This window comes from Hemiscyllium ocellatum, chromosome 4 (assembly GCF_020745735.1).
Source record: "Hemiscyllium ocellatum isolate sHemOce1 chromosome 4, sHemOce1.pat.X.cur, whole genome shotgun sequence".
NCBI classification, from domain to species: Eukaryota; Metazoa; Chordata; class Chondrichthyes; order Orectolobiformes; family Hemiscylliidae; genus Hemiscyllium; species Hemiscyllium ocellatum.
Window position 1 is genome coordinate 44,448,689 of NC_083404.1, and position 144,179 is coordinate 44,592,867.

Below are 144,179 nucleotides of genomic sequence, written 5' to 3' on the forward strand. Positions count from 1 at the left end.
GACATATCTTCTTTTGAATTTGCCTTACTTTCTTTTGAAGGACTGTCCAAATTGGTAAATACTAGTGACAAAGACTGAACGTATGTTGTAGGAAACTTCAGGATGTAAAATCAGGGCAGGAATATGGGTGAAATCTCATGCGGGAGTGAGAACTAGGCGCAGGTCTTGAAACAAGAACATTGACGCTGGACAGGAATAAAATGGCATCTATATAATGACTGAGATTAGTGTAGGAAACAAACACGTCTTTATTTCAATACAAATGAATCTAAACTGGAGTGATCCTGCAGCGGCAGAATGCCAGGACATGTCTGTTTGCAACTGATCAGATTGGGCAAAACGGCCCAGCAAAGATGGAGATGCAGATGTAACAGTTGCATTTATATCACCATGTTACCCAGCACCAGGATATCGGCATTATACAGTGTTTAGGTCCATCAAGTGTGGCTACTTTCATAGAAGAGCTTATTATACAATTGATCGCATTGTAATAATGCACAGAACTACACGGCAATGGTGAGACACATATACCCTCATGTCAACCTCTTTATGAAGGGACAGTAACGTCGGGAAATAATATAAATCCCACTGGGCATTTTGTAAACATAAGGTGTACCCCCTTTAGACAACAAAGGAAACATGACAAATCTCTTTATTGATTTGGATAGTCTGAATGTATAATATGCAAATAAACCCTGCCGCCGTTTTAAAATGTTTATTTTGGGGAAGGATAGTAAAGAAAACCCACTCATTACAGGAACTGAGTTGTATGTTGTAAGGAAATCAGCCAGCAATGTTTTAGTTACTGAAGGGCAGGCTTTGCATGGAGTTGTGCAGCACTGTGCCATTTCTGTGTGTGTGTGTGTGTGTGTGGATGTACTGCCCCCAGTCAGTCAGTCAGTCAGTCAGCGGGAGTGTATTTGTGTCAGTTTAAGAGCCCACGTAAACCGCTCTTGCAGCTGACGCACAGGCACTCCGAGACTGACAGACAGACTGACTGACTGACTGACTGACAGATAGATGGACGCGTTGCAGGGTCATGACGCCTAGATGAATGCACAGATGTTAGGGCGGAACCTGAAGTTGTTTTGGACGCATTAGCTCCTACTTCAAACACTCAAGTCCAAGTGGATCGGTCTGATTTCCCACCAACCACCCCCCCACCCCGCCAAATATTCTCACCCCCAACTCCCTCCTCCCCCAATCCAACATTGTGCCCGTCAGCTGAAAACTCGGGAGGAATCGGAGTAGATCGATTCGAGGATCAAGTTGTTTTACAGAACAGACAAGGAACCATTCTGCGCCAGCTAAAGTTTTAACTTCAAAATCGATGTCAGGAGCAAAGCAACATTCTGGAGAGAAAGAGGTGTCAATAATGGTCTGCGACTCACCGATTCTGGGCCAGTAATTCGCCGTCTCCTGGGGGCGGGGAGGGGGCACATTGGAGTGCGGACTGAAACCCTCCCTGAAGTTTGAGTTGAGGCGCTGCACCGGCGAGTTCTCTCATTTCGCGGGTAAGAGCTGAGAGGCCTCCCGGCCGCTGAGACCATGCGAGAGCTGACAGGCTGAGCAGGAACCGGCCAGCAGCAGAAGGCGGCGTTCGGAAGCGTGCAGTCCGGCAAATGAGCGAGAGCAGCCTCCCTGTCAAAGCAGAATTGATCATAGCTACAGGGCTCAGAGCACCAGACAGAGAGGGGGAGGTAGGGAGGGAGGCAAAACACGGAACAAAAGTTCAGGAAGTGTCCCAACAGTAAATTCAGACTTTTTTCTTCTCTCTCTGCTCTCGTTTGGATCAACTTATATTTGATCAACTACCTTCTTTATATAAAAGGGGGTCTTGTTATGAAGGAAGCATTGTTTGTAGCTGGTGTTTAAGGGCACAAATCCTGTACAGACAGGGTGAGAGTTGGATAGAGGTGGTGGAGATACAATTGTGTGGAGTAATATTACTGAATAACATTAACAGAAGTGCGCGGCACAGAAACAGAGAAAAGGAGACACACACACACAGACAGACACACACAGACAGACCCTCCTCTTCCCGTGCGCGACATTCACTTCCTCAAAGGTGGAACGAATCAAACAGGAGCCGGGCATCAACTCCCAACCGAGAGAGGAAAAAAAACAGAAACCAACATTATTAGTGCAACCGGAACGTGAAGTCCTGGGTTTGTCTGTTTTTTTTAAAAAGGAAAACAAAGACAGTAAATGTTAAGTTTATTGAGAGAGATCTTCAGTCACTTGGCGCCTCCTTCTCTCGAGTAATAACGCCAAATTCTGCCCAGCTTCCTGCAAATTGAAAAGTTTGTTATAGACACTGTAAAACCGCCTCGCCAAAACACTGGGGAAGTGGAACATTTAAACACGAATAAAACTCCCCGAGAAGCCTGCTGCTCCGAAACGTTAACTTTTTAAAATAGACACAAATACATTCGGAATGCTGTGGTTCTGAGAGTTTGGACACATCGCGGAACATTAGGAGGACGAGGGGGGTAGAAAAACCCTCTTCTGTTAACTTGTGGCGGAGTAACAGCTTAATCTCGGTCTGGAGAATTGGTATTAGCAAAGAACAAGGGAGAAAAGATATTCACAATCAGGCGGTGCTCCTCTTTGCAGACATTGTGGCAAATTCGGATTGCAACGATAAGTTCACTTTTCATCATTGTTGCTGCTGCTGTACTGTTATTCAAACAAAAACTGAGCGTGAACTGTGAGGACATTGCAATGTACTGGAGAGAGGAAGAGGATTTATCACTGAATGCTGTTCGATAGCTCTGTGGATCAGTTAAGAGTGTCTTGCTCTGTGGATATTCTGTATTTCCCCGGAGCCCACCCGAGAGTTTACTCTCACCCACCGCCCCCCGCCCCCATTAATGATAATAATTATGGGGAACTAGTTCATCGCTCTCTCACTCAAGTGTGTGTGATGTGCGTTATCTGTCTGCCTTCTGCATTGATGTAAATGCTGAAAGTGGGCAGAGTGAGAGAGAGAGAGATACAAGAAGCGGCAGTGATACAAAGTAACTGGAGTGTGTGTGTCTGTCTATCTAATGCATATGATGCAGTGACTGAAACCCTTCTCACTCTCGCTTATATCTCCGCTCGCTGAGGAGGTTTAGCGGAACAGCTTATTGACAACAGCACCCCCCCATCCCCGCCCCCTCGCCCAAACCTCATCAACACAGAGACAGAGAGAAAAAAAAGACCTCCCCCGCACCCCTCACCTATTTGAACAGCTTCAACTCTTCTCACCCCCCCTTCCCCCCTCCCCTAAAAAAATACACCCACACACACACACACACAGTTCAGGAAAAGAAAGAATCAATGACTACACTTTCGCCTCCTGCCTTATTCTGGTCTGTATGAGAACACCGAGAAGCAAACTAGTAACTCCGGAAACTCCTGGCCGGCAGCAGAAGCGGACGGCAGTATGCCGAGGAGGAAACAACAAGCACCCCGGCGCTCGGCAGGTAAGAGCTCCCCATCACTAGATGCACTTTTCTGCATTTAAGATTTTGCATTCCATCCAGCCACTGGAGCAGAGGCAGGATATGGATGCGCGGAGATTGATGGTTTTTTTGGGGGGGGGGGGGAAGGGGTGGGTATGGGAGGGAGGGGGTTTGATTCACTCCCGCACCTTGCTGGTTTTGCCCGTCGAATGGGTACACCTTTAACCCCCTCTGCTGCCCGGGATCTTGGGGTTGGGGGGGGAGGTGGAATTGGGGGGCTAATGTTATTTTGGCCATTCCTCTTTCCTATGTGAGTGGCGTAGTTTGTCAGGTGTCTGTCAAATGCTGTCACCGTCATGTTTTTTCTTCCTCTCGCTGCGTCGTGGATTTGATCGCAAATAATTGTATTTAGACCACCCCCCAAAAAAATCTATTATTTTACCTTGCGGCAACTAGTCTCGATGTGTTTAAATATAAATTTAAGGATTGAGAGTCCATTTTTATGTGTTTTTAAAATGTCAAGTGGCATCATTTATTTTCTGAGGTGTTTCGAAGAAGCTGATAATATTGGAGAGGATGTGTTAAAATAAGCAAGCTATCCCAATCTCTTTTAAAAATGTGAGGACATGTGCTGTGTAGAGTCTCCAGATTCATTTTGAAAGTCCCCCCAGGAATGGTGACTCTGAGGCATCTTCTTGATCGTGCATGTAAATAACTCTATAGAGAATTTAAAAAAAACATACTTCATTTCTGAAAGACTTGTTTTGGTTCAATTAGCAGGGTGTAGTTTTCCATCTCTCTCTCTCTCTCTCCCTTTCTGTTTCTCATAGAGAATTGCTATTCTTGATTTGATGTATGATGGATCCTCTGTCATCTAGGCAGCCTTTGATCTATTCATTCCTGATAAAGATCAATAAATCACTCACCATAGCAACCCACATGCTTCTGACCGTACAACTCTGCAAGTCAGGTCGCTTACCGCTTTTTTTTGTCCCAAGTTTATTTGTACCCCATCCTCTTTTTCCCATCACCCCCACTCCCTCATCCTCCTCAGTTTTAAGTGTCTCCCTACAGCACACCACTCTGTTTCCCACATTATATAATTCAGTCGCCAGATAATGAGCTTCACCTGAATTGTTTCTGAGCTCTTGAAAAGAACAGAAAACTTGTGAAGCAGGTCTGTTAAATAAACGGAGGATGGGGCATACTTTGACGAACACACTCTGTTTTGTTGGAAAGGGAAATGATGAGTGCAGGAGGGTCAATGTGGATGACATTGTAAGACCTCAAGTTAACTCCAGTGGAAATTGGATATCAGCAACTTTAAACAACAAATATTTTTATAAAGGGGGCTGAACAACTGACACAAACGTGATGGTGCATGGTAATTCGTCCTGACAGCTTTTACATAGAAACAAGCCGTCAAGGCGACTTTTTCCAATATTGATTTAATTGTCTCTCTTTTGACAGGCACATACATCATTGGTTTTAATGGCCAATCAAAAGTTGGCAGGCTTGAGTGTTTCCATTCTTTTCTGTACATGACATTTGGCATACTTAATCAAAATGCAGGTTTGTAATAGCAATGAAGAGTTGATGACTGAGTCATCTGCTATTTAAACGGATAGAAAATTAGCTAAAAAGATGGTAAAATATCTTTTACAGTGGCATTTTAAGCACATTTTATAGATGAAATATGGGTTCATTAGGATGTCTCTTGGCTTGTCTGACTGCTACAACTTGCATAACTGATGACTTTTCTTTCCCTGAAAATATCAGGAGTGTCTAAAAAAAATATTGTGTGGCAGGCAGGAAATGGCCCTAAAGATGTGGGCCAACAGATGTTTGTAAGAGTTCAGGCTGATGGAGAGGAGCCTGGGATTGTCCCATCCCTTCTGTGCAATGGTTGGAAAGAAGACGATCAGAGAAAATGGTCCCGTATAACAGAAGGCCTTATGATTATCACTTTTAAAAAAAGAGGGAAAAATTAGAGAAATGTATAGCTCGCTTCATTACCAAGTCCCTAATTATCTGAGAGCTTGATGGATTTGTGACAGGTTTAATGATTAATGCTGACAAATTTAGTAAGGTGTCAGGTTCACAGTCAGTTTGATGTGATCAAGTTGATATTATACAGTCCCTATTGCCAGTAGTGCAGTATTAACTCAATTTACTGGTGCAGGTGACAAATGGACTTTGCTACCTGACTAATCATGTCACAGAGACAATGCTGCCTTAATGACCTCAGTAATTCTGCTTCTAACAGAGCAATAAAGCCAGGGTAAAACATTTTAGCTGAGTTGGTAGTTTCTTCAGATCTAAATGTTAATTGTACTTTGTTTAGATTTTTTTTTACATGACAGGATTTTTTCAACTAACCATTTTGGTTTTATGTAGAATGTGAAACACAGAAATAGACCACTTAATCCAATTGATTTATGCCGGTGTTGATGTTCCACTCAACACGTCTCCCAGTTTACTTACACTCATCCCATTGACATATGTCCTTTATTTGTATCAGCTTCTTCTTAAAGCTATATTTGCTGTTTGCACCCACCACTTTTTGTGGTAGGGAGTTCCACACTCTCTGGGTAAAGAAATTTCTCCTGAATTTTTTATTGCATTTATAATTCTTTATTGGATTAAAATCCAGCACAAAACCCATTATAGCATGGTCTTACCCAAGAATGAATGAGAAATAATTTTCTTTGTTCTTTTCATTTTTCTGCCTTGTGTAACCTTTTTGTAGTTGTAAAGTATTCTTGCAATTAATGCTGCAAATGTTGTGCTCATATGGCAGAGGTGTCAAAAAGGTGTGCAACAGGATAAAATTGAATTTAGTAGCATGTGGTGATGGTACAATTATGGTGCAGTCTATTGTTGTAAATGTCTTTTTTTTTCTTTTGTTAATGCTTTTAAAGCTAAGATCTGTGTGAATATTAATTGGAGGGGCAATTCTAACTCAGATGTTTAAGATGAGTAAAGAAGTTGATGGAGAGAAACTATTTCCTCTGGAGGCCAAGCTCAGAACAATGGAGTGGTAACTTATAATTAAAGCTAGGCCTTTCATTGGTGATGTTCGGAAGCACTTCTTCACAAAGAGAGTGTTGAAAATGGGGTCTTTCTCCACTAGGAAGCTGTTAAGAAAAATTATGATTTTAGAACTGAGATTAAAGATTACACAACTAGAGGATAGATGCAGTTCAGATGCTAATCAGTCATAATCTAATTGAAAATGGGAACAAGCTTGATGTGCTGAATGGCCTCCTCCCAGTCCTATGTTCCTATTGCAATGTATCAGCTGAAGCCACAATTTCGGAAAGACCAAATTGCTGCAATCATTGAATCATTTACCAGTTTCCCTTCAAAATGTCGGCAAAATGATCTGTCTGTCTGAATGTAGTGAGTACTCTGGAGGAGATTCTTACAAATTTCTGGTCCTCTTGAAAATCTTGGTTAAATAGCATATTTTTCTGTGGCGGATTGCTTGCCATATGAAAGATCCTTCAGATCAGGAATAATTTGACTCTTTAAATTTGTGAAATGCTTCGAAATATTAACACTGCGCAGATGCAGTTCCCTCTCTAACAGTAATAGCATGTCATGATGCTCCCAATTTCAAGATAGCAGTCAAAGATGCCTCAGCATTTTGAAATTTGAGTAGATTTTAGCAAAATTGGTTATCAACCTTTTCCCCTCACTGTAGCACAATGATTTTCTGCCCCTTCAATCTGATAGTATGCTTTAGTTATGATTTGGTAGTGACATGGGTTTGTATCAATTGTATTCTGTGTACACAAATTGGAGCTCTTTTATGACAGTTATCACATTTCTGTCCCTTTTTGTAGTAAAGTATAAAACACTTGCTTGTATCCAATAACTACCTCTTGTCTACAGTATTTATCCTGCAACCAACCACCACTGGAAAAGATTATCTGATCATTGTCACATTGCTGTTTGTGGGAGCTTGCTGTGTGCTAAGCTGCTGCAGTTCCTCCATTCCAACAGTATCCACACTTTAAAAGTTCTTCATTGGTTGTAAAATGCTTTGAAATGTGCTGAGATAGTGAAGGGTGCTGTGTAAATGGAAATTTTTCTTTCTCCAAATTGTGCTCACTGTTACCATCCCTACTTTAAAAATCCATTCACCCAAATGGATTTTCACCAAAGTGTGTACAGCAAGCTCCCACAAGTGGCAATGAATTCATGAGCAGAAAATCTGTTTCTTGTGTTACTGTGGCGAAATGAAGCAGGGAGCTCTTTGGTTTCTGCATAACTAATTTCACTGATCAGCTCTCAATCACAAAGTCATGAATTTAAGTTTCTGTTAATGATCAAAAGAATCTGGCCTCATTGATTTGTCATTTGTTTTGACTAAGAACTGAAAAAAAAGGGTTATTCAAACTGAAGAGATGATGGCCTGTCTTGGGTAATACGGAAGAAGAGCTTACGTTCCACATACAATATTTATTTCTTCCCCCCTTTTTACTACTTTGCTGAACCATCACCACTGTATATCCCTCTTTGGCAAGAAGAATGTAAGCTCTTGTGTATTACCCAAGACAGGCCATCATCTCTTCAGTTTGAACACCCCTTGTTTTTTTTTCAGTTCTTCGTCAAAACAAATGACAAATCAATGAGGCCAGATTCTTTTGATCATTAACAGAAACTTAAATTCATGACTTTGTGATTGAGAGCTGACCAGTGAAATTAGTTATGCAGAAACCAAAGTGTTCCCTGCATTCACCTGATTCATATTTATTTCTCCACAGTAACACAAGTAACAGATTTTCTGCTCATGAATTCATTGCCACTCGTGGGAGCTTGCTGTACACACTTTGGCTGCTGTATTTTCTGATGTCACGTCTGTGTTTACTTTCCGAGAGCCTTCTTTCCTTCCCAGATTTCTTACAGCACCTCAATTCTACCACAAGGTCTCAAGAACCCGATTGCTTGATATTTGTTTTGAAAAAGATGAATTCTGCCGTTCCTTTAGGAGTCTCCATGTCCATAATCTTGTATAGTCTCCTTTGGGATATTTCTCTTCTTTCATTCAACTTCCACCATCTCTTCTCCTTTTCCTTCCTTCTCTCCCTCAGTAACTTCAATGTCTGCATCTCTCACGGTTTTGTGGTGGAAGGACTGTCTTAGAATCACAAACTGATTTTTAAATAAAAAGCATACACAATGCTCCTTGAAATCTCAGTCATGCTCTTGAGATATGACAGCTTTTACTGGGGGAAGTGTCTTTATCCAGAGAATGGTTAGAATGTAACCATTTCCACATGAAATGTTAATGGTGTAAAGCATTGACTCATTTAAAGGCAAATGAGATAAATGCATGAGAAGAAAAAAAAATTGAAAAGATGTGCTGATAGAATGAGACAAAGTAGGCTAGGAGGAGACTCAAGTAGAATACAGTCAGGCTGAGTGGCCTGTTTCTGTGCTGTATGTTTTCTTTAATGCTCTTTTTCTTTGTCTTGTTTCCTGGATATTATTTCTATTGCCTCCCTGGGTACTCAGCATTAGGGGGTCTCAATCGTTTTGCATTTGTTGTTGGGAATCTGACGTCAGATTCATAGTTGACAATGTTTGGCTGTGATGTGTATATGTCATTCAGGATTTAAGAGTTCAGCAAACTCTTGAGAGATAGTTGCCTGCTGATGCTATGCAAGAAAAGCTCATTATGGATTGACCAAACTCAACAACAAGGCCTTCAGAATAAACATACTGGTTTCTAATAAGTCAGTAATCTTAGCTGAATGCAGTTGTCTGTCTTGTTTTTGCTTTCCTTTGTTTGATACTTCACAGAGATTTAAGCAAAATGTACTTTGTGCAGACCCACAGTAACTAGGGAGTTATGTGAATAGATTAATTTAAGGAGGAGGGGACAGAGAACCTGGTTGGATCCTTTTGCACAGACAGAAAGAGTGGCATTAGCCAACTTCATTTATCACATTTGTATGTTTAAAAAAATATGCTCATGTTCAAAAATAATTATAGGAAGCTGTAAAAACACAAATAGGTAAATTTTTCATTTGATGAAATGATTTTCTGTTCTGAATGGTGTTAATGTTGCTAGAATTCTTGGTCAATTATTTAAGTCCTGATATTCCTTAAGTTGTCATGACACAGTCACCAAATGGAAATTTGTCAAACTGAATATGTTAGGAAAGGTTGTTGATAGCAAACATAGGCAAATTAAAGAGTCGAGAGTGTAGTGCTGGAAAAGCACAGCAGGGCCGGGAGCATCTGAAGAGTGCACAGGTCAGTTATCTTCCAACAGATGTGTTAGTCAGGGAGGTGTCCCATGTTAAGAAACTGACTTTATTGAAACTTGCTTTTCCTGATTTTTGTTCAGAATTATGATTTGTTGCAGCATAGTCTTTTATTTGAGTTGCTGTGATCAATTTTGATGTATGAGTGAAAGGTCACAATTCGATTACAGTTAGCAATTCGCCTGTCTTTCAGAATTGACTTTAAGCTAAGACCCCGTCTGCCCTCCCAGATGAATTAAAATTGTCATTTAGCACTATTACAAAGAGAAGGAGAGCTCTCCCAACTTTCCTGGACTGATATTTATCACCTCAGTCAGCACCACTAAAACCAAATTATGCAGGTGCTATCACATTGTTATTTATTAGAATTTACTGCACACAGGTTGGCTCCTGTGTTTACTACATCACAACAATCACCATAATTCAAAGGCTTTTCATGATTATAAAGTGCTTTGGGATGAGGTTGTGAAAGATGCTTTAGAAATTCAAGTTCCTTTCTTCACCCACCTTTCCTGCCTACCATATCACACCCCCCCCCCCTCCCTCCCCCCCACTCCAAACAGGCAAAACAACTGGTAGGCGAGGTTGGAGATAACTGAACTGGATAAGCACCTTACTGTAGAGCTGGCATGCACCATAAGTATTTGAAGAAGTGTGGTAGTCAGGACCCTCTTGTTTACAAATACACTTAAAAAAATGAGTTACTGGTTTTTCAAGTGTATATATTTTTTGTGAGAACTTATTGGATATGGGATAGTCCTACTCCAGATAGCTCATGTTGGTCTGTTCAAAACTGTTTAAGTGGTAAAATTGAATCTTAAGCGCTGGAGAAACTCGGCAGGTCTGGCAGCATTTGTGGAGAGAGAAACAATTAATATTTGAGACCAGTATGATTGTTTTCTCGGAATTTCTGAAGACGTTTTGAAGAAAAGTCATATCAGACTCGAAACGTTAACTTTGTTTCCCTTTGTAACTTTGATGCATCCCACGTTGTTGCTAGTGACCTTTATTTTCATTGGAGCCTTGCGCATCTCGGGACTAAGAGGGTCGGACTGAGCTGCTGAACTCGGGGTTGAGGGCGACCTGTTAAAGCGAGAAACTGGAAACTGGAAACTCTTGTCATGAAGCTTGGAAAATGTGACCTGCGACTATCAAGGCCATGTTAAACGAGAGAAGCCTCAAAGCGCCAAAGCTTTGTCATGGTCCTTAACTCTTCCCATAATCGTTCACCTTCTCACTCCTCCCTCAGTGAGCCGACAGCGACCTTTCAACCCTTTGCTCTTCACTGAGCTGGGTTGTATTTTGGAATGGAGAGGAGACTGGTCAGTTTGGAGTGGGGGGTGGGGGTTAGATATGGCATACAGAGACAGGTAGCAAGCAGTCAACATCCCGCACCCCCCCCCCCCTTTCACTTTTGATCCAAACCTGTTTTTATTTTAAATGCAGTTGACTAAGAAATAATTATTGGTGGGTGTTTGGTAGCGAGGGATTTGTAACCAAACAATTGGCTCTATGACCGCACGCAGGCTCCATGGTGAGACACCGGGAGCGGCGGAGTTCTGAGAGATACCGCGGCTCAGCAACACCCTGGACCCGAAGATCACATTCAGCGTTGTCCCAATGAGGAGGGAGAGATATTCACTTGCATCCACTTTTATACATGCACGTGCAATATTAATGTCCCTCCCAAGCAGAAGACATCATTGGTTGGACCGTGAGAGTATTTCACTTGGTTTTGCATCCACTTATCTGAGAAACAGTTTCCAACCTCCCCCAGCCCGGGTCACGCTGTCACTAAACACCAGCTTTGAAAGGTGGAACACCAGACACGCTTTGATATGTGCTCTGGACATCTTGTCCCTCAACTATTGTTACCGGTGGAGGTGTGTGTGTGTGTGTGTGTGTTTTGTGGGGTGGTGTCTTCAATTTCATGCCCTCTTTTTCACCACCTACTCCTGGAACACAATGATGAGATTGGGGGGGGGGGGGGGGCAGAAGGAACAGTGGATGCAGGCAACACCACCCCTTCCCCAAAAAAAATCACATCCAGTGTTTGTGCAAAAAGTGGGGAGCAGCAATTTTGAGTGCGTTGAGAAAGAACGGCAGCAAGGGAAGCGTGTTCGCAGACAGGGGTGTTAAGGTTGACGGATGAACAGGACTAGGGATGAATTTTTCTAGCGACAGCTGTGACTGCTGCCATTATCTTGACAGGTGTCAGTTAAGAAATACTGCTCGCTGGAGTCATTTCTCCAGCCCAGCTGTCTGCGTGTGAAAGAAATAACACTTTACCCTTGTCACTTTGTTAGTTCTCAGCTATCGCCGCAAAATGAGCGGCAACGCACTAATCGATAACTAGTGTATTAGCAATTATTTTGCGCATTGATTTATGAATGGGAGCAGTTCCTCCTGTCCAGTTATTAGCTGCTGATTGAATGTACCCGGTACCCAGCTCAGGGTGGATGTGTGTTTCTGGGGAGAGGCCAGGGCTCCAACAATCTGTGCCAGACGGCAGCTCCAAAACAAACCCCAGCTCCATCATTCCAGGCAGTTAACAAGGCATGTTTCACTTCACTCTACCTGTACTGTGTGTGTGTGTGTGTGTGTGTGCTGTGTCTTTGTTCCTGTGTGTGCAAGCGTGCATGCCTGTATGTGTGTACCCATGTTGTTTGCACACAGGTGTACGTGTGCGTCTGTGTGAACCTGTATGTACATGTGCTGTTGTATGCCTATAGGAGTGCATATATATGTGCATGTGTATGTTTGTGTGCACCTGCATGTGTATTTATGTCTGTGTGTGTATGTCCTTGCTGTCTGCCTATGTGAGTGTGCATGTGTGTGTACCTGTGTGGTGTCAATATTTGTTGCTGTACTGCGCATTTATTTCTGTGTCAGTGCCTTTCTGCACCTCTGACTGTGCATGTATGCCTGTATTTGCACAGCAGTATGTATCCACACCTCACACTGACCAGTGTGCCTCATTATTGGCCATGCTGTCTCACACTGATTATTATACCTCACATTGACCACTGTATCTCATACCAACCTTTTTGCTTCACACTAACCACTCTGTCTCATGCTGACCAATCTGCATCACAGACCATTCGGTCTCACACTAATCACTATACCTCAGACTGACCACTCTGCTTCACATTCATCACAGTATCTTACTCTAAAAGACTCTGTTCACATTGATGGCTCAGTGTCACACTGACCACTATGCCTCACACTGACGACAGTACATTTGTGCACTCACTTAGTTATATGAGCGTAAACTTGATGAAGGGCTTTTGCCTGAAACGTCGATTTTACTGCTCCTCGGATGCTGCTTGAACTGCTGTGCTTTTCCAGCACCACTCTAATCTAGTATCTGGTTTCCAGTATCTGCAGTCCTTGTTTTTACCAAATTTCTATGTGCGCCTTGTGTATATGATCCTCGAGTGAAAGCCTGCAACAATCCACTGACCAATATTTGCTGGAGGTAGGGTAGGGGAAAGGGTAGAGAATTTAACCAGTCCAGCATTGTACTACCCTTCGGGAAACTCCAAAGTGAAGGAGTGGCTTTTGCATTCTCTCCACTGCAAAAGAACTTCATTGTGAAACGTACTCAGATTAAACAATCCTTGACACTTCACCAGGGAGAACCTATTTATCTATGATCTCTATTTTTAAAAAACCTTTTAAAAGGAGGGTGCTTCTTGCTGTTTCTTATGTCGGAAAGTTTTTATTCATTGCATTGATTTACAACATCCTGTCTTCCTTTGTTTTCAATGGTGCTGACAGTCCTACTGTAACACTTCTGAAAATGACACCACAGTAAATGCTGTCTGATGCTCACAGGATGTGTTTTAGATAAAATCTCTTCTGTAAGTGGCATCTTCAATCAACCACTATTTGATCTCCCAGTCCATTTATTATAAATTATTAAAATTTTTATTTATCTAACTCTAATGAATTACTATCCAATGTTACATATCCAGGTGTTTCTTTTTTCTCTTTTGCCTTGCTAAAAATAATCACCAACACATTCTCGGATACATTATTTCTGAACGTGATTTATGATATTGAATTGAAATAGTTATGCCTTTGATTTAGCACATGTAAGGTGTATTGGACTGAGTTTTACTCAAAAGTGATGCATTGTGCCTTTTACCTTGTGCCAAACCAGAACTGAATCTGGTCTCTGAGCCAGAAGGTGGTGGTTTCAAGTCTCACTTCAAAATAAACTTTTGGTTGACATTCCCATTTCCACGGTGGGAGGATTGCACCAACAGTGGCGTGGCATTTTTCACACGTGGCATTAAACTGATGCATTGTCTGCTCCCTAAGGTGGAATTAAAAGACCCATGGTGTTACTTAAAAGAGCAGTCCACCCCAGTGTCCCTTGGCAATAGCTAGCCCTCCACCAGCATTGGTTAAAATAAAAATCTCTATCTCACTGGTGAAGATGGAGCTTACTGCTTTTTACTTTGCTGCTGTATTCTGCGCATTAAAACAGTGAATGGACTTCATTGGCTGGAAAGTGCACTGGGGTTCCTGAGCTTGTGAGCCTTTAATGTTACTTTTCATCCATCTCCATGCAGAATACCTGCAGGCCCAAAGTAATCTGGGTGTTAGTTGAGAGCGAAGTGGAAAATTAAGAATTAATTCATCAAAAACAATGAAACCACTTTTCTGCACCAAAAATAAAGTGACAAAGCAAGGCAAGGTGACAGCATCTCACAGAATGTGTTATTGTTTAACATCTTGTCGCAATAAATATTGATAGCATTGTTAATCATTTGTCGCATCTTCAGCAGCACCATTAGGCACAATGTGAAACAACAACCAAATAGATCCCAAAAAAGAAACAAAAGCCAGGGATATGTGTGAATGTGTAAGCCAATTACTAATATTTCTTCAATCATTTTAGAGACTGAAGGGTGTCCAGATGCCACCATAAGGATGACTGAAATTTCAGTGTTGGGCATTAACATTGTTTGAAAGTCTTAGTGACCAAAGATTTGCTTTGTTCACAATTATGGCCTCAAAATGATAAACATTACATTTCTAAATTAACTTACAATTTCTTAAAAGTGGAAATCTGTACTCAAAGATTCTGCCTATTTACAGGGATTCAAATCCTGAGATTGATATCTTTTTGTTAGTTTTTTTTGCTTATTCTTGGGCCAAGGTGCTTAGATGGAGTTAAGATACAGATTAGCCAAGCTACAATCAATTGGCAAAATAGGCTGAAGGGGCAGAATGGTCTCCTATTATTCCTAGAATCTGTTATTCGCTTTGCATGCATTTTACTGTGCATACAAAGAATACTGTGACTTAAATATTCTGCAGGTTTAGATATTTTCCAAAAGTTCTACTTCATGTTGCTCAACGGTAAAAATTTTCTATAATTTTCTTGGATAGAGTTGTTGTGTTAGTCAGCATTTTTATTTCAAAAACTTTGAAGAGCTAAATGTAAGAGAAGCACAGGTAGCTAAGTAAACCAATGTTTCTGAGGCCCATTGCAGAACTGGTCCAGTAAATTATAAGGCTTAGCACGTGCAAGAGCTTGGCGCATACCGAAAATTACTTGGCATACGTCAAGCACAGACATACACTACGCCTAACAATTTACTTCAGAATTTTTTAATACTCTTAGTTCCCTGGGGTGTAAGTAGCAACAGTACTTCCACATCTGCAGTTTGTGAAACATTAAGTATTGCCAGAATGAGCTGCTAATACGTATTTATTTTCTCGTTTCACTTGCAGTGAACAAATATAAACAGGGTTTTTCTCCAAAGGAGTAATCTTTTATCTCTGTACATTCCTCCTTGTTCTTTTAACTGCTGCTTCAATCTAAATGGATTAATGATGTGCTGAGATCTAACTGCTCAGTGATGAGGGGGTTAGTGCACTGGGACAGTGTATACTTAGATTTTTTGGATTGGAATGAAATGTATTTGTATCTGTCGTGTTTTTTAAGTGGTGAAATGGCAACATAGTAAGAATGTTGCTAGTATTTCAAAAATCCAGCCTAATGTTCTTGGAATACAGGTTCAAATCCCACCATGGTATCCGTTGGATTATACGTTCCATTTATAAATATGTGACCATGACAACTATCATTAATTATTGTCGAAATGGATCTGGTTTGCTAAGTACCCTCAAGAGAAGGAAATCCACCATCTTAATTTGATCTGGCCTGTATGTGACATTCAATGAACAGTAATTTAGGTAATGTTTAATTGCATTCTGAAGTGGCCTAGCCAGCTATTCAGCTCAAAGACTATTAGTGATGGGCATTACTAGCCTTGTCAGTAATGCCTACATTTATGATACAGAAAAAAAAATTATTCAAGATATTTAACAAGATATTAAATGTAGAGGTCTGTCCCTTGGCCTGTTTATTTGATAAAATTTGTATATTCTGAATTTGTTGCTGTTCAGAACATAATGATTGTTCCTGCAGTAGCTCAGTTTTTGATTGCAGTTCATGGTGTGTATGAGCAGTAATCCACACTGATAAGGAAATCTCAGGTTGATTACAAGCCTATTCCTAATTTCTGGTGTCAGTGACACAAGAGAGTTTGATTGGGAATTCAATGCTCCTGAACTGTTTGGGCGTACACTAGATGGGAACAAGCAAGGCTTCTGCTTTAGATCACCATCCAGTAATTCCTGTTCATACAGCAGTTAATGGATAGGATCAGGATCGCCCCTGTACCACTGCTGGACCAAATGACCCTCTGCCTACAGTTCAAACCCAACTGACTTACTCAGCTGAGGGGGATTATCCCCTCAGTGAACCATAACCCAACACAAACCCTAGTGTTCTGGGGAAAGAGATGGGAGACAAACAAGACTGTGAGACCAAAGGCTTCTGTTCACCCAGAGCAACAGAAAAGGACGTGTGAATTGTTAAAAAGCTCACAGTTTCATCTAACAGAGAGATTTTAAATTGTATTGGGCTGGAGTTTTCCAGCAGCCATTGTGGATCCCAAAGTAACATGAGTTGGAAATTTGGCTTCTTTGAGCTCAGAGTAAGGTTGTGATCAAAACTGTACGCCCATTTTCATGAAGCTCAGTGAGTCGCCTGTGACAAACTTATTGAAGGTTAATGCCCACTATCTGAAATACTTTACCAACAAATTTACCTTTACATTTCAGATGAGTGATTTACTGATCCAACAGTGCTACATAAATTGTGCATAATTACATTGAATTTAGAGCAGGACGTTAGGCCATTCTTCCCCATACTTCTATGGTAATGTTTATGCTCCATGAGCCTCTCGTCCTACTTCATCCAAGTCTGTTAACATATCCTTCATGTCCTTTCTCTTTCATGTGCTTACCTATCTTCCCTTTGAATGCTACTTGCACTAGACGACAAGCTCATCTTCTCACTACCCTCTTATCAGTGAAGCTTTAAATGAATCCCTTATTGGATTCATTAGTGACTACTTTATATTTATGGCATCTTTTTTGTACTCTCACTCAAGCGGAAACATCTCTTTAATCTCCCCTATAATATCTCCTCTATCAAATGTTTTTATAATCTTAGAAGACCTTTATTTGGTCACTCTTCAGCCTTCTCTTTCCTCAGGGTAAAAAGCCTTGACCTGTTCACTCTTTCTGGAAAAGAATATCCTCTCAAATCTTATATGATCAAAGTAAATCATTTTTGCACTTTCTCCAATTCTTGTGTATGCCATGTGTAATATGGAGACCAGAACGGGGCACATAACCTGCATATTACAAATGGAAGTAATTTCCTCCACTTGCATATCTAAGCACGAGAGAGCAGAGTAGTGTTTGATAATAGTCCAAGAAATAAAAATGTTCTCGATCAAAAACTTTGGAAAAGAAAACATTTGCAGTGCCATGGGAAAAGAGGAGGAGGGTGGGAATAATTCCATTAGGATTGAACTTTTGTTCAAAGAGTAAAGTTTCACTTTAGCCATAAACTTAGCAAAAAAAGAGTGAAGAAGGTTCAATGTCAGTCAACCACAATGTGTATAAAGCTATGTGACAATCACCAGAATCTGTAGGCTGGACTTATACTGCTATCTGTGATCCACTGATGACAACAAAATTGGCCAAAAATCAGTATGATTGTATTTTCTAATGGCTTCCCATTTAAAATTAGAAAGCATGACAAAGAACAGAAACCTCCATTCCCTTATAGCATTGGACAAAATGTTGCATATGTGGTGAAGTGTTTCCAGAGTACCTGCAGGTAGGTAATAAAATGCAGGTTTGGATTGGACTGGAGTCATATTTCAGCTGGCATGATTTTCATTTTCCTGCACATTTGTGGCTCAGTGGGTGACACTCTTCCCTCTGCATTTGGATAGTTTTGATTAGTCTCACTACCAGAGGCTTGAGCACACAACTCAGGCTGACAATTCCGTGCAATACTGATATTTCTGTGCAGTACATTGTTGGAGGTTCTGTCGATCAGGTGTGATTTACACTGAGGCTTTATCTGTCTTCTGAGGTGGACATTAAAGTTCCAATGTCAGTATTTGGAGAGAATCAGGACGTTGTCCCTGGTGATTTGCTGCTGTGTTTTTGGTGTAGACTAGTTTTAAAAAGTACTTCATTGGTTGTAGAGTGCTTTGGGGTACCCTGCAGTTATGAAGGATGCTACATAAATGCTAATTATTCCTTTTACATAAATGCAAAAGCTTCAGTATAACTGTCACCTAAAAATGGCACAATAAGCATGGGCGTGCAGACAATCTATCCTCGCTGACAACAATACTGAAAACCATGAGATTTAGCGATTGGGTTAAGTGCTGAATACAGGCTCAGCGATGACTGGCAAGCCAGGCCATCATTAATCTCAACGAATTGATAATCTGAAATAATCTTTCGCAGCACTTGTGTCACTTTCTGTATAAATGTGTCTTGCTTATCCAGCAATTTTATTAATACCATACAGCAGAATTTGCCATTGACAAATCTGTCTGGGATTATCAAATAGTCAGTTTATCTATTGCATCATTTATGTGTATATATAAATATTTGTAAAAATCAGTAATGGGATGAAGAAATGCAACAATGGACTTAAGGACAATCTTCATTGTTAACCAGAATTTCTAAACAATTGACACTTTTTAAAAATTATTTAAAACTGATAGTTTGTGATCTGGTGTAGAATGATCTATTTTTTAATCACCCCAGGTGCAAAGGTGGCTCGAACCAATAAAATTCAGAAGTGCTTTATTTTTCACACAGTACAGTTGCCATATTGCTGATAACATTCTGAAAAGCAATGAATACAATTTTAGGACAATAGTTTGCCCACACGATAACATGTCTTGGATTGCGTACAGCCTGGTGTATAGCCATTTGTCCTTGAGACTGACTACAGTTTTCTGGTGCTATCAGTACAGAATGGAGTTAGGGGCATTGGTATTTGCAGGGAGCTAAAGGCTATATCTAAATAATACATAGTGTAAAAACATCATTCTGTACAATTATTTTTCAACCTTCAAACAACTTCACCAAATACTGCTGCAACCTTAGGTAAATGTGCATTGAATTTTACAATTAAACATTGTGGCAGATTGATGAATTTGACAGGTGTTTTACACCAATGGCACTTTGGAAATAGTTTTAGCATTAGTTGTTATGGCTGATTGCGATAATGGGTACTGTGTGTATTTTACTGAGGGTCTCATAAGAATTGCCTCTTTCAGAAACCCATCCCACACAATGTCATTAATGCTTGTGGTGTTAAATACTTCATGTCCTTTTGTGCAGAGCTTGTTCTATGGGTTGAAAGATCTCGATGTTGTGTTTTGTTCCATTAACAACGCTCGTATTATGGCAACAGATTCTCACTACTGTGATATTCAGCGTAACAATTTACTTTATAAAATACATTGTTTAAAGGAAGTGAAGAATTGTTTGTTAAATTGCATCTTTTGCTTATGTGTTTTAGGATAAGATGAAACTGTGAAAATGTACTGCACATCAGTGAAGCTGTAAAAGACTCAAATCTTTCTAATTTATCTTTGCAAGTGAGTTGCCCTGTTGAAAATAACATGGTTTCATTATATAAAATATTTAAGAGCTGTTGTCCATTTGCACAATCCTCAAATGAGGAGCAGATTAATTGCCTAATTCTTATCACTACAGATTGTCTAAAAAAATCAAAGAAATATCCCCATACCACTCTTTCTCTGCTCTTTTTCCCTCTAACCTGTCAACAAGGAGTATGTGAGGAAGCTAAACCATTGGAAGATAATTCTTTCGTCTAGCCTCTCACCTTGAGCCCTTTCTGAACTTTAACAAAAATGATGTAAGGATACAGTTTATCTGTTATGTCTTTGCTCATTGGCATACATTGACTCTTGCACCAGCATCATCTTGCTTTTAAGAAGTCAGGTCCTTGTATTCAAATCTCTTGCCCCTTCTGAATCCTGTAACTTTGTTTAGACCTACAACCCTTTTCAATCTCTGCACAGCTCCAAATCTGACCTTTTTCAAAGCTTTCATTTTTCTCATTGTTGGATCATTTTCACTCATGGTCTCAGCCACTTAAAGTCTAGAATTTTCTTCCTCATCATCTTCACCCTTCTACCATTCTTTCCTAATTTAAGATACTCCTCAAAATCCCTTCATTCCCAATATCTCATTACATGATATAGCATTGAATTTTGATTGATGATGGTTATTTAACGTGTCATTTCAGAGATTTCTATCATAGATCTGTGACAAAATTGTGAGGTCTCAATATTGTTCTGGAGATGCTGACTTGGTCCTCATGTTTCGATGTTCATTATGTGATCTGATGAGCAGTGAAGCAAAGGGGCATAACTCAGAAACAAAGACCTTTGTCTTTTGTGCAGCTCTGCCACAGAACTCCAATTGGTAAAGCAAACCATGTCTCAATGAACAGCACTCTTGCCTGGGTTAGGAGATTGTGGATTCAGCCTCTGTTCTAGAGACTTGTGATGCAGAAAGTATCCTGACAGTCCATTGTACTGAGGGAAAGCTGCATTGTCAAAAGTGTCACTGTTTGGGTGAGATGTTAACCTGTCCACACTCTGAGTTTGCAATAAAATGTTCTAGAGTCATCATTTTGAAGAAGAACGGGGAAGATTTTATCACTCAGCCAATATGTTCAAAAATAAGATTATTTGGTTATTGCTGCTTGTGGAATTATACTGTGTACAAATTGGTTGCCATATAAACCAGGTTAGGACAATGACCACACTTCAGAAATAATTTAGTTGCCACTTTAGTTCATCTAAGATTGTGAAAGACATCATATAAGTAATTTTTTATTAAACAATCTTGTTGATGCTTTCTTGGGAGTAATGTTTGTTGCAGTGTAGCTGTCTGGGATGTCCTGAGGTTGTCAAAAACGCTATGTAAATGCAAGCATGTCTTCAAAGTCACCTGCAATGCCTTAACTGCATTCTAACACATTCTCTGTGAATATGACTTGTGGAAATAGAAAGCCCTTCTTTAAGTTGGGAACTTGTGACTCCTCCATGCCATTTACTGCAGCCTTGGTGTACACAGAAAACATAGAAAATTGGAGTAGGAGTGAGGCATTTGGTCATCAAGATCATGGCTGATTCTCCATCTCAATGCCATACTCCTGCTCTCTCCTCAAGCCTCTTGATACTGTCAGCCTCTAAAAATCTATTTCCTTCTTAAAAATATTCAGTCACCTGGCCTTCTGTGGTGGAGAATTTTGCAGGCTCACCTCTCTCTGAATGAAAATGTTTCTCTTAAATTCAATTAGAAATGGCCTCCCCATACCCAGAGACTGTGACGTACTGTCTGAACCCATCCACCCCTGATCAGGGGAAACACTATCCTTGTATCACACTCCCAAGTTTTATATGATTCAATGTCAATGGGATACCTGCTCATTCTTCATTTTAAGTAGCCTTTCAGGGTTTTAAGAAGGCTGTTTGTCTGATAAGACCCACAAATGTCAAAACAGTGGGCACCATTTCTGGAGTGTTTGAAGAGAAGTTACTTCTTAGGTTCAGAGTCATGATCGAGGCAGATTCAAACCATGTGACTTCCTGCAACCAGCTGGCAAAACCACTATGCAGCTTAGGGTAGGCAGGCACAGGCAGTTATGGGAAGGGGTCAGCTGAGGCCTGAACCATGGCTATACCTCATTCCAACCACTAGGAAAAGATAATTCACAAGAAATACTAAATAGGTTGCTGAAATTACAATTATTATTGGTGCACTTTCTAGGATACTTACTTGCTCCAGGACATTTAATGCCAACTTGAAACCCTGTAGGCCTGAAAAAATCCATGCTTTTTTATAGGCATCCTGTACAGCAGGGCTGCAGCAATTGGACAACTTACAAGTTTCCAACTTAAAGGAGCACCTCTATTTCCATTAGTCACATGCACAGAAAACAAAACTGAGGATGCAGCTGTGAAATCCAGGCATTGCAGACTACAGTGGAGGCAGCTTGTATTTATAAGGCATCTACAACAATCTCAACACATTCTAAAGTGCTTTATAACCATTAAGGTGCTTCTGAAGTGTAGTCACTGTTGAAATGTAGCAATGACCAAATAGTTTTTAAAAAATATTGGTTGAGGAATAAATATTAGTCTCTGGACACTTAGGAAAACTCTCCTACTCATCATTAAAATCAAGCTGCTGGAGGTGATGGCATAGTGGTTATATTACTGGACCAGTAATCCCAAACCCAGGTTAATGTTCTGAGGACAGGGCTACTGAAAGTGATAGTGACTGATAGTGAAATTTGAAGTCAGTAAAAATCTGAAATAAAAGGTAGTCTATTAGTGATTAAAATAAATGCTGGTCTTACCAGTGACACCCACATCATTGAATAATAACATCAAATCATTATAAATCCAGCTGATTTAGCATCTCATTCAAAAGATGGCACCCCTGACAGTGCAGCATCCCTCAGTACTGCAATGTCAGTGTCAGCCTGGATTGCTTGCTGAAATCTCCCCTGATGGAATTTGAACCAACAACGTTCTGAGTCAGAGACAAAAATACATTAGGTAGAATGTTTTCCAAAAATTGATATGATTTCTATCATCTTGTATCAATTCCCATTTAGTTTACAGTCCATGTAGCAATGCTACTAATTGTCTTGTGGTCATTTAGATGTATTCCTTGCTATACTTTGATTAAGAGACAAATATACATGAAGTGCATATCAAAGTATCAGCATAGCTTAAAAGGCAACCAAGTAATCCAAACCTTTAACATGTAACTCCACTCCATTCTTCCCCAGCTAGGAGAGTACTTTATATAAGTTTTAGATTTCTTTTCATTCATAGGAATCCTTTTTCAAGATCTGGATTTATTGCTCATCCCTAAATTGCCCTTGACAAGAAAGTGTTGAGCTCTACTAATAGAACTTGGACTCTGTATTAATCCCCAACGTAAGAAAATTCTTGTTGGGGAATAACCTATTGACAGAAAGGACAATCAATAACTTAGAATGCCAACTAACAAGATTTATTGGTCAGCAAAGATTTATGCTTAACATTTCACTTTGAGATTTTATATGACACACAGCTTCACTACAACTTGATCCATCTTTTCGTGGGTCCCAGGAATTCTGATAACAGTGCTTCCCAGTTCTTGAACCTAGTTTCTTGACTCACAACACTCTTTGAAATTTTAACTTAGTCATCTTAACTAACATACACGTAGTATGTAGCTTTAAAAGATCAATAATGATATTCCATCCACCTCAACTACTGCAGCTGCATTATTCAGAGCTCCTTGAGAGCAAGTTTTCTCTCTTTTTCCCTCTGTCAAGCTGTACACTTCACCACTGCTGCTGAGTGCTCTCTGCTAACAATTGCTTTCTAAGAAAGGCTAGTCACTTTTTTTTACTGTAATCATCTTTGGCCCTAATAATGGATTCAAATACTGATCTGGATTTATACTGCTCAGCCCCAAATATGACAATTAATTTAATCACCTCTGTATTACTTACAGCAAACTTGCAAAACTGTGAGATGATTTGGAGATGCCAGTGTTGTATTAGGGTGTACAAAGTTAAAAATCACACAGCACCAGGTTATAGTCCAACAGGTTTATTTGGAAGCATTTGCTTAAACTATGAGAATTAACCATCAACTGCAAATATCCCTGGCAAACTTCATACTAACTGTTGTTGAAGTCTTTTATTGATTTGGAACAAGATTCAGACAAATGATTCATTTGTCCAAACCAATCTTTATTTTCTCTTACATGCAAGGGGAGAGTACCTATTCACATACTCCGAGGTAACAACTCCAACAAGGGATTCAAAATACAGTCTTTTTAGAACATAAAACATGGGAAAATCTCTATGTGACTATTCAGAAAAGTAGTTAAGTACAAAATTGCGGTAATGGGCCTAACCTGTTACAAAATGACTGGTGTTGCAATTCATTGGGACTGGCTGTTCTTTTCCAGGCAATCTGCCTTTCTCATGGATTCTGGCCAAAAGATGTCTAAACTGTAGCTTTCTGACCATCAGCCATCAACAATACCAAACTCAATCCGCAAGCCACTCTATCCTTCATTCTGTCCTCCAAAACATTTTACTCTTGCACACTATCAACTACTAACTGCTAACTTTCTGTCCTGGCAAAAGCCCCCAATTAAAAGTGTCCTATCCTGTGACAAGTACAGACACTTCTGATTAATATCTTATTAACAAAATGTGTATAGAAGTATCATTTGCATTGTGTCCAAGTCTGACCATCTGTGTCAACAAAACTAATAACTTTAAAACAAATATTTACAATTCTTGATCAATGGGAAGAGTACTCATGGTTTCTGTGCAACAACCAAATTTTAATTTGTACCCAAATTTATAACTGTTGACCAATGTGGAGAATCCTCATATTTTCTCTATAACAGTTGAACCTCAAACTGTACCTTCAGCACTCAGCATTTCTAACCAATTCATATCCCATCAAATGGCTTCCATTTACTGCTAATGCTGGACCCATTGGAGTCCAGCTGTAAAATGTGTACCAACTATAAACTGAATTCACTCCTGTGTTTTGTTTTAACATAAAGCTACATTGCAATACTTGAAAATTAAAGCAATTCCAACTTAATGACTTCTTAATGTCTCAATAATACACATAAATTAAGGCTTTCCATCGCTAATTTATGTACAGACAATTCAGTACATTAAGTTTTGTTAATTAAACAAGTGTGTCAATAAGGTGAAGTCCAGCACCAATTTCTTGAAACATATCAGCCCATGTGTTACACCAACAGTGCTGTTTGGGACGGAGTTGCACAATGAAATGAATTGAATTTATTGTCACGTGTACAGAGGCACAGTGAAAAGCTTTATCTTGCGAGCAATACAGGCAGATCACATAGTTAAACAGCATAGATAAGTAAATAATAGGTAAACAGCAGCAAAAACAAAAACACAGGTACAGGCAAAAGTTAAGAGTTTGTGAGTACATTCGTTATTCTAACAACAGTAGAGTAGAAACTGTTTTGAAACTGGCTGGTACGTGTGTTCAGGCTTCTGTACCTTCTCCCCGATGGTAGAGGTAGTAGAAAAACATTGCCAGGGTGGGATGGATCTTTGAGAATGCTGGCGGCCTTTCTTTGACAGTGGGCCCGGTAGATGGATTTTGACCCAGCGACAACAGAGTGAGTAATTGAAGATATAATTCCAAGTCATAATGGTGTGTGACTTGGGAGGAGCTTGCAGATGGTAGTGTTCCATGCCTTTGCTATGTTTGTCTTTCCAAGTGGGAGAGTTTGCAGGTTGGGAGAGACATGAAGTGTGAATCTAGCAATGAAAACAACATTATATGAAATTGTTAATCTTTAATTATGATAACTCCAGTGAGTTTGAATAACAAGGGAGCAGAATAATTATGGAGTATGAGATACAATAGCTATGAGATGAGGACCGGAAAATTTCCCTTTATCTATCTTGAATAAATATTATCCATCTGGTAAGTCATCTGAATCTCTTATTTAAGGTCTGTTCTGAAGGTCAGTAACCTTGTAAAATAGTACCCTTCATAATCTTGTACTTTGAAAAAATAAACTCACTGATGTCATGTGGACATAGCACACTCGGCCAGAGTTTATTGCCCATCCTTGGTAGCTGTGCAGAAGGTGATGGTGAACTGCCTTCTTAAACCACTACAGACCATTTGCTATAGGTAGACCTACAATGTAATTAGGATTTTGACCCAGTAACACTGAAGGAATGGAGATATATTTCCAAGTCCGGTTGATGAGTATCTTAAGGCGAACTTGCAAGTGGTGATGTTCCCACATATCTGCTGCCCTTGGCCTTGAATGATAATGGTTGTGGATTTGGACATTACCTACTGATACAGCCATGGTGATTTTATGCAATGCATCTTGTAATTGGTATATTCTGCTGATACTCAGTGTTGGTGGTATAGGAAGTCAGTCAAGTTGGCTGCTTTATTCTGGATGGTGTCAAGCATTTTGAGTGTTATTGGAGCTGCACTCATCCAAGGAAATGGGGTGTATTCCATCATACCCCAGACTTGTGCCTTGTAGATTGTGGGCAGACTTTGAGGAGTCAGGAAGAACTTGCTCATAGCAAGATTCCTAGCCAGTGTTTATATGGCTAGTCCAGTTCAATTTCTGATCAATGGTAACCCCACAATGTTGATAGAGGGGGAATTCAATGATGCCATTGAATGTCAAAGGGCAATTGTTAGCTTATTTCTTGGAGATGGTCACTCTCAGAATGCCTGGCACTTGTGCAATGTGAAAGTTACTTGCCACTCGTCAGCTCAAACCTGGATGTTGTCCAGATCTTCCTGTACATGAATTGGGACAGCTTCAGTATCTGAGGAGTTGCATATGCTGAATGTTGTGCAAGTGTTGGTAAATGTACCAATTCTGATCCTATGATGGAGGGAAGGTCGTTGATGAAGCAGCAGAAGATAGTTGGACCTAGGTCCCTCACCTCACACCTCCTGAATTCAACTGTTTTGTTCATGTTTGAACTAAGCTGTAGTGAGGTGTTTGCGCTAGTGTGAAGTTTTAGCTAAATGATGTGTAACTAGTTCAAAGTGGATCTCCAATTTGTCTAATTGACATCGACTAACACCTCTTAACCTAAAAATATCCTGAAAGTAAGTTTACATTAACAGTCTTTGTGAGAATCACTCAGTTTTTACATTGTTCTTTTTAATAGAATTTCAGGTCCAGACACACTGAAGTGTTTGGATCAAGTCAAATCTGTTGAATAACACCCTTTATCTCATTGAATTACATTTTGAAATGATCTGAATGGATGAACAGTTGGGGGAGCAGAACAAATACTCTTAATTTGAGATTTCATTCATTTTAGGAACAAGGAAAAATATTGATGATATTGCCTTCCATTAATTGGCACACTGTATAGGATATTTGAAAAGGTCAATTACATATGAAAATACAAAGGAATAATTACTTGGTGTCAGGTGTAACAATATGGCATGTCTGCTCCTCCTAAAGGTATTGACATTGTGTTTATGAATAATTGACAGTTACGCTTAAGAAGAGTGCTTTTCCTTCTGATCAGGACTGAGGGAGGGGAAATGTCTTCACTTGGATTTGGATGCTCAGTCATTGAATCTATGCAAGGTACAGAGATCGATGGATTTTTGGACATTAAAGGAATCAAGGAATATGGCGATCAGTTGGAGTGATTTGAAGTTGATGTGAAAGATCAGCCATTATTTATTGCGTGATTTAGCAAGCTTATTCTACCCAATAATTCCTTGAGGGACAGTAAAATTCAACTTTAGTGAAAAGGAAGATTAAGCAATGTATTAAACAGATTCATGAGGTGATCTTGCCTTCAATATGTGGGAATCAGGTAGAAACCAGGCTCAGTTGTCATTCTTCCCAAAGTTAACCATCCTCCCCTTAAACTTTAAATATGGAATCTTATTTTTTTCTTATTGTTCAAAGCTGCTTTTTCCCACAATCAAAGACTACTCTGGAACTGGCTACAAAACCCGATATTAAACTTGCCAATACACTCTTCGGACCAGTGGTTCACAAGACCTACTGAATTGGGAAAAGGTGTATGGGTCCTGCAGTATGAAAGCAATTTGAGAGTGCATCCTTAAACAAGGCAATGGTTGGCATTTGCTGAATCACATGTACCAGCCAAGCGTACGCCAACGCACAGAGGGAGAAAACTGAGAAAATAATTAAGTCAAGCTATTTCTACTGCCAGATTTTCGTATGATTTACAGCTGCTGGGAAAACTGCAGTGAACTGAGCTGTGTTGCCAATAGACATTGAACAGGGGTCGATTGTCAGAAGTACCATCAACTGCAGCAGCACGACACAGTGGCCACTGACTTGAATTTCTTTGTCCACTCCTTTCAGATGGCCTTACATGGCCTTTGTGACGTTGGTCTGACAACCAGATCTCGCCTTTTTATCAGACCTTTAATACAGTAAAGTGTCTTAAGATGCTTCATGGAGCAATTATCAAACAAAGTTTGATATTGAGCCACACTAAGACTTGCTGACCAAAAGCTTTTGTCAAAGAGGCAGGTTTTAAGGAACATTGAAGGAAGAAAAAGGGGGTTCAGGACAGAATTGCAATTACGGTCCAGGCAGCTGACAGCATGGAAATTGTAGATGTTCGGGAGATTAGAATTTGACTGGTATAGAAGTCTTGGAAGAATGTAGGGTTGGTTGCAATTGGTTGACTCCCTCCTTCCTCCAGACCCCCACCTTGGTAAAATATAAATATAAGTTTGTTTCTGAAAGGTTGTGGACTTTCATTGATTCACTGAACATAAGTGTGGCATGGTTTGAACTTTAAAAACATTTTAAAGTAAATGTTGGAGTGGTCCAAAAATAGGAGACTGATTGGGATCTGAAAAAAAATTCCTTTGGCATGTTTATTTCAGCGACCATGGCTATATTGTCTGCAGCAGAGTGAAACCAGATTGTACCCCTCTTGTGTTATTATGCTTTTGCAATCATTGCATCTCAATTGTTAGTTTCCTTTTCCACATGTATTTAGGTTTTATTGCAGTGCAGTAGCTGGGCTTGAATCTTGCACCTAAGTCAATACAATTAAACAGTGACCACTGGTTGGATGATTTGAGACTGTGCGGAATTGACCTGAAACTGACGAATTGGATTGCTGGATATGAAAAGAAGGGCCACAATGGCCTTAAGCTGTCGTGCGTGTTTTCCACTGTGAGTGAAACAATGTGTGTGACCGGCCTCTGAGAGTACAAGCCCCAACAGAGTTGTTGGTTTCAAGCAATCGTTGGCATTGCATGTATCCTGGAAGCAGTTAAAATGAAAAAAAAACTCTGCAAACCTAATCAATCATTTCAGAATGCGCCATAAGCACCAGGAGTCAGCAAAGCCTATGACTGAACACACCCTCTTTTTTTTATGGAGTGTTGGTGCTAATAAAGGACAGCTTATTACCAAGGCAGAGACCAAAGCTTGGGTGAGGTCAACCATGACTGGTAGTCATCAGTCATTCTTAATGATACTTTTCCCCCTGCTTTTCAGAGTGGGATTCTGACCAGAGTGCAAATCATTTGGGGTCATCTGCAGTTCATGTACCCACAGATGGTTAAGTTTTCAAAAGACACTGAAGAGGCAAGGGCTTGTAATTTTCTATATTTATATACACACACTTTTTCAGATGAAAGTGTATAAGATTTATGTTACTGAATCCAGTGCCCCTTCCTTTTGTCGATGTTTTTTTTTAATTCCTGTACTTCCATGGGTTGAAAGAATTCCCCTGGTGCCTTGCTTCTAATGATCACGTTTGATCTTTTATAGTTGATAAATGTGAGCTTAATGGGATTTTAGTTCCTTCCGAAACTTCCCTGAGAGAAGCCAGCGATTTATTGACATATGTCTGTTCATCGCTTTCAGGATTACCTCACAAATCCCCTTTTCAGAGAAGCTGCGGTGCCTGTCCAAGGACAAGTTTGAAAATGAAAGAAGGCTTTCATTTGCATTTGCCACTGTACCAAGTCTTTAAGTTCTGTCACTTTAGTTTCACTCCCATTGGCTACCTTATTCAGCCATTGATTCATTCCAGATTAGATCACGAAAGGCATCTATCAGGCATTTTGTTATCTGTTTCTGGGCAGCTCAGACTTTGAGTCCCTGGCCACAGCTACAACTTAAAATGATTAATAATTCAAAGATGCGCCTCTTTATTTATTGCAGATTAGTACAAGTTGTTCTGCGTAGAGGGAAGCACAGTGTGGTGATAATTCTGTCCAGCCCGAGACTAAACTCACAAAAAATGTTAAAACCTATCTTTCACCGTCTGCTGAAACTAAATCCTGATGGCACCGTCTTGCTAGCTGCCGAGAAGTTGATTTCCTCTTTGCAGCAGAGTCGTACATCACCAGCCCTCCCAGTTGCAGTGTCAGCCCTTGACAGAATGACATGTGTCATTTATCAAAGGAGCCAGGTCAGGCCTTGGGAAAGAGTGCATAACAAAAGCCTGAGAGAGTTCATTTTTGCCGTCTTCTGCTACCCCCCTCGAGTGCCTCATGGCTTGTGTGCTGTTTTCTGTCTTCACAATCTTACTGTATGTCAACCTTAGCCATGTTAAATAAGTTCAGCTTATTGAAGGGTGATTACATGATTTGCAAATTAAAAGCAACTGCTCCGTGAGGAGGGAATTGAGATGGTTTACATGAGTTTTTTTTCGTTTCTTTTCTTAAAATCACTTCACTTTTACGTATTGCAATACTGGCATGAAGCTTTGAAGTGAAAAAAAAGCAAAACAAAACAGTTGTCATGGTGCTGGCCATGCACGATAATACGAAATTATGTTGTGCTGGCTTTACATTTTGTATACAAAACAGTAAGGTTCGATGAGGACTGAACTTCCTTTATAATGCTTGGATAATAAATGTAGCACAGACTCTCTGATGTTAATGGCAATATGGGCTGGATTTTATGCAATGTCTAATGGAAGGGAACATGGCGTCAGGAGCCATATAATCAAGGGAGGAGCCCACATCAGTCTCATTAATGAGCCTAATTGACACCCATTATCCCCAACGCCACTACAATCAGCGATGGTCCAGGGATTAAATTTAGTTCACACAGTTTTTCCAGGTTTCCCAGTGGAGGGAGGGTTCCTTGTGCCTGATTGAAGTAACCAGCATCTAGGGAGGGAGGGGTGAACAATGGATTTGTTTTTGACTAACCCACCACACTCCCAATTGCAACCTGTTACTCCCATTGCTCCTTTACCCACTCATACCATGGTAATCCTGGAACACGAGCAGGCACAGTAATGATGGGCTAGCTGTTCTTAGTGCGGCACAACCTCCACCACTAGTGGTCACAGTCATGGGGAAGCCCCAATGATGGTCAGTGAAATGCCCGATTTCATCAATGCCCCATCCCACTCCCACAGAACTGATGGGGGCCTCCCTGCCCATTCTCCAACCCATGGGCGAGACCCACATCAGCCTCGTGCCATCCTGATCTATACATAAGCCACGACAACTCTCTCACTGTAGATTTTCCAATATTTACTGATGCACTATGCTGAACGGAGTCTACTTCTTACTGCAATACACTGAGTGTATTTTGTTTAAAATAGGTAACAACTCCAAACCGGAACTGAAATTTAAGTAGACTCCAGTAACGTCAGAAACATTGCATACTATTACTTCTGTTCAACCTCTGCTTGTGTTAGCATGGCTTTATTTCAAAGTCTGGCTCACACTGCATTAGAATACTCTCAATATAGGTATGTGTGTCATAAATATGTAGAAATATTTCCTCCATGAAAGGTACTGTGGGCTATGTTCTCTATGCGCTTAGTAGTTACCCACTGTTTGCTGTCACTCGGTGGGGGATTACATTGTATATTTCTTTGGAATGTGATCTGCTAATCACTTACACAGGATATATGTTGGAGAATGTCAATAACTAGGCTGTGAACTATCATTATATATTGATAGTAACTGCTATCTGACTGGACAGAAATTGACTCAACCCTCTTCTGTCTAAACACCTCTACTTAAAACATCTGCCTTTAAAACAGACAAGCCCCTAAAGAGGCCAAACCCAATAATGAGAAGTGATTTGCATTAATCAATTCCAACGTAGCTGTTCATGATTTCTTACGAGTTTTCTTTATTTTGGCTGAAACAGAATTGATCCATTTCTGGAATTACCTTGTGACAGTTTAAGAGTGGTTTGTGCATCAAAAACTAATGCATTCTTTACAAAAGATTAAATTAATTTCTATTTAACAAAAGTAGCCCAGATGCTTCATTAATGACCTTTCCTCCCTCATAAGGTCAATAGTAGAATATTCACTAGTGTTTGCACAATATTTATCACTGTCTGTGACTCCCCAAATATTAAAGTAGTCCACAACCAAATGCACCAAGGCACAGGCAGTATTCATGATTCACCTGTTCCAGAGGTCTGTAACAATATCTCTGAACAGATTGACACAAAAAATAGTTCTTTTCAGGTTTGATTGGGCTAACAAGTTGCAAGTAATTCACACCACACAAGTGCCAAGCAATGAACATCTCCAACAAGAGAGAATCTAACCATTGCCCCTTGACTTCAATGGTTTTTACCAAACTGAATCCTCAACTATCAACATTCTGGCATAACCATTGATCATAAATTGGCCTGGGCTAGCTAAATAAATGCTGTGGCTACAAACAAAGGCCAGGAGCTAGGAATCATGTAATGAGCAACTCGAAGTTTGACTCCCCAAAGCCTATCTACCATTTACAAGGCATAAGTCAGGACTCTGATGTAATACTCCCCACTTGCCTGGACTGAATACAGCTCTACCGATGCTCAACACCATCCAGAACTAACCAATCACTTGATTGACAATCCATCCATAAAAGTTCACTCCCTCCACCATTGACACTCAGCAGCAGCAGTATGTACAAGATATACTGCAAGAACATACAAAGGCTTCTTAGATAGCATCCTACTAACATCTCAAAGGAGAGAGTAGCAGATACATAGGAATACCACCAAAGATCCCGTCCAAACCACTCACCATCCTGAGTTGGAAATGTATCCCCATCCCTTCAGTGGTGTTGAGTCAAAATTCTGGAACTCCATCCTTGACCGCATTATGGAGGAATCTACACTAAAGTGGTTCAAGACCGCAATCATCACTACCTTCTCAATAGGCAATAATTAGTGATCCAGCCAGTGATGTGCATGTAAAAAGTGAGGTCTGCAGATGCTGGAGATCAGAGCTGAAAATGTGTTGCTGGTTAAAGCACAGCAGGTCAGGCAGCATCCAAGGAACAGGAAATTCGACGTTTCGGGCCAGAGCCCTTCATCAGGATGTGCATGTCCCATAACTGAATAAGGAAAAGTAACACTGTGTACTGGAAACTGAATCAGCTGAATTTAAGTGACCTAATGGCAGACACGGTCTCAGATTAGAAATGTCTCTGGACTAGCCATGTGGATGGTCAGGCACACACTGTGGGGGGCTTGAGATCAGATCTAATCTTGACAGCTGTTAGAACTTAAATTGATTCCTTACAGTTTGGTAAACCAAGCTTTCTTGGCAATGTTGACCATGGCAGTTATCACCGATTGTAAATATTCACCTGGTTCACTAATGTTCTTCAGGGGAGAATATCTGTTATCCTTTTCCAGTCTAATCTGTGTGTAACTCCAGATTCAGAATAGTAAGGTTGGCTCTTAACTGAGCTCTGAAATGGCCTTGTTAGCCATTCAGTTCAAGAACAATGGGGATGGACAACAAAATGTTGGCTCCCAAGAAAGAATATCTGAGCTGTTCAGGCATTGTCCAGGGGATTTGAGTTGGTGAGTTTTTCTATCTCATTCTGGATCTTGCTGTATCTGTAGAGGTTTCTTTCCAAGTGGTGGGTCCTGTAATCAACAGTTTCCCCCTGCCAGCCTGGCAACTGGAGTGAGATGGGTGCTATGAGATGGGCTCTTGGGTTAGCTATGGGGTCCTGGGTGAGCTCTGGATTCCTGGATTATGTCTTGGCTTTGAGATCACGTCTGGGGTCCTTGCAATGTTCATATCCAAGGTGAGGCATTAAGGAGTTTTGTACAGTTTGGGGGTGCACCTGCTGATGAGCACAATGACAATGACATCCTTATTATATAACACTGCTTCATTTTATCAACAATCATGGTTAAATCACATTGGCACCCACTTAAGATGGTTGGGATTGCCTTCTGACATTCTGAGAAGTTTGTGGATTCCACCCCCTGAATGGTGTACATCTTGCTGTGCAGATGGGACTAAAATAATTGTCCTTTGGTAGATTTTAAAGAGTGTGAAACTCCCCCTGTGTCTTGGCTGACATTTTTCCCTCAATTAATAGCACCAGAACAGTTTTTTGTCGCATTTTCTGTTGCTTGTATGTGACTCATCAGTTCAACAACAGTGGGCTGTATTTCAGTTGTGATTAATTGGCTAGGCTTTTGTTTGATGTCCTAAGGGTATGAGAAGGTACTATATCATAGACAGTGTTTATCTCTTTCTGTTGTATGTGCTGAATCTATCATGAATATCTAGATTTACAATGAATGGAGCACAGGAGGCGAAAAAAGGCTGCTTCATGTAATATCCTGAGTTTGGAAATTGTGGTGTGTTTGCTCTCGTTTCTAATGAAGCAGCATCAGAGAAATTTTCATCCTGAGGGCTTTGTGAGCAGACACTCCAAGTCAAAAGGTTGAAAATTGTTCCAATACTTTGAAGCCATTTGGGACTTTATTATAACTGTGCTGCATATTTGGTTTGAGATATGATGCCTGACTTGTGACAGGCCAATTCTCCATCAGACAATAAAAGTATTCTGGGTGTAAGCCCCATGCAACTTTAATGCAGGCACTATCTTGTTTCAGAGACCACCCTTTGAGCTCTGCCCAAAGGCTGCCTGTGGCTTTGTATAAATGGCTGCTGCAGTGCTACCCAATTCCCTAACATCACAAGCCACAATACGCTGACCTTCTTTCTCTCAAATGTCCCCGCAGCCTTATTCTTGCTCTGTTCTCTCTCGCTTGCTCTGTTATCACAGTTGCCATCAGTCTTTTGTTTCTGTTTCTTCTCACTACTTTCTTGCTTGTGTCTTTAGGATCAACCTTTGTTGAGTCCCTGTCCTCCCATCTTTCAGATTAATGGCTCAGTACTTAGCACGGCTGCCTCAACCCAGGGATCTGGGTTCGATTCTGGCCTCAGGTGACTGTCAGTGTGGAGTTTACACATTCTCCCTATATATGCATGGGGTTCCTCCGTGGTTTCCACCAACAGTCTAAAGATATGCAGGCTAGGTGGATTGACCATCTCACATTGACCCATAACATCCCAGGATATGCAGGCTAGGTGGTTTAGCCAAAGTAAATGTGGGGTAATGGGGATAGAGTTGGGTCTGAATGGGTTGCTCTGCAGAGACTTGGTGCAGACTTGATTGACTGAATGGCCTCTCTGCACTGTTGCGATTCTGTGATTCAGTGTTAAACTGTAAAAGGTCCTGTGGCATTTCTTGGAGAATGATGTATCCTCCCAATGTCTAAGCCAATGCCATTCTGTTAATGAAGGACCATAAGGAACAGACTTCTTCCAAGTTGAACATCAAACCAGCACTGAGTGTTAGCCACAATAACCCAAAGTTGCTTCATTTCAGACTTGATACTGACTGTCTGCTTTCATCTGTTCCATAAAGTTCCCTGCTCATAGCAAAATGTTTTAATAATCACCTAGTGTAAGGTAATAACTCAAATGATTAAACTAACCCATCTTGATATTTGGGAGTATTTAACCTGAAGGTCCAAAATGCCATTGTAACTTTCTGAAGTACTTTTCAGACGCTGCTTTGTGTCACTTCATTTATTTTCACCACAGGTATATTTTATTACTGATATCTGGATGTTCTGAGTCAGTCCTGATTACCATATCTGCACCATTGCTGGCTACACCGTCAGCTGCCAATGCGTTTGACTCCTGGACTCTAACTCCTTCTTCAGACAGCTCCTAAAGCTGACCCCTCAAATCAAATGTTTGGCTGCCTGTTCCTTTATCTATATATGCAGTTCATGTCATATTTTGTATGATAACTCTCCTGTGACAGACCTTGGGATGTTTTCAAAACATAATGGATGTTACATGAATGCAAGTTGTTGCTGTATTATTATGAGTTAAATGTTTGAATGGGAACATGCTATCCATTTAGTGATGATATAATTTATGGACAAGCAGTGTTCTGGGGAATCCCAAGTTAATTTTAGATTTAGAGCTACTTATACTGTGCTGTATATTCCACATTTGTCTATCATTTCCTCACTGGATATAGTATGTGAATCTATATGTACCTTATAAAAATTGTAATTGTTACAGCCATGCTTCTCAAAAGTTGGTTGGCATCTCCTCAAGGTTGAACATGCACTTTATAATTAAAGAACAATTTTTTAATGACATTTGTGGTTCAAAATTACAGGTTAAATCTGTTGCCTATTCTTATCTTTTGAATACTGCAAGTAAAAGATTTTCAGAAAACAGTGAAATGTTTGGTACATTGCATACCACATGGGAACATGTCACAAGGCTTGAAGAGTTACTGCTGATGCCTTGGTTACTTATTAGCTTTTTGCAAAGATCAAAACTCAAACTTGGCCTCTGTTCTTCCATTAATTCCCAGCTTCAGCAGTGTCAAGGAGATGAGTTGCACGGGGAGAGCAGACTTGTTCAAGGCCTAAGAACCATCAAGTCCACTACAATCCTCTGAACAGCATCCCACCCAGAACCATGACCCCTACTCTGTCCCTATAACCCTGCATTTTCAATGACGAATCCACCAAGCGTGCACATTATGGCAATATAGCATGGCCAGTTCATCTAACCTGCACATTTTTGGACTCAGAGAAAACCAGATCACCCAGACGAGTGATGCAGACACGGAGAGGATGTGCAAACTCCACACCGACAGTTGCTCGGGAGTGGAATATTGTCATAAATTTCTCTTATGCGCAAAGGAAGTGAAGTGTTAAGCTACAGCCAACAGCACCTTCCAGCTCGTCTTTGCCTTAAAGTACTGTGAATGGTACATTTATTTCATCAGAAGGCAAAAGGAAGATGTAGGGAATTTAAAATGGGTATGATATTAACTTTCCTTGTATGAGTATTCTATACAACAATATTATAAACGCTGTCCTAAATCACCATTTAACTATTATAGATATTTTCAGAATCAATCTGTTGAGAGACATTATTACACATTTCTGGAGTAGGTGGGACTTGAACCTGAATACTCCTGGTTCAATGGGACACTACCATTGGACTAGAACAGTACACAGTGTGAACATTGTAACAAGGGAATTTGATGCTGAGTCATTTAATGAATTATTAAGAAAGGTGTGCATAGAGGTGGGTTTTAAAAGCTATCAGAGAGGTGAAGAGGTTTAGGAAGGAATTCCAGACCTTAGGTCTCAGGCAGCTGAAGTACAGAGATCTCAGAGAGTTTTAAGGTTGCAAGTAGCCACAGTAGGGAAGTGTACCGGATGCAGGAGAGGATGTGGGGAATTTGATACCGATGCTGAAAATTCAGAGCTGGACAGAAAAAAGAATAGATTTTTTCAGTATATCATGTTATGTGTTGCTGAGATTATTTTTACTACATAATAAGTGTTTGAAAGGATATTCCCAGTCTAATTGATCATTATTGCTTCGAAGAAGTTCCTTCTATCACTAACCTCATGGCAAAATTGGATTGAGAACCAAAACATTAATTCTGACCCAATTGATTTGAAAACTGCTCTGTATGTTGTACAAATATGCGCTGTTTGCAACTTCATAATTTAGCTTTTAAAGTGTATTTTAATGTGGCAGAGCTGCTAGATAATTTGCACAACGTCTGCTTATTTACAACCTGCACAGTCAGTCTTTCGATGCCTGTTACTGGCTCCAAGATTAATTTAGAAATGACGGAGTAAGATTGACGTTGACAGGCCTGACACGTTGTTAGGCGGCTGCTTTGATACACAATTGATTTCAGCGAGGAAATTGACAATACTTAGCGCATCTTCGCAACAAAATGGATTGCGAGCATGAGTTACAAGCGCTGGCTCTGAACAGTTAGGGGTGCAGGAAGTGGTCCGATATCATCGTTTTTCTTCACTTCTTGCTGAAGGCACGGGGATACAGTTACATAGTTTCTGAAACCTTTCTCTGGCAGAAAGCTGGGCATTCAGATCAAGAGTGTTTTCAGATTGGTAAATTGAGGATTTTATTTCATTCTATCTCTCTCTCAATCTCTTTCAGTCTGTGTGTCTCTGCATAACCCCCTGATTATACCTGTCTCTTTCTTTCCATCATTCTTGCTCTTTCTCTCTCTCTTTGTTTCTGTCTCTCTCTCTCTCTCATTCAGTGTCTCTGATCTGTCACGCTTTTCTCTAACTCTGTTGCTTTTTCTCTGTCTTTGCTCCATTTCTTTGCTGAATCTCTTGCTCTGTTGCTTTTTCTCTCACTTTGCCGCTCCGTCTTTCTTATTCTCTCCTATCTGACGTAATTATCACAGAACCTTTTTTTTGGATCTCATTTGTTCTTAGAAAAAACACGTTAATTTCATCACCAGCATTAAAATGGAGCGATCATTAAACTCGAAATCTAAATTAAATGTGACCATATACAGTCGATTGCGCTATCAGAAGAAGAAAGTGTCTATGTTTTTACAATAACTTCAATATGTTATCAGGACGCCCCAAAACGTTTCACAGTCGGTGAAATATTTTCTTTCACCACTCTGTCATAGACAAATGTGTTGGTCAATTTAGACATGAGAACACAAAACAAGAATATTTCAGAAAAAAGAAATATAGATTAATATTGTTAGCAGAGACCGCTTTTACTCTTCATTTGGAAAACTGCCAACATATGATACTATATTCATTTAAATCATGGGTCTTTTTAACTTGCAGATATATCACTGCTTAAGTTTGATCGACAGATTTTAGAAAGCACATTTGATTCTACACGAAATTAATCACCATCAGACAGAAAAACTTACGTTGAAATTGCAACTCATTACACATAATGCGAGTCTCCAAATGGTGATCGTACGATGAATTACATTCAGAGGCACACATTGTGATATAGGCCAGTTTTACACACATCCCACAAACTTTGAGTTAAATGTACTCATTTCTTTAGTGTGGTGTTGGTTGACAGCAATCGATAACCTTAATCATCGGAGAAATCCTGACCTTTCATTCAGTGTTACTGAAATCTTTGATGTTCACCATCATCCATCAATACAGATTGATAAACGTTGGTTCAACATTTTGTCGACAAAGCAGCAACCCCTCAGTACTTTACCGGAGTGGCAGGTTAGATTATCTACTCAGTTCCTGGTATGAGTTAAATTTAACCACCGTTCTCATGACCCATACACAAAAATGCTGTGTACTAACAGAACACGTTTGAAAAGGAAAGATTTGCATTTCAGCCTACCACAACTTCATGGTTCCCGAAGGAGATTATGGTACTTTGTAAATAACAAACGTGTCTTCCCTAAATTGTTTGCTTTCTATTATTGGGAAGCTTGAGAAAAAAATTTCATAAAGGTACACACACTTATTTCTCCTTTTAAAAAAAATCACTTACTGTATTGCAGCACATTTATTTTCCCCCTTAAGTTTAAACTCTGCATATGGTGCCTATTTACTTCAATTCAGATGTTTGTTTTAATATTTTCACACCTAACCTGGCACTATTTATAATATAAACAATGGGCATTTGATTACATTATCACGTGAGCGGAGTGTTAAGTAGCCCTTTAATTATATAGCCGTCAAGCCTCTGAATAGGGCCCATTAGTGTAATAAGGCCGAGTGCATACATTATCTCTGACCTTTGACCCAGTTATCTTTAATGCCTTTAATCCCCTTTGTAACGTGTGCATCTCATTTGCTGCACGTTCCTGACTAGATGTTTCTGTCTTTCTGCTATGGCTTGGAAAACAATATCTGGCAGCTCAAGAAACTTGAGTTATGCTGCAAAAATGAATATTAGATAATTTATATAAGTTTCATATTCATTGCTTCACCCCTTCAAGTATGTTGGTCTTGACCTCACTTTCAGATATTGTATTCAGATATCTTCTATTAAAATTGGAAGTATTGGCAGTTTGAAATATCTGAGGGATTTTATTCTTCCAGCTCAAGATATCTTATTAAGTATATCAAAAAAGGTAGTTTGCCATTGTCACAAAGTTTAATTCTTGTCCCAGAACCAAGACCAGGAATTCTCCTGTTTGCACCAGAATGCCTTTTAAATTCATTATCTATCTGGCATGTTACCAAACACCAATTTGTCTGGGTGTTACCATTCCCTATCTGTGTAACTACTTGCAGTCCTACAACTCCCTGTGATTTCTGTACTTCAATTTTTTTAATCCAATGCTGATTTCAGTCATCGCACTGTTGCTAGCTATGCCTTCAGCCACTTGGACCCTAAGCTCTGATATTCCCTTCTTAAACCTCTCCAACTCTCTGCTATCCTGTAAAACTTAGCTCTTCGATCACTCTCTCTGAATATATCCTTATGTGGCTCAGTGTTGAAAAGTGTGGTGCTGGAAAAGCACAGCTGGTCAGGCAGCATCTGAGGAGCAGGAGAGTCAATGTTTTGAGCATAAGCTCTTCATCAGGCTCAAAACATTGACTCTCCTACTCCTCGGATGTTACCTGACTGGCTGTGCTTTTCCAGTGCCACATTTTTTGACTCTAATCTCTAGCATCTGCAGTTCTCACTTTCTCCTTATGTGGTTCAGTGTCAAATTCTCCTTTGTTTTGGTATTTATGTTTATATCGTACTTTGGGACAGTGGTTTCATTAAGGTTTCTGTAAAAATATGCTTTACTTGTTCTAAATTCTCCACATCTCTCTTTGACCATATAATGAAATATACCATTCGCATAATTTTAAAGGATGAGCTGCAAGGTGCTTTGGGCTGTGGCTTAGCAGTTCACTTTCTTCATCAGAAAAAAAATGATGGTATCATTTATTGCCTCATGTACCTGCCAGTTTTATGCTAGCTGTAAGTAGCACACTTACCTCAGAGTCAGAGGTTGTGGCTTCAAAGCACCCTCCAGGACTTAGGCAAGAAAACTCTAGGCTGACTCTGTAATGCAGTACAGAGGGACTGATGTATTTTCAAAGGCACCATCATTCAAATGAGATGTTTAAACTTAAGGCCCTGCATAACCTTTCAGCTGGATACAAACAAACAATCTCATGGGCACAATTTCAAAGAAGTGTGGAAGAGGTTTAAAGGTGTCATGGCCAATATTTATCCTAAATTGATATCACCAAAACAAACTACTGTTTTGTCTCACATTACCATTTGTGGGAACTTGCTTTGTACAAATTAGCTACCATATTTCCAAGATTATAAAGTAAGTGTGCTTCAAAAACACCATATACATTGTTCCTGTTGGTTGTTGTTACAACCCAAACAGAAGACTTAAACAGTGCCTTTTGCAACTTATTCCAAGGCATTTGACTATATAGACTTTCGACGCAGAATGGGTTAGAAAGGGGAGCAGTTATAATTGTGATTTAAGTAAAAATCACAAACAAACTGATAAAAACAGAGAAGTGAATATTTTAAGAACCAATCAAAGGAGGTAAAGAATACTTTGCTGGCATGAGCGTTGTTTAAAAAGCACATACAAGTTCCCCATTGTATCAGAGAACACATTCCAGGAAGGAATTGAGCAATATAAATCACAAGGGTATCAATTTGATCCTGTTTGCTACATATTTTGCTGATCTTGGTTGGAGAGTGGAGGATTAATTAGACTCAATATTCCTGTTTAGGAGAGGAAAATATCGAACTGATGCTCGCATTGCTTATTGTTGCCCGGGAATCCTTGTTGACTTTAGATTAAAATCATGGATGGCCAATGAAACAGTCTAAAACAAATCTGAATAAAGTGTAATGGTAGTGAAACGTATTCTCCGATTCCTCACTTGGGGAATGTCATGTCAGTTCTCATCTAACGCTTTACACATATATGCATAAATGCTGAAGTAGGGTACTGGTACTACCCAGTGTCAACAGAACCTAAACGGCCAGGAATCAATACCTTCATGGAATGAAGGATAAGAGAAAACAGTATTTAAAAATAAGAAATAGAAGGGTAAAACTGAAGAGTTTTAATTGAGTAAGTAAAGAGAAACTGTTTCCACTAGCGAAAGAATCAGTAACCAGGGGACACAGTTTTAAGGTAATTAGAGAGACGAGGAACAATTCGTTTAAGCATTGAGTTGTTGTGATCTGGAATGCACTGCCTGAAAGGGTGGTGGAAGTGAATTAAGCAAAAAGTTTGAAAAGGAAGTTAGATAAAAATTTGAAAAGGAAAGATGTTTGCAGGGCTAAGGGAGAAAAACTCAAGAAGAATTGGTTAGTTCTGTCAAAGAGCCTGTGTCTAGTGTGATGACCAAAATGGCATCTTCAGTAAAAATTCTAAAACAAAATTGTTTCTTAAGTTACTAAGAGGTACACCATCTTAACTCCGGGAATGGAGTTTGTGGTCTGCTAGTACAGAAAATCACATTTGCAGTTACTATTCACACAATGGATGAGATAAAACTATGTACACACTAAAATGTGAAAATTTGAATATCAGCAGAAAGGATTTGGTGTAATCTAATGGATGCTACAATTTTGCATTAAAATGAAACCAGTTTCTTTTTGCTCTTGTTGTTGATATGGCTGAATTTCTTAAATACTTAAAAAATCATGTAGTCTCTAAAAGTTAAAAAAAATTGCTACAATAGCACATTATTTAGATTTGTTTTAGACTGTTTCACTGGCCATCCTGATTTTCAGTCCCAGTGAGGATGAGCTTCTTGAGGACTTTCCGGTGTGATGAATAAATTCATCTCCTTCACAAATATTCTATTCCATTAGGTTATCAAAGACCCCAACCTTACCATCCTCTCCCCCCCCCCCCCCCCACAAAGAATACATAGTCCCCCATGTACAGATGTACTTACGAATCTTTGGAGTCTTCACGGTTAGAAAAATTGTTATTCAAACTAAAATTCCCACAAAATACATGTACATAAGCTTTATGTTGCATTTTACTTTGCAAATAGATAAATGGTGCTGTCCAAGTTGAATGTTGAAAAATGATACCAGTATGTAAAAAGTGACATCTGTGGTACATCTCAATTTTTTTATAATGCACACGGTACATTTTACAAGCACTGTAGTCATAATGTGATGTTGGGACTCTAGAATCTCCAGGGATTTTTATTCTGCCCTGTGTTAATAATTATTTAAAAGCTGTAAAACAAAAAAGGGATAATAAAAGTAACAAGTACAATAAGCATTGCCTTTTTTTATTTGAACTTGCAAGGGTGGCATCTCGTGCTTCTGTACAGGAAGATTGGTGCCTCACAATTGGCCCTGTAATTGAGCAGCCCTTTCAGAGGCTGCAGCCTCTCTCTTCATTTGTCTTCATAAGATTAATTTATTTTTGCAGCCAGATGTGGGCTGGCAGACATCAGTCAGAGCTTCCTTCCCCCACTGTTAGGAGGTCAGGAACACAGTCACGTTTCCCATTTCACAGAATCCCGATCAACATTATTGAAGATGGATGTATCTTTAAAGCAAAGATTGATTGCGGATATCAGAGTTATGGTGTCGTTTATCATGGTGAATATTATTTAGACTCAGATTGTACAAGGCTGTAACTTGAGATGCAGTCAGGGGAGGGACAAATTGGAAACAAGGATCCATGAAGTTTAATGGATGGATGAATTTTCTAAGTTGTTCATTGCCAGATCACAAACCAACATTGCTCGATTATGTTAGCTCCAGGAAGATGAGGGGAGAAAGTGAAAAAAGATTAGTTTATGTAACTTTACGCTGTTGTCACCTCAGGAAGATGAATAGGTTTTTGCATTTTGAGATCTACATTCTGCTGGTAAAACTTGTACCATATCCAGACAGATGCAGAATAAATATGCAGCTAAGACTTTAAATGTTCAAAATCTCTTGTGGTTAAGAGTCTTCTCTTCCTTCTCAGAGAACAACACTTTTTATTTGTGACTTGTTAATACCCCTGCCTTTTTAATAAAACTGTGGCAGCTTGCCTTAATTGGTCCAGGGGCTGGCATGCAGCAAGACCGTTTGAACAAAAGTGTCTAATTTTATCGACCGCTACTGTGAATCTCAAAGCCAAATTTATCAACATACATTACTGAGTGAAGCAAATGCCGAGAAAACCATTGTTTTTAATCTTTTTTTCCCTGAGAGTCTGAATGAGGTGATTTATGATAGTTATCCATCTTTAGGGTCATCCATCAAGTTTTAGTTGCTAGGCAATCAAACAGCAGCTGTTTGCTTTGAACCAAGCTTAAAAAGTTGTCACATGCAGGTGAACTGTTTTGAAAAAATTTTGTCCTCAACAGCAACATACTCCCCTACCCATACTGTGATCATTATTTTAAAGAAGCAGTATTGCATTGAAGGGTTTTGTTTATTTTGAAAAGTTGTACTTTTCAAAAATCAAGCATAACTTATCTGCATGAGAGAAAATATATCAATTTAACAGAAATATGGACTGGAAACCCACGGTTGCAATGCAGTGAATTGTCTCCCTCTTTGAGAACATTGAGATGGGTAACTGCCTTTTGAAAAATGGACATATTCCTGTTATTATTTATCACCTTGGAGTTGTGTCTTGAATGCTAAATTTGTGTCTTGTAATGTGTCTGGCAGCAGTGTTCCATTCTATATTCGAATTTTTTAATGCACTTGTTTTATCTAACTGTTGAATGGTCAGGTATGAAGCAGGATGTGATGAATGGGCTGAGATTGCAGCATAGCTAAGAGCAAAGCAACATTAACAAGTTATAAGCATCTTCCAGATATAGATTACTCTTAAATCTCTTCACAGCTGCAATATCTATTTACTTAAAATAATTTTTATGTACAATGTAAATACACATGTCTGTATAAATGTTGTGCATTTACAGTATATGTGTATTACAAAAATGACTTGGCAATTATATGGCACCTTTCATGTCCTCAGGATGTGTCAAAGTGCTTTACAGCCAGTAAAGTACTTTTTGAAGTGCAGTCACAGCTGTAATGTAGGAAACATGGCAGCCAATATATGCACAGCAAGCTTCCACAGATAGAAATGTGATATTGAATAGTCTGTCTTGAGGCTGTTGATTAAAAGATAAATGTTGGTCAAGACACCAGGGAGGACTGCCCTGCTCTTTGAAATAGAGTTGGGGATCTTTTACATCCACTGGAGAGGGCAGCTGGGGGCCTTAGTATAACATTTATAAATTGCATATGTTTTAGTAATGTAGAGAAAAGAGACATTCTGTTGAAGCTTGTGTCTTGCACTAATCAAGACAGAATTGCAAGATTAACAAATCTCTAAGGATTAATAGTATATACTACATGAGAAGAGGGTGCTGAATGATTGATTGGCAAGTGGACTCTGTTTGTAGATGCATTGCCATGGAGAATGCATCAGGGAACAGTTAACAACCAATCTTTCCTTTCCATTTGGGGCTGATGCTTTTTTAAAGTCGGAGTTGCATTCAGCTTTTTTTTTGCCACAAGGCCTAGTGGGCTTTCTTGTCATATGTTACTAAACTCACCTCATTAACCATGTCCCCTGGCCTATGATATCCCTCAGGTCCCAATTCCAGCCCCATCTTACCATGCAAGTTCCTTGAACAGCTCACAAGTCAGCAGATATTCCCAAAAGACCGGCACCCTATGTGCCATCATTGAAAAGCTAATCTGCATTTGGACAAAAATGAGCAATCCAGTGTTGCCCCTCACTGGCACTGTAATGGTACAGCAGCGATGAAGCTACACTGTCCATGATACAAAATCAGCACCACCCTGTCCCCAGTGCCCATTGGAGATCCATGTTTTCTTGTTGTCCGGGAGGGGAACATGATATCTTTATAAATGATCTAGAGGAAGGACTTGAAAGCTGGGTAAGCAAGTTTGCGGATGACACAAAAGTCGGTGGAGTTGTGGATAGTGAGGAAGGAAGTGGTAGGTTACAGCGGGATATAGATAAGTTGCAGAGCTGGGCGGAAATGTGGCAAATGGAATTCAATGTAGCTAAGTGCGAAGTCGTTCACTTTGGTAGGAATAACAAGATGATGGATTACTGGGCTAATGGTAGGCTACTTGGTAGTGTGGATGAGCAGAGGGATCTTGGTGTCTATGTACACAGATCTCTGAAAGTTGCAACCCAGGTAAATAGTGCTGTGAGGAAGGCATATGGTGTACTGGGCTTTATTGGCAGAGGAATTGAGTTCCGGAGTCCTGAGGTCATGTTGCAGTTGTATAAGACTCTGGTGAGGCCTCATCTGGAGTATTGTGTGCAGTTTTGGTCGCCATACTATAGGAAGGATGTGGAAGCTTTAGAACGAGTGCAGAGGAGGTTTACCAGGATGTTGCCTGGAATGGTAGGAAAATCTTATGAGGAAAGGCTGAGGCACTTGGGGCTGTTCTCATTGGAGAAGAGAAGGTTTAGGGGAGATCTGATAGAAGTGTATAAGATGATTAGGGGTTTAGATAGGGTAGATACTAAGAACCTTTTACCGCTAATGGAGTCAGGTGTTACTAGGGGACATAGCTTTAAATTAAGGGGTGGTAGGTATAGGACAGATGTTGTGAGTTCATGGAATGCCCTGCCCGTATCAGTGGTGAACTCTCCTTCTTTATGGTCATTTAAGCGGGCATTGGATAGGCATTTGGAAGTTATTGGGCTAGTATAGGTTAGGTAGGATTCGGTCGGCGCAACATCGAGGGCCGAAGGGCCTGTACTGCGCTGTATCCTTCTATGTTCTATGATATAGAGGCAAGCAATTGTACCATTCCAAATGAGCTTTGTTTGCAATCTTTTTTCCCCCTGAATCCTGGCATTACATCTTAATAATGCCCACCTTGGTCCTATGTGCGCCCCCTGCAGATAACACTGTAACATTACCTTTCCCCACCCCTGTAGCCTAATAACCCCTCTAATGCTATTCCCCATCCCCCCGCCCCATACAACTTGAGCTTTCCTCCGACCTATCACTTCTGGCCGTGCTCCCCCCTAATGTCTCTACAGGCCACCTTTTGAAGTCTCCTGAAAGATTGTCAGACCAACCCAGACATCTGACCAGGTTTAACTAGCAGCTCCTAGACACGACAGACCAGATTCTTGATTGATGTGTTTGCACTCCCTTAACTAATTAATGGTATGCAATTCCCCTCACTGCTTATGCTATGGAATTGAACTTTGAACACCCCTTGGACTAGTCAAACAGATCCCTTGACTATGAATGTTCCAAACCAACAACTTCGCGAGGATGGTGCCTGTAACTGACAGTATCTGGAGTTCCGACTGACAGTGACACCCACTTGAGTAGACTGATGACCGGCACCCACTCAATTTCTGATGTTCCATTTGGTTGAATGAACATAGAGAGTGTTGTGTCTGCCACAGAGATCCCTACTGACAAGCAGTCTGTCTGTCTGCACTAAAGAGCATGTCAGTATGACACAACTGATAGCCTTTGACGCTGGCTGAAGCACCAATGAACTAGCAGGCATGGATGCTGCAAACGTGCAGCTTGGCACTAAATAAGTAAGCACAAAGAGACATAATGAGCATCTCTGAGATGCAACCTGATTCAATCAATGAGCTGAGCTGTCCATTCGCTTAAAATGTCCTCCTTTCCATGCCAGTTGCCAGTGCACCCTGCAATGCAAATCTGTGCTTCCTCAATAGTCTGATTAGTATCAGAGTGGTGCCGTGTTGTTTGCAGTAGGTTGACAGATGCTGGATGCCAGTGTATATGGATGATGGGTGAATGTGGCTGGTACCTATGAATCATGCTTTGAGATGCTGTTTGATCATTGGCAACGTGGAGGTTGTTCAGAGCAATGGTGAACTGAATCAGGCAGATACACACTCTGGTCTCCATGGCAAGTTTCCTCAATGCAAGCCTGTTTTGGTGAGTTTGATAAGATCGAAAACTGACTGTTATTGAGGCAGTTGGGTTACAAATAAGTTGTTTAACAAACATTCATCCCCCTTAATCGGCAACTTGCCACTGCCTTGTGACAAACACGCCATGCAGCTTGTGAAAAGCATAAGAGATGATGCAAACTGCTCTGAACATCAAGCTGGGTCTTGCAAGACATCTCTTCCCATTCTACTGTACATTTCACCATAGCCTACATTGCTGAAACCTCTGTAAATTTCTGCCCTTGGTATTCTTGCAAGTTTGTGCTAAAGTTCTGGAAATGAAAAACTTTGACATCAGTTAAGAAAGGTGATAAGGAAAAGTCAAGGAATTATAGACCGGTGAGCCTGGCATCAGTGATGGGCAAGTTGTTGGGGGGAATCATGAGGGATAGGATTTACATGTATTTGGAAAGGCAACGACTGATGAGATAGTCAACATGGCTTTGTGCGTGGGAAATCATGTTGCACGAACTTGATTGACTTTTTTGAAGATATAACAAAGAGGATTGGTGAGGGCAGAGCTGTGGATGTGATCTATATGGACTTCAGTAAAGAATTCCTCATGGTAGACTGGTTCGCAAGGTTAGATCTCATGGAATGTAGGGAGAGCTAGCCGTTTGGATACTGAACTGGCTCAAAAAGTAGAAGGTGGTGGTGGAGAGTTGCATTTCAGACTGGAGGCCTGTGACCAGTGATGTGCCACAGGAATCTGTACTGGGTCCACTGCTTTTGAACATTTATGTAAATGACTTGGATGTGAACATAGGAGGCAATAAGGTTGCAAATGGTATCAGAATTGGATGTTCAGTGGACAGTGAAAAAGATTACCTCAGAGTACAACGGGACCTTGATCAGATGGGCCAAATGGGCCGAGGAGTGGCAGATAGAGTTTAATTTAGGTAAATGTGAGGTGCTGCATTTGGAAAGGCAAATCAAGGCATGACTCATACACTTAATAACAATGATAAGAATCTGATCTGTAGTGTCTAGGAGCTGCTAGTTAAACATTGCTGAACAAAGACCTTTGGAGTGCAGGTTCATAGTTCCTTGAAACTGGAGTCCCAGGTAAGCAGAATAATGAAGGTGACAAAAACAGAAATCGCTGGAAAGGTTCAGCAGGCCTAGCAGCATTGATGAAGAGAAATTAAGTTAACATTTCAGGTCCAGTGGCCCTTCCTCAGAACTGAGGATGGATGTTGTGAAACTTGAAAGGGTTCGGAAAAGATTTACAAGGATGTTGCCAGGGTTGGAGGGTTTGAGCTATAGGGAGAGGCTGAATAGGCTGGGGCTATTTTCTGGGTGTGTCGGAGGCTTAGGGAGTGACCTTATAAAATCCTGAGGAGCATGGATAAAGTGAAAAGCCAAGGTCTTTTCCTTGGAGTGGGAGAGTCCAAAACTAGAGGGCATAGGTTTAAGGTGAGAAGGATAAGATTTATAAGGGACCTAAGGGGCAACTTTTTCATGCAGAGGGTGGTGCGTGTATGGAATGAGCTGCCAGAGGAAGTGGTAGAGGCTAGTACATTTATAACATTTAAAAAAGGCATCAGGATGGGTATATAAATAGGAAGGGTTTAGAGGGATATAGACCAAATGCTGACAAATGGGCCAAGATTAATTTAGGATATCTTGTTGGCATGGATGAGTTGAACGGACAGGTCTGTTTCCATGCTGTACAACTCTATGACTAAGACTCTGTGTCTCAATACTCTACTTCTGAAATACCAAATGTCTATTTCCATATATTTTTATTCATTTCATACATGGTTGTGTAAGAACACCTCCTCTTTTCCCTTCTTCATATACTGAAAGACACAGACTGTTTCGAAGGGTTATGGGTAGATCCGAATTGTTGGCCATTGATACACGAGGTATATCTTTTTCTTGATTAAAGAGTATTACTTCAATAAGTAACAATAGGTAGAATTATGAAACAGCAAACGCAATATAACTAAGTCAGTATTTCACATAATATATTTATATTTATAGCATGATGTGTGCATTCTTTCATATTTAGCCTTTCGTTATCCTTTGCTTTCGAGTTTTATGCCTCTCCCACCATCAAATTTAGTGTGTTGTTTTGGATAGTGTCAAGTTTCCTGAATATTGTTGGAGCTTTCCCCATTTCCAGTAAGTGATGATTATTCCATCACGCTCTTGACTTGTTTAATTTGGAAGATGAACAGATGTCAGGGAGAAAGGAGTTGATATCCTAGTGTCTGACCTGCTGTTGCAGCCGCTGCTTTTATATGGCTTTTCTAGTTCAGTTTCTGGTCCGTGGTAAATTCCAGGAGAATGATAGTGCAGGCTGCAGTGTTAGCAATGCCATTTAATATCAACGGGCAATGGCTAGATTCTCTCTCACTGGACCTGGTCATCGCCTGGCATTACTGTGGTGCAGAAGTTATTTGTCACTTATCAGCCCAAGCCTGGAAACTGTCCAGATCTGTGGATGCAGGCTTCAGTATCAGATGAATCATGAATGGTGCTGAACAGTATGCAATCATCAGTGAACATCCCCACTTCTAACCTTATGATGGATCCTAATGCTAACGCTAACCCTAATCCTAACCCTCCACAGGTTGGGCCTAGGACTTTACTCTGAGTAACTCTTGGAGAGATGGCCCTGAGACCCTCTTGCTTCCCAGGTTTCTGTTAATATGGCTGCACTTCACTGTGTGACTCACATAGCCTTCATGTAAACACGATCTCGAGTTTTTCACTGATCAGCCAGAGAAGGATTCAACATGAGGAGGAGTTTGATGAGAGAATATTCTACAGGCAGGAAGCTCGGTAACTAGTGGTCACTAATTGAAACTAATTGGCAAATGTGCCAGAGGGTGAGAGGAGGAGAATTTTATTTTATACAACCAGTTTTTATGATCTATAATGAGAGAGCAGAGGACACTGATTTAATAGTAACTTTCAAAAGGGAATTTGATAAATATTAAATTTGGGTGGCACAGTGGCACAGTGGTTAGCACTGCTGCCTCCCAGCACCTGAGACCCGGGTTCAATTCCCGACTCAGGCGACTGACTGTGTGGAGTTTGCACGTTCTCCCCATGTCTGCGTGGGTTTGCTCCGGTTTCCTCCCACAGTCCAAAGATGTGTGGGTCAGGTGAATTGGCCATGCTAACTTGTCCGTAGTGTCAGGTAAGGGGTAAATGTAGGGATATGGGTGGGTTGTGGGTTGGTGTGGACTTGTTGGGCTGAAGGGCCTGTTTCCACACTGTAAGTAATCTAATCTAAATATGGAAACATTTGCAGGTCCCTGGGGAAAGAACAGGGGTGAGTGGGATAAATTGGTGAGCTCTTTCAATGAATTGGCATAGATGCAATGTCTTTGCATCTTAAAGCAAAGATACTATGACTTGTAACCGGCTAGTAGAATTTTATACAAAAGCCTTTCTCCCTGTGAGAATTTTTTGATCTGCCACATTAATTCACTCACTTTCTTACACATTAATAATAACTTAAATGGTGCCTTAAATATATTATTTCAGGCAGGCCTGACAAAAGAAGGCAAAAGGAGATGTTGATGGAGATGGAGGATACTACAGATATTTGTATTTCAATTCTAAATATCTGTAGGCAGATAACAGACCACAAATATAAGATGATCAACAATAAGTCCAGTGAGGTATTCAGGAGAAAATTCACCTCCCATAGAGTGGTGAGAATGTGGAAACTACTACCACAAGAATTACCGGGGGTGAATTGTATAGGTGCAATTGAGAGGAAACTCGATAAACAGAAGATGGAGAAAGGAATAGAAGAATTTGCTGCAAAATGAGATGAAGTAAGGTAAGAGGAACATTAAGACTTGGACAGATATGTTGGCCACATGGCTTGTTTCTGTGCTACACATTCTATGTAACTTTTACTGGAAAATGCTGTAGGCGTCAGAATTCATTATCTGAAAAGACAAATGTTTAGTCATACAGTTCTGCTTTCAGAAAGTGCAATGTCTTTATTAGAAGTTCTAGTACAGACTGAAGCATCAGGGAATGCAAACACATATTGATATTAATGATGTGATAGCATTAAGTCTCTATTTGTGGATAAGTAAATTGTTTTTAGCTTTTTATTCATTCATGGGATATAGGCATTGTTGGTTGCATTTACTGTCCATTCCTAATTGCTCTTTGAGGCGTCAATGGCAACTATGAAGTGAGGTGTTGGTGTTGGACTGGGGTGGACAAAGTCGAATTCACATGACACCAAGCTGTAGTCCAACAGGTTTAATGGAAATTACAAGTTATCAGAGCGCTGCTGCTTCATCAGCTGAAGTAAAGGAGCAGTGCTCCAAAAGCTTGTGATTTCGAATAAACCTGTTGGACTACAACCTGGTATTGTGTACGTCTGACTTTGCTCTTGAGGAGGTGGTGTGAGCTGCTTTCTTTAACCATTGCAATCTTTAGGTTATAAGTACACCCACAACGCTGTTAGGAAGAGAGTTACAGAATTTTGACTCATTATCAGTGATGGGACAGTGATGTATTTCCAAGTCAGCATGGAGTGTGGCTTGGAGCTGGTGGTGTTCCAACACACCTGCTGCTTTTGCCCTCCCATGGTAGGGATCACTAACTCGGGAATTGCTCCAGGTACATCGTGTAGACCAAGCAAACTACCAAGATAGTGGACAAAGTTAAACATTTAAAGTGGTAGATCAGCTGCAATCTTGAATAGTATAAAAACAAATTAAAATGAACTACAAAAAATCTTTGTGTTGCAGTAGACTAAATTGTTGCTGCAGAGTGAAGCTTCTCCAGCCATGTTGAATACAGATTATTCTCAAAGCTGTACTTATTGAATTCAACTGACAACTGCTAAGACACTGGCAGCTGTAGAACATTCACGGTGCTTTGTAGAGCGTATGACACCACTGGAACATTAGCTGCAAGTTGTGGTGTAGAATGAGAAACTCATACAATTTGCAGAACTTACATGTGTAATTTTTTTAAGAAATAAATCCCTGGGGAGCCTGGGACAGTTGTGTATTGGCAATAGGTTAAGAAAGAAAATACAACCTCAGGACATTCCAAAGCCTCTTGCAGCCAAAACATTATTTTGGAAGTATAGTCACTGTTTCAGTATAGAGAAACATGGCAGACTATTTATGCATAGCAATGTGGCTAAATGATCTGTTGTTTATGTTGTGATGTTGGTGGATGGATAAGTATTATCTGGGTCATCAGAGAAGTTTAAGGACAGGAGTTCTTTTGATGAATTTGCGTTGCACTCCTTCCATATCGAGATACCCTTTCTGAAATACAGATGCCATAAATCAGAAGCAAAAACGGATGTTTCTGGGAAAGCTCAGCAGGTCTGGCAGTATCTGGGATATTTCAATTCTAAGTATTTGTAGGCAGATAACAGACCACAAATATAAGATGATCAACAATCTGTCCAGTAAGGAATTCAGGAGAAAATTCAACTCCCATAGAGTGGTGAGAATGTGGAAACTGCTACCACAAGAATTGGGTCCAGTGATCCTTTCTCAGTGTTTTGTTAGTCTCCATTACAATATTCTTGGTTTAGATTAGATTCTCCAAGTGTGGAAACTGGCCCTTCGGCCAAACCAGTCCATACCGACCCTCCGAAGAGTAACCCACCCAGGCCCTTTCCTCTCCAACTAGTGCACCTAACACCACGGGCAATTTAGCATGGCCAATTCACCTGACCTGCACATCTTTAGACGGTGGGAGGAAACCAGAGCACCCGGAGGAAACCCACGCAGATACGGGGAGAATATGCAAACTCCACACAGACAGTCACCTGAGACTGGAATCAAACCTGGGACCATGGTGATGTAGTGCTAAGGCTGGAAGGCTTTGTTTTCGTGAAACAGAGGCAGCCTGAAGGGTGCAGGGAGGGATGGAGCATTTCCGTTTAAGGAAGAAATGCAAATTAGTGCAGCTTCTCACATTGCCCAGTGAATGTAAAATTTCATTTCTATGGGTGGCACGGTGGCTCAGTGGTTAGCAGTGCTGCCTCACAGCACCAGGGTCCTGGGTTCGATTCCCACCTGTCTGTGTGGAGTTTGCACATTCTCTCTGTGTCTGCGTGGGTTTCCTCTGGGCACTCTAGTTTCCTCCCACAATCCAAAGATGTGCAGGTCAAATGAATTGGGCATGCTAAGTTGCCCACAGTGTTAGGTATGTTAGTCAGAGTTAAATATAGGGTAGGGCCGCCCTAGTTATACTGTGAAAAAATATTTACAGAATCTGCTGAGGTAAGAAAAATATTAAATTTATTTAGTAACATCTTACTATTGATCCATCTTGCCATGAGCATAATCATGTGATATTACATCACTTTCTGTGAAAGTACAGTTTGTGTCTTATTAGCAGCTCACATTCAGACTTGTACTAAAATTTTCAAAGAATTTTTAAGAATGCTTTTAAATCATTTGGTTATTGCCTTTGTGGTTTATTCCTCACGTATTACTTGCAGCAGTGTCCCACAGATTAAACTTTTAATTCCTCTAAATACCTGGGCAATCCTGGTACATTGTCATCCTTAACCACAGGAAATGTGTGACTGCATCCCCCCAGTACGCAGATTGACTTACAAATCTTAAGCAGGGTCAAATAAAAGGATTCCAATGGAATCAGTCTCTGGGAGAAATTTTAATTCACAGACATTTAAAAGGAAGTTAATTATTTAGCTAAACTTGAACACACCCAAGTTCATATTGGCAAACACTGTCAGTCCTTGCACACAATGCATTCCAAACTATCGGAGAGTATCAAGGAACATTTATATTCAATTGACTTGAAATTAACGTCAATAATTGATCATTTATTAGGTTCTGTATTATAACTACTCTTCCAGATGGGGATATTTTTGCAAGACATTTTCTTCAAAGTATGGAAAACATGTTTACTTTGGGTGACATGTGAAGGAAACTCCGTTCTCCAAGGAATAAAAGGCTTCATAAAATTGGCAGACAATGTCATGACAAATATCATGTCATTAGTCTTCAGTTATTCTTATCCTAATTAAACACCTTAATGTAGTCCCAAGTGATAACTGAGCTTTGTGTTTAGATTTTCTTCAGAACCTTTAACTTAACAAGTAGAAAACAAAAAGTCCAAGGTGTTAAAATTTAAACTAAAAAGAACTATAAGAAATGTCTTCATAAGTTTTGCTGTAGATTGGAAATTGATTGATGCTTATATCTTGTCGGCATCAAATTTTGTCTGATAAAGTATATGTAACGTGTCTTGTGGCATTTTACCATATTAAAGAGGTTACATCCAGGTGCACTGTTAAACATTGATTGTATTTGGGGTTACATTTTAAAGTTCACTCACTAATAAGCACAAAACCAAGTATCTCAAAACATTGATACTGTCAGTAACATTCCAAGAATTATGTTTAATTCTTATTGAATTTTCTGATTCCTGTTAGACCTATGTAGGATGTTTTGTATAGGGGACACAGGGAGGCTAAAAGCCAACACATTATCGAATATGACATTCTGTGCCAATCCACTTCCAAATAAGCTGTATTAGATCAAAGAAAGCATTCTGCAGTAGAAAAGCATTGATTTAAACTTGGGTCTAAGCATAACAACAAGTTTTATCTCAAGGCACATTACAGGAGCAGTGTGAAACAAAATACAACATTGAGCCAGGTAGCCAGGTGATCAGGAGCTTGGCCAAAACGTTGGGTTTTAAGCAGTGAGTTAAAGGAGGAAAAAGAGATAGAGAAATTAAGATGATTTGGTAGAAATTACAAAGCTTCAGTCCTTGGTAATTGAAGAAGCAGCCTTTAATGGTGGCGTGGTTAAACTGAGGGATGCTCAAAATGCCAAAATTAGAAGAGTCCTTATATTGGATGATAGAGGGGTCAGAAGAGATTACTGAGCTAGGGAGGGGTGAATTCAAAGCACTGACCTCCTTGGTCTGAGGTTAAACCAGGCAGTTTTCAGTATCTGATTTGACCCTGGGCTGAGCTTCTGATCCCATATTATCTCCATCACCAAGACTCCCCAAATTCCATCTCTAAACTGGCCAAAAATCCGATCCTGCTCAATTTCTTGTCAATGCAAATATTACTTCCACAATCAACCATTCTGAGCTTCCCTGGCCTGCCTGTTAATCACCCCAACTCATCCATAATTCTGCTGTCTGAATCCTAACCTGTACCAAGAGTTCTTCACCCATCTTCCCTGTTCATTGGCTACCTGTCTAGCAACGCCTCAATTTTAAAACACTTGTCCTTGTGTCAATATCTCACCCAGGCCTCACCTCTCCCCATTTTAGTAATTTCTAATCCTGCCATCCTCTGAGATCTTCGTTCCTCAAATTCTGGCTTCTTGTACACCCTCAAGTTTAATTGCTCCATCATTGATGGCTGCATGGTCTGGATCTGAAATTCTGGAATTCTTTCCCAAATCACTGGCTCTCCATTTGTTTGCAATATCTGGTGATTGTAAAAAAAATTTGAGAAAACCAGCTCTTCCCTTCCTGCTTGACTAAGCTTCTGGTCACTGTTAACAACATGTTTAGGAGTCACATTGTTTTTGATCATTACTCCCCTGAATTGCCTTCAGATGTTTTATTTAGTTAAAACTGCTACAATTTTGAAAATAGATACTTATAACATATAGGTGCAGCAAAGGATCAGAAAAACAAATGGAATCTTGGTATTTATTGCTGGGGCGAGGAATGTAAAAGTAGGCACGGTGTACTGCCACAATTAATAGCCTTGATAAGATCAGATCAGGATGACTGCATGCACATTTGGTCTCAATTTGAAAAAAATATATAATTGCATTAGAAGCAATTCAGGGAAGATTCACTTGACACATTGCCGGAATGAGCGGCTTATTTATAAAGAACGGTACAGCAAATTGAGCCTATATGCACTGGAGATGAAAAAATGAGAGGTTGTCCTATTGAAGAATTTAGATCCTGAGGTGCCTTGACCACATGGACTTCAAGAGAATGTTTCCTCCCATGAAGAAATGAGACCTAGTGAACAAAGAGTTTAAGAATAAGAAGTCTCTCTTTTAAGACAGGCGATTTTCTATCTTCTTCTTGGAGGGTTGTTAGTTTGTGAAATTCTCTTCTCAGAAAGCAGTGGAGGCTGGATCATTGAATTTATTCAAGGCAGAGTTAGTTTTTATATAAGTCACCAAGGGAGTCAAAGTCACAGGGACACTCAGGAATGTGTCTTTGAGATCATAACCAGATCAGCCACCATCATATTGTATGGTGGAGTAGGTTTAAAGGGCCAAAGACGTACCTCTGCTCCAATGACCAATGTTCTTAATCTTGCGATGTGAGCATTGTTGGCAGGGTCAGCATTTGGTGTCCATCCATATATTTGCCTGTATTTGGAAAGGTAAGGAATGGTAGGGATAGTCAACATGGCTTTGTGTATAGGAAATCATGTCTCACGAACTTGATTGAGTTTTCTGAAGAAATAACCAGGAGGATTGATGAGGGCAGAGTGGTGGACGTGATCTATATGGACGTTTGAAAGGCGTTCAACAAGGCTCCACATGGTAGACTGCTTAGCAAGGTTAGATTTCATGGAATACAGGAAGAACTAGCCATTTGGATTCAGAATTGGCTTGAAGGTAGAAGACAGAGAGCGATGGTGGAGAGTGCCTTTCAGACTGGAGGCCTGTAACAAGTGGAATGCAACAAGGGTCCACTGCTTTTTGTCATGTACATAAATGACTTGGATGTGAAAATAGGAGGTATAGTTAGTAGGTTTGCAGATGACACCAAAATTGGAGGTGTAATGGACAGTGAAGAAGGTTATCTCAGAGTACAGTGGGACTTTGATCAAAGGGGCCAATGAGCTGATGACCGATAGTTAGAGTTTAATTTAGATAAATGTGAGATGCCTGCATTTTGGAAAGACAAATCAGAGCAGGACTTATATACTCATTGGTAAGGTCCTACGGAATGTTGCTGAACAAAGAGACCTTGGAGTACAGTTTCATAGCTCCTTGAAAGTAGAGTCAGAGGTAGATAGATAGTAAGAAGGTATTTGGTATGCTTTCCTTTATTGGTCAGAGCATTGAGTATAGGAGTTGGGAGGTCATGTTGCAGCTATGCAGGACATTGGTGAAGCCACGTTTGGAATATTGCATGCAATTCTGATCTTCTTATTATTGGAAGGATGTTGTGAAACTTGAAAGGGTTCAGAAAAGATTTACAAGGATGTTGCCAGGGTTGGAGGATTTGAGCTACAGGGAGACGCTGAATAAGCTGGGGTTGTTTTCTCTGGAGTATTGGATGCTGAGGGGTGACCTTATAGATGTTTATAAAATCATAAGGAGCATGGATAGGGTAAATAGACAAGGTCTTTTCCCTGAACTAGAGGGCATAGGTTTAAGGTGAGAGGAGAAAAATTTAAAAGGGGCCTAAGGGGCAACTTTTTCACGCAGAGGGTAGTGCATTTATGGAATGAGCTGCCAGAGGAAATGGTAGTTGCTGGTACAATTACAACATTTATAAGACATCTGGATGGGTACATGAATAGGGCCAAGTACTGGTAAATATGACTAGATTTGTTTAGGATATCTATTCGGCATGGACGAGTTGGACCAAAGTATCTGTTTGCGTGATGTACATCTCTATGACTCTAATTACCCTTTAGAGTTGTTGGGAAGGGAGTTCCTGAACTTTGATCCTGTGACAGTGACTGAATGGCAACATAGTTCCAAGTCAGGCTGTCGTGTGGTTTGAAAGGCAATTTGCAGGTTATGAAGCTGTGGTGCATCTGTTGACCTTGAAGTACTAGGTGACAGGTCGCTAGTTTGAAAGGTACAGCTGAAGGAGTTGCAATAGTCCATCTTGTAGATGGTATACACTGCTGCCACTGTACATTGGTGGTGGAGGGAGTGCGTGTTTACATTGGTGGATGGGCTGGTTTGTCTTCGTGAATGTTACTGGCGCTGCAGTTATCCAAGCAAGTTGAGAGTACTCCATCACTCTCTTGACTTATACTTTATGACTGATAGGCAGGCATGGAGAAGCTTTTGAGAGTCAGGAGTGTAATTACTCATCTCAAACTTCCAAACCTCTGAGTTGGAGCTGCAGTGGCTGTCCATGTGAAAGTATGATCATTGGTAATTCCACAGCATCTTGATATTGGAGGATTCACTGATGGTCATTGATGTCAAGGGAAGAATGTTAGAGTTCTTCTTGTTGAAGATGGTCATTGCCTGGCACTTGAGGGATATAAATATTACTGGCCATTTATAAGCCGAAGCCTGGATGTTGTCCAAGTATTGCTGCAAATAGAAATGCAAGTTGATGCTAACTAGCCGTGAAGTAAGAGCTGATGGGATGACCCTGATCTCCTATGAAGCTACAATTTATAAAGAGAAACTGCTCTTCTAGCCACAGTCCCCAGCTCCCGCTGCTAATTTCAAAACCATAGCACAACCTTGGAGAGATTTCTTGCACCGTAAATGGAAAATGGATGGGATAGCTTACATAGTCACGTGCTTGAGCTGCTCTTGGGGAATTAGCACTAGGAAATCCTGAGGCACTTTCACCCTGTTTGGATGACTGATCTATGCAAGCTGCTGGTGTTCAAACTAGTTCTGCCACTGTCGTTGAAACTCAAGAGCAATTCACAAAGGCTTTCAATTAGCAACTCCTTGTCACTATACTTGAGTACCCGCTGATTGCGTAGGCAATAGTGTATATAAGGGGTTTGCTGATGAGTGCAATACATGATTTTCTATCTTTATTAAACAGCTGCTTGGCTGATTATATAGTGTGCCAGCAACAATGTGATTAGCCACCAATACCCTCAGTAAGATTGTCCCTTGTTCAGGGCTATCGTCTTATGGGAGCTGAGCAAGTTAGATTCTGTTTTTATTGAACGGAGTATTTACTCTTGTTGTTAGGATTCCATTCCTATATTGCACTGGTTTATTTATCTACCACTCATTTATAGTGATGCAAGCAGCTGATTTTAATATATTTACTGCACCGATGTTTCTCAGCTATTTTGTATTTTGCCATTCCATTCATTTTACCTAAAGAATAAAATTTTTCATTTAGAAGTGAACTTAGATGGACTTGTTAATTGAAAATGCAAAGCAGTAGTCTTCATATGCTGGAAGTCTGAAATTAAAACAAAGGAATGCTGGATTTTTGGCTTGATGACCTTTCGTCTGAAGTTGAAAATGTTTGAGATGCAACTTTTCTGCTCTTGGTTTGCTGCTGACATTTCTAGCTTTTTCCAGTTCTGACAAAAGGTCATCAGCCTACAACATTAACTTTGTACTCTCTCTCTCGATACTGCCTGGCTTGCTGAGTGTTCCTATCATTTTTTGCTTGTATTTGAGATTTCCAGCATGTGTACCACTGTGCTTTTGTAAAAGGAGAGCTGTGCCTGACAAGTTAAATAGAGTTCTTCATGGAAATAAAGGAGTATATTGACAAAAGAAGTGCATTCGTAATGAGGAGCTGTGGAGATTAGGTGGGCAGCTCTCCTTCCTCTGAGGGTTGCAGATTCAAATCCTACTCCAGGACTTGCAAAGAACCCAGCCTCTGCCATTGACAAACCTGTGCATATTGTTACCAGTATCCAGCCTGGATAAATGTGCAAGGTTAGCTGCAGAAGGCCAATGTGTTATAAAATCTATCCACCAGTCCAGCATTGTATGTTGAACCCCATATAACATGGGAGAAGGGAGCGAAATGCATTAATGATGTTATATACAGATATCTTTAAAAAGAATTTGATGAACACATATGTAGAAACTTAACAGGATTGAATGGTTTTATTAATGTGGTGTTTTGCAGGGGCGTTACCGGCTAAAATTTAATTACCCAGTCACGTAAGGATTTATTAGACAGGTGACTAAAAGTTTAGTCAAGGAGGTCAGTTTTAAATAGTCTATTTAAAAATAGGGTTAGAAAGAAGTAGGGAGATGTGAGGTTTAGATTAGATTCCCTACAGTGTGGAAACAGGCTGACCCTCCAAAGAGTAACCCACCCAGACCCATTTCCCCTCTGACTAATGCACCTAACCTGCACATCTTTGGACTGTGGGGAGGAAACCAGAGCACCTGGAGGAAACCCACACAGACACAGGGCGGATGTACAAACTCCACACAGACAGTCACCCGAGGCTGGCGTTGAACCTGGTATCCTGGTGCTGTGAGGCAGCAGTGCTAACCACTGAGCCACTGGGATTTCCAGAGTTTAGGCCCCCCCCCCCTCCCCCAGAAGATTGACAGCAAACCACCAATACGGGAAAAATTAAAATTGAGGATTTTCAGTCGGCCAGAATTGGAGGAGCAAAGAAAACTGGACGAGTTGTAGGAGAAGGAGGAATTCATTGAGATAGTGAATGGGTGAAGCTATGGAGAGGTTGAAAACAAGGCTGAGAATAACAACTTCAATTGTGGAGCATTCTTCTGCTTGATATTCCAGTAATGTCATAAATGTGTCTCTTTTGGAAAATAGATGGAAAAGGAAGAACTAAAAGGTGGTTTAACCCAGTAACCAGAGCAAGATTCCAACACAGATCCAAACTCAACAGGGCAATAATCTAGCCAATTCTTGGTTTAAGTGTAGTCTCAATCCATGATTCCTCATTTCCACGTCGGTATTCTATTTATTTATATTGAGATAGAACTAAGTGGGGGTGAATTGATGTAGGACGATTGCGCAAGCCAGGTGACAGTGGATCAATGAAATAGAAACCCTGAACCAGGTATAAAGCAGGGCTGTCAATTAGACACTGTCACTTTGGCTGTCAAAGTAAAGATCGATTCAACCCTCAATGTACCTTGGGTGAAAGTGTAGTCAAACTGATCCTGGACAGAAACACACAATAAATAAAATCTCTAACGGACAGACCTGCTATCAGTGGTGAACTTAAAAAAAAAATCAAAGATAGTATGAAGATCAAATTAAAGTCATATAACTGCAAAGAATTGGCAGGAGAGGAGATTGGTCAGAAAAAGCAACAAATTGAAAAAAAGATTATTAAGGCAGTTCAAAACGAGTGTACGAGGGGAAGTAAGCTAAAATTATTTTAAAAAAGGAAAAGTTTCTTCAGATATTTACAAAAGAAAATTGTTAACAAGAAAAATAAAAAAGAAACAAGCACAGTGAATGCTGGAGAAACAGCATTAACATTTTGAATCCATTTAGACTCTCTGTCCCCAGGTCTTGATGGATCTCATCCAAGAATCCTAAAAGAAGCATCTTTTGACATAGTTGAAGTGAGGTTTCTTTAGATTGGGAAACATGTATTGTAGTTTCTTTATTCAAAAAAGGAGGGAGATAGAAAGTAGGAAACTACAGGCCAGTTAACTTAAAATCTGTCACAGGGAAACTGATAGAAGCTATTATTCAAGATGTTATAACAGTGCACTTGGATAAGTTCAAAGTAATCACACAGAGCAAGCATTGTGTCAAAAGGAAATCATGTTTATGTAATTTATTGCAGCTTTCTGAAGAAGTAACTTGTGCTGTTGATAAAGGGGATTTCCAGAAAATATTTGATAAGGTGCCACATCCAAAGTTATTGCGGAAAATACAAACTTGTGTTGTTGTAGGTAACAATTTGATATGGATAGAAGATTGGCTGATCAACAGGAAGTAGAGAATAGGCATAAGTGGGTCTTTTTCAGGCTGGAAGGATGTCACAAGAGGTATGCCAAGGGGTCAATGCTGGACCCTAAACTGTTTACAATTCACATAAATGATTTGGATGAGAGGACTAAAGATATGGTAGTGAAATTTGCAGATGGTACAAAGATAGGTGAAAAAGTGAGTTGTGAAGAGGATGTAAGGTGTCTACAAAGGGATAGAGAGAGTTTAAGTGAGGGGGCAAACATCTGGCAAATGGACTATATTGTGGGAAAATGTGAAATTTTCCATTTTTGGAGGAAAAATAAAACATAAGTGTACAATATAAATGAGGAGAGTTTGCAGAGGCAGACATGAGGAGGGCTGTGAGTCCTTGGAAATTGCTTCCTCAAAAGGCAGTGGATTTAGAATCTTTAAATATTTTTGATGCAGAGATAGACTCTTATTTGTCAAAAGGATGAAAAATTATTGGGAATATGTAGGAATGTAGAGTTGAGCTTAAAATTAGATCAGCTCACCAATTTCCTCAGGGACAGAAATCTGCCATCTTGGTCTGGCCTATATGTGATTCCAGACGTACAGCAATATGATTGACTCTTAACTGCTCTCTGAAATGGCCTCTCATCAAATGCTACGAAGTCTCAACAAAGAAATGAAACCAGACAGACAATCTGGCATCGACTTAGGCACTTGGAAAGGATAATGGCACATAAAGCCCTGTCAACACTGCGAGGTCCTCCTTGCTAACATCTGGGGGCTAGTGCCAAAATTGGGAGAGCTGTATAGCAGCCTGACATAGTCATACTCATGGAATTATACCTGACAGACAAGGTCCCAGACACCACCATCACCATCTCTGGATATGTCCTGTCTCACTGGCGGGATAGATCCAGCAGAAGTGACGGCACAGTTGTATACATTTGGGAGGGATTGCCATCAGAGTCCTTAACATTGATTCGGGACTCCATGAAGTCTCATAGCTTCAGGTTAAACAAAAAAATGGAAACCTCCTGCTGATTCCCTCTTATCGTACTCCCTCAGTTGATAAATCAGTACTCCTCCATTTTGAATGACACCTGGAGAAAGCATTATGGGTGGCTAGGACCACAAAATGTACTCTGGGTGGGACATTTAAATGTCCACCACAAAGAATGGCTCCGCAGCAGTGTTACTGATAAAACCGTTTGGGACCGAAAGGACATAGCTGCTAGATTTTGTCTGCGGCTAATGGTGAGGGATCCAACAAGAGGGGAAAACAAAGCTTACCAATCTGTCTACTGCAGATGTAGTGTCAGTAAGAGTGATCACCGCACATTCCTTGTGGAGGTGAAATCCCAACTTCACGTTGAGAATACCTTCCAACGTGTTGTGTGGCACTATGCTAAATGGGATAGACTTCAAACAGATCCAGCAATTCAAGACTAGGCATCTGTGAGGCACTGTAGGCCATCAACAGCAGCAAAAATGTACTCCAGCACAATCTGCAACCTCATGGCCTAGCATATCCCCCATGCAGCGTTTACCATCAAGCCAGCGGATCAACCCTGGATTAATGAAGAATGCAGAAGGGCATGCCAGGAGCAGCACCAGGTGTACTTGAAGATGAGGTGTCAGCCTGGTGCAGCACCCAAACAGGAATACTTTCATGTAAAACAGCATAAGCAGCAAGTGATAGACAGAGCCAAGTGATCCCACAACCAATAGAAAAGATCTAGTCCTGGTACATTCAGTTGTGAATGGTGGTAGAAAATTAAACTACTCATTATGGGAGAAGTGTCCACAACTGTGCCCATCTCAACGATTCAGTTAGATTCCCTAATGGAAGAGCCTATCATCTCAGTGCAAAAGATAAGACTGAAGCATTCACAGCAATCTTCAGTCAGAAGTGCAAAGTGGATAATCCATCTGGGCCTCTTGCACGGCCCTCAGTGTCACAGATGCCAGTCTTCAGCCAATTCAATTCACTCCATGTGATATCAAGAAGTGGAAGAGGCATTGAATATTGTAAAATCTATGGGCTATGACAACATTTTGACAGTAGTATTGAAGAAATGTACTCCAGTACTGGCTGCTCCCTCAACCAAACTCATGCAGGAGATGCAACACTGGCTTCTACCTGAACAATGTGGAACGTTGCCGAGGTATGTTCAGTATACAAAAAGCAGGACAAATCCAACCCAGCCAGTTATCACCCTATCAGTCTACTCTCGATCATCAGTAAAGTGATGGAAGGTGTCATCAACAGTGCTATCACGCAACACTTGCTCAGCAATAACCTGCTTAGTGACGCCCTGTTTAGGTTCTGCCAGGGTCAGATCAGCTCCTGATCTCACTAGAGCCTTGGTTCAAACATAGACAAAAGAGCTGGATTCCAGAGGTGAGGTGAGACCATGAAAGCCACATCGGACTAAGTGTGACATCAAGGAATCCTAGAAAACCGGAACCAGTGGCTATCTAGGTCAAACTCTCACTGGTTGGAGTCATACCTGAACATAGGAAGATGGTCTAGTTGTTGGAGATCAGTCATCTCATGCTCCTGGACATTTCTGCAGGAGTTCCTCAGGATAGTGTCCTAGACCCAATCATCTTCAACTGATTCAACAAGACTTTCCCTCCATCTTAAGGTCAGCAGTGGGGATACTCGCTGATGATTGCACAATGACCAGCATCATTCGCGACTCCGCTGCTGAATTGTCCATGTTCAAATGAAACAAGATTCTGGACAATATCCAGGCTTAGGCGAGAAGTGGTGAGTAATATTCATGCCACACAAATGCCAGGCTATGACCATCACCAATAAGAGACAGTCTAACTACAGCCCTTTGACATTCAATGGTGTTACTATGACTGAAGCCCCCGCTATCAATATCTTTGGTGTTACCTTTGACCATAAACTCAGTTGGACTCACCATATAAATACATAAGCTGAAAGAGCAGGTCATAGGCTAGGAACACTGTGGCAAGTAACTCACCTCTTGTTTCCCTAGTCTGTACATAAGGTACAAGTCAGCATTGTGATGGAATACTACCCATTTGCCTGGATGAGTGCAGCTCCAACAACATTTTCTTACAACATGGGGCAAACCCTCCCCGCTAATTTAAATCTGCAACACAGAAATGATTTAACCCATACAGAAATCTGTTAAAATTCGAGAGGCAAAGCACTATCCCAAAGTCAATAGTGTTTAAAGTAAAAATATAACAATTTTAATTTTTTAAGTCTAACGGAGAATAATTAACAACTATTTACAACTCATTTATCTAAACTTATCTTTTACTTTCTCCCCTACAATACTACTCTGATAAAAGCCTCTGATTAAGATTTATAGAAAAATTCAAATTTCAAAACCAGCCAGCTGTCAAATCCTCTCTTTGTATCTTCCTCTGTAGGTTTGCTCACCAGGACGGCACCGATCTTTTTTCCTGAGCAAACTCCTTCTCCAGACAGCTACCTTTCAGAGAGTTCTTACTTGCAGCCTACATCTGTTGGTCTTTTGGCAGTTCTCCTCCAAGTGTTCACTTTTTTTCCCAGTTCTATACCCCAAAGCATCGGATTTTTGCATTGATGTTAATAATGTCAAAATACTCAATTCAAACTTGACTGGAGTTTGGTATTTTGGGGCATAATTTAAATGGATTAGCCCAATATGATTTTTTTTTGTCTCCAGGCAACCCAGCTAATTGACCAAATGTTACATTGTTACCTTGTTCAGAAAACTTGTTGCTGTGTCAGGTGGTTCTGCTAGCTTTTAACTCTTGAAGGTACAGTACCTCTTACACCTTTGTAACAGTTCAAGAAGCTTGACATCATCAGCCTGCTTGATTGCCACTACATCTACAAGCATTCACTCCTCCTCCACCAAGGATCATTAGCAATTGTGTGTACAAGATACACTGCACAAATTCGCCAAAGATTCTTGGACAGCAACTTCCAAGTTCACGACCACTTCCGTCTAGAAGGAGAAGGACAGTCGATACCAGGGAACACCATCACCAATGAATTCCCCTTCACTCACCATCCTTCCTTCACTGTTGCTCAGTCAAAATCCTGGAATTCCCTCCCTAAGGGCAATGTAGGTCAACCTACAGCATGTGAACTGCAGCTTACCACTGCTTTCTCAAAGGCAGCTAGGGGCTGGCAATAAATGCTGACTAGCCAGCAACACCCATGTCCCACGAGTGAATATTTAAAAAAAATCTTATCAAATGGCAGAGCAGGTTTTTGTTTATTTATACATTTTGTGGGATGTGGGCATTGCTGGCTGGGCCAGCATTTATTGCTAGCCCCCAGCTGCCCTTTAGAAGGTGGTGGTGAGCTGCCTTCTTGAACTGCTGCAGTCCACCTGTTGTGGGTTGACTTCCAAAACCATTAGGGAAGGAATTCCTGGATTTTGACCCAGCAACAGTGAAGAATTGGTGATATATTTGTGAGTTAGGATGATGAGTGGCTTGGAGGGGAACTTGAAAGTGATGGTGTTTTCATATATCTGCTTCCCTTGTTCTAGATAGAAAAGGTCATGGATTTGGAAGGTGCTGTCTGAGGATCTTTTGTGAATTTCTGCAGTGCATCTTGTGGATGGCACACACGGCTGCTACTGAGTGCTGTGGTGGAGGGTGTGGGTGCTTGTGGATACAGTGTCAATCAAGTGGGCATGCTTTGTACTGGATGGTATCAAACTTCTTAAGTATTGTTGGGGCTGCACTCATCCAGGCAGGTGGGGAGTATTCCATCACACTCCTGACTTGTGCCTTGTAAATGGTGGACAGGTTTCAGGAGTCAGGAGGTGAGCTACTCGCCATAGTATTCCAAGCCTCTGACCTGCTCTTGCAACCATTGCATTTGTGTGGTGAGTCCAGTTGAGTTTCTGATCAACTGATAGTGGAGGATTCAGTAATGGTAACACCATTGAATGTCAAGGAGCGATGGTTAGGTTGTCTCTTATTGGTGATGGTCATTGCCTGGTATTTGTGTGCCATGAATGTCAGACTACTTCAGCGCAAGGCTAGATATTGTCCAGATTCTGTGCATTTGGACATAGACTGCTTCAGTGTCTGAGGAGTCGCAAATAGTGCTGAACGTTGTGCAATCATCGGTGAACATTCCCACTTCTGACCTTATGTTGGAGGAAGATCATTGATGAAGCAGCTGAAGATGGTTGGGTCTCGGATACTACCCTTAAGCAACCCTTGCAGGGATGTCCTAGAGCTGAGATGACTGACCTCCAACAACCATGACCATACCATACATCTTCATATGTATTAGGTATGACTCGAACCAGCAGAGAGTTTGCCCCCTGATACCCACTGATTCCAATTTTGCCAGGGTTCCTTGATGCCACACTTGATCGAATGCAGCCTTGATATCAAGGGCTGTCACTCTCATCTCACTTTTGGAATTCAGCTCTTTTTGTCCATGTTTGAACCAAGGCTGTAAAGAGTTTAGGAGCTGAGTGGTGCTGGCAGAACCAAATTGGACATCACTGAGCATGTCATTGTTGAGCAGGTGTTGTTTGATAGAGTTTGAAGGGTCAAGTGCCCTTATTCATAAAATCATAGACATACTACTCATTTTGCTTTCATTCAAAATTGTGCCTTTGGTGACCAATTTGGCTTTTATATTGTACTTTATTAGTTGGTGGACCAGAGCTAATTTCAGGATCACCAATCTTTATAAGGAACCAAATAATTATACCGAACTTTACTTCAGCTGGAAGGGTTCACTTCAGGTTTGCTACAGATTGTAGTCTGGAAATGAGTCTGCAATTCTAATGAGTAGATCAAAATCTGTCGGTTACCACATACTAGATTTGTTTCTTCCTCAAAGAGCTCACAAAGTACGTTTACAATATTTATAGTAAATAACATCAGTCTGGGAACTTTCTCAACATCAACTGCACTTTATTGACTGAAGCGTTTGTACAACGTGGTGTTAGCTTTAGTTATCGACAGTAACAGAAATACTGTTAATTCATTGTTAAGAATTCTATCTGCTCAACATTAATTGAGAAAATAATTTTTAAAAACAATTCATTTCCAGGACGAGGGGCTCACTGACTAGGCCAGCATTTATTGCCCATCCCTAATTGCCCAGAGGGCAGTTAAGGTCAACCACATTGCTGTGGGTCAAGATTAGAATAGTGCTGATAAAGTACAGCAGGTCAGGCAGCAATAGAGGAGCAGGAAAAGGTGCTTCTGCCTGAAACATCAATTTTTCTACTCACCGGATGCTGCCTGACCTGCTGTGCTTTTTTAGTACTATTCTAATCTTGACTAATCTCCAGCATCTGCAGTACCCACTTTTGCCACATTGCTGGGAGTGTGGAGTCACATCTAGGCCAGACCAGCAAAGGATGGCAGGTTCTTTCCTAAAGGATATTAGTGAACCAGTTGGGGTTTTCCCAACAATTGACAATGGATTCATGATCATCATTAGACTCTTTAAATCCTGATATTTATTGAATGCAAATTCCACCATCTGCCATGGTAGGAGTCAAACCCAGGTCCCCAGAATATTACCCAGGTCACTGGATTAACATTCCAGCAATAATACCACCGGGCCAGTGTCTCCCCAGTTAGCTCCTTTTACAATTTCAGGATTGTTTGAAAGCACTTCATAACCAATGAAGCAGTTCTGAAGTGTACTCACTGTTGCATGTAGGAAAGATTACTGGGGCGATTAAATGATTGGGTACTATGTTTTTGAAGATGCTCATTGAATGATAACCATTCACAAGGTAGAAATTGTCTACATTTTTTTTCACATTCCCTCTCACAGAGGATTGGTTTGACAAAGCAACCGAAGACTGAGCATGTATAACGTCATTGTGACATCTATGGTCTCACTTGACAGTGAGAGACTGCATTATGTCTTTTCTTGAAGATAGCAGTGAGCCTTCAGCTGGAATCAAGGCCCTGAGGCTGGAAGTCCCATCTCCCAAGAGAACTCAGCAATGCCTCTAAGCTGCTGCCAGAAGGATGGGCACCTTAATCCTAAGATTGCAGAGTGACCAATGGCATGAGTAAATAATGAGGGGGGTGAATTTTGCAAACTGCAGTCACGGGAGAGGAGCTGGAAGGTGACTCTCAGCAGGCTTCCCTCCTTATAGTGTCCAGTCTCTTGATCGGGCTCAGATTGTCTTTGATACAGAAAGCTCTGCTCCCACCCTGAGGTTTCACCAAGGTAGTTTCCCCAGTCATGCACACCACTTGGTGACTGACATGCCTGCATCTGGTTTAATCCCAACAAGTAACGGTGAGTTCTGTTGGAGGTGGGAAAGTAGGAGGGCTCTGGTACAACATCATTCCAACCAGTCAGATACCCTTCCCAAATGATGTTCACTGCCAGATTTCACCTAGCATCTATGACTGTGTAGCAATCCTTCAGTGCTTAGCTGTATGGGTCAGCTTAGATGCTGTACTCACATTCTGTGATGTGAGATTTTAACCCATAATCTTCTGATTCGGAGGCATGAGTGCTAGCCATTATGCTTTGGGGAAAATTGTATCTAATCCTGATCACAATTAGACATTGTTTTTCTGAATTGCTGCTAATTTGGATACTGGATGGAGACTTGTCAAACAAATAGATTGTATGCTTGATGCAAAAGAAAATTAAGCTCCAAAAAATGAAAGACCTGCATTTATGTAGCACCTTTCACAATCTCATGATGACCCAAAATATTTTGCAGCCAATTTTGAAGTGGAGTTACAAGGCAGCAATTAATTGTCATATGGCCAACTCCCACAAACATCAATGAGATTAAATTGGTGATATATTTTTAGTGATGTCTGTCAAAAGATAATTATTCACTAGGCACCTAAGGGATCTCTCCTATTATTCTCTGAGTGTGTCTTGGGATCCTTTACATGCACGAGACAGTGTGGGTAGAGCCTTGGTTCAAAATTTCTTTTGAAGGATGGCACCTCCGACTGCTGCATTCCCTCTCCACTGCACTGAAAGAGTCAGCCTATGACAGGACTTTCCAAGGTAGATGGGGTCAAGACATCAGTTGGGGTCTGGAGCTAAAGGTCTGGAATCCGAGGCAGTAGTGGCTGTTGTGGAGTTCGGATCGAGTTCAACAGTGATGCCCTTGCTCTAACAGGCCCTCTTTTGTGACAATTCTCACCCCTTGAAATGAGGCACAAAGGTTTGGGAAACATTGGCCTGGAATTTGAGCCCAGGTCTCCAGAATGAGTCTTGAACTCATGAGGTTCTGATTCTGACAGTAGGGTGTTACCAACCAATTCAGATAGAATTTACTTGACTTTCACCAAGGTAGTAGTTTCCCCAGTCATGTAGGCATGTAACATTAGATTAGCACTAGGTGCGTGGCTTTAATCCCTGCCTATAAATCATGAGTAACTGAAGAGATATATTGTGTTTTTGAGTGACATTCAGGATCTTGACTGTTTTAAACTATGGTTGCAGAAGGCAATCTCAAACTGATTGTGTGGCATTACTCTGACAATACTAGAAGAATGAAACAATTGGGCATCCATTTGTAGATTTGCCAAGCTTTCCATATTTGGCACATTAACAATCCAATGTTCCTGGATACTTGAGACCGTGTATGCAGGAACATGTTACCTTTATATTTCTGCATGTGAAGAACAACTTCATGACTGAACTGGGTCAAAACTGTCTCAACACACGTGAGCACTGTAACTCAGGGCTGTGCATAAATCAGGACATGTGGTGTTTCACTCCAGTGTAAATTAACTGTGAATAATAACACGCTTATGCAATAGACAGTATTTATTTATTACTTAGCAAAATAGCACCTCGCTTGCAATGTTTCCATACTTTCTACAGCTCCATTTAGTTTTCGACAGTTGTGGGAAAATGTAAAGTCTGCAGAAGAACCTCAGCAAAACCTTACCTCAGGGGTAATTGAGGGAAATAGCATTAGTGCAATTAAGGGGAAGTTAACTAAGTACATGTAGGGAGAAGGAACAGGAGGCTATGTGAACATGTTTAGTTAGAGGGGGATAGAAGGAGCTCTGTGTAGAGCATAAAAACTAATACAAACTAGTTTGACCAAATGACCTACAAGTTGTTCTGCTATAACATGCGTTTCGTTAACATTGATTCACCATAAAATGATTGACGAATTGGGGACACTGTTTCTAAAGTCTGAAGTTTTAAAGCGTGTATTGCTTATAACATGATTCTGGCTCCCTTAGTTTAAAATTGTGCTGTTATTACATGATTTTCTCATAATGCAGGATTGCATGAGAACAGAACTACCGCATTATAGCAGAACTGACTGCATTTTCATGCTGTATATTTTATAGAATTCCTACAGTGTGGAAACTGGCCATTTGGCCCAACAAGTCCACACTGACTCTCCGAAGAGTAATCCACTCAGGTCCATCCAGTCAGTCATTCTCAACAGGGGCCATATGCCCCCCTTAGGGGCTCTGGCACATTTGAAGGGTGCCACAGACTGTAAACTGTGAAATGATTTTCTGTCTATCTGTTAGCATTGTATCCCTGTTGAAATGGGGGCCCTAGAATCTGAGAAGAGCCCATGGGGGGCCATGATGAAAAAAAGGATGAGAATCACTGCAGGGTCCTATTACTCTACATATACCCTTGACTAATACACCTAAATCACACATCCCTGTACACTATGGGCAATTTAGCATGGCCAATTCACCTAACCTGCACATCTTTGAATTGTGGGAGGAAACCAGAGCACCTGGAGGAAACCCATGCAGATACAGGGAGAACATGTAAACTCTACACAGTCAGCCAAGGCTAGAATCAAACCTGGGTCTCTGGCGCTGTGAGGTAGCAGTGCTAACCACTGAGCTACTGTTTCACCCAATATTACATGTAATGCATTTTGTCCATTGCTTTCTGTCCTTTAATGGAACAGTCGCAACAGCATGTATTTATGTAGTTTTCTTTTAATGTAATAAAACATCCCAAGGTGCTTCATAGGAGTGTTATAAAGCAAAATTTGACACTGAATCAAAAAAGAGATATTAAAGTGAATGATCATAAGCTTGAACAAAGGGATAGGCTTAAAACTACTTCTTAAAGGAAGGAAGCAAAGGAGGAAAATGGAGGGGTTTTGGCCCTCAGGACTTAATTGCTGAACGCACCAGTGATGGACTGATTAAAACAGGAGAATTAAAGGAACATAGATATTTTGCAGGGTTGTGTAATCATCTCCACCTCCACAGAGAGGGAGGGGCAAGGGATTTGAAAAGAAGGCTGGAAATCGCTTAATTGGGAGCTACTGTCAGTCAGCAAACACAGGGGAGATATGTGAACGAGATGTAGTGTGAATGAAAACATTAGGACATGGCCAGTGGAGTCTTGGTTGACCTTAAGTGTACAGAGTGTGTTAAATGTGGAAAGCTATACTGGAGTGTTTTGGAATTGCAATCTAGAAGGAGCAAAGGCATGGCTGAAGTCTTCAAAGTGATTGTGATGAGGCAAGGGTGAAGTTTGGTTATGTTACAGAGATAGAATAGGGTTTTCTTAAGGATGGCACATTCTGGGTTCAAATATGATACCAAGATTGCAAAGTCTCAGCTTCAGCCTCAGTCAGTTGCTAGGGAGAGGGATAAAATTAGTGGCCAGGGAGCAGAGAACTGATTATTAAATACCAGCCATTGACAAAGGAAGAAATCAGCTGCAAGTGAGCCAAGCTGTTCTGTTTATTTATTTAGTTTTTTAGAGTTATTACATTTTGAGATTTATTTAACTCATTGGACAAGAGTGAAAATTGGTCTTTCTGAGAAATGAATGAAATGTTGAATAATCTTTCTGTTCCAAGCATGTTGTTGTGAATATCGATTTCTAATAGTCATGTAAAAGAATTCCAGTTGAGGTAAAAATATCTCAGAATTGAATGGGTGTTATACAGAAACAAAGGCCACCTGACAAGCCAGCTGAACTAATCTATAAGAAGCTACAAAAATAGTAAAAATGCTATTTATTTTTCAAAACTTAAAGCACACTACAAGTTTTATATATCGAACATACTGAAACATTTTCTTTTCCACTCATGAGGCTGGCTATAATGTATTTGTTGAAAAGGGCGGTGCTGGAAAAACACAGCAGGTCCATAAGACCATAAGACATAGGAGTGGAAGTAAGGCCATTCGGCCCATCGAGTCCACTCCGCCATTCAATCATGGCTGATAGGCATTTCAACTCCATTTACCAGCGTTCTCCCCGTAGCCCTTAATTCCTCGAGACAACAAGAATCTATCAATCTCGGCCTTGAAGACATTTAGCGTCCCAGCCTCCACTGCACTCTGTGGCAATGAATTCCACAGGCCCACCACTCTCTGGCTGAAGAAATGTCTCCGCATTTCTGTTCTGAATTGACCCCCTCTAATTCTAAGGCTCTGTCCACGGGATCCTAGTCTCCTCGCCTAACGGAAACAATTTCCTAGCGTCCACCCTTTCCAAGCCATGTATTATCTTGTACGTCTCTATTAAGTCTCCCCTCAATCTTCTAACCTCCAACGAATACAATCCCAGGATCCTCAGCCGTTCCTCATATCCCTGCCATTCCAGGGATCATCCGTGTGAATCTCCACTAGACACGTTCCAGTGTAGTATGACCTTCCTGAGGTGTGGGGACCAAAACTGGACACAGTACTCCAAATGGGGCCTAACCAGAGCTTTATAAAGTCTCAGTAGAACAACGGTGCTTTTATATTCCAACCCTCTTGAGATAAGAGACAACATTGCATTCGCTTTCTTAATCACGGACTCAATCTGCATGTTTACCTTTAGAGAATCCTCGACTAGCACTCCCAGATCCCTTTGTACTTTGGCTTTACTAATTTTCTCACCATTTAGAAAGTAGTCTATGCTTTTATTCTTTTTGCCAAAGTGCAAGACCTCACACTTGCTCACGTTAAATTCCATCAGCCATTTCCTGGACCACTCTCCCAACCTGTCTAGATCCTTCTGTAGCCTCCCCACTTCCTCAGTACTGCCTGCCTGTCCACCTAACTTCGTATCATTGGCAAACTTCGCTAGAATGCCCCCAGTCCCCTCATCCAAATCATTAATATATAATGCGAATAGCTGTGGCCCCAACACTGAACCCTGCGGGACACCGCTCGTCACCGGCTGCCGTTCTGAAAAAGAACCTTTTATCCCAACTCTCTGCCTTCTGTTAGACAGCCAATCCTCAATCCATCCCAGCAGCTCACCTCGAACACCATGGGCCCTCACCTTGCTCAGCAGCCTCCCGTGTGGCACCTTATCAAAGGCCTTTTGAAAGTCTAGATAGACCACATCCACTGGGTTTCCCTGGTCTAACCTACTTGTTACCTCTTCAAAAAATTCCAACAGGTTTGTCAGGCTAAAGTGAGGAAACAGGCCATTTGGCCCAACAACTCCCCACCAACCCTCCAAAGAGTAACTCACTCAGACCCATCCCCCTACCCTATATTTCCCCCTGACTAATGCACCTACATATCCCTGAACTGAGAATCCCAATTCTCTTGGATTGGCCATGCTAAATTGTACATCGCTTTGGATTCTGGGAGGAAACCAGAGCACCCGGAGAAAACCCACACAGAATGCGCAAATTCCACACAGACAGTTGCCCAAGGCAGGAATCGAACCTAGAACCCTGGCGCTGTTAGGCAGCAGTGCTAACCACTGAGCCACCAGGCCAGGGAATTGATGTTTTGGACATATGCCCAAATGTTGATTCTCCTGCTCCTCAGATGCTGCCTGACCTGCTGTGCTTTTCAAGCGCCAACCTTTTCAACTCTGGCTTTCCAGTACCTGCAGTCCTCACTTTCTCCAATAATGTATTTGTGCGTGAGCTTGTCTCCCTCCCTTATTTTAAAAAAATCTTTCACGAGATGTGAATGTTGCTGGTTAGTCCAGCATTAATTGCCTATCCCTAACTGACCTTAAGAAGGTTGTGGTGAGCCACTTTATTTATAGCAGTATGTGGTTTAGGTATATCCACAATGTTGTTTAGATTTTGACCCAGGAACAGAAATACTTCCAAGTCAGGATGTTGTGTTGCTTGGAAGGGAACTCACAGGTAGTGGTGTTCCCATGTATCTGCTGTCCTTGTCTTTCTTGGCAGTATGGGCTGAGAGTTTGAAAGATGCTGTTGAAGGAGCCTTGATGAGCTGTTGGAGTGCACCTTATGAAGTTATGGTACATACTGCTCCCATCACATTTAAGATGGTGAATGTGGTGCCAATCAAGTGGCTGCTTTGTCTTGGAATGTGTTGAGCCTGTTCCCATCCTGGAAAGCCCAGTGTATCCTGTCACACTCCTGACCTGCAGATGGTAGACAAAATTTGGCAATTCAGGAGGTCTGTTACTAACTGCAGAATTCCCAGCTTCTGAAATCCTCTAGTCACAATGGCTTTATGTGGCTGATATAGACCTTTATACTGTCTTGTTGCTGTGCCAAATTATTGTATATAAATAAAATTCTACCACATTTCTTGTTCCCTACTTTATAACAACATTTCGAGCTGTTTCAAAATACTGCTGGTGGTGAGTTCAACATTGCAATGTTTACTTATAGAGTCTTAAATCATGTGATGCCTTGGGCATATCATGTTTGCTTCATATACATGTCATAGAATCATACAACACAGGAGACCAATTGCGAAATCATGCTTGAGCTGGTTGTTTGAAAGATCTATCCATAATCCCATAACCCAGTTCTTTGTTCTCTTAACTGGATAAATTAGATCATTTCAAGCACAGAACATGTCCAATTGCTTTTTGAAAGTTCCAATGAAATATGAGTCTCTATTCATAAGGCACCATGGCACCTGGTGGGACAATGACAATGTCACCAGATTAGTAATCCAGAAGGCCTTGTTCACACTGTGTGGACAGAGGTTCAAATTACACAATGGCCATTGGTGAAATTTAAGTTCAATCAATTAGTAAGTTCAATTAATAAAAAGTCTGGAATTGAAAGCTAGTCTCAGTGGTGGTGACCATGAAAGCTATCATTAATTTTCATAGCAACTCATCTGGCTCACTAATATTCTTTTGTGAAAGAAAGTTATGTCATGACGTAGTTAGGTTTACATGTGATTTCAGATTTACAGCAAAGTGGTCAATTCTGAAATGGCCAAACAAACCAAAAAAAATTAGGTCATGAGTTCCAGTTAGAATTTTTCCCTCATACGCCTTTAGATGTTGTGATTTTTTTTTGTTTTTCAGTATTTACCCAGGGTAACCAGGTTATTTAGACTTAATGAGGTGCCTGTTCCTGATGTTTTGAGAGTCTCTAGATAAGGACCCCATGACCAGGATTACAAGCCATGGCCAGCTGTGGAATCAGCAAACTTTCAGCAATGATGGTGAAAAGAGATGGAATTTGGAACAATGATGGTCACTTCCAAGTGGAGGATCCTTTAGGAAGAGGACTTATGATTCCTTTAAACACATGAGGAAGGAAACCGCCTCATGTATTCCTTTCTAAAGTCATATTGCATATTGAAGTTGAAAATGTCAGGGTTACGTGAGCAACTAAAGTGGAGAATGCAAGATTGTGAGATAGCGAGACAATGGATTTGCCCTGAGTAGGATCATTACTGCAGTGCTTATCAATCCACTTCTTATACTTTGGAGTAATGTTTGAATTTAAGATTATTCTTCCTTGAATAAACAGAAACAATAAAGTATTCTCAGGTGCTTTTCTACTAGTTATAGATTTCTCAGGTAAAATGAGACAGGTACAATATTTGTGCTTCGATTTTCTTTGCTCCTCTTGGCTAAGTTGGTCCACCAGTGCAACAATTAAAATTAGGGAGGCTTGGAAGAATTGGAGAAGCGTAGAGGTTCAGGAGCGTTGTTTAGATCAGATCAACTTTAGATCTGATCTCATCCAAACCACAATTGTCAGTTAAGAACTGCCAACATTTTAAAGCTGTTTCTTACTCACATTGGTGCTAGACAAAAGAAAATGTACAATGTCACTACTTTATTTTTTACATCGGTGGATATCTTAGGCTTAATTATTTTGGACACATGTAAATGCTGCAGCCTGCATTAACTTTAATCGGCAGCTTTGAAACAGGTGATGCTTGAATATTCAGCCATTGTGTACCCATGCCAATTGTTTCTGCTCAGAACATTTCTGAAATTTAAGACCATAAGACATAGGAGAAGAGAAGACCATTCAGCCCATCGAGTCTGCTGTGCCATTCAGTGAGGTCAGGCTGAACTGATAATCCTCAACTACACGTGTATGGCTTTTCTTCATAACTCTCGATTCCCTTACTGAATAAAAATCTGTCTAAGGTAGCCTTGAATATATTTACCAACCTAACTTTTACAGACCTCTGCAGTAAAGAACTCCAAAGATTCACCAGCCTCAGAGAGGAAACCTTACCTCATCTCTATTTTAAATGGGTTACCCCTTATTCAGAGATTATGCCCTCTGATCCTAGAAGCATCCACAAGGAGAAATAACCTTTATGTATCTCTCGTCAAATCCCAAAGATACTCTATGTTTCAATAAGGTTGCCTCACATTTTTCTAAACTCCAATGACTACAGACCCAATCTACTCAACCTCTCCTCATCAGATAATCCTTCTATACTTAGGATCAATGTAGTAAACCTATTCTAGACTGCCTTCAGTGACAGTATATCGTTCGTTAGATAAGGAAGACCAAAACTGTTCAGTGTTCTCAATTTTTGTACCCTCCCCCTAAAATAAAAGGTCAATGATTTACTTGCCTTCCCTATTACCTGCTGAAATTGTATGCTAGCTTTTTGTATTTATGCATGAGTACTTCTGAATCACTCAGTGCTGTCGCTTACTAGTTTTTCTCCATTTACATAATATTCAGTTCCTCTATTCTTCCTGCCAAACTGCATAACCTCACTTTTCCCCATAATACATTCCATCCTCCAAATATTTTCCCACTTGTTGATCTGCCTTTCAGTCTTCAGACTCTGTGTCATCCTTACATTTATCTTACCACCTATTTTTGTGTCATCTCCAAACTTTGCGCTAGTCATTCACTTTCCTCATCCAAGTCATGAATATATATTGTAAATGACTGTGGCCCCAGCACTGAGCCCTGTGACACCCCACTAGTTGTAGGTTGCCACCCTGAAAATGACCCCTTATTCCAATCTCTGTCTTCTATTAGTTAGCGAATCCTCTATCCATGCTAATGTAATACCTCCAACACCATGGACTTCTCAATAAATTAAGTAAGCCACATGCGGTACCTTTCTCAAAATATAAACAGGTTATATCCTTGACATGCTTTGCCTTGATCTGTCCTGCTTGTAACATCCTCATTGAATTCTAACAAATTTAACAGGCATGATTTCTTCTTCATGATGCCATGCTGTTTCTGCTTAATTATATTATATATTTCTAAATGCTGTGCTGTTGCATTCTTTATCATAGGTTCCCAAAAACAGATGTTTACAATAACTGAATTATAGTTACCTTTTTCAATCTCCTTTCTTTTTGAATAAGTCATCTAGCACTTTTCCAGATTCTAAGTGTTCTTGGAATGTTACTATCAATGCACTCACTATCTCTATAAATACTTCTTTATATATCCTAGGATTCATCCCATTAGTTCAAGGGGATTTATCAGTTTTTAAGTTCCATTAATTTTCTCTCGTGGTATTTATTGTATTTATTTGATCTTCTGTTTTTGTCCCTTAACTAATCAGTATTTTTGGAATTGTAGTAGTGTCTTCTACTGCAAGACTAGTGAAAAGTATTTATTTAAATACTCTGCCTGTCCTGGTTCCTATTATTATTTCTTCAGCCTCATTCTATAAAGGGCCTGTATTGACTCTGGCCTCTCTCTTTATATATTTAAAGAAAATCTTGCTGTTGTCTTGATATGATGTGCAGGTTTGCCCTCAATGTTTATTTTCACCTTTTTTTGGTCATCATTTGTTGTTTTTAAAATTTGCTGGCTTACCATTTAGTTTTGCCATATTGTATATTCTTTCAATTTTATGCCAGCTGTTGATCTGCCTGGTTAAATATTGTTAGTTAATCCCCTTCCTAAGAACCCTTCTTTTCTCATGAGACATATTTGTTGTGAGCCATTAACTATTTTTTAAACATCTGCCATTGTTTCCCAACTGTCCTGCCCTAATTCCTTTGTAATTACACAAATTGTATAACACAATTGTTTCCAATCCAATTTTCTCCTGCTCAAATTGAATGCTAAATTCCACTGTGTTATGGTCACTGTTCTCTTAGAAAGAACTGTATGATCATTTATTAAACCTACATCATTTGACATCACCAGATCCAAAAATACCCTGATTCTTGGTTGGATTCAAAACATGTTGTTCTAAGAAACTGCCCTCAATACATTCTATGAATTCTTCCTCACGGCTCTTTATGGTAGTTGAAAAGTTTCTGAGAATCTGAGATCTGAAGTCAGGCGTTTGTTTGAAAGTGGGAGCATTTGAAAGTGAAGCCCTTGTTTGAATGGTGGTCAGGGAAGACAGAAATCAGCCAGTTCCTGAAATATGAGTAGAAAGTCTAGGCTGATAGTCCAGGTGGAGTGCTAAGGAGTGCTGTATTGTTGGAGTTATTGTTTATCTGTATAAATATTATTATATATATTACTTATCTATTGATAAATTGTTAAACCTAGCCTCTCAGGTGGATACAAAAGATTCCATGGCTCTATTTCGAAGAAGAATAGGGGTCTTCTCCATGCTGTCCTGGTATCAACACTTCACCATCAACCATAGCAGATGATCCCACTCTCATTACTGTTGTTTGGACCTTGCTTTGCACATATTGAATGTCACAATTCTTGGCACTTCAGGTGTGACTATACTTCCAAATGTACTGTATGGATCATAAAGTGCTTTGGGAAAGGTCTTCCTTTCTGTGTTTTGGAGACTGAAATGCTGTGATGTGTTTAATAACTGGGGCTGATCTGCATTCACAGATACTGCCCATTAATGGCATCCAAATAAAGTGGGTAACTTTACAACTCTGTGATGCCAATGGGGAACCTCGTGTACCAGCTGTGGTTGTCAGAGGTGTGGCAATCCAGACTTCCCACTCAGCAGAGGGGCAATATTTGTTGCTTTATTAAAGCATTGGATAATTTTCTAGGGTAGGGAAAAGATGGTGAATAATCCTTCCCATTCCGTAGATCGCAATTAGATGTCAGAATTGGTATCAGGATTTGTGAGGATGTTATAACAAGCCAGTCAAAAGAAGTGAAAGAAGAAAATCCCCTGCTGCTGACTGCATTCTTTAATGGTCATTTCTAGTTAATTGGGCATATTAAGAAAAATCTTTCCTAATTAAATTTCTTAAAAGAAATGTCACATTGCTGTTTGAACTACAGTCTTAAACTTCCATTCACACTGCGACTGCAAATTAGCATGAGATTCATTTCAGCTTCTTTGCCCCTGTGTAAAGATGCCAAGGCGAAGACAAAGTATTCAGTTGATCGATGAAGGAGGAAAAAAAAAGGGTTGAGCTTTCACACTTAGATTTTACCTACATTTACCATCAGTTTGATAATAGTCTCACGTAGAGAAAATTCTTCTGTCTCTCGAGAAATCAAATTAACATCCTTTCACTTCATGATGCTTTCTACCATTTGACCATAGCAATGTCATATGTGAAAGAATAGATGTAGAGATGTCAGTAGGGTAAGAGTCCAAAATTAGATATTATGAATATGAGATTGCCACTAAAAAATGACAGCAAGTTCATTATTTCTTTGACCAGACAGTACTGAGACAGGGACCTCGCAACCATGTGATGTGGTTGAGATCTCTAGTAATAAGTGATTTTAAGGGGAAACTGGTAAAGTATGCGAGGTAGAAAGGAATAGACGGGTGGACATTGATGGGGATAAGATGAAGGCTCATGTGGAGCACAAATGCCATTGTGATTATTACTGCAAAAGCAAAATGCTATTGACGACAGGAAACTGAAAGAGAAGCAGAGAATGTTGGGAAAAGCTCAGCAGGTTAGGCAACATGTGCAGAGTGAGAAATAGTTAACATTTCAGATTGTAATCTTTCATCTGAGCTGCTATGATTGAAAAGTCATCAACCTGAAGCATTAACTCTATTTCCCTCTCTGCAGATCCTACCAGAGTTGCTGATCGTTTTTCACGTTTGTTTGCTATTTTTTTGTGGGAACCTGGGGCAGTTGGGCTGACTTCTGTATTGAAAATTCTGTGGGATTTTTATCAGATAATGCAGTATTTCTATATGGATGCTGGTACTAAATCCCCTCAGCTGCGTCACAGTGAGAGGTGAGACCTATTCGATCTGGTTTACATAAAAACAGATCTGTGTTGTGTTAAGAGAAAGCTTGGTGTTTGTTGCTATGCAACCCAGAAAGTGGACTCAGCCAATTAATGCTAATTACGAGATCTATAAGAATTTTATCATTTTCTTTCAGGTTCTGAGATGAATTTGTAGTTGTCGGAGTGAGGATGATCAGTGCAGGGAAATCAAAACCTTGCCACACTTCCACCCCAAATTCAAACCAAGCAATTTCAGGGCTTGTATAGTTCAGAGAGAAGATGAATTGTGACAATGTTACAATGCATCTTCTCTCAAACATTGGAAGGGCAGTGCACCAGTGTATGATTAGCACAGCCCTCAATGGAACCCTTTAGGTCAAATTTACAATTTGGGGATATATTTTTGACAGTTTGTTCATCGTAAACATGGAGCTTCACAACAACCACTTGGCTGATATGTCACCGTTAATACCAAGGAACCTCACAAATCACCACTGACAATATTTGGTGCCGGGCCACAAAAGATAATTAAAAGCATGGCCAATGAGGTAAACTCGTTCTCCTCTTCTCATCTTAGAAGAGGAGAATGAGAGAGAGGAGCAGATAATTCCAGAGCTTTGGTAGTTAAAAGCATAGCCACAGTGGTGAAGCTAGAAAAATAACAGATATGGAAAAGGTAATAAACCAGAAGTCTTGCAACATGAATTCATCCTTACAGTCATGGGAGTGGGGGTGGGAGTTTTTGGAGTGGTGTGGGCAGGAATATTCATCTCAGCTGGATTCAAATTCATATCTTTAAGAGGGATGGTGTTCTGAAATCCTTCCTGACTATGCTTGAATTTAAAAAGAACGAACAAGGCAAATCGTTTATTTGAAATTAAAATTGATTTTAAGAATGAATTTTAATTGTATCAATAGCTGCTGGGCAAAATTTAATAGTGGCAGCTTAGTGGGCAGCACTCCAATATCTAAGTCATAAGGTTAGGTGCTTGAGTGTAGGCTTCAGGATAAACTTCTGAGGGAATGTTACAGTGTTGAAGGTGACACCTCTCAGATGAAATCTTAAATTGTTTTTTTCTCTCAGGTGGATACAAAAGATTGTACAACACTGAAGAAGACCAAATGAGTTCACATACTTGCTAGCTCACCAGTGCCTTGACCAGTATTTATCCTTTAAAGAACACGACAGCAAAATACAGATGATTTGGACATTACCAGATCATTTCTGGGAAACTTCTCTGTGCAAATTGGCTGTCACTTTCCCATATTCAAATGGTGATGTAAATTGCAAGGTCTTTCTTCTTTTAACATTTTGATTTGCATAGAGTAATTTACATCGCACCCTATTTAACTGTTCTTTTCGCTAAATTTTTCAACCAGCCAAAATTGCTGAGTTATTATTGACAATATTTTGGTAACTGGTTCTGGTACAATGAATACATCTTCCTGGAAATACTCCCTACTATTTCAGGTCTGTGAAGAGCTATGTTGCATTCAAAGGTAGTTCTGCTGCAGAAAAAAAACAGAGGTACATCAGTTATAAATTTAAACATTATTTTATCCCCACAGCATCCGATATAATTAAGCAAGTTTTCCTGTGTGAAACAAAATAAAGCAATGCGTCCAGGTTTCAGATTGTTTTAAATCATTTTAAATTTAATGGAATGTTCATTCAAAAGTGTTTAATTTTTTGAAATGAAGATGTTATGGGTTTTAGAAACACGTACCACTGCAGGCTACTGGGAAATGTTTTTAAATTCCAGACATTTTTGAGGTAGATTTCATTTCATCTAGTCTCTGCCATTAAAACCCATTTTAAAGCTGAAAATTAGAGCATTTTTCAACAAAATATTGATGTGAGATACAGTGTATATAACAGGTTGCTTGCAGGCATCTTCCCTATGAACTGAATAGGAAGCTATCAAATCATATTTTGCCGATAATGATGAAATCCACAATTTGGGGGGAAAAGAACAAGAGAAGTCTGTTAGATTGTGTCAAGTTAAGAAAGGCATTGTTTAAAAATCTTTCCCCACAACCTTAGTTTACATGTAGCTCGGGGCCTGCTGGACATCTGCTTTTATTAATATAATAAATTGTCTTTCTTTCTCTCTCTCTGTCAGTCAGTCAGTCATATAGTGAGCAATGGAAGGATGTAATGCAGACTCTGGGTGATGGATTATAAATCATTTGAGATTGAATTACAAGATAATTTGAAAACTTAACAGTTTGCATTTTGCAGTTGGGAATGTTTTGCAAACTTGCAGTTTTTTTTATGACTATCTAGGATTTTATTAGTAGCTTGTTGAGACATCTATCACGCTGTTCCTCTCCTGTTAGCACTGGGCACATTTCTGCAGTGAGAAGAGTTGCACCATTGACGCCTGCATTAGCTGGTCCAAAAAAGATTGCTGTATTTTCATTGACACACAGCGCATTACCATAATTGGCTTTTCTACATGATAGGACAGAGGAAATAATAATGTCATTTTATTTACAGCCAGAGTGTCCCTTTATGAGACTTCTCCAAGTTCCTGCCATGCTGCGTAGGTCAAATGACATCTTTTGATCAGTCCTGTCCAAAGATATCAAAGCTGAGTGGCAAGTAATGGAGACCTAGTGACAAACCAAATCTGGGGAAGAAATAAGACTGCCAGTTTCCTATTAAACAGCCTGCTAAACAGCACAGCTTCACCGTGTCTGCTATGAAGCTTCCCTGAGCACCTAAATCAGTAGAGTGAAAGGAGACTGAATTGAACATTAGTGCTGCAAATGACTGCAATGATTGCCATCGCCTGCTTGCAGCACTCCCCCCCCCCCGCTCCATGTTGCTTCATACCATCACCCAACCCCACCCCCCCACCAACTACTCACATATCCCCTCCCTAAACCAAAAAAATCAGCAAGCAAACAGTGCGAATTACATTTAGACTGTTCTCATCCGATTTGATTTTCGTCCTGTTTCTAGCTGGTTTTCTGATCTAGTTTATTTAGGGTTGACATCAGCCAAATGGTGTGGCGGGATATCTCTGACAGATATTCTTATTGATTTAACAAGTTGTGCACTAGAGAGAGAAGCTGTTTCTTTTACATACTTTTCTCTGTCAGTTTTGCTCCTGGTTGATCTTTGAATTAAAAAAAGAATCTATATTTATATTTATTGAAAGGTTTCCGTGTGGAGCTGTTACACACTCTGAAGTTGGCCAGTGCTATTTTTGGACCTGTTTCTCATGACATTTTATCATTTTTTGTTGTGTTGTTTTTTTTCACCTTATTTGTAAGAAAACCTTAGGGAATTTTTTTTTCCTTTCTTTAAGCAATGTTTTTCCTTTTTGTTGTTGCTTTCCGCCCTCCTTTTCTCTTTCTAGCCAATTGACTCTCACTGTTACATGCCTTACCATCCAGTCATGATGAGAATACATGCTGAAATGCGTACTGTGCTGAGTTCGATTCACTGTGAGCCCCAGGCTTTGTCAGCCCAATCTTCCATGCCCTCAATAATGGAGCCATCTTGCTCTCCACCGCAGTGTCACCTGTCTAGGTGAGCCAGGCTGGTTGCTACGTGAAGTGACAGCGAGCTTCGAGGCGCAGTCGCCTTGGCTGACATGTGCATTGTGACCCATCTTGTAGAGATAAGTTAACCAAGAAGGTGATTTATTTTTAACTGTCCAATTTAAAAAAATAATTACTGACTGGAATATTCTCAGTAAACTTACAGCTGATCATATTCGTGCTGCAAAAATGTGTAACAGAAGGAGACCATTTGGTCCATCATACTAATATTGGCTCTTTGAAGCAGTTTTCTAATTTGTGCCACTTTCACACTGCTCATACTTCCTTAGCCCTGAAAATTTTCTCCCCTTCAATTGTTTCTCTAATTTGATTCCATTGCCTTTTCAGGGAACACATTCCAGTTTGTCCCCTCCTGAACCTACACAGCCCGAGTCTTATGCCAATAGGCTTTATTATTGGAGAACATTTCTCTGATGTTATACAAACATTTACTTCCTCTATCGCATAGTGACAGCCTTGTGTACCATCTGTAATACACACTGCAGCAACTCATTAAACACTTCGGCACCAACAACCTCCAAACCCTGAGAAGCACAAGAGTAGCAGATATATACAATAGCGTCACCTGGGAGTTTCCCTCCAAGTCACACACCATAGAGATGTGGAAATATGTTGCATTGTCACTGGGGCAACATCTTTCAACTCTCTGTCCAACAGCCCCATGGAAATACTGGTGTTTAAGAGGATGTGGTGGTTAAGACGAAAGCTCACCATCACCTGTTCAGAAGGCATTTAGAGATGGGCAATAAATCCTGAACTAACTAACAATACCCACATGCCCTGAAGGATTATGGTTTAAAAGAGGTCACAGAGGGCTTGATTAGTTTTGACTTCTCAAATTATTGTTGAAACCTCTAACAATAAATTGGTTGAGACCCCAATGTCCTTCCACAATATCCACCTGCATGGAAGTTTTCAAAAGCTATGGGGCACCTTGAGCTGTGGCCTTAAAAAGGCACCTCAATCTTTATACACTGAATGTAGAAAGTGCAGTGCTGAAATTGAAGTTATCATAGTTTTAAGTAATGCTGCTACGGTAAAAAAAACTAAGAAGGCAGTAGCTAATTAGAATCAGAATGTGATACTGCACATAAAGAGGCTTTTCAGTCCATTCTGCCTTTATCCACTGTTAGAACGCATTGTCCAATTAGTCTTCCTTGCTACTTCCCATACTCTCTGAACTTCTTCCTCTTCAAGTATTTATCGAACTCGTTATTGAAATTTATTATTTCCTCTGCTTCCACTACTGTTTCAGGCAGAACGTTTGAGCTCACAACAATTCAGTGTGAAACAAAAATTCTCCTCCTCTTGCCTTTAATCCCTTTGCCAGTTACCTTTTTAAAAAAAACAGTCTTTTCTACCACCACCCCCCCCCCCCCCCCAAACAGTGAGGTATCTGGTTTTACGTTTCCAATAGGAAGATATAAGCGAGAGGGCAAGGTTCATAGTGGAAAACAGCACCGAGGTTGAATGAAGGGAAAAACAAAAGACCAGGAGAGAGGGATGCATTGTTAGATGACAACCACCTTTAAGTTGTTAAACTTCTGAAGACGGTAGGGAAAAGCTGAGGCAGGAATCCATTAGAGGTGAACAGACGAGAGTAAAGTCTCTTTGAAATAAATGCTGTCCGATCACATCATTACTATGCAACTCCCTGCCCTTTAAAGACTCACCACTGGAATATAATTTTTAATTTGGTAACTTACTTGCTACATGTGAGAACATTGGATTAACTTAATAAATGAATAGTACAGTGGTAATTGGAGAGGGGTAAGGGGCTGCCTTTTTGTAAGCAAACTGTCCTGTGATGATTTGCCTTTATTACTGATTTCCAGGATAAAAAACCCTGCCAACTAGGAGGACTATGTATCCAAAATGGCAGCAGGCAGACCTCTATTGGAGGTTTTCAGCTGCAGTCTTGACAAATGGAATGATATGAATTATGGGCTGTTTCATTCTTGGATTGGTCTCAAAACACAAGTTAAGCACTGGCCCAAGTATAGTCTGTTGCAAAGTCAAAGATAGTTGCAGGTGTGGAGTGAGGGTTGTTACTGATGGAAAGAGCTTCACTATGCAAAGACTTGATACAAACTGGAATGAAAAGCAATATGAAAGCCTTCATGTAATTTTAGCACATTGCAATCCTTTATGACTACTTACACAACAATGACTAACTTCTCATTACATTTCATCTTATGCACTTAATCGCTAAAGTGCTGGCTGGTGTAAACGCTATCAATTTTTTTCTTCTTGAAACTTATAATGCAAGTGATAATCCTGAGTCTGTGGTCTTGTCTGTGGAATCCGGTTTGCTGCTGTCACGGGCATAATTCATGCTGCAAAAGATTTTAAAAACACTGTCAAAAAACACAACTTAAATAAAGGAGACCAATGTTAAATCTAATGCCAGAATGCTGTGATTCGTGTCAAATTCAGATAAACATGGTAAATAACTGGATAGTTTAGTTACAAACAATGGCACTTTTTTCCACTCCTGCTTGTTGGAACAGGGTTCTATAGGATCTAGAGGCATGAATAGGCTATTTGACCTATTGAGTCTGCGTCACCAGGCAATAAGATTATGGCTGATCTAACTGTGGCCTCAATTCCACTTTCCTATCTCGGCTCCTTGACACCCTTGTCTATCATAAATTTATCAAATTCAATTTTGAATGTATACTAGGACCCACCCTCTACTGCCTTCTGAGGAAGAAAATTCCATAGACTAACAACTGTTATATTAAAAAAAGCTCCTCGTTTCCATTCCCACAGTCTGAAGATGTGAAGATTAGGTGGATTGGCCTTGCTAAATGTTCTGTCCATGTCCAGGGCTGTGTAGGCTAAGTAGATTAACCATGGCAAATGTGAGGTTACAGGGATAGGATAGGGTTTTGCGTGCGATGATCTTTAGAGGGCTGGTGAAACTTGATGGTCTAAATGGCCTCTATCTGCACGGTAGGGATTCTATGATAAATGTGGTCACCTTTACATTGTAAGAAAACCAATTTGCTCATGGCAAGGTCTCTCAAAGGATAATATGATAATGATTGAATAATCTGTTTCTGAGATATTGACTGAGAGATAAATAGCTTTGCCAGAACCCCACTCTCTCCCTCAGAAATATACTGGGTCATGAGCCCTGATTATTTTTGCCAATGCCTGCTGGCACCCAGCATTGCTTGCAAATTTCTGAGATGCGAGGTCATCATATAGAATTCTGACGACTACGTACACAAACGATCTGTGCATGTGCAGAAAAGGAGAGTGATATTGGACAGAGGTCAGCAGGCAGGAGTGAAGGAGGAGGAGGAGGACCAGGTTGGATGGGGTGAAGTGGGAGGTGGGTACTGTTAGGGGAAGAGGGATCCACTGCCACTGCCCCTTCATAACCATCCCCATCTTCGCATTCTAATTCTCCCCTCTTTCACAGCCAAACCCTGTCCCTCCTTCTTCACAGCTGCACTAAGTTTGAAGCCAAATCTGTTGAGATTTACACATTCCCTGCCTCTGGTAAATACACATTCACATGTTCAAGCACATGCATGTGCTGTCAATAGACACAGCCATTTTTCTTTGCTCAGTTCTTGAAGGGAGACTTGATCCCCCAACCTTCTGACTCAGATATGTACTACAACCTACACCATTGCTGACACAATATTTAATGCTCCTTCAAGACAGAAAATTATATTTTGTATTAAAGTCTAAATGTTTTTGTGAAACATTTGATTTTCTAACTGTAAAAAAAAGTGTTGCAAATCTTCATTGAACTTGTATTGAGAAAGAGATCCACTTTGAATTGTGAATTGTGAATAGCCATGTTACACGACAGGTTGCATCATTGCCACCTTTGGACTTAGAAATGCCATCTCACTGTACACTATTGAATTTCAATAGACTGTTGTATTCTGGCATTTATTACCAACTACACTGACTGTGGAAAGTTAGATCTAACACTTAACAGCCTTCTTTTAAGGAGATTTATCTTCCTGGAATACTACAACCTCTCTGGCCCAGAAAAGGAGAAATTAAAACTGTAGAATCTCACTCCTGCGAGTTGTAATTGGGATTGGAGGTTTAATCGTTTTCAATTTTTTAAGCTTTCTTTTTGATTTGCTCTCTTTTTCTATAAGTCTCAATCTAATCTTTGTTTCTCTTTCTGTCCCTGATTACAAACTAAGTCACCTAATTTCCTTCTCCATTGTTTTTCTGTTCTTTTCTCAATCCATAACCCTCATTGGTGAAAGGAAATGGACTTTTGGTCCCATTGTTCTTTGAAGTCCCAAGTATTCAATTATTAATTCACTTTGCCAGCAAGTTATGTTGCAAAGATATTTCACATCAAAGGGTGATAGAGTAACAAAAATATGCCAGAAGATGCCATTCTCCAGTAAATTTTGTTTCATGGTTTATATCAGTTCAAATCTGGAATTCAAATTGTACATGTATTGCTTGATAAAGCATAACAAACAAGTAATTCATTCAGGATTAAGAATTGACCCAAGTCAATTAAGGAGGTACCTTCTTACCATTTTACTGTCAGGGTATTAGTTTTGAATTTTAGAAAGATCCAAGATTGTAAAATACTACTTCCTGTGGGTGACCTCCTGAAATAAAAGGTTAATAGTGAGTTTTGAGAAGATTTATAGCTCAGGTTGAGGTTTTGAATGTAGGTTTGCTCGCTGAGCTGGAAGGTTCATTTCCAGATGTTTCATTATCCTACTAAGATAACATCTTCAGTGGGCCTCAGGCAAAGCAATTCTGAAAATTCCTGCTTTCTATTTAGATGTTTGGGTTTCTTTTGGGGTAGTGCCGTCATTTTCTGTGATGTTATTTCCTGTGGTCCCCAACTACCACCCCCTGAGAAGAGGAACAGGAAGTGACTTCACCACCAGAAATAACATCACAGGAAATGACATCACCACCCAAAGAAACCCAAATATATAAATAGAAAGCAGGAATTTTCAGTAATGTTTTGCCTGAGGTCCACTGAAGATGTTATCTAGTAGGGTGACGAAATGTCTGGAAATGAACCTTCCAGCTCAGTGAGAAAACCTACATCCAGAAGGCTAATGTGCAGAGAAAGGAAGAGTTGGGTTTGTAGAGCAGCTTTCACAACTTCATGACATCATCCCGCCTCCACACTGACTGTGTGAAGTTTGTACATTCTCCCCGTGTCTGCGTGGGTTTCCTCCGGGTGCTCCGGTTTCCTCCCACAGCCCAAAAATGTGCAGGTTAGGTGAAATGGCCATGCTAAATTGTCTGTAGTGTTAGGTGCAGGGGTCAATGTAGGGGAATGGGTCTGGGTGGGTGCGCTTCGGCGGGTCGGTGTGGACCTATTGTGCCGAAGGGCCTGTTTTCACATTGTAAGTAATCTAATCTAATCTAATAAAGTGCTTTTCAGCCAAATAAGTACTTTTTGAGGTGTAGTCACTGTTATAATGAAGCCAATTTGCTCGCAGCAAGTTCCCGTGAATAGCAATATGGTAATAAGCAGATATCTGCTTTTGTACTGGAGGAAAGGGATCAAAGGAAGGTAAATGGGGGGTTGTTCAGTTGTCAGGTTCTCTTGGTGCCTCAGTGCATTTAAATTTGTTATTGTTTAAGCAAGAAATGCCTTGGTTTCGTTCGTTCTCCAACTGTAAAGACTGTACAGAACTGAACTGCTCTAATATGTTTATGAAGATTTTTTTATGAATAAAGTATATTTTTAAAATAAAAGAAAATCAGATGGAATATTGGAAGCCTGTTATTTTAGCTGCTCACTCTCACCCCCATTCTCTGCCCATGGCTTGGTTTCCATTACTTAAAATCAGGACCAATGCCAATGTTCATTTTTGGTTTAAAGAAAATCCCCAGGAAACACTTCCTTAAAAAAAGAAAATTGTGAAATAATCTCCTCAGAAGCAACAGAAAAAAAATTGATAAAACATGTTACAGTTTATAGCTGATTTATTTTTGAGAAAGGTGGAGTTACATTTGCTTTCCAGGAAAACTCAGTGATATTCCTGCAGCAATAGAAAATGTTTAAATTTAGTTTAATGAAAATTAATGTTAGCGAAATACTACACTCATTTGCTGGAAGCTATTTGGAAAATGCATCTTGTTAAAACATGTAGCAGATAGTTGGAGCTAAGATACAGGTTGAATTGAAGAGCGAAAAGCCTGCAAGGGCTGAGTGGCCTCCACCTCATTCAACATTGTTAAATTCACAGACTTTTGAAGTGAAGGATTTTATCACTGTGCCCAGCTCTCAGTAATATTTTGCTTCTATATGTTTTCTTTGCCAGCGTACGTGCCCGAGGAAGAGCTGAAGGCAGCAGAGCTCAACCAAGATCTTCAGGATAAAGAATTGCCACCAGGGAGTGACCAGGAGCATGAGTTTGTGTGTGCTGACGAAGACGAGAGTAAAGAAGTGCCCAGTTACCAGAATTCACCTGTCAGCACACCAACCAACCCAGAGCCGGGCTATGGGTCACCCGCGAGTGACACCAGTGATCAGCTAGCTGAGTCCCAGAGCACATCATCTAAAGATGGGCAGGAGAAAGAGGAGGGGTTGGGCATGGACAGCCTGCATGTCTCACGGGACAGCCTGGCACAGATGAAAGCTGCCTACTCCAACTTTCTGAGCAGCTCCTACTGGACGAGCCTGGGCCTGGACCTGAAGAACGCCAACCAGCCGAGTGCCAGCACCAGCAGCAACGGCAGCAGCAGCCACAGTGGCAACGGTGGTGGCGGGGCGGGCTATGACTGGCACCAGGCCGCCTTGGCTAAAACCCTGCAGCAGACCTCTTATGGAGTGATGCCCGAGTCCAGCCTGTTCAGCACGGTGCAGCTGTACCGGCAGCACAGCAAGCTCTTTGGCTCGGTCTTCACCGGGGCCAGCAAGTTCCGGTGTAAGGACTGCAGCTCTGCCTATGACACCTTGGTGGGCTTGACGGTGCACATGAACGAGACAGGACACTATCGCGATGACAACCAGGACAAGGACGCAAACAACCCCCGTAAATGGTCAAAGCCTCGGAAGCGTTCCCTCATGGAGATGGAGGGTAAGGAGGACGCCCAAAAGGTATTGAAGTGCATGTACTGTGGACATTCCTTTGAGTCCTTGCAGGACCTCAGTGTCCACATGATCAAGACCAAGCATTACCAGAAAGTGCCTCTCAAAGAGCCAGTGCCCGCCCTTGCCTCTAAGCTGCTCCCGCCCAACAAGCGGAGAGTCCAGCACGACACTCAGCCTTGCTCACCAGAGTCCACTGCCAATTCCCTGGGAGTGCCGGCCAGCGAATCGGCTTCTGCGCAGAAAGCTGCCAATCCCTACGTCACTCCCAACAACCGCTATGGCTACCAGAATGGTGCCAGCTACACCTGGCAGTTTGAGGCTCGGAAAGCGCAGATACTGAAGTGCATGGAGTGTGGTAGCTCCCACGATACACTGCAGCAGCTGACCGCCCACATGATGGTGACTGGCCATTTCCTGAAAGTCACCAACTCCGCCTCCAAAAAGGGGAAGCAACTGGTTTTTGACGCAGTGGGTGAGGAGAAAGTCCAGTCTATCCCCTTGCCGCCTTCAACTCCCACCCGGATGGCAGCGCCCACCTCCCAGACCAAGCCCGAAACACCACCTTCACCAGTTATCGAGCCCAGGAAGGAGCTTGAGGAGGAGGAGGAGGAGGAGCCACTGGAACAGCATGAAAAGGAACGAGAAATAAAGGAAGAGAGAGATGACCCCACTGAAAAGTTTGAGTCCACCTCACAATATCAATATCTCCGAGAAGAAGACCTGGATGAAAGTCCTAAAGGTGGGATTGATATTCTCAAGTCCTTAGAGAACACAGTCACAACAGCCATTAACAAAGCCCAGAATGGGGCACCTACCTGGGGTGGCTACTCCAGCATTCATGCAGCATATCAGCTTTCAGGGACCATACGACCCTTTCAGCCAACGGTGCAAAATGTTCAGTTGACCCCATTCTATGCTAATAGCGTCAAGACCTTGTCTTCAGAGCATCTGACTGCAGTGGAGTCTTCAGAGTGCCATTCGCCACCACCTCAAAAGAGCAATGTCCACGCAATGGAGGAACTTGTGGAGAAGGTGACGGGTAAAATGACCATTAAGTCAGAGGAGAAACCAGTAGAGAAAGAGCCAGTGGTTACACCGGTGACCAGGACAAGCTGTAGCTCATCACCTCCCAGCGCTAAGGATCCTCCCAAAGCTGAAGACTTTGACGGAACAGCACAACTGAAGAGAAGTGCTGATGAGGAGGAAGTGAAAGTGAAAAAGGAGATCAATTTAGAAAGTTCTTCTCCTAATGGGACTGAATGTTTGAAATCAACTGTTAGCAATGGCTGTAACAGTATGGCAATTATTACTGACCATTCACCGGAGTCACCATTTGTCAATCCACTTAGTGCACTACAGTCAATTATGAACACACACTTGGGCAAGGCTGCCAAGCCATTGAGCCCTAGCCTTGACCCACTGGCCATGTTGTACAAAATAAGCAACAGTGTGTTAGACAAGCCCATATTCCCTGCCACTCAGGTCAAACAAGCAGATATTGTAGATCGATACTACTATGAAAACAATGACCAGCCCATAGACTTAACAAAGTCCAAAAGCAGCAAAAAGCTTATTTCAGCCATGACAGAAACAATACTGTCCTCCTCAAGGGAAAACGCTTTATTAGACATATCTGACATGGTCAAGAACCTCACAGGCCGGTTGACACCCAAGTCTTCAACCCCGTCAACTGTTTCGGAAAAGTCTGAAGCAGATGTGAGCAGTTTTGAGGATACCTTAGAGGAGATCTCTCCAGTGCAGAAGAGGAAGGGCAGGCAATCTAACTGGAACCCTCAGCACCTTTTGATACTCCAAGCTCAGTTTGCAGCCAGCTTGCGCGAGTCCTCTGAAGGCAAATACATTATGTCAGACCTGAACCTACATGAACGGGTGCACATTTCAAAGTTTACTGGTCTTTCCATGACCACGATAAGCCATTGGCTGGCCAATGTAAAGTATCAATTGAGAAGGACAGGTGGAACTAAATTCCTGAAGAACTTAGATACAGGTCACCCAGTTTTCTTCTGTAATGATTGTGCCTCTCAGTTTAGGACTCCTTCCAGCTACATAGGACATTTGGAATCTCACTTAGGATTTTCTATGAAGGATCTCTCGAAGTTATCAATAGAGCAGATTCGAGAGCAGCAGGCAATTTCAAAGGTCATACCAAATAAGACACTGAGTTCAGTTGGGTTATCAGAGGAGGACATCAGCTGTACATTCCAGTGTAAAATGTGCAACCGGACTTTTGCAAGCAAACATGCGGTCAAACTGCACCTTAGCAAAACACATGGCAAATCTCCAGAGGACCATCTGTTATATGTAACTGAATTTGAAAAACAATAGTACCCAGGTAAGGAGATGTGTAACTAAGCATGTACTGATAAACACAGAGCATAACAAACGCACTCCGGGATGAATGTAATGAACATTTCCTCATATGTCTAGACAGTGTATACTTATTTGTCATTTTTTGCTGTTAACACTCCCTAACAAGTAATCTCCAGAGAATTAAGATCACCACTGAATGCATTGCTACAATAATTTATCTTATCATGTATTGTCAGGCAGTCACACAGTTTCAAATTCAGAATTTTATTTTGTTTCAGGCAAGCACCTATTTAATTGTACATTTGGAAGGAGGAATTTAAGGTTGTGGCTTGGCTAACTAAAGAAAGCACATTAATAACAAAATGGAATGATGTCTTTGCAATTTGACCCATTATCGTTTGAACTTTGAACTGGAAGCAATTACTGCCAACATAATTCCATAATAACAACTGCGGTCCTTGTGAGAAAAATAATAAAAGTTATATTTGAACTTGCATTTACCCAAAAGGTTATGTGTTATATTGTAGGTCAGTGCAATACATTTGTTAACAAATATTTGGCAATTATGAAAATTCTTTAGTACAGACAATGGAAGAGTAACATTAAACTTTACCCATTCATTCTGTTATTTCTGACCATCACTACTTTCAGTCAAATGACCTTCAAAAACTTCTCTTGTAAATGCCTTCTTCTGAAAGCTCAGGGCTAAAATATGAGGAGCAACCAAATCCTAGAACATTTGAAAATTAGGTTCTTCTCTGAATTAATTGTTAGACACTTTTTATATCGGTACTTTAAAAGTGATACTTTAAAATGTCAATCTTCAATAAGCTCAGAACAACAGTTGAGCATTTTAATTTTGGTATTTTATTGTTGTTTACGATTTTAAAGGATGATAGTAAGAAAGGATTTAAATAGCACCTTTCACAAGTACTGGATATCTCAGACCACTTCAGAGACAATTAATTTCTTTTGAAGGATAGTCACTGATCTAATGCAGGGAATGCAGCAATTTACACACGGCAAGATACCACAACAGCAATACTGTAACAATTGGAACATTTTTGGCGATCCTGATTAGTGGATAATTATTGATTAGGAAACAGAGCATAACTCCTCTGCTCATCTTCAAAATAGTGGCTGTTGGATCTATTTTGTCCACCTCAGAGAACTTGATTTAACATCTGAAAGATGGCAACTCTGACCCTGAGGTGCCAGTTTTGATGTTCATGCCCTGGAATGGCATGCTAAATCACAAACAGATAAACTAAACATTTGGACTGCAGAATGCTGTATGTATGATTGATTGGCAGGTTGAAATGCTTGATAAAAGCAGTGGCAAGTAAGTGAGGGTGTTTAGGTTCTAAAATATTAATGTATCTATAATGTGAGATATTCTGTCAGAATGGCTGCCTGACTCTGTCACACTGAAAATGTTTGAAGTGAACAGCTAAGGTGTAATCAGGAGCATTATCTCAACTTGCACAGTCTTTGCATCCAACACAGAGTTTAAATTTTAGTTGAAGCTACTGATGATATCGAAATGGTCTCTCATTCTGCACTTGTGCAAAGTTCACTTCTATTCATGTGACTGCCAGGGGAAATGAAGTGGTCTGTATCACAGATGGCATTTTGGAGCCACTCAAATGAGATACAACAGTGAACGTTGGATATTTGGTTCTTTGAGTCTACGTTGCCATTCAATAAGATCATTTCTTACTTTTCACCTCAACTCTACTATCTCATATTATCTCCTATTTCTTAATTCTTTTAGTACTGAAAAAGCTAAACACTTCTGTCTCACATATATTCAAAAAACATCTAACACCCTCTGCAGTTGGGAATTCCACAGTTGTACATTCCTCTGAGTGAAGAATGTTTAACACCATCATCTACAGAATGGAAGAGTAACATTAAACTTCACCTATTCATTCTGTCATTATATTACATAATATATGCTCAATCTCCATCAGTAAGTGGCATCAATTCACCTGAAGTATCCAGCTGCTAAGTTACTTCAACTCAACTGATCATGTCTTCAAATTCAACTGTACAAATTTAACCTCTGTGGAAGTGAGAAGCAGATAGTGTGAAGCTGAACGGAGTCTTGGAATGATCGATCATTAAGCTCTTGCACTGCGATTCCATGTCAATGCACAGCCCTTGCTCTCAATCCACTTCTAAAGACTTGTTGGCACTGATAGATTGCTAAGCATCATCAAGAACTGACAAGTGATATTATGGGGATTTGGGTGAGGAGAAAGCACCGTGTGGGGTACATATCCTAATGGGTTTTAAGCCTACTTTGTTCAACAATTACTGTCCAAAATGAAGCATTTTCATCATTGTTCAAGGAAAGCTCCAAACACTATGCAAAAATGCACAGATGAAATTTTCTTATGCATTGTTCACTCAGTCAATGGCATTTAAACACTTCAGTGAGCATATTAAACATTATCAATCAAATATGACACAAGCACAGCTCGCAAGTTTATTGTGCTATCAATATTTATCCTTTTTGGGTGTGGCATTGAAAAGAAACATGGCAAAGAAAAATGATTTAACCAGTTAGGGCAAACTTCCTGCAAGTAGAGCACATTCTGCCAGTAGATATTCAATTGTACTTTGCTAACACAGCAAGCAGAGTAGATACTGTCAATACTTTGCCGGAATGCCTTTGTGCTGTGCCAGAGACTTTTTGTTTGTGATGTGGGGAAGAAGATACCTGCATTCTAATTTTTTTTCCTATAGATTCTGATTCCATCCTTTGCTAGGGAGATGACTGATTGAATATCACCTGCACTGAATTATCCTTGTGCATTCTGGTAATTGCAGAGGGTCACAAAGAGAAGCACAGGTACAACATTTGTTGTGCGGGGACTTAATAGCTGCATATTTACAAATTGATACGGGAGAGAAGCTTTCAATGCATTTATAATCCCATGAAATGTAATGCACCATGGGTTCATTCCAAAGGGCATCCCGTCTCTGTTTGCCTAACTTGGATAATGGATAGCTGTAGTGGAATGCTGTGCCTCCAGAGCCTAACAGATTAAACATTAAAATTTTCATACTAAGGTTTACAAATTGCATGGAAATATTCCATTTCACAGCAAATATGGTGAAAGAGACACAGGCCTGCTTAGCAAATGCGACAACACACACTACCAGGGAGCAGAATTACTCCTTCTGCGCGGAAGGAAAATCGCATGGGGGTGGGGGCAGCATTCCACCAATAAATAAAATAGATTTATTTGACATATTCTGTTCAATCAGTGGCAAAAACAAATTGGCTTTGAGCACCCAAAGATTCAGTTGTGTGCTTTGATTCAGACACTAAATAGGCCAAAATTATAAATATTAAACCATTGTGCATACATGTTGGATACTCAGTGACAAACAGTGTTGTTCAATTTCTTCCTGGAATGAGAAAAACCTGATCATCTCTCAGTTATGACAGTCTCATGGAATAAAGCAGGTTAAAATACACTGTCAACCTTTCTTTTCATTCTGCAAGCGAAAAGATTTTACAATTTTAAAAAATACATTTTGTTTATTTATAGTTTTAATGAAGATTATTACGGGCACAGAGGGACATTTAGAATACCTTTTCATACCAAGTGAGCAGCCTCTTATTCCATCTCCAGGGGCCACTGATTGCCATCTTCAAAGTGTTTTGAGGATTTGAGTATTAAAGTCTTGGAGCAGACCAGATACTAGCAGTTTCACCCAAATGGTGGAGGATTGCTGTAAATTTTATTCTTTGGTCCTCATAAAGAGACAACAAAAATCCCCAGCAAATCCATTGTGATCTGTAATACTGAAAATAAAGTTGTCCTTGCTCAATTTTACACTGTGGCCAGAAACTACAGTGTGGCAAATGCCAATAAATATGACCAGCAGAATAAATTGGATCCTGAGAATTTCTGAATATAAGAACTGGATGAGATCATTCAGCCCTCCCAAACTGGGTCCACTCAATGAGACCATGGCTGATCTGCTACCTAATACCTTTCTCCATATTCTTGAATTACCATTGGCTCACAATAATCTATCACAGCTTCAGACACAAACAATGAAGTAACAATGACCAGTTGTTAGAAACTAACAATCAAGCATCAAGTGCTGTTTGTGGAAGACACCATCTGGTTACAATGTGAAACTGGCTACTACCTTACTATTACAGCATAGGTATGTTTAAGGAGAAGCTGGATGCACAAGCAAAGGAGAAAGGCATAGAAGGATATGCTGAGGGGATTAGAGAAATGCAGGTGGGAGGAGGCTCCTATGGTGGAGATACACTAGCATGGACCTGCTGGAAAGAATGGCCTTTTTCTGCATTTATGTTCCACCTGACATTACAACTGGTCCAAGCTTGCAGTATTTGAGTTCAGCACGGAAAAATTATCAACACACAAGGTATGTCCTCAGCTGATCTTGCGGGATTTCAATATGATAATTCCACTGCTTATGTTTTTCTTATTTAGTAGCCATATAGGCGCTGTGAATGAGAATCCAGCATTCAAAACACGTCTGTAGTGTCCTACTAAAGCTTTTACTCAAAATTAGAACTGTTTCTCAAAACAGTACTACCCACGAAGACAAATGAAACATTATCATTAATAGGACAATATCATCGGCAGTCACTGTAAGCAGATGGTAAAATGTTATTGTTCATGTTCAGATGAGAAAAACCTTAGTTTGGGTTGCAATTAAAACAGAATTGATTTTTTACCACATAAAGTATGAGAGACATAAAATTTTATGTCACTGTCATCTATTTATTGGACTTGCCAGGGCAGCAGCAACATTGAGCAAAATGAATAGGTTAGTAGATCTGCTGTTTAGGATCTTTCAGTTTGACAATAAAAGAACAGTGGTCTGACCAAATCCTTAAATCCCTTGCAGGATTATATTGCGGCAACAGAGCTAAGATTTTTGTGTGTGGTTTAGCCATGCTATAGGTCTTCTGCACCATTCTACATATTAGTCATGGGATAATCATCTTGTGGAGGAGAGCAGAGCTTGAGGTGTACTAAGATTTCCATTCCTTAATCCTGGAATCCCCTCCATGTAATGTATTCCCAGTCATGGAATCTCCAGGAATTACAAAAATTAATCTGAAGGACACTGTTGGGAAGACTCTTGGAAAGAGCATGAAGATAAAATTGAACATATATTTTACACTTTTTGTTTATTAGTGACTTTTTAAAATGAAGGATTAGAACACAAAGAACAGTTTAAGAGGTCTGGGTCATTGGAGCTGAGAGGTCAGGTGAGGAAACCTCCAGGACATTACATACAGTCAAGATACCAATCTGTGGGACAGTGATCTGCATGGACTGTAGAAGATAATCTGAACTTGATACCAGAAATACGTCAACGTGCTGGATTTTACAGTCGCCTACAGATGTATTTGAAGAAAGAGGTTTGTTCATAAAATAAAATGGATGCTGTTCCCATCTCCTGCTCTCCCACATTTCCATATTTGGGGTTTGGGATTGGCATCAGGCAATCTAACCTTGAGCTTTTGGAAGTCTTATTGTGTAGTTCCTCTGTTATTCACTTCTGCCAGGGGAAGGCAGAGAGAAGGTGAGCAGTCCAGCAGCTTCCACTATCTGGGCTAATGTGGAGCCGGAAGAGTGGGGGGTGGGGAAATAGGACCATTAGAGGATCCCTTAGACACAGCCTCATTCCCATTTCTGAAGTTTTTTTTAAAATTCCAATCGTACAGAATAGTACATTGGAGACAGCATCATTCCCATTAAAACCTCCCACAGCCCAGCCTTTACAACACAGCCCTTCACCCCACAGTGGCTTTTGCCAGGCAGGCCTTTCTAAATCCCCTCGACTTCCCTGATCCATTTATCAGGATACTCCTTCATGAGTGCTGAGCCATGCTGCATGAGCACTTAAATGCCAAACCCTTTGCAGTGGATCTGGACCAAGGTCAGAATTACAAATTTCCTTCCCTAAAGGGCATTAGCAAACAAGATATGGTTTTATGATAATCAGTGTTGGTTTCATGGCACTATTATTGAGAGTTTAAAAATATATATTCATTTATCTATTAGATTTATTAGTTGAATTTAAATTCCCATGTCTCTTGAGTATTAGATTACTTACAGTGTGGAAACAGGGCCTTCAGCCCAACAAGTCCACACCGACCCGCAACCTACCCAGACCCATTCCCCTACACCTAACACTACAAGCAATTTAGCATGGCCAATTCACCTAACCTGCACATTTTTGGACTGTGGGAGGAAGCCAGAGCAAACCCACACAGACACAGAGAATATGCAAACTCCACACAGTCAGTCGTCCTGAGGCGGGAAATGAACCCAGGTCTCTGATGCTGTGAGGCAGCAGTGCTAACCACTGTGCCACTGTGCCATGCCATAGTCTGAGCCTACTAAACTCCTACTCTAGTGATGTTACCTCTACACCATCATCTCTCCAGTTCTGTAGATTTATTTTCCCCCTTATTTATTGTGTTGTTTTCTTTGCCCTTAGTAGAAAGGAGCCATTCTCTCCCTTTCATGCCTTAATTTGTACCCATTTTATATCTCTTTCTCTTCCACCACCATCTTGTGATGCCCCTTGGCATCTTTTAATATATGAAAGGTGCTATATAAATACAAGTTGTTTGTATGACAGCATCATCTGTTTTGCACATAATAACACTGGGAATTTTAAGAATGATTTTGTCTCGTTTTTTTGTTATTTAGAGCAGCCAAAGGCTGTTTGCTGATATCATGAATTCAACAGGGCATTAAAGTTCCTGCAAGCATTCACTCTGCTCCATTTACTTTGAAAAGAGAAACAGTGCAGAAGCCAGCAGGGTGATTGGGGTCTATCAACTCCTCCTCACTCAGACAAACAGGTGCTGGTCTCAGATTGACATCTTTAGCATAATCATTGGCTAGAATTTGCTGTAGCTACCATTGGTTCAATTTGTCACTGTATCCTTCATTTCAAAAAGAGTGTTTGAATCAATGTGTTTAAAGATGTTGTTGTACCTCTCAGAAACAGGTGGGACTTGAACCTGGGTCCCCTGGTGTACTACCAATGCACCACAAGAACTCAAATGTCCTATTGACTGTGAAGTTGCTGCAGGTGTGAGCACACAATGTTACGCAAGGTTTGTGAAGGTTTGTGGCTCAGGTTTAGGTTTGGGGTTAGGTTAGCTGTAGGTTTGATATCCAGATGTTTCATTACCTGACTAGGTAACATCATCAGTGGCGACCTCCAAGTGAAGTGAAGCTGTTGTCTCCTGCTTTCTATTTATATGTTTGTCCTGGATGGGGTTCCTGGGGTTTGTGGTGATGTCATTTCCTGTTAGTTTTCTGAGGGGTTGATAGATGGTATCTAGATCTATGTGTTTGTTTATGGCGTTGTGGTTGGAATGCCAGGCCTCTGGGAATTGTCTGGCATGTCTTTGCTTAGCCTGTCCCAGGATAGATGTGTTGTCCCAGTCAAATTGGTAGTTTTTTTCATCTGTGTATAGGGCTACGAGGGAGAGAGGGTCGTGTCTTTTTGTGGCTAGCTGGTGTTCATGTATCCTGGTGGCTAACTTTCTTCCTGTTTGTTCCTACGTAGTGTTTATGGCAGTCCTTGCAAGGAACTTTGTAGATGGCATTGGTTTTGTCCATGGGTTGTACTGGGTCTTTTAAGTTTGTTAGTTTTTGTTTGAGAGTGTTGGTGGGTTTGTGTGCTACTAGGATTCCGAGGGGTCTTAGTAGTCTGGCTGTCATTTCTGAAACTTCTTTGATGTTTGGTAAGGTAGTTAGGGTTTCTGGCTGTGTTTGGTCTGCTTGTTATGGTTTGTTCTTGAGGAATCTGCGGACTGTGTTTTTTGAGTATCCATTCTTCTTGAATATGTTGTATAGGTGGTTCTCCTCTGTTTTCCGAAGTTCGTCTATGCTGCAGTGTGCGGTGGCTTGTTGGAATATTGTTCTGATACAGCTTCGTTTGTGTGTGTTGGGATGGTTGCTGGTGTAGTTAAGTATTTGGTCAGTGTTTGTCGGTTTTCTGTAAACGCAGGTTTGTAGTTCTCCATTGTCCTTTCTTTCGACTGTGATGTCCAGGAATGCAAGCACACACAAACAAAGAACAAATACTCAAAAAATACAGTCCGCAGATTCCTCAAGAACAAACCATGACAAGCAGACCAAACACAGCCAGAAACCCTAACCACCTTACCATACATCAAAGAGGTTTCAGAAATGACAGCCAGACCATTAAGACCCCTCAGAATCCTAGTAGCACACAAACCCACCAAAACACTCTCAAACAAAAACTAACAAACTTAAAAGACCCAGTACAACCCATGGACAAAACCATTGTCAGGTACAAAATTCCATGCAAGGACTGCTACAAACACTACGTAGGACAAACAGGAAAAAAGTTAGCCACCAGGATACATGAACACCAGCTAGCCACAAAAAGACACGACCCTCTCTCCCTCGTAGTCCTACACACGAATGAAAAAAACCACCAATTCAACTGGGACAACACATCAAGCAAAGACATGTCAGAGAATTCCCAGAGGCCTGGCACTCCAACCACAACGCCATAAACAAGCACATAGATCTAGATACCATCTATCAACCCCTCAGAAAACTAACAGGAAATGACATCACCAGAAACCCCAGGAACCCCATCCAGGACAAACATATAAATAGAAAGCAGGAGACAACAGCTTCACTTCACTTGGAGGTCACCACTGACGTGGCCTAGCCAGGTAATGAAACATCTGGATATCAAACCACAGCTCAGCGAACAAACCTACACCTGAAACACATTGTTATCTCGTGTGCAATGGGACACCTGGGGCTGGAATGAATAGGACAAGGTACAAAGAATCTTTTGGACTGGTGAAATTTGATGCTTGTGAAATAAACATAGGAAGGAGTGTCAATTTTAAGTGTCAAACTTGGTGACAATTCAGTACAGAAAGGGAGAAAAAGATTGGCTTCAGCTTGTGTGGAAAAAAACTAGGATAAACTGGAAAAGTCCAAATTTTTAAAACAAAATCAGCACTTCTTTGAAAAACACAGCCTGAAAAATTCAAAGATTGTAGGACTGTGCCCCACCTTTATAAAATTTAATTTTCAGTGCCAGAGAGGTTGATTGACAGCCATTAACATTCAATCACATCATTAAAGTTGTTCTAGGACAAGAGCTCATATTTTTGGGCTCAGGGGTGACAGATTTCAATTTGAGACGAGGAGGATTACTCCACTGAAAATGTCCGTGACTCTATGGATTTCACTACCACAGTGTGCAGTGGTTGCTGGGACACCAAATAAATTTAAGATGGTGGTAGACAAATTTTTGATTATTAATGGATTGTGGGAAGTAGGCAGGAGAATGGAGTTGAGGCCGATACAAGCTCAGGCATGATCATAGTAAATAGTGGAGCACACTCAAGGAGCTGAATTGCCTATTCCCACTTCTAGTTCTTATGCTTATAATGACTTACAGTGGTGATTTTAATGGCCAGTTAATGGACAAACGCAGTAAGCACTGAAAGGGAAAAGGTGAGCCAGGAATGACTTGTCAAGATACTGGCTGAGTGGTGCAACTCACAACAGCTTTTCAATATTTACGTTTAACCGTGCCTGAAGTTGCTGCACTGTTTACACACAATGGCGAATGCCGTGAGTCTCACTGTTACTATGACAGCACATTCTAGCCAAATTCTTGTATTCCTCAGCTGGTGGATAGATGTTGCAAACGCGTGTTCAACTGACACTTCTTGCCATGATATTGTTCTGCTTTTATACAAATGTGCCTCCAGAAATTCCAAGGTCCCTTACGAGTGGTCAATTCCTTTGGTTAGCATCGTCTGTTCTCAGAACCTTGACTAGAACTAATTAACTAATGTTGTAACCTCAATGTTAGAACACTGCTCAGAAAGATATGTCTTAATGTGTCACTTCACACTGTCAAATCCGATAAATAAGCTGTTAATCAGAACTAATAGAATTGCAAGGTTTATTTTGTTCCCTGCTCTGGACTATTCTGTGCAGTTGGAATTTTTTAAAAAAAATTGTTCAGAAATTGGCAGTTAATAAATAATAGCACTGATTGCTGATTAAGGCTGTGGCTATTTTCCTTGCAGGGTCAGAGGCTGAGGGATGACCTTATAGAGGTTTATAAGATCATGACGGCCATGGATAGTGTAAATAGACAAGATCTTTTCCCAGGGTTGGAGAGTCCAAAACTAGAGGGCATAGGCTTAAGATGAGAGAGAAAAGATTTAAAAGGGATTTTGGGGGCAACCTTTTCACATGGAGGGTGGTACGTGTAAGGAATGAGCTGCCAGAGGAAGTGGTGGAGGATGGTACAATTACAACATTTAAAAGGCATCTGAACAGGTATATGAATAGGAAGGGTTTAGAGGGCAAATGCTGGCAAATGGGACTAGATTAATTTAGGATACCTGTTCGGCTTGGACAAATCGGACCGAAAGGTCTGTTTCTGTGCTGTACATCTCAATAACTCTACAATTTGGTGGTTGATTTGCTCCAGCACTGAAGGTGCCTGCTGTCAGTAGTCAATTTCGTCAGGGTCCTGGTGGGTTGCCAGGCAATCAAGTCCATGGGCTGGCACATTTCCTCTCAGGCTGAGTTGCACCATTGAGTGTAAAGTATGGAAACAGGCTGTTCAGCCCATCTGGTCCATTCTGGGGGTTAGGCTTCACGTGAGCCTCCGCCCATGCTCTTCATCTCACATCATCAATATCATGCTTCTATTCTTCTTCCCTCAGTTGTTCATCTAGTCACCCCTTGAATGTGTCGATATTAATTGCCCCAACTACTCCATGTGGTCACAAGTTTCACATTCTAACCACTCTTTTGGTAAATAAGTTTTTTTCTGAATCCCATATTGTATATTTATTAGCGCCTACTTATATGTCTAGCCTCTAATTTGCTCCCATGCAGAGCTGGCATTGACTTCATTTTATGCTGTAATGATTCTGAGATCCCTGTTCCAAGGTGGATTGCTCTCCTCCCAGAAAGTGGCAAGAAAGGTGACAAGAGGCAAAGATAATCAAGTGGTTTGGCACTGTGGAGATCCCCATCACCTTCCCACCATACACCACCGTCCTGCCACTCCAGGAATTTAGTTTTAATTGGGAGTTTCCAAGTTCAAATTTCCTGCTCCAATGTCAATTCAGGACCTCACTCCACCCTGGGCTGAAGTTACTCCAGCTCTTGACAAGATACAAAGAGTCGACCATTTGACTGGTAAACCAGTGTGAAAAGGCTCTTTGCGGTGAGGGTCAAGGTGCTTTTATCTGCACTAATTTGTGCAAGACACAGGGACTTGAGACTTAGGGCAGAGGGTAGTCACTGAGAACCACACCATGGTCTTCATTTCCGACTCCTCTGCACACCCCCCCTCATAATTCTCAACTCCAGAAACACCCTGTCTTCTGAAATGATACATACCTTTTGCATTGGCAACTCTGCATTCTGGGAGTACAAGGGATGTCACTGCAGCAGAAGGCACATTTTTAGCCATGGTACAGTGAAGTTCCGCACCTTTGGACCTCTAACTTACGGACAAATACAATGGGAGAGAGTTGGGACTTCTTCAGCCATGTCCTAATGATAGCAGAAAGCCTGCCAGCAACCAATCAGCCGTCTGATTGCCAGAAGATCCAGCAGGCTTCCTTATGTCTGCAGTCCACAAGTGTCCCTCTGGGAAACTAACCCATCTTTCATAGTTCATCTTTCAAACAGAAAAATCCCAACCTCAATCTCCGTCATTTCCATGCCTTCAAAGTACTCGATCAGCATGTCCCTTCTATTTTCTATAGAAGACAATCTCGTCTCTGGAAGGAAAGACTTTTGTGTGTTTCACTTGCTGCTTTCTCAGCTCTTGGCCATAGTGAAACAGAATTGGCATGAGGTGGTACAATGACTCAGTGGTTAGCACTGCTGTCTCATAGGGTTTGATTCCAGCCTCATGCGGAGTTTGCACGTTCTCCTGGTGTCTGCATGGGTTTCCTTCACATGCTCTAGTTTCCTCCCACAGTCCACAGATGTGCAGGTTAGGGGGATTATCCACTCAAAATGCAGAGTTACAGGGATAGGATTGGGGTGGATCTGGTTGAAATGCTCTTCAGAGGGGCAGGTGTGGACTTGATGGGTCGAATGCCCTGCTTCCATACTGTAGGGATTCTTTAAATAGTGATTTAAAGAATTTAAAGAGCTGCTATCCACTTTCACAGAAGGAAGTGTACACCAAGCAACCTGTGCAGGGAATCAATTGCCAAATATACTTTGTAGCTAATTGCTGACAAGTACAGAACAAGTGCTGTAATCAACATGCACTCTCACTGTGGGTGTTGCTAGTAAGACTTTGTTCATAATATTTTCCCGTTGACCATTTAGATGGATGTAACACATTCTAAGGCTGCCATTTTAGAGGCATTATTACCAGAATTCTGACAGATATCCTCGATCACTTTAGTAAAACAAATGATCTGTTCATCGCAGTGCTGTTTGTTGTGAGCTGGCTGTGTGCAAATTGGCTACTGTTGTTCCAGCAGTACAACTGGGAACAGAGTTCAAAAATACTTGATTGGCTGTAATAGCACTTCTAAAAGAATTGAAACACACTGTAAGTGCACACATTCTCTCTTGCATGAGAAACTGACCAAGGCACTATGTTCCAAGCAATGAAATTTTAATGCATATCACCACCAGCTCTTCATAATTCCAGTACCCAGGTAGTAAAAGGTTTGAACTGCTGAGCATGGCCCACTCCACCCTGATAGTCAACATCTTGATGTAGTGTATGTGGGTGGTAGAGGCTTTGATGAAAAACTGGACGTAGTAGGACAAGTGGATTGCTCTGCCGACAGTATTTGAAGTCCATGTTCAAGATTTATGGTTCAGGAAGAGGTTTATGGAAGTAAAACTGCCAGCAACAGTCTTTCAACAGTTGATGCTGACAGTTTGAGGAATAATTATTTTGCAAAGTCAGCAAAATCATCGTGCAGTTGCAGTTGTTGGATGACTCATTCATCTGAAGTTTTGGTATGTGCATAAATTAATCAAATGACAACAGCAGACTGCCATATAATGGCTAGATTCTCATCAGCTGCCCTTACTAATCTCACAGTGTCCCTTGATATTATACAGGAGGGATCAACACTTTTACCCACACCAGTGGCTGTTTTTCTCCTTTTCCTAAAGTCAGAAAACAAGATAAACAGAAGTTTGATCTTCTCGCTTCCTCACAAGCCTTAAATTTCAGTGTCATTTACTGAGTGGGTTTATTTACGAGCAAAAGCAATAAAAAGACCCGAGTTATCTAAATTTATTACCCATATTTCCATAACAAATCAGTCAGCAATTGTCGGCTGATTTTTCTTTTCAAAGGCTTGCAAAAAGTAAAGGATTTCTTGAAGCCGAAAGAAGCTAAAACTGTTCTCTTTTCCCCAAATAACATGAAAGGAAAATGTCAAGCATTGGCATTTGATGTTCTGCAAATCCAGGCTTGTTGCAAAGGTGAGGAGATGAGTTTTTAGTAATGTAGCCAGCTCTTTTTCAGAGAAAGTACATTTTAATGCTTTCAGGACAGGAGTGTCCTGTTCACTGCAATGTTTTAATCAAGATAATACTAAGTATAAGTACTTGTCTTTTATCCGAATTGTTCAGTGGATGTCATTAGTGCCAATGCCAGCATTTGTTGTCCTTCCTTAATTACCCCTGAACTGAATAGCCTGCTGGACCATTTCAGAGTACAGTTAAGACTCAATCTCATCACATTGGAGTCACGTGTAGTTTGGACTGGAAAGGCTGGAGGATTTCCTTTCCCATCAGAAATTAAAGCATCAAATTTTTCTTATTACAACAATTAATGATGGTTTTTACGGAGACTAGCTTTATGTTCCAGATTTTTTATTTAGTTGAATTTTAAATTCCACCACAGCAAAACTCCTTGGGTGACAGCAAATGCAACAAGCAACTGGCAGTTGATGTTCACCACATAGAGAAATATCTTACCTTTTGGTGTTTTAGAAAATATTTTTAGCTATTGAATAAATCAAGCCAAGTTGGACTGTAGAGGTTCAAGAAACAGCTCACAACTACCTTCTCAAAGACAAATAGAGATGGGCAATAAATGCTGGCCAGCCAGCAACACCCACAAATGGCTTTTCAAAAAAAAACCAAATTCTTTTACTTGTTTCCTCGGAACATTATGGCTTCTAGATTACTAGTCCAGTGAGGTTACCACTACACCACCATCCTCCTTGTTGACGATAGGATTATCCCATCTATTTTAAAAACAGAAGGCTGCGTTTTATAACAATTGTCTTTACATGGATCATCAATGAAACCCAAGATATACTTTAGCATAAAGTGGCATGAAATACTGGCTTATGGGGTAATGCAGATCATTACCCCATATGGCAGTACACTCAGGTTTTTCCTTAATATTGATGCCAGGAGAATTAGTGCACTTGAGATGTCTTTTATTCCTTAATCTCTGTTGAATGTATACTTTGCTGGATTTTACTTTAGAAAACAATGGTGAGACCAATAGCATAAATTCCACAGTAGCTTGCAGTGAGTTCAGATGTATGGTTATAAATGGAAAATCAGGATGTTGCCTTTGAAGCTGTCCTGCTCCATTGTAAATATTAAGTCGAGATCTGTATCCCCAATTAAATACATTGAACTGCTTGAAGTTGCTGCACTGATGTCACAGATTGACTAAACATATCACAAAGTGTTAGGGTTTGTCTATCCAGTGTGGATACCCTTTTATCAATGCACTAAATCTTAATTACTAGCAAGCAAGCTATCTAACACTGAAAATTAACTTTTATATGTGAGGAGTATCTTTTCTAAAGGTATTAATTATTGTTGGAGACTAGTTTAGAAACTTAATTAAATTTTACCCATTCCTCTAGCTTTTATTTTAAATCTCTGACTGAATTCAGTTTTTCTTAACTCTGTTTATTTGTTTTCCTCACCTGATTTCACATCAAATTCAGTATACTATTCACTTCCTGTTTGGGACTCTGTGCTGCTCATTAACCATCCTTTCAGTTGGTTCAGGAAATGCTCAGATACTGGTTCTCTTCACGTGAGTCTGCCATCCCCTGTAGAGGGCATCATGAAGTTTGGGAGGGTTGGCTGACAGGAATGCCAGTGCAAAACTCCTTGGGCAAGAACAAATATAACAGCTGGCAATTGATGTTCACCACTCAGAGCAAAATCTTCCCCATTGTGTTTTAGAAAATATTTTGCAGCTAACAAACAAATCAAACCAGGCTATGACAGTTTTGCAATTACTAGACATTTGTCAATGAAACCATCTAATCTTTTATCAGTCAACAGTATGTTTGATTTCGAAAACATAACTTGCCTTAATGTAGTGACATTACCAAAGTAAACTATTCAAAGGTGTTTCACATTGACTGTCCTTGGGCAAAAATTGACACTGAGCTACATAAAGAAATATCAGGAGAGGTGGAACAATAGCTTGGTCACAGAGATGGGGTTTTCATGAGTATCTCTGAAATGAGCAAAATTAAGAAAAGAATTCCAAATATTAGGCTCCCAGCATTGCAGCAGTAATTGTGGATCTCTGGAAAACAGATCTAAGAAGATCAAAAAAAGATGCTGGACATAAAAAGAAAAATTGTGTATCCTGCAAATCTGAAATATAAACTGAAAATGTTAAATGGTCAACTAACTTTGAAGAAGAAAGCTGATCAATCCCATTTCAGCGATTTATTGTTGTCAGATGTACCTAAGTACAGTGAAAAGTTTTGTTTTGCCAGCAGTGCAGGCAGATCATAGCAAACAAGGACACATCGATCATAGGGTGCTTAGCAGAGTGAGGCATACAAAGTTACAGTTGCACAGGAGGTGCATAACAGCAAGATCAACATTAGATTTGAAATTAGTGAGGTTCATTCATCATTCTAAAAACAGTAGGGAAGAAGCTGTTCTTCAACTTGTTGGTATGGGTGTTTAAGCTTCTGTATCTTCTGCCTGATGGAGGAGAGTTGGAGAGTGGTGGGAGGGGTCTATGGTGACATTGTCAGCCTTTTCACTGCAACAAGAAATGCAGATGAAGTCAGTGGATGGGAGGCTGGCTTGTGTGATTGTGTGGACTGTATACACAACCTTTTGTAGCTTCTTACAATCCCAGGCAGAGCTGTTGCCATACCAATCTGTTATGCATACAGATAGAATATTTTTTACGGCATCTGTAAAAGTTGGTGAGGGTTCTTATGGACGTAATGAGGTTCCTAATCCACCTGAAGAGGAGGAGGCATCGATGTGCCTTCTTGACTGTTGCATCTATGTGGGAGGTCTAGGATAGATGGTTGGTTATTATCACGCCTAGGAACTTGACCCTCTCAACCCTCTCCACTTTAGTTCCATTGATGTAGACAGGGGCTTGCCTCCTCCTGCCCAAAATGTTAGCTGAGCTTTTTCTGTCAGCTATTGAATGAGCTGCTATCTCTAGTACCAATACTGTACTTGCCAATGACAAGTTTAACTGTACCCATCTATAAAATGAAGTTTCCCTGTGACAGGCAATATATTATTAAGCTGGAGTGGGTTCAGAAAATGTTTACCAGGATGTTGCCAGATATGAAGGGTTTGAGTTATAGGGAGAGACTGGATAGGCTGGGACATTTTCATTGGAGCATAGGAGGTTGAGGGGTGATCTTATTTATAAAATCATGAAGAGTATAGATAAGGTGAATGGCAAGGGTCTTTTCCCTAGCAGGGAAATTTGAAATATGGTTCTTAGCAACTTTAAGAGTCTTCCATTTGTGAAAGTTGCAGTTACGTTTTCTGATATTTGTAATATGAGTAGAGGTTTGGAATTAAACACAGTGCCACCTAAAGGTGCAAGTCCATGTCTTCAGTTGGCCATATTGTACTGATTATTTTAAATAGTGAAATAATTAATTTTAATGAGTTTCTATTGTATTGGAATTATATGTTGAGGCACCAGATGGAGAATAATCTCCTGCTGCAGTGAAAGTAAAATAGGCACCTTCCTTTTCGAAGGCCATGGAGCTATAACAAGGAATGCATGTGTGATTTGTAGTAGGCTGCATACAAGTGTCACCCAGGTTCTAGTCACATTGGAAATAATTGGAGAATTCCCTGGTCAATCATTTCTGGAGATCACAATGCTGTAGTTACTAGGATTGATTTTATGCACATCATTTGTATTTTATGATTCCTCCACTTGGTGCATTTCACTTGACAAATAATCCTGCTCTTATCCAGAGATATTGCTGCAGATTTGGTCATGTGTTCTGTTTGTTGTAGTTTGCAGAGCCTCAAATCAAATAAACTCTGATCTTTATGAAATATGTACACTGTTTGCCAGAGTTTCCACTAACCCCTCCATCTCTGATGCACACAATAACACCAAGGTTTTTATGTTACCTTTCTTCACAAATTTGTGAATGTGAACAACTTGTACTTGTCTGTAGCTAATATGTTGTGACATATGCAAGCCCCAGTTGGGGATGAAATATCTAGCAGAGTCTCAGCTTCTGCATTCAGTCACCTACACCCATTACTCTCAACAATTTGAGGGCAAACTACAGCTTCAGGTGTACTCCTCCTGTCTGACATCCAGTGCAAAGGAGAAGAGTGTGAACACTTGTCCTGTTCTAGCTGTGTGTCCTACCTTCCGTTACAACAGTGACTATTCTTCAAATAATTAAATTGGGACATCCTGAAGTAATTAAAGACTTTTTTGTTTCCACTGTTAATGCTATTATTGCATAACACCTTGTGCCTCAAGCTCACCAAGTTTATGACAGTACCTTGTACATTACTGTACATCCAACTCAAATCAACATCTTTTTTGGCAATATCACTAATTTTAATTATTTTTCTTTCTGATGGAATATAACTTTGCTGTTTTCCTCCTTCCTGTCCTTCTCCGCTTTGCAATCTTGTGTGCTGTTTCCAGTTTTTTGATCTGTCCCCTTTGCCATCTTCATTTCAGCCCTCTTGCACCATTCAAGCTATTGTACTGGTCCCAGATTTATTCAGATGAAACTCATTCTTCTCAACATCTCTCTCCACTACTAAAATTGGTTCCAATGTTTAAAGGATTTAGAGTTTAAAGCCTTCATTTCGATATATCCAGGCAGGTCTTGCAATCATTTTGTCATATTCATCCACTGAATACTGCATGGAGCCAAGAGTTGTATTACTATCTTCTTTTGTCTATCATAATTGCTGAAACTCTGTCTACAGTATCTCGATTTTCTTTCTTTCTTTGTTATATATCTAACATGGAATACAAACTTTAGTTGTTCCCTTCCCCTGTTCAAAATCAATGCAGACACAATGGGCCAAATGACTTACCTTAATGTTTCTGTGTACCTGACAACAATTCTCATCCAGATACCCGTGTCAGAGGGTCAAGATTCCAGAAAAGGTCTGCTACCCAGTAAAAGTTATCAACTGGACTGGAAGCAATAGAAAATGTTATTTAACAAACAAAAAAAAATGTTTTATTTCTCCAAACCAAACCTATTCTCTTTTTAAACAAGCCTTTATGGACTTGAAAGCAAATTTTATGCATCACCTATGACTGGAAGCGTGTATAAATCCTACAGGACACTCATAATTTCTCCCAAAGAGCGTAATGAATCAGCAACTTGCTCAGTAAAGGTGAATTCTGTCCCTGAGCTGCGTTAGTTTGTTATTAGTGGATTAGCATGAGCAGGAGCCTGTGTAGAAATCTGACAAGTTTGTTGCATCTATAAAACTTTAATTTGAAGCTCATCTCTTGGGACTGAGACAAGCAACACATAGTGTGCAAAGCAAATACTTGTTTATGGACCATTCCAACTTTGTTCACAAGCAGATTGATTAGCAATATTAACACAATTATCCTGCAACTTCTCCAGTCCCATGAGTATGAAATAGCTAGAAACAAAATGAATGGACCTGGTTGGAGAACAACATTAATTATAAAGGTTTTGAAGGCAATAGTAGAGTAATCTCTCTGGGACATAAATGAACCAGACATTTGATTGAAACAGTTAGCAATCATAAAACTGCAGTCGAGGTTAAATTGTTTTGAGCTATGGAAATGAACATATTAAAGGTTATATTTCCAACTGCGAGGCAGTTGAGCCATGCCACCATTCAGTGACTCCATGGCAGAATTATGTGACGCAGGAAGAATAGGTCTAAAATGATTGCAGCATCATTAACAAAAGCAAAGGCAGAAGAAAACATTTCACAGCAGGAGGTTTGTGAAGAAGAATAAAGACATGGAGAGAGCTCATTAAGGATGAATCAGAGACCCACAAACATTTGAAGCAACTAAGTGTGGAATGCATCTAGCATCTAATGACTCTGTTATAAACTGAAAATGATCTACAGTCAAGTCACTGCTCCAGGTTAAAACACCCAATGTTTCCAAAAGAATTACTTTCGGAGTTTTCCAGGGAGAAATTACCCTTGAGTGCACATGCTGATTTGCCAAATGAATACATGGGATATTAACATAATGTCAAATTTATAGCAAAGCAACAGGCCATTTGGCCCAATCAGTTCATGCTGGTATTTATGCCTCCTCTCACCTTACTTTACGTAATCTAATTATCATAAACTCTACCCTTATGTACTCCAGTAGTTTCTCCTTAAATCTACACTCCTCATCACGAACACTTCCTGTAGTACTGAGTTCCACATTCCCAGCATTCTCTGGGAAAGAGGTTTTCCTGAATCTCAAATTGGATACATTGGTGACTATCTTATATTAATATCTGCACTAAATAGGTGTGCATGCACATGTTTAGCCATGGATAATTTGAATAGGTTTTAGGATACCTTATGCTGATTTTGATATTTAGCTTACAGCATTAGTAAACTATATGTAAACTGCAGATATTGATGCAAATGAAGACTAGGAAAGTGCAAGATTATATCTACCAATCTGCTAGCTCTTAAAGAAAACCTACTGCTGATGAAAAGTTATTGTAAATAACACGGGTAAGAATACAATACAAGAGGTCCCGTTCTTGTTTTAAACAAAAACAGAAAATTCTGTAAATTCTCAGCAGGTCGGGCAGCGTCTGTGCAGTGAGAAACAGTCAATATTTCAGGCTGAAGACCTTTCATCAGCACAGGACAATCTTTGTGAAGCGAAGATTTGAAGCAAGCATGGAAATAGGGAAGGGCTGGTGAGTTCAGCATGGGATTCAAACCATGTTATAGCTGAGGTAGATGCTGGGCCTAACACTTCATTCTCCATTCAGTAAAACAAAACTTACAAATTTGCTGTGGTTTGGAAAATAATTGCCAAAAGTCTCTTGTCAGATGGGGAGCTCAAGAAGATGAAAAGACAGAGAGGACAGAACAAATGGAAAAGCCTGTGAAAGGTTCAAACTTTGTGAAACTTTTTTCTTTACTCACCGAGTCGTGAGTTCATGGAATGCCCTGCCAGTAGCAGTGGTGGACTCTCCCTCTTTATGGGCATTTAAACGGGCATTGGATAGGCATATGGAGGATAGTGGGCTAGCGTAGTTTAGGTGGGCTTGGATTGGCGCAACATCGAGGGCCAAAGGGCCTGTACTGCGTTGTATTTTTCTATGTTCTATGTTCTATGAAAGACAGAGATATTAAATGACAAAAGGGCCAAGTGGTAGGAGGATAGATATGGAAACAGGATAGGTCCAAAGGAGGTGTAAACAGGAAAGCAAAATCATCACCAACAATTTTTCAAAACAAAGTGAAGACACGGATTGAATTCGATGTTGAGTCCAGAAGACTGGAAAGAATAGAATCCCTTCAGTGTGGAAATAGGCCATTTGACCCAAAACATGCACACCAACCCTCTGAAGAGTGACCCAACCAAATCCATTCCCCTACTGCTCTACTTACCCCTGACTGGTGCACCTGATCGATACATCCCTGAACACTATGAGCAATTTAGCATGGCCAATTCAACTAACCTGCACATGTTTGGTCTATGGGAGGAAGCCCATGCAGATACAGGGAGAATGTGCAAATTCCACACAGGTCGTTGTCTGAGACTGGAATTGAACCTGGGTCCCTGGTGCTGTGAGGCAGCAATACTAACTACTCAGCCACCACGCCGATATGATGGTCAAATGACCTGCCCCTACGACTTAAACAAATTTGCTTCATCTGCTTCCACAGAAAACATTTGCTAGAGCTTTATGAATTGTGATGAAAAGCTTTTGCTGTAACTTGTTGCTCAGTGGATTCCATATGTATTATAAACTATTTTCAATTTGCAAGAGAGGTCGTGGTACGGTTGCTCAGTGGTTAGCACTACTGCCTGTCAGGAGTGGGGACAGCCTCTGGTGACTGTCTGTTCTGGAGTTTGCATGTTCTCCCCATGTCTCTGTAGGTTTCCTCCAGGTGTTTCAATTTCCTCTCACAGTCCAAAGATGAGCAGGTTAGGTGGATTGGCCATGCTAACTCGCCCATTGTGTCTGGGAATATGCACGCTAAATGGATTAGAGCTGAAAATGTTTTGCTGGAAAAGCGCAGCAGGTCAGGCAGCATCCAAGGAGCAGGCGAATTGATGTTTCGGGCATGAGCCCTTCTTCAGAAATGAGGAAAGTGTGTCCAGCAGGCTAAGATAAAAGGTAGGGAGGAGGGACTTGGGGGAGGGGCGTTGGAAATGCGATAGGTGGAAGGAGGTTAAGGTGAGGGTGAGGGAGTGGGGGTGGGGGCAGAGAGGTCAGGAAGAAGATTGCAGGTTAGGAAGGTGGTGCTGAGTTCCCGGGTTGGGACTGAGACAAGGTGGGGGGAGTGGAAATGAGGAAACTGGAGAAATCTGAGTTCATCCCTTGTGGTTGGAGGGTTCCTAGGCGGAAGATGAGGCTCTCTTCCTCCAGCCGTTGTGTTGAATGGCCTGCTTCTACACGGTAGGGATTCCACATCCACAACTGCACTCACGTCTCCTCTGGTTTCCATCCATTTGCTGCTGAAATGCATTTTCATGTCTTTGTTAGCTTTAAATGTGACATTTCCAATAGATCCATGGCTGGTCTCCCACATCTTCCACACCTATTTACCTTAAAGTTTAAGGTCATCTTAAATCCTAATGACAATATCCTAACTTCAAACTCCCCCACCCCGCCCTATCTCTCAAACAAGACCTGCCTATTCTGTGCTTACTGATTTATATTTATTGACTCCAGCACCTTGATTTTTAAAATTCCCATCTTTGTTTTCTAATCCCTCCTAATCCTCATCCTCTCCACATCTGAAATCTCCAGCCTCAGACCTTGTATGATATTCATGTTCCTCTAAGGCTGATCTCATGATTTCAGCCATTGGATTTCAGTGATTCAGAACTAAGGGTACAAATTCTGAAAGCTCTGTCTCTCTCTCTCTCTCTCTATTTCTGCTAAAGAAACTCCTTTAAAAAAACCATTTGAATATGTGGCTTGGAGTAACATTTTAATTGATGATGCTTTTGTAAAATGTCTTGGGCCATTTGACTGCATTAAAGACATTATATAGTGACAATGGAGATCTGGTGACATGGAATGTAGCATCCCTGCCTCTGACTTAGAAGCTCCAAATTCAAATCCAACCCCAGGACCTGATGGGCAAGTACAGAGTGTTCAAACATGGCTGAACAGGTTGATCATCAATCCGCTAATTCTTTCAATTGATGGAAAGCTGTAAGCACAGGAGAGATTCCTGGTCAACCACATGACGGAGAGAACATTGGAGTCTCTACCATCAATATCAATAGGTCCAGACTATAGCAGGAATATAGAAGTGCACGTTGCCATGGCAACATGAATTCCCTGAGTGATCTGTAATGTGCCATCATAGCTACAAGCTGTCGTTGTTCTTGGGCGTTTTCAAAAAGTGAAGAACAATAGCACTGAAAAGTACTTCTTTGATTGTTCAGCTAGGGTTTGTTTACAGCAGTGTTTTGGAGTTTAACTTTCGAATCATGGGGACTCTGGGGCAATTCTGGAGAATTTGGGAAGTTGAACTAATGCTGCAATGGGACACGTTCCCTCAGGGTGATCCAATATTGACCTTCTCCTCTTCAGCTAGAAAAAAAACCAACCGGAGCAAGGTTCAACAGACCAATTTAAAAACAACCAAGTAGAAAATGGAAATTTAAAATAATAAAAAGAAAGTCAAGCATATTTCCCTTTAGCTTTAAATCGATGATCAATAAAATGCTGTTGTATGATTCAGTAGTGGTTATGATTCAAACTTACCAGCCCCAGGGATAACAGTGAAACTTTCAGTCTATGCGACACATGTAATGGCAGTACTGTTATGTCCAGACCAGCAGCAACAGCACAGATGAGACTTGGGGGCACATAAAACTTTTATTGGCACTATAACAGCTTCTCCAGAAATAAACATAAATCTGATTCATAAAATGTCTAAGTGCTGGGAGTGGAAGAACATTTTAGCTCAAAATGAGTTGGTATGCAAATCAGTCTCAGTCCCCACTTTGCAATCTGGGTCATTTATCTCACTTCTTTCTCAATTCTTTCACATTTTGTGATGCTGTTGTATATATTAAATAATTGGGCCATGAAGCCAATAGGTACTTTGGTTTTTTGTTTTTATGGATTGAGGACTGAGGACTACTGTCCCTTTTATAACCTGTTCCAAACTTTTCTTTAATCAATACTTAGCATGGCAGTAAGCCAAATGTGTTTTGTTGTTTTGTTCAGTCAATCACACCCTTGCCTTTGTAACTGGTGTTGTGTCTTCAAGCTTTACTCAAGACACTTGAGTGTGTAGTCCAAGCTGATTGTCCCAGTGCCAGTACTGCCATAGTGTGGTACTGTCAGAGGTGCCATCATTTGAGTGACGCAAAAAGGCATTGGCCTCATCCCTGATGAGGTGTGAAAGACTGCCCTCTAGGGTAGGTGAGAGAAATCCCACAGTGCCATTTTGAAGACAAGCTGGAGTGTTCTCTCTGGCAATCTGGCCAATATTTATCCCTTAAACGGAGTCATTAAACAAAGAGTATCTGATCTTTATGATATAGCTATTTGTGGGAACTTGCAGTGAACGAGAGTGGCTACACTTCAAAAGTAAAGCTTTTTGGAATATCCTGAGGTCATGAGAGGCACTACAGAAATGCAAGTTTTCTTTACTGTGACCGACAGGCAGCTTTACAATATATTAACTGTAAATGATATGGATTACCAAGTGTCGCCGACTGTTCTAATGCATGGTACTATATTTTGATGTAATCAAAACATCTACACCTTAACCCAAAATATTTAAATATACTGAAAATCACTTAAGATTTATACATCTTGATCACCTTAAAAGTGCATGAGGTGGTATTTTCTTTGAATATAATGCCCATGGCCATTAGACTGTATTGAATTATGTTTACTTACTTGGAACCATATACATAGTTGATAGGTTTTTATGGAAGATCTATAATAACACCCATATCATTAATAAGCTTCAAATTCCCAGGCAATTTCTGATCTATGTGACATTCACACTCCTTCAGGGTCAAACAACATCTTGCAGCCTTCATAAAATGATTAAATATTTTAAACAGATCATGCTTATACATCCATTGTCCCATGAGACTGATACTGTTATCGTTTTTGTCAGTGAGAGTTTCCATCTGCATTTGTCATTCCCACATGCATTTATGAATTATCAATCAGCATGTCAAAATTCAAAGTAACTGATGTTCTTTGGGTAGTTCTTGCGTGGTCTATCTGGAGCTTTTAATCAATGGTGATTTTTATATTCGCAAGTCTCACATAAATCTTGGCTCTTGCTGGCCATATTTTGTATTTTACACAAAAGCTCTGACAGAAACACTGGTTACATTGTCAACACCCTACCATTGGGCTAAGTAGGTAGCATGGGCATTTTAGGGGAATTTTGGTGAATTGTCACAGAAGCAAGTAAAGTTTCCAGCTATGACAGCTACAAGAAAAAACCCATTCTGCATGGTAAAATCAGCTCACTGTAATCTGATCTGTCACCTTACATTATGGATATTTATGGAGCGATTCCGATGGGTGGAAGACTGTAAAAAAACAAATTATAGGGCTTGGCTATGCAACAGCAAACCTCAACTTTTGTTCTCAGATCGAATGAGTACTGTACCAAAACTGATCACCTAGAAGCAATGCTAAGCACTCAATGAATTCTGAAACCAGATCTGAGTGGGTAATGAATGTTTTGATGTATTGCTTTGGAATAAACATTGAGATTTCATTTTAAAGTTGGGGTTGTAGGATTTTGCTCCACAGACCAAAATGAAAACCCAACAGTTGAACTATTCTCTAACACAGATAGGAAATCAGGAATGAAAATACATAAATTGCTAAAAATCCTCAGCAGGTCACGCAGCATGTGGCGAGCTTGGAGTTAGCACTTCAGATCAAGTGACCTTTCCTCAGAACTAGGGGAAGTGAGAAATGTAACAGGTTTTAGCAAGTGAAGAGTGGTGAGCTGGAGGGAAGAAAATGGGAAGATCTGTGATTGGCTGGAACACAGGAGAGATGGGAATGTCAGACAGCACTGTGGCTCAGTGGTTAGCACTGGTGCCTCACATTGCCAGGGACCTGGGTTCGATTGCATCATTGAGTGACTGTCAATGTGGAGTTTGCACATTCTCCCCACGCCTTTATGGGTTGCCTCCCACAATCCATAGCTGTGCAGTTCAGGTGGATTGGCCATGCTAAATTGCCCATAGTGTCCAGGTATGTGCAAACTTGCTGGTTTAGCCATGGGAAATGCAAGGTTACAGAGATGGGATGGGTCCGGGTGGGGTGCTGTTTGGAGGATTGGTGTGGACTCAATGGGCCTAATGGTCTACTTCCACACAGTAGGGTATGTTCCAGTATGTTGCTGGACCAGAGGGAATGATGATGGGACAAACAAAGACACAGAATACTGGAGAAACTCAGCAGGTCTAGCAGCATCTATGAAGAGAATAAAACAGATTTAATGTGTCAAATCCAGTAGGAGTCCTTTTCAGAACACTCTCCACATCTGCTGACAGACCTGCTGAGTTTCTCCAGCATCCTATGTATTTTAGATTTCTAACATCCACAGTATTTTGCTTTCATTTTAAAGAAACAAGAATCATGTCTAAGGGAGGTGTGAATGCCAAACCGTGACCAGCTGCTATTTTACAAGGCAGAAAGATTTCAACAAGAAAAGGACACAAAATGGGGGCAGAGATTACAATTTGAAATTGTTGAACTCATTGTTGTGTCCAGAAAGCTGTAACATGCCTGATCAAAAAATAAGGTGCTGTTCTTCATGTTGATGGTCAGCATCTTTGGTTTTCATGGTGGCTCAGTGGTTAGCACTGCTGTCTCATAGCACCAGGGATCTGGGTTCAATTCCAACGTTTGGTGACTGTGTGCATCTTGCACGTTCTCCCCATGCCTGCGTGGGTTTCTGCTGTACTGCAGTTTCCTCCAACAGTCCAAAGACATGCAAGTTAGTGGATTGGCCATGCTAAATTGTCCCATAATGTTCAGGGATGTGTAGGTTAACTGCCTTAGCCACAGGTCCTGTAGGCTTACAGGGATAGGGTAGGGGGATGGGTCTGGGTGGAATGCTCTTCAGAGGATGGGTGTGGACTTGTTGGGCTGAATGGCCTGTTTTCCACACTGTGGGGATTTTATGATATATGATTTCACCTGAGCTGCTGATTATTAGCAGAATTTTCTGTTTTTATTTCAGAATTCCAGCAACTTCAATATTTAAGTTTTGAAGGACATTATGGTGCAGAGGAAGAGGCCATTTAGCCAATGCAGTCATGCTGTCTCTTCAATTAAATAATCTCTTTAATCTCTTTCCTAATACCCTGCAAACTTTTCCCTTTTGGAAGTTGCTGTTTCCATCATCTGTCGAGGAAATTAGTCCAGTTAATCAGAGCTGCCACATCTCCACCCTGGTATTTTTACCCATATCTGTAGCCTCTGGTTACCAACCATCCTGCCATTGAAAACTGTTTCTCCATATCCAATTAAACTTCGAAGATCTTCTGCCGCAATGGTTTGCATTCCTACTTTTGAGTTAAAAGCTGCAGACTCAAGTCTGTAGGAGATGCATTCCTAAAACCTACAGATCGAATATCAATCTGCCAATCTTTCCAATGCATGCCAGTGAAAGCTGGTAAAAGAAGGAGAATTTCCCGGTCAACCACATGTTGGAAAGAAATTTGGGGCCTCTATTGTCCCTGTTCATAGCACCAGACTACAACATGCATATTGAAGTGCATGTTGCCATAGCAACGTGGACTCCTTGAGTGAACTTAATGCACCATCGCCACACCCCCATAATGATGAGATGAGACACAATATCTAAACATTGAAAATTACAATCCAGCTATTTTATTAACCCTCTAAAGGTCACATAACATTCCTTCTAAACAAATGTTATAAATCCATCTTTTTAAAGCACGATGATGAATATTAAGAAGTAAATTTTTTCAGTGATTAACTTGTTAACAATCAGAGCTGTTGATAAGCCCAAGATATCACGATAATGTAAGAAATTCTAACTTCGTCTTTCATAAAGTAATGGCCCCTTTAGTCAGAGGTTATATATTGAAGGTAAGATATCACCACTGTTCAGTGATTCTGGACTGAAAATTCTGGTTTTTTTAAGCATTATTTTCAAAAAATTAGTTGATTACTAGGGCATAACCACATTTACGACTGAAGAAGCCTTGTATGAAGTGTACCTATAGTTGTAACGTAGAAAATGTGACAGCCAATTTGCACACAACAAGCATCCAAAAGCGACACTGTGAAGGTGAGCAGATGATCTTTTTTTTAAAAGGATGTTGATTGAGAAATAAATATTAGCCCAGACACTGGGCATAATGCCCCCATATTTCTTTAAAAAGAGTGCTGTGGGACATTTGTCATTGACTTGAGAGCGCTGAAAGTGCTTCAGTTTAAGGTCACATGTGGAAGACAGATCTCAAACAGTGCTGCGCTGGATTGTCATCTTGAGATTTTCTTGTGCACAAGTTTTTGGAGTGGTACTGGAATCTCTCGATTCAGAGGCAAAGGCACTACCAACTGAGCCACCATGGCTGGGGAAGAAAAAGTTAAAAAGGCCCAAAGGCGCCAGTTTAGATATTCTATGGACAGAATTTATTTTCACCCCTGTGGTGAGTGAATTTGATGATGGAAGAGACATGTAAACAGGTGGGAGGGTGGAAAATGAAGGATCTAGTTACCTCTCCTCTAATTAGGTCTGTGGCAGGGAGACCCATGACAGCTTGTCATCCAACTGTTTGTGGATCTCCTTATTAAAGCCCACATAAGGCCTCATCCCACAGCTACAGAATGCGGACAGGGACTTGACAGGGAAGGCCAAGAATTAAACCCTGTCAGGCTTTCTTGTGGGCTTCCAGGGAAGGAGAGGTTTCCTTGTTCGAAGGCACTCCAGTGCCTGTTTGAGGGATTTTCCCTCAGGAAAAAATGGAAAATGCCAAGAGCTAACCCTCAAGGGCTTTGGTGGTAATGTGCTGGTGCCTCTATTGTTAGGCCAGAAGTCCTCGTTTCAAGTCCCACCCGCTCCAGAGGTGTGTCATACCACACCTCACCAAAACAATTAAAAAGAAGAGCCAGTCTCTGCCCTTTCTGCCAATACCACCCTGCTCCTCCTGGACTTCACCCTACAAAGCCCAACCTAACCACCACTACCCTGTCCCTGGGTCCATTGGTGATCTTCAGCCTCTGATGCCAGTGGGGCTGCAGAATAACAATTAAGTGTCAGTCTCTGACTTGGCAGAAGCTCTGGGATGATGGGACTTCTGCCCCATGGCACTTGATCATGGGGAAGGTGAGTTGCTGCCCAGTTAAGTGTTTCATTGGCATTTAATCCAAATGGCTATCCAGAAGAGAGGCAATATTGGATTCTAGCTACTCTTCAGCTGGCTTGTGGGCATCTGCTGCCTCCATTAAATATCACTTGGTTCTTGTACCTTTGTTAAATGCCAACAAGGGTAAATGTTCCATGCTCATCTTTATTTTACAGCTTCCAAAGTCCAAATTCTTTGTTGTATGACTTTTGAAACATTGTATTGTTAACTTGCTACTCCAGAAATATAATCTTTTTTTATGTACAATCAATTAAGATGCATTTATTGAATAGTTTTGTCAACATTAGAACAATTATTTCACCTTGTGATTTGAACACAACCCGACAACACAATCTAAATACTTTTAAAATTTACCTGGAGTTCATTTAAACCTTCAGGAATTGCAAACAATGTCACTCATGCAATCAGATTGTTGAAATGTTAATAGAGAGAGTACTGATGCTAATTCAATCTATCTTCCAATCGTGCCACAATACTCTTGGCAGTTTAATTTTCTCTCAGAGTGCCCTGGTTAATGTGTCTAAAGAAAATTCTTGTTTGCGCTAAGGTAATGTAGTTACTATCGGCACAGTGACATGGGGCAGCCTGGTGTAATAGTGGTTAGTACTGCTGAGTCACAGCACTAAGGACCCAGGTTCGATTCCAGTATTATCTGTGTGTTGTATTCACATTCTCACCATGTAAGTGTGGGTTTCTGCGAGGTTTCCTCCCACAGTCCAAAGATGTGCAGGTTAGTGTAGATTGGCTATGGGAAATTACTCCATAGTGTTCAGGAATTTGTAAATGGAGGTATACAGGGATAGGGTAGGGGCAGGTCTGGGTGCTCTTCACAGGACTGAATGGCCTCTATCTGCATTGTAGGCACTCTAAAGTTCTATCCTGACCTGAAAGCAGATGGTTGTCAGAAACCAGCCACTACAGCCCTTATACACTGCTGCAAGAGTTCCTCAAGGAAGAACCTTCCATCAAATTACCTTGAGCTGCATCACTGTTTCTTGATCATAATGCTAGCAGTGGAGCTGTTAGTTGGTCAACTTCAAGTGTGCGTTGTGTTAGTCTCATAGCTAGTATGCAATTTGCATTTATCAGACATGCTCAAAATAACATTAGTGTTACACAACATGTAACCAATGAGCACTCTCAATCTCCATCTTACCAGGCCACTTGCAGCAGAACACACAGAAGTGTGCAAAGATTGCAACCAAATTGTTTGTACTAATGCAGACATAGCACTGCCTTTATTTTTAATATATAGACATATAGGTACCAGGATCTGTAATGGAAGCCTATTGAATCTTTCAACATTACATTACCCACATCTAGTACTTAGTTTATGGAAACTTGCTGAACAAAAATCTATCAACCATAGACTTGAAATTTTCTATGAACACCCAGTTTGAAAGTTTTATTTGTGTCAAGGTTCTATCCTCTTGTTTTGGGCATGTCCTCCCACATGCACACACACACACACACATGGAAATAGTCTCCATGTACCAAATAAACTCTTTCAATCATCCTAAGTACTTCTCTCAGTCTCAATGTTTAAAATAATTTCTGCACCCTTCTGTATAATATGGCTATCCCTCATTTGATTTCATGTTAATGTTCAGAGTTATATCTGAGCATCGATGCACTCTAACTCACAACAGAGCATCTCTTGCCATATGTTGCATTACATGGTGTCACAGAGAAAATAAATTGCATTTGCATTGCATTTTCAGCTGGTACAGCTGTTGCAGAACCTTCTGTCTTGTGCTAATCTATGATATCACATCTGAAGCAACACCCAATTTTATCATCTAGGATGCAAAAAGAAAATTGGTGTTTTAATGGAATTTAAAACTGAAAATAGCTGTCTGTTGAGTTAGAGGTAGGCAATTCGGGATTATACTGTATGGATCTAGAAAACGTGTTGCTCACAAAATAGCTGTCCCACTATTCATCAACAGATTTGATTGACTTATATCCACAATGTAGGAGCGGCCACAAGTCTATCCTTTCAAATATGGCAACTCCTGTATAGGAGATAACCAGGAGAGATGGAATCCATCGGGGTCTGAGTGATTTGGGCTACAGCGAGAGGAATGTCAGAATTGGGTGAGAAGTCTAGTGAGGCGACATCGCGATATTGATGTCATCTCACCCCATCTTTCATGCTTTTCATAAGCAACATGGTGATATTCTCACCAGGCAGCAGCAGTTTCCCATGGATGGTGATTAATGCTTTTAAACATCGGTGTTGATGGCCCAACCTGTGTCATTAATATTCGAGTTGCGACCTTACCAAACTCGCCCATCAAACTGGACATCGGATAAACCCAACATGGAAACTGAGCGGGTGCTTGGTGGGCTGAGCTTGGCTCTTGCTCCATACGGCTTTCACATTGCACACTAGGTACAAGCATCTCAGGTCAGTCTCCATGGGCACTGACCATACATATCCCATGTTGTGCGCTCAGGGACATGCGCCCAGCTCATGGACTGGACCATGGTGCATCTCTGGGCTCTTCACTCTCTGTAATTGCGCTCACTCAGCTGAGCCCACCTAGTTGCATGCTGCATCCCAGTTTTGCATTTCCTTGCCCTGCCTATTGCAGGTATCCCCCCTCAACCAGGGACACCAGGCTCACAGTCATACTGTCTTACCTTGCCATTTAGCAGGAGCAGTTTTTGTTCCTTTTCCAAGAAAATATATTATTCCATTGGAGGCAGTTCAGAGATGTTTCACCAGGATGATCCTCCGTATGGGGGGATTATCTTATAAGCAAAGATTATACAGGCTGGAACTCGACTGACTGGAGTTTAGAAGAATGAGAGATGATCCTATTGAAACCTATTGGGACTTGACAGAATACATACTGAGAGAATATTTCCCCTCATGGGAGAGTCTAGGATCAGAGGGTATCATCTTAGAATAAAGATGCACCAATTTAAGACTGAGATGAAACGGAATTTCTTCTCTCAAATGGTTGAGTGCATTTGGAACTCCTTGCTGCAGAGAACTGTGAGACAAAGTGTTTGTGTATATTTGAGACAGAGACAGATGGATTCTTGATCAGAAGGGGAATTAAGGGTTACAGAGAAAATGCAGGAAGGTGGACATGAAGAACATTGGATCAGCTAAGAGCTGGCTTAAAGTGCTAAGCAGTCTACTCCTGTTCCTATTTCTTATGGTCTTATGTGAAGCGTGGGGTGAGATTTTACTGACCTGCATGAGGCAGTGGTCTGGTAAAATTGCAGCTCACTGTGTCAGATTGGCTTCCTGACTATATCTTGCCTTCTGGGAATTTTACCATTGGTGGGAATGGGATTGGACAGGCTGCCCATCCAGAGACAGTTTGTCAGGCATTTTGCTATTGCTAAGTGTGGAGCTACTAACATTAAGAATGTACAAAAGGCCAGAATTGGAGGAGAGCTGTTATCTCAGAGGGTTGTAAGGAGGTTACAGAAATAGGGAGGGGAGAGGTCATTAGTGACTTTTGAGTTAAGGATGTGAACAGTTGGCAGAATCTCCTGGGGAAGAAGATGAAAAGCTCAGTAAGAAGTTACTAGGTTTTAAATGAAGGTACTGCTGAGAGACACAAAATTAAGATATGCTTCTGATGATTAGGACTCTTACTTTATAAGGGCAATATAAAGATTAACTATTTAAGGGTGGCACAGTGGTTCAGTGGTTAGCACTGCTACCTCATAATGCCAGTGACCCAGGATAAATTCCAGCCTTGGGCAATTGTTTGTATGGAGTTTGCATATTCTCCCCATGTCTGCATGGGTGTGCTCTTGTTTCCTCCCACAATCCAAAGATGTGCAGATTAGGTGAACTGCCCATGCTAAATTGCCCATAATGTTCAGGGAAGTGTAAATTAGGTGCATTAGTCAGAGGAAATGTAGAGTAACAGGGGAATGGGTCTGGGTGGGTTATTTTTCGGAGGGTTGGTGTGGACTTGTTGGGCCTAACGGTCTGTTTCCACATGATAAGGGTTCTATGATATATTACAAGAACATTTTGTTGTCTCAGTGAAAAATATATTTTCTATAATTTAGGGGTTTTCCCTTCCTTCATGTCATCTTTCCTTATGTAGAGAATGACTCATGAAATTGGGGCCACAACACAATATTCAAATGTATGTAGCAGCAGATATAAACCTCTCTCCAGCTGATGACTGAGCTTTTCCATTTTGATGTTAAGTTGTCACAGAAATTTGAGGGTGCATACATGAGCATCAGTGGTCGGCACAACATCGTGGGCTGAAGGACCTGTTCTGTGCTGTACTGTTCTATGTTTTATAAGTTATGGCGGCGATTGTCTTACACAGTGCCATATTCACCAAGACCCAGTGTGAGTTATGTCACATGATCACCTGCTTCCCAGCTCATTATAAAATAAAGTGTTGCATGAGTTAGTCGCTAAATCACACATGGCAAGTTGGACGATGCTGTCACTTTAAAAAGATCATTCTCTCCTTGGTTTTTTTTGAAGAGAGGTCATAAAAGTAGGAGGTGCCAAAGTGTATAGTTTACAATGGAAGGGGATCTGCAGCATCTGCAGTCCTCACTTTCTCCTAATGGAAGGAGCTTGGTCAGTTCTCCCAGTTCAGGTTGTTTTTCTAATTTGTTTTAGCTGTAGCAGTCACAAGAAGTGACAGTCCAAGGGTTACAAGCTTCAATAAAGAATTCCTCTGACTTTCTGAAATCTCTCTCTAGATGTTGTTCTCTCTTGCCTATAAGAATCTGTGTTTGAATTCAACTTTTTGTCAAGAAGTGTGTTTATGTGATTTTACTGTATTGGAACAGTTAATTGGTAATAGTGACTGTATCAGGTCAGTTAAATTAAGTTTCCAATAGTTAAGTTGTTCAAAGTTCCACTTTATTATGTTCGTGTTTAAATAAATTCTTTTTTTGCTTAAAGCTGAGTGGTTTGACCAGCTGCATCCCACCTGCAATATCCACTTCACATCTGTCTTTAAAATAAGAAAAAGTTAGAGTCCAGGCTACATTAAAATATTTTGAAGGAGTCTGGCCTGGTCCATAACAAAGGTGAGCCAGAAATTCTCGTCTACCAAATTTAAAAGTCAGCTAGACATTGTTTCACTCTCTGCAAGTCAGAAACTTCACAGGAACTAGTTTAAAGAGGCGTTTCCTGCTGAACATGTCCTGTGGCCATTTTTTTATTCATTCATAGTGTCAGGGCATTGCTGGCTGGGCTATCTCTTGCCTCCAATCTACAACTGAATGCCAGAGGTGCTTGCCAAGAAGAGAAAGCTGACCCCAGGTTTGCTGATGCAGTGTTACAGATACTGCCAGACACGGTCACTGAGAGAAGGTCCATCCGGCTTCTGAAGAATGGCACCAAGAAAACATCTCTTCAGGCCCATCCAGCTTTGGAGTAGATCACAGCACACATCAGTCCCACTGAGTTCAGCTCTGCCACCGCACAGGCATCTCACATACAGTCACAGCCTGCAAGCCTCAGCATCACATGCACAATGCACACTCAAAGGCAATAAATGCTGGCCCAGCCAGCAATGCCCTGATCCTATGGATGAATTTTAAAAAAAGGCTACAGGATACATTCAGCAGGAAACAACTCTTTAAACCCAGATCCACAGCTTCAAAATCAACCTAGACACAGGGGGAGAGAAAGGGAAAAGGAAACTTTCTAAATGGCATAGGTGTACAGTCATTGTTGTAGGTTTTATTATACCAAGAGGACATGTGAAGGTTCTCAATTATGAGATGTGGAGCAGTTTCCACTATCATCAGCATGTGTTGTGTTTCAGTCATACACCCTAGAACCTCCCTCAATCAGCAAACTGGATGATTAGAAGTCGCCTCATCCAAAGGGAAACACACTCTAATTTGTGGGATTGTAGTCAAGGTGTTACAGGTGAAACTCGGGAATACTGAGGATAACAATATAGATCTCTGGGAGGAACCAAGACTTTGGAATGTCTAGCTGGTGGACTCCACACAAAGCCATCTTATGGGAGTGATGGTGGGATCTGTGATTTTTCTATATAAGTCAGGAGAGAAACATTTCTGGGGTTCTCAAGGCCACACTACAACTTTAAAGTTCAAATCTGTGAAGTAGGCAATGGCCAAATCATATTTCAATTTACCATAAGTATGGAGCCAAATGGACAGAACAAACACACACTTTGTATCCCATAGTACTGGTAATATTGTTAAATAGGATGTTCTGACAATGCAAGAGTACAGTGAAGGCTCATTGCATTCTGAAGCAAGTGAGGGTGTCAATGTACAGAAGAAGCAGTCTCAGGATGTGGGATAATTTCAGTTTTGTTGATGAGGAGTGACCTCAGAGAAATCGATATGACTTTGGCACAAGGACTACATTAGAGCAAACATTCGTGGGCATGAGGTAGTGTAAGCACTCATTCTCATAGTTACTTCAGCACCATTTGTTGTTTCAAGGCAAGGCTATGCAAAGATTTTGGCATTCACAGAGGTGAGAAGATTAGAGCTCCATTTGAAAGAAGAGTCAACAGCTACCTGATGACGGAGCAACACTCCAAAAGCACTAGCTCCAAATAAACCTGTTGGATTATAACCTAGTGTTGTGACATTTTTAACTTTGTCCATCTCAGTCCAATATCAGCTCCTCCACATAACTGTTTTTTGGGTTTTGATTAATCAAATACAAAAACCACTCAATTCTTGAGGAATACAACATGTCGCAAGCAGAGATCAAACAACCAGATGTGCAAATCAAAACACAACATGAGCAGGAAACTTCTCTACCCAGCTCAGTCATCCTAAAAGCAGGTGACTATAAGGTTATCTCTGGCTTCTCTGGATCAGTACAGCACTGCCCTTTGTTCATCACATCAATGGTCATTTTTGCTCCATCTCAGAATCCTCACCCTCACATCCTCCTCAAAAGGATTCTTGTTCCACTAGCATCCTCTCCTCTGCCAACACATCTCTCTTTGGTGACTGAGATTATGGAGGGTACTACACACTGCTGTGAGGTGGGACACTTGCAGTGGTATCCTGCACAGCACTACCTAATGGGTCAACCCATCAGAAATTCATTATCAGGGGCCTATGGTCTTTACTGAAAATGTGTTGCTGGAAAAGCGCAGCAGGTCAGGCAGCATCCAAGGAGCAGGAGAATCGACATTTCGGACATGAGCCCTTCTTCTATGGTCTTTACAATGGTCCTAGTTGAAGCATGGGCTGGTATTATATTTCTCCTTGACAGCAATCTGAGGATTTCTTTGAGATCCCATCAGCCAGGAGTGGGTAGTCCTTGTCTCCCAGCAACCAGCCTTGTATGGACTGAGGGCCTTCAAAAATGGCTGACGCCTTTGAGTGGTGCATGATGTAGGCATTATGGCAGCTTCAGGGATATCTGTTGAGGCCTGCAGAATTTGGTTATTGTGGTCACAAGAGATTTGAACATGAGGAAGTTGAATCCTTTTCTGTTGTTGAAGACAGTGGGTTCATGATAAGATACTCTGATTGCTACATCGGTGCAATCAATTGCACCATGATCCTATGGAAGATCAGGAATGGCTAAGAGTCCTAACTGCCTGATACTCTATGTCTGGGGTGGGGTGGGGTGGGGGAGGAGTGGTGGTGGTGGTGAGAATCCTCTGAATGAAATGGCACTGTCCCTGGACTTGCATTTGACCAACCACCTGATTAACTGTGGTCAAATAGAGGCTGACGAGCAAGGTTACATACTCAGCAGCTGCCTGGTCTTTACAGTCATTTGATGTGAAGCAGTCCCCTCGCCATATAAGGAGGGAGAAGTTCATTGCAAAAGGTTGCCTTGAGAGCAGAAATCTGAGCTTTTGACCTTCGCTTGGTGAACTCATTGCACCCAGCATTATTGTTGGCACTTCGGGGATTGGAAAATCTCACCAATAGTGAGCAGTTTACAGTAGGAATTGAGGGATTAAGATTTGAAATGAGATTACTGCATGCCCTGCTAACCTCCACACTGCCCCCTCTCCGGGATGGACACGAACGTGGACACAGACATAGTCACACACCTGACTTCTTGTACTTTGCCATGGAAATGTGATGATATGAACTTCTTAGAGTAATTGTAGCTCAGTGGGAAGTCTTACTCATTTCTGAGTCAGAACATTGTGGGTTCAAGTGATATTCCAAAAGGATGAACACAAAATATCTAGGTTAGCACTCCATTACAGTATTGAAGATGTGTTACACTTTTGGAGGTGTAATCTTTTACGTTAGATATTTCACTGAAATTCCATTTGCCCACTCAGATCAACTTAAAAGATCCCACAGTATTGTCTCAAAGAAGAGCAAGTTACTTATTTCACCAACTGTGCCTTGTGTCTGTTCTTCAGTCAATATCACTTAACATCAAATATTAAAGAGATAAATATGGGGGATCTAAGATGGCGGCGATCTGAGAAGATCACACTGCAGAGCTTCGCATCGCAGCAGGAGCAGGATGGTCCTTTAAACCACCCAACCCAGGTTATCAGGATTTCTTGGGGCTTTGGAAAGATTGTGGAGCCCGAAGAAACATTTAAAAATTGACTTACCTGTATTTTCAGCTGTCCAGAAATGCCTAAAAAGGGAGGAGGAGCATCTGAGGCCGGGCCTGCAGCTCAGCCTGCAGCAGCCTCAGAGCCGATTACTCTTCAGGACCTGGTGAACCAGTTCTCGAAATCTCGCGAGATGCTGGGGAAACAGATTGAAGAGAAGCTTGCTCCAGGCTCTCTCATGCTGCAGAAGCATGAGCAGTAGCTAGGAGACCTTGAGAAGAGGACGGATGAGGTGGAGCACAGGGTCACAGTGGTGGAAGCTGATGACAGTTCATTCAAGGAAGAGTTCCAAGCCCTGAAGATGCAGATTCGTAATTTGCGTGACCAAGTGGATGATCTTGAAAACAGGGGCAGGAGAAAAAACATTCGGATCATCGGTCTGCCTGAGGGTAAGGAAGGTGAGCGGCCTGCGGAATTTGTTGAAGATTGGCTTCCAAAATTCCTTGACTTGGAGACTGGCATGAGAGGATTGAAGATAGAGAGGGCTCACCGGATTGCAGCACGGAGGTGGGGTCTGGGTCAACACCCTCGTCCTTTCCTGGTGCGGTTCCATCATTACCGGGATAATGAGAGAGTCAAGGAGGCCTCCAGACTCCAGGGGAAGGATCCAAAGGCCCTAATTTTCGAAAGGTCTAAGATCATGTTTTTTCAGGACTTTTCAGCAGCAGTGATCCAGAAACAAAAATCATATGATGGTGTCAAGAGAAGATTGAAGGAGCTTGGGATTCAGTACTCCGAGATATCCGGCAGTGCTTCGGATCACCTTAGATGGATCCGTGCATCTCTTTGACACACCGGAGAAGGCAAGAGACTTTGTGGACAAACTAACCTAATTTAAACAATTGTAGTATGTATAAATATCGTTGCTTGGGTATGCGTTTATCATTCTGTAAAAGAAATGGAGGAAATCCGGTTGGAGCTTTGTTTTTCCCCTTTTTTTTCCTCTATTGATAGTAATTTGGTTCAAACTATGTCTGGCGGTGGTTAAGATGTACATTTTAAATTTCTAAGTTAGGACATACCAAAGGATGGGTGGGGTATTTATTCCACCTCTTTTTTATAAATTTTTTAAAATTCATATTGATATTCTATGGGGTGTTTATTCTTTTTAGCTTGTGCTTGCGATGCAGCTCTAGCTGGAAGAAGTGAAGGTGGTTGAGATGGTTAGATGCCTATTTATGGGCAGTTCGGGATGGGTAGTTGCCCCCTCCGGGCAGGGCGTAAGTTCCCCTACTCAGAGCTATTGGCACTTTATATTTTGGTTTGTTTTCTGGTTTTTGTTACTTTTATTTTTAATCATTTTGTATGTTTGTTAAATGTAGTGGTTTTAGTTTATGTAGTTTTTATATTTGGTGGACCATGCGACACTAAGGCTCAGCAATTTGTGGTTCGGGTTCTTCCTCTCTGGAATTTAAACGTAATGGCAGAAGATTATGGCTAATGATTTGATTAAATGGTGTGTCTGGAATATCAAGGAAAGTCACTCACCAATTAAGAGGAAGAAGATACTCTTGAGTCTTAGAAAGGAGAAGGTGGATATTGCTTTGTTACAGGAGACACATTTGGATGACAAGGAGCATCTGAAATTACAGCAGAATGGCTTTGACCGAGTTTATTTTTTATCATTTAATACCAGAAGTAGGGGAGTGGCTATATTGATAAGGAAAAATCTCTCATTTAAATTGTTGGAATGTGTTAAAGACACATACGGGAGATTTGTAAAGCCTTGATAAATGGGGAAGAATATGGCATTTTAAATGTTTATTGTCTCCCAGCTCATCCTCTTAAATTCTTGGTAGATGCTTTTTCTAAACTGATAAGTCTCAAGTCTCGGCACATCATTATAGGGGGAGATTTTAATTGCCTCATGGACCCCACAGTAGACAGGTTGCCTAAAGGTCCCTCGATACCCTCTGCACAAACTAAACAGTTATTGGGTCTGTGTGGGGAATTAGGATTGGTGGACGTCTGGAGGTGTCTCCACCCTACAGGTAGGGATTTCATGTTTTTCTCCAATCCGCACAGATGTCACACGAGGATTGATTTTTTTCTGACCCCTGCGTTAACCCTGGATCTGGTGGCATCCTGTACGATTGGTAATATTGCCATCTCTGATCATGCTCCAGTGTTAAAATTAATTAAAATGGTTAAAATTAAGGGTGTTACAATAGATTCAAAGTACTAGCAAATGGACCCCGTTATTCTCCTGGGCAGCAAGTTTGTAGAGTATTTCTCTAGGGAATTTCTGGCATTCCTAGACATCAACATAGGCTCGGTTGATAGCTCATCTGTTCTCTGGGAAACTGCCAAAGCTTATACCAGAGGATTAGTTATTTCATATTCCACAAGTAGGAAATGGCAGAAGGATGAGCAGCAACATCTCCTTGAAGCATGGTTGAAGGCAGCCGAGAAGGCCTATTTTGACAGACCCTTGTTGGTCAAACTACAGAGGATTACGGCACTGCGGTCTGCACTAAATTCCGTGCTCATGCAGATGGCAAAGAAAGAGCTGGCTTTTACAAAGCAAAGGTTATACGAGCATGTGACAAGCCAGGCAAATACTTAGCATACCTTGCCAGAACAAGAAGTGCCCCACAAACCATTACAGCGATTAGGGAAGGGTCTGGGAACCTAAAAGGATTCTAAAAAGATTAATGTGGCGTTCCAGAGATTCTACTCTAAGTTATATCAGTCTGAGAATTGTCAGAAGGGGCAGGCCAAAATGGAATCCTTTTTTAGAGATCTGATGCTCCTGGATGTAACCCCTGAACAACAGTCCTTTCTCAATGCCCCATTAACAGAGCAAGAAGTGCAGGAAGCTGTGAGGCACCTTGAGTGAAAAGGCGCCCGGTCCTGATGGACTTCCCAGTGAATTCTATAAGGAATTTATAAGTACACTGTCAGGCCCGATGCTGAATATGTTTAATGATTCATACAGTCATGTTTGTCTCCCACCATCTCTGAGAGAGGCCAATATTTCACTTAACCTTAAAAAAAGGAAGGATCTGAAAGACTGTGCTTCATACAGGCCCATCTCACTCTTAAATGTGGACTTTAAGATCCTCTCTAAGGCTCTTGCGTTAAGGCTGGAGGCTGTGTTACCCTCTATTATTAAAGAGGATCAGACATGCTTCATAAAGGGTCGCAGATCCTCCAATAACGTTAGGAGGCTGCTTAACATAATTCAGGCATGCCAACAGCAGTCAATACAGGAATTGGTGATTTCTTTAGAGGCAGAGAAGGCATTTGACCGAGTTGAGTGGCCGTACCTTTTCTATAGGTAAAAACAATGACTGCAGATGCTGGAAACCAGATTCTGGATTAGTGGTGCTGGAAGAGCACGGCAGTTCAGGCAGCATCCGAGGGGCACTCCTCGGATGCTGCCTGAACTGCTGTGCTCTTCCAGCACCATTAATCCAGTACTTTTTCAATACTCTAGTTTGGTCTGGGCGAAATTTTCATAGGATGGGTAAAGGTTCTCTACAGTGTACCTCTCACTGCGGTCATTACCAATGGTGTACGATCAAGCAATTTTAATATTTCTAGTGGCAGCCGGCAGGGCTGTCCCCTTTCACCATTACTTTTTATGTTGGTGATTGAACTGTTGGCAGAGGCCATTCGTGGGGATCTCAATATATCAGCTCCAGAAGTGGGGTCAAAATTACATAAGATCTCGCTGTATGCAGATGATGTTCTAATTTTCTTGACAAATCCAGCAGTCTCAGTACCTTGTCTGATACAATGTATTCACACATTTGGCACTTTTTCAGGGTATAAGATTTATTTTGCTAAATCAGAGGCTACGCCTGTGGGTGGTCTTACGAAAGAGTTGGCTCTTGAGAGTGATTATAGATTCCCATTTAGGTGGTCACAGGGGGGGGTTGTGTATTTGGGCATATTCATTACTCCAGTTCTGGATTGGCTATTCAAAGCCAATTTTACTCAATTATTTGCAAAAATTAAACAAGATCTCCAAAGATGGGAGGCACTTCCAGTCTCATGGTTGGGTCGGATAGCGCTTATTAAGATGAATATTCTCCCTCGTTTGCTATACCCTATATGGATGCTCCCCTGATTTTCAATAAACAAACACTCAGGAGACTGAACAGTTGGTTCTGCTCCTTTATCTGGCACCGTAAACGGCCCCTCATTAAATTAGCCAAACTGCAGTTGCCTCACAGATTGAGGGGAGTAGACCTTCCGGACATTAAAAATTACCAATTAAGCTCGCTTTTGACTTACGTAAGTGATTGGGTTTGTGGGGACCGTCTTTCAATATGGCTAGATATCAAAGTCTCTCAGGCAAGGTGCTCCCTTACCAGTTTGCTGTTTTTGGACAAGGTGAGGACAGTTAGGGAATATTGCCATAACCCAATAGTCATCAATACTGTTAAAGCATGGAAGGCAATTCGGCAAAGGAAAGGTAATATTGGCAAAACATTTTTGTTTACACCTTTAATGGGCATGCCAAGTTTTCAACCAGGTATGATAGATTCAGGATTTAAACGTTGGGCAGCTAGGGGTATATCTTGCCTGGGTGATTTATTTGAGGGAGATGTAATGATGTCCTTCGATCAGTTAGTACGGAAGTATGAGTTACCTAATAGAGACCTCTTAAGTTTTTTTTTATTTAGGGATTTTATTCAAAAAAGTACCACACTTTTGACTGATCCCTACAAATCTGACATAGAAAGAGGGGTACTAATGGCTAAGAGTACACTCTCTGTCAGTACTCTATATCACCAATTGGGGGGTGCCACCTCAGACGAGTCTGATCGACTCTGCAAGTTGTGGGAAAGAGAGCTGGGTGTTGAAGTTTCTTTAGAGGCATGGGAGGATATTTGGGAGAATGCATGGGAGATATCAATTTGCAATAGGACCCATGCTTTACAGTTGAAGATTCTCCACAGGGTCCACTTAGCCCCAGACCGTTTGTCAAAATTTAAACCAGGGGTATCTTCAGCATGTCCCAAGTGTAAGGTCTGCACGGGCACTCTTACCCATTGTCTTTGGTCTTGTGACAGGCTTCAAACATATTGGAGCACTGTGGTGGGTGCAATGGAGAGGATTTTAGGTGTAGGGGTGGAGAAGGACCCTATTTCGTTCCTTTTGGACCTACCCATTGTATTTCCTGCAGACTCGCATAAGGTAAAACTTTTCAATATTCTTACATTCTGTGCAAGGAAGAATATCTTGCTAGGTTGGATATCAGGCCTGTCGGGTTGGTGGAAGATTATTATGGAGCATATTCCCCTGGATTTTCTCACAAATAATGTACACCACAAAACTGAGAAATTTTTACAAGACATGGCAGCCCTTTTTGAAATACCTGGACACAGATTTATCTGCCACACTAACAAGGGCTTTTATATAGCCGTAATGATTGTGTTTCATGAGTCCAATATCCAGGGAGGAGGAAGTGTGAATGTATGAGTGTTTTGTTTGGCTGGGCTGAGATATTACTATTTATTTGTTTATTGTTAGGTATTTATTTAGTTAATTAAATAGCCAGTTTAGGTTTTTTTTTTAATTTTATACTTCTCTACATATGTTTATACATTCATATAGGAGGGTTGGTTGGGGAATTCTTTTTATTATTTGGGTTTAGTTTTGTACTATTTTCGTATTGTTTTGAATTGTATTGTTTTGTATTTGTTGTAATATTTAAAAATGTATTTTTCTTAATAAAAATATATTATAAAAAAAGAGATAAATACACAGATCATCATCATATTCATGGGAGCTTGCTGTGTACAAATTGGCTTCTATGTTTCCTACATTAACAACAAATACTATAGTTTTAAAAGTTATTGAATGGGTTTTGAAGCACTTTGGGATTCCCATTGGATGTGAAAGCTGCTGTATGAATGCAAATCTCTGTACTCATAGAATCCCTACAGTGTGGAAGCAGTTCATTCAGCCCATCAAGTCCACAATGACTCTCTGCAGAGCATCCTACCTAGACCCAACCCCCCACCCTATTCCTGTAACTCTACATTTCCCAAGACTAATTTACTAGCTTGCACATCCCTGGACACTATGGGCAATTTAGCAAGGCCAGTCCACCTAACCTGCATGTCTTTGGACTGTGGGAGGAAACTGTAGCACCCAGAGGAAACCCACACAGCCATCGGCAGAATGAGAAAACTCTGGGCAGGGTTTACACAATTAATAGTAGTGCCTTAAATAGTGGAACAGAGGAACCTAGGGGTTCAGTACATAATTCTTTGAAGTTTGCATCACATGTGGACAGCTTAATTAAAAAGCTGTTTAGCATGCTTGTCTTCATTGCTCAGTCCTTTGAGTATAGGAGTTGGGAAGTTGTGTTGAGGTTATACAGAACATGGGTGAGTCTGGAGTATAGTCCAGTTCTGCCATCCTGTTATAGGTAGGATAGGATTCAGAAGAGATTTACCAGGATATTGCTGGATGTGGAAAGTTTGAATGATAAAGAAAGGCTGGATAGGCTGGGACTTTATTCATTGAAGCGGAGGACATTGCGAGGTTATCCTATAGAGGTTTGTAAAATCATGAGGTGTATAGGTACGGTCAGTAGCAGGTGTCTTTTCTCTAGGATGCAGGATTTCAAGAGTGGGGGGTATATTTTTAAGGTAAGAGGAGAGAGATTTAAAAAATACATGAGGCGCAAGTTTTTTTTACACAGCTGGGCACAGAGGGCATAACTGCACCCGTCTTCCCCAATGGGCATTGAGGATGGAGCTACATTGTTCCCCTGTGCACAGAATACAGAGATACTCACATGTGGAATGAACTTCCCCAGGAAGTGTGGATGTGAGGACACAATTACATTGTTTAAAAGACACTCAAACAAGCAGATGAATAGGAAATGTTTGGAGAGATATAGGCCAGGAGTAGACAAAGACATTAGTTTAGTTTGCGATTATGGTCAGCATGGACTGATTGGACCAAAGGGTCTGTTTCTGTGCTGTATGACACTGACTCCACACAGACAGTTACCCAAGGCTGGAATCAAACCTAGGTTCCTGGTACTGTAAGGCAGCTGTGCTAAACACTGAGCTACTGTGCCACCCTGAGATCAGACTACTCAACATAACAGATTATTAATCTTACGATCTTTTTGGTCTCTGTGGTTCAGAGTTCAGTGTTGTGCCATTGCTGAGCCATGAAGTGAGTTCGCAATGCTTAATTCTAAGCCAAAATCCACTGCTCAATTCGAAGCTTAAAATTAACTGTTTCAGACTGGCCCAAATACATGGGTCCTGAATCTCAATTTGTTTACTACTTATTAACTGTTCAGATAAAATATCACGTAAACAATTTCAAACCTGTGTTTGTTGGTTCAAGTTAGAAGTTTTTAATCTCATTTTCTCACTGAGAATTGCTTTTATCTGGTTATATCACTTTTTTGTGCAGCAACACATAGGAAATGGAATAGATTTTTCTCAGTTAAAAGCTATTAGATCATTCCTTGAAGAAGACACTTTGCTGAAAGTGAACTATTGATTTTTTTTGCATACAGAAGAGTTAAATAATTTGCTATCTGACATCCCTAGTCATTTTAGGGGCAATTTTCTATCTCTTGCAATTTTGCTAAGGACATCACTCAATTACAAATACAAATATTTTTGGGCATAGGTTTAAAGAGAGATTTTTGATTGGTCATAAAATTTTGAGAGGCGAGTGCATAACTTTCTTATTGAATAATACCATGAATTTGTATAGTACCTTGAAACATGGTAAGGCCTGCCTCAACGGCTGATTAAATACAAATACATCTTAACATCCAAGCAAGAACTTACATTTATATAAAATCTTTACCAGTGTAAATTTCTTAAAAATATTTCACAGCAATGAACATCAAACAAAATTTGAGACTGAATCATATAAGACATTATTAGGACAGATGATCAAAAGTTGGTCAACAACCGTAGTTATGTTAAGTAGCATCTTAAAAAAGGAGAGAGAGGTGGAGCAATGGAGCGATAGAGGGATTAAGGAGTGAATGCCGAGATTAAGGCTCAGGCAGCTGAAGGCATGGCCACCAACAGAAGCTCTGAATGGGTAATGTTTTCCAAATTTTACTGGCCCAAAGAAGGCATGAGCAAGGTTGGCAGGAAGAGGTGGGTAAAATTACAAGGAACCATGTAGAATTGACTGTCTGATCATGTTTCATTGTCAGTGCATTTTGTTGACAGTGAGAATGGGATTGCGCAATTATGGACCCTATTATCTTTTGTGGCACTTTGCATTTATATTGCATGAGAAAAACCACTGATTAGTTAAAAAATGTTGACTCTGAATGGTTGAGAAGTCCCTTTTTGCTTATGCAGTATAAATTGTTGGTCTATTTGAAATTTGGCATTCTTGTGTCTGTCCTGATAATTGCAAGATGAAATGCTAAACAGCATGTCTTTTTTACCACAATACACCAGTCTTTTTGTTCTTTGAAAGGTGGGTCCAGTGTGATATGGATGTTTGCACCAAAATATTGAAGGGAGAGAAAAGTAGAAGAAATCTGATGAAGCAGAGAAGTTTGCCATAATCTGGAAGTTTGTGCAATTAAGGTGTATAGATTGGTTTTGACTATTCAAGTCAGGTATTCACCCATAGGGGCCTCTAGCTTAGGGGTCCCCACCTCCTCCACTTTGGCACTTGGTTGCTTATGGTCTTCAGCATTAAGTAACACAAGGCAGTCTCTTCTGATCTACGTACTGAACTGAGCATTGGAAAATGAAACAACCAATCTTTCTGTTCTCCATAATTATGGACAAAGAGCAGCTACTGCCTCGAAGGTGGATGGAGTGTGCAACGATTGTGGAGTACCCATAAGCAGACAAGGGACATTCAGTCATAGCAGTAGATGAATCAAATAGTGCCACTCATGATTTAGTTAATAGATGCCCAGTTAGTTGATGGTGTAAGTGTCTGAGGAATGCTGCTTTCTGTCACCTGTACACAATAGATAGGGTGAATTTGGTTTTGTGAATAATAGATGAACAAAAACAAAGTCACCGAAATTCAAACAGTATATAAATCATGGTTATTGTCATCTAAATATTCAAAATAAGGGCTTTTGGAGCATCACTGATATCTCTGTCAAGGAAATACATTACCTTCCTGAGCTTTTACATTATTAATACTGAATGCATTCAGTTTCCAACCACTTAATGAATGAGAAAAAGAAATCTGTAAGGTTGAGGAATCATTTCCAGGTTCTATTGCGAATTCTGCAATTCATTAAAATGAATACCATAAGACAAGTAAAGTATTTTGAAAAGTTGCAATTTACTTGTTGTTATAATTGGTCCTATCCTCGCCCTAAGACTTGCCCATCTCTCACATTCACAGTGTCTTCAGCACAATGGTCAGGTGTTGAGGCCAAGGAACGGCACAGTGGCACAGTGGTTAGCACTGCTGCCTCACAGCACCAGAGACCCGGGTTCAATTCCCGACTCAGGCGACTGACTGTGTGGAGTTTGCACGTTCTCCCCGTGTCTGCGTGGGTTTCCTCCGGGTGCTCCGGTTTCCTCCCACAGTCCAAAGATGTGCGGGTCAGGTGAATTGGCCATGTTAGGTAAGGGGTAATGTAGGGGTATGGGTGGGTTTCGCTTCGGCGGGTCGGTGTGGACTTGTTGGGCCGAAGGGCCTGTTTCCACACTGTAAGTCTAATCTAATCTAATCTAAACCTTGTACAAATATTAATGCTGTGAAAAAGAAGAAACATGTGCATTTCTATGGCTTCCTTCACATTCAAACATCAAAAAGTACTTTACAGCCAATGAAGAACTCCTAATGAAAGGCACAAACTTGAATTGTTAACTGTTTCCGCAAATAATACTGGAATCATATTCACACCTGATTCATATTTCCAGCATCTACAACATTTTGTTTTCATCTTGGAGTCAATGATGCTTTCTTTTAAAATGCAGAAATAGGGAACACAACAGCCAAAATTTAAAAACAACAATGTAATGATAACCCAATAGTCTGTTTTAGTAATGTAGCTTGGGGAATATATAATGACCAAATGAACTTCCCTGCTCTTCTTTGGAAAAGTAACTTAGGATCTTGTGCATCCACCAGAAAAGGCAAATTGGCTGTTACTTTCATATCCCATCTGAAATTTATTCGAGATGTGTGCAAAAGTTCTGAAGTGGGACTTGAGCCAATAATCTTCTGACTTAAAAGGCAGAAATTACATCCACTGACACATACCTTTTACTTTCAACACCCCTTGTGATAAACTGCTGCTTTCGTCACCCCTTGCTGTAGGGAGTTTAGGGACTCTACTGCGGCCACTGTAGTGCAAATTGATTATTAATAATTTTTAAAGTGCATAACAGTGTTTAAGGTATTACTTCTTTCAATCCTATTTGTCCTTGATGTGCCATATTGAAGTCTCATTTGGAATTTCTCTCTCTCAGATAAGATACAGTTAGAGAGTATGACCCACAGGAGGCATGAAGTTATTCATGAATACTATCTTAAGGAAAGCATAGTAATGAATGTTATTTGAGATTTGAATTTGAATGTGAGGGAGAGTTTAAGTCTTAAATGTATGAATGTATAATCTGTCTTACTTCATATAATTATACAGAATATGCAGGACAGAAACAAAACAACTAATCCATGCTGGTCTTTTTGTTCTACATGAGCATCCTCCTACCCAACTTCATCTCAGTCATTCAGCATCCCTTCCTATTCCTTTCTGTGTCTGTGCTTATGTAGTTTCCCCTTAAATATATCTGTGCAATTTACCTCAACCACTCTGTGTGGGTAGTGAGTGCCTATACATCACAAGCATTTGGAACATTAACTGTTAAAAATATAATAGGTGCTTAAATTATTTAATTTAATAGGGAAATTTGATTTATTTGCCCATTTTAATTTTTAGTCGTAGCTTTATTCTCTCTGGTTTAAATAAAAAGAGAGCTCACCGTACATGTTTCCTCTGAACAAATTTCCTTTCCTTATAAGCAGTTCTTCACAATGGGAAGACTTGCTGCTTCACTGATTGAAACAAACTAGTGTTGATGGCTGATCAGCCAGCTGGAACAAAGGGCATCTCGGAAAGGATACAAGCTAATGAAAAAATGGACCTGATTGGAAAATGTTATGCACTTCCTACAACTTGCATTGCACTTAATGTTAAAAGATTCTGCCTCCACAAGACAGGCAGATGCAATACACAGGGTGAATATTCAAGCTAAAATGGAACGTGCTTGACATCTATTAATCAGAGCTCTCTTGTACAAATGAAATCATTCTATAGTGAACCCTCAAAACTGCATTCAGATTTAAAAATAATTCACATCAGCATGTGCATAAGACAGTCTTTTATATAAAAAACTCAGACTATAAACCACATTTCTAAGAATTACTGTACTAATGTTAATGTTGCTGCATTGTTTTATCAGTAATCGTCCCTTCTGAACCAAGTTAAAATCTGTGTAGAATTGGTGTGACAAATAATGACCAGTACTTATAGGTTACTTCTTCTCCTTTAAGATTTTACTGGCTCCATAAGATTTTTCTTTACTTGAAACATTTTTCATAAGCTTAAACCTTGTTGTGTTATGTTCACTTTGTTCAGCAGCCTCCATGATCCAACTTGGCATCTGTCTGCAACTGTGAAAAACTGGACAAAGGAATCCATAACTTATTCTCAATGTAAAGAAACAGTTAAGATGATGTCAGTTGTGATTAAAGTAGGTGAGAGTCTTCCTGCATGTTCTCCAACCTTCAGATTCCCCCTTGTACCTCCTTTGTGTAACCCATTGGTATTCTTTTAAAAACAGAGTATCTTTGAATGGTTACAGCACATTCAGTTACATTTGAATGGTTACATTCAGTCCCTCATGGTCATGCCAGTTTTCTGCAAGAGCAACTCAGTTAGTTCTGCAACCTCACCTTTTCCAATTGCCCTATAATCTTTTACCTTTTGGGTGTCTATCCAATTTCCTTCTGTAAGCCACAGTTGACTCTGATTCTCAGGAAGTGCATTCCAGATCTGAACCACTCGCGACATGTTTTTCCTTGTTCTTTTGCCAATCATCTTAATTCTGTGTCTAGTGGCTCTGAACCATTATAAAATCCTTTCTGCGCAATCTCAAAAGCCTTTGTGTGGGGCTGTTTAAGTTAGGAAAAACTGAAGTTTGCAACAGGACTAGAAGGATGTGTTTACAATATTGAGCTGCGACATGGAGTCAGGCTTAT

At 40.6% G+C, this 144,179-nt stretch overlaps 1 protein-coding gene across 1 annotated transcript; it reads left to right on the forward strand.

Moving 5' to 3' along the window:
• The first annotated feature begins 1,050 nt into the window (after positions 1 to 1,050).
• Positions 1,051 to 94,995, forward strand: tshz1 (teashirt zinc finger homeobox 1). The gene is made up of 2 exons (XM_060823101.1): positions 1,051 to 3,470; positions 91,439 to 94,995. The coding sequence occupies exons 1-2, from the start codon at positions 3,431 to 3,433 to the stop codon at positions 94,555 to 94,557; spliced, it is 3,159 nt and encodes a 1,052-aa protein (XP_060679084.1). The 5' UTR covers positions 1,051 to 3,430; the 3' UTR covers positions 94,558 to 94,995.
• Positions 94,996 to 144,179: the final 49,184 nt, after the last annotated feature.

What these genes read in the sequence shown, in the direction of transcription:
- tshz1 (XM_060823101.1), top strand. Translation starts at nt 3,431, where the DNA reads ATGCCGAGGAGGAAACAACAAGCACCCCGGCGCTCGGCAG. An exon ending in AGCACCCCGGCGCTCGGCAG is followed by an intron (nt 3,471 to 91,438) that starts GTAAGAGCTCCC and finishes TTTCTTTGCCAG; the next exon opens with CGTACGTGCCCGAGGAAGAG.